This window comes from Leopardus geoffroyi, chromosome A1 (assembly GCF_018350155.1).
Source record: "Leopardus geoffroyi isolate Oge1 chromosome A1, O.geoffroyi_Oge1_pat1.0, whole genome shotgun sequence".
Lineage (NCBI taxonomy): Eukaryota > Metazoa > Chordata > Mammalia > Carnivora > Felidae > Leopardus > Leopardus geoffroyi.
This window is the reverse complement of record NC_059326.1, coordinates 148464965-148609143: the sequence shown is the minus strand read 5'-3', so window position 1 is coordinate 148609143 and position 144179 is coordinate 148464965.

Sequence of the window (144179 nt, the reverse complement as noted above, 5' to 3'; positions counted from 1 at the left end):
CATGACCTTTGCACAGCCTTGCTGATCATAGCACCATTTTCATGTTAGCATCTCTCTCTATGTAACCCACTGTGTCTTTTTTAAGTGTCCCTCCAGGGTTGGTTTCCTATTTTTGGCGATTCCTGATGATCCTCTTTCTCAAGGCACGTTCATAAGCAGCAGTTTACAAGCTGCTGCTCTACAGTTTGTTTGAAATGACACTGTAAAGGACTGGACTGAGGGAATTTTTTTTGTGGTTATTTAAATGATTCTGTCCATGTAGATAGGGAATCAGTGATCTAAAAATGTCAGAACCACCACTATAAGGACACAAATGGTCTGCCAATGGCAATTATATCTCTGGAGACAGAAGAGCTTCACAGGAGCTCCAACCGCATATCAGCAACTAGCTAATAAACCCTTGGAGACCCAAGGCACAGGAGGGTCAGGAAAGTGTAAACATTTATGAGACTGGAAACAAGACATGCGGCATCAACAGCTCACCTGGCTTGCCTGCATAGCAGTACTGAAGACCAGTGCAGCTTCTGTGGCATTGCTCTACCAATGCTTGGATCTCTTTGAATTTTTAAATGAAATTTTGAAATTTTATAATGAATAATAATTTTGAGGACATTTTAACATTCTTATTGTCTATTTGGAAATCTTTTTTTTTTTTTAATTGCCCATTAAATCATGAGAACTTTATTGGGTCATCTTTTTTTTATTTATTTGCAGGACTTTTGGTTATTGTTCTTATATTCTAGATGTCACTTCTTTGTCTGGTTATGTGCATTAAAATATCATCTTCAAGTCTGTGGCTTGCTTTTCAACTCTTTAAATGTTGTATTTTGATAAACTGAAGTTTTAACTTCTAATGAACCCCAAGTTGTTAATATTTTGTGTTACAGATATTTTTATGCCTTGTTTAAGAAAGCTTTATTAGTGATGGTAATCCATTGTTTTTAATTTTCCTTTTGAAGACCATTGTTTTATATTTCGCATTTAATTCTGTCCTATTTGGAACAGAGTTTTGTGAGATGTAAGGTAAAGCTCCAGACTAATTTTTTTTTCCCATGTGAATATCCAATTGATCCAGCCATAGTAACTGAAAAATTATTCTTTTCCAACAATGTTAGAGTTACCTTTCATAAGACATGGAGCCATACACATACAGTGTTTTAGCCAAAGAAACATAAAACCATCAGGTATAAATCTGTAGCCTGACAAATCGGGTTTATTGACCCATGGCATAAAAGCTGAGTGCACAGCAGAGAAGTGGTGGAATATCCCATCAAACAAAGGAAAAGACAGAGTCATAAGACTTAGGGAAATGATAAAATTTAGGGGATTTTAAATAAAGTAGGGTATGAAGCCTCAAAAAAAAAACACAGTGGTCTGGGTAAAGAAGTTAATATTGATTATGAAATACATAATAGACCTAGGAATATGTTTCATCATAAACTACAACATTAATACAGATGTAAATGTATCCAGAGACTTTTTATCTGAAACTCTGAATTGAGTTTTTAAGTTATGGATGCTTCTCTGTGCCAGAATGACTTAAATCCTCAAAGCAAAAGTGGGATGTTTTATTTTTATGAATATAACATTGAATATAACATTGAGTTTTCTGATACTCAATGATTTGAGAGAACATACTCCCTCTGTGACTAAGAATGTATTTATCATTCAAAAAAGGAGACTGTAATAATAGCTTACAATTGCAGCATGTCCTTGGGAAAAATATTATTCCCTGTAAACTTGCATCTTGATTTATCTGTGTCTGTTATTCCTACTTAGTGACTGACTTTTCAATCCAATCTAACCTTCATTTTCTCTGTTGTCCTGATAATGGTCTCTACTATTTTCCATTGGTTTACTTTTCTATCCTTGTACCATTAACACAGAATCTTAATATAGATTTTCATTTTTTTCATCCTTTTTACAAATCTTACAATAAATGTTAACATTTTCACTATTAAAATTCAATAATATTTCTGTTTCCTGCCCCTTTACCTTCTTTCATTTCTCTTTCCTCCTTACTCACAGCATAATAATAAAATAAATGTACAACTATAGGCAGACTATAGTCAATGTATTCAGGCATGTAGGGAAATAAATAATTTTACACACTTTTGTGAAGATTATAATTTATATTATCTTCATAAATAATTTGCTAACAAAATGTGTGTGATTCAGATATACTTGAAAGGCATATATTAACAGTATGTAAGAGCATCTTTATCTGATGCAGAAGGTAATACATAACAAATATTTTAGTTTATGTATTTATAACATTTAAAGTAAATAAAATATTTATCTTAATATATTATAATTATGTGAGAATAGAGTGAAAAATGAATCTTACATTATTTTGCTTATGGTTTTTAACAAATGCAATAATATATGTTACATATATGTATATATATACATACATTTTTATATAGAAGTTTATATATAGTGTATATTATATATTAAAATATTTACATGCCATATACCATAAGTTTTTCATATTTATACTGGTCAATGGAAGAAGAAATTTTAATGATTTTGATCAGAAACAAGTGATACTTTATTTTATTCTTCTTTTTATTTTCTTAATGATTTCAGGAATAGCTTTTAATGATTCATCATTGATATATAACACCCAGTGCTCATCCCAAGTGTATCCTTAATGTTCATTGTCCATTTAGCCCATCCACCCACCCAACACCCCACCAGCAACCTTCAGTTTGTTCTCAGTACTTTAGTCTCTTGGGTTTGTCTCTCTCTCTCTCTTTTTATCTTATATTTGCCTCCCTTCCCCTATATTCATCTGTTTTGTTTCTTAAATTCCACATATGAGTGAAATCATGATATTTGTCTTTCTCTAACTTATTTTGCTTAGCATAACACTATAGTGCCATCCACATTGTTACAAATGGCAAGATTTCATTCTTTTTGCTGAGTAATATTCCATTATTCCATTATATGTATGTATGTGTCTGTGTGTGTATATATATGTGTATATATATATATATATATATATATATATAGTGTGTGTGTGATATATATATATATATATATATATATATATATATATATCTCCCCATCTTTTTATCCATTCATCAGTTGATGGACATTTGGGCTTTTTCCATACTTTGGCTGTTGTCAATAGTGCTGCCATAAACATTGAGATAATGTGCCCCTTTGAATTAGCATTTCTGTACCCTTTGGATAAATGCCTAGTAGTGAAATTTTTGAGTTTTAGGGTAGTTTTATTTTTAGTTTTTTGAGGAACCTTGATACAGTTTTCCTAGAATAGCTGCACCAGTTTGCATTCCCACCAGCAGTGCAGAAGGGTTCCTCTTTCTCTGCATCTTTGCCAATATCTGTTGCTGCCTGAGTTGTTTGTTTTAGCCATTCTGACAGGTGTGAGCTTGTCTCTCATTTTGGTTTTGATTTATATTTCCCTGATGAAATGTTGAGCATCTTTTCATGTGTCTGTTAGCCATCTGGATGTTCTCCTTGGAAGAGTGTCTATTCATGTCTTTTAACCATTTCTTCCATGGATTATTTGTTTTTTGGGTGTTGAGTTTGATAAGTTCACTATAGATTTTAGACACTCACCCTTTATCTGATATGTCATTTGCAAATGTCTTCTCCCATTCTGTAAGTTGCCTTTTAGTTTTGCTGATTGTTTCCTTTGCTGTAAAGAAGGTTTTTATCTTGATGAGGTCCCAATAGTTCATTTTTGCTTTTATTTCCCTTGCCTCCAGGGACATGTCAAGTAAGAAGTTGCTGTGGCTGAGGTCAAAGAGGTCGTTATTGTTACCTGTTTTATACTGCAAGATTTTGATGGTTTCCTATCTTACATTTAAATCTTTCATCCATTTTAAGTTTATTTTTGTGTATGTTGAAAAAAGTGGTCCAGTTTCATTCTTCTGCGTGTTGCTGTCCAATTTTCCCAACATCATTTGCTGAAGACACTGTTTTGTTTTGTTTTGTTTTGTTTTGTTTATTGGATAGTCTTTCCTGCTTCGTCAAAAATTAGTTAGCCATGTATTTGTGGGTCTTTTTCTGGGTTCTCTATTCTGTTCCATTGATCTAGGTATCTTTTTTTGTACTACTACCATCCTCTCTTGATGATTACAGAAAATATAGTCTGTATATAGCTTGAAGTCCCGAATTGTGATGCCTCTAGCTTTGGTTTTCTTTTTCAATATTACTTTGACTATTCGGGGTCTTTTCTATTTCCATACAAATTTTAGTATTGTTTGTAATAGCTCTTGAAGAATGCTGGTGCTATTTTGATAAGAATTGCATTGAATATGTAGATTGCTTTGGGTAGTATCAATATTTTAACAATATTTGTTCTTCCAATCCATGAGCATGGAATGTTTTTCCATTTTTTCTTTTTTTTTTTTTTTTTTGGTGCCTTCTTCAATTTCTTTCATAAACTTTCTATAGTTTTCAGTGTATAGATTTTCACCTTTTCGGTTTGGTTTGTTCCTAGGTAATTTGTGTTTCCTGGTGTAATTGTAAATGAGATTGATCCCTTGATTTCTCTTTCTGCTGCTTTGTTATTGGTGTATAGAAATACAACTGATTTCTGTACACTGACAAAACATGTGATACTTTAAATCTGTCCTGGATTTGTTTTTATCATTAGCATGCAGCTTTTGTATTGTAACATACAATGAATTAGAGGGAAGACACAGCATGTTAAAAGCCTATATGACCTGGCATTTCTGCTCACCATATAGGATGCTATTTTGCTCAAGCTATGGGTTTTGAGAGTCACACCAGAATTATGCAAAAACAAAAGAAATAAATAAAAACTCCCTTAGAAAAGAAAATTTCTAATGTTAATTCCTATTGTGATGATGTGTGCTATCTGGAGATACCAGAGTTAGAATGTTATTTTGTATTGTGATAACTTTAGTTACCCCTGTGGAGATAAGTTTCATTCTGCTGCACAAATAAAGTTGATGAATAATGGCATTCATCTGGAAGATAATATTTTGATTAATTGTGTGACTTCAATAAAATGGTGCAATGCTTAAAATAAACTACTATAGATTCTTATAAGTTTTCAGGTAATTCTTGAGTCACACACACACACACACACACACACACACACACACATTCATGTTCTCATTTTTAGTGCAGAGAATAGATTGTTTTTTAATAGTTCACTACTATAACAAAGAAATCTATAGAAATGACAAAAAATAAATGCTGCTTAGATTGAACAAAATTATCACCATATTGTGACTGGTGATTGGACAGAAGAGATGATAGAATAACAGAAGATATGAGGCTTAATCTCTGCTTTTATGGAGAAAGAAATGTGATTCCTAGTCCCAAGAACAGGAAGTTTGGATAATTATGTTTTCTACACTAATTTATCTTATAATAGGAACTGATAGTTGGTATTCTAATAGGATGTTTAAACATTCCAGTGATTCATATAGTAGAAGCATTGATAAGAAATTATTCGAATTCATTTTATTCTGTATTTCATCTCCAAGCCTGACAAAAACTTGGACTGAGGTCTTGGATATTTTTTCAGTAAAGTACTGATCTACCGCTGAAGACTCAAAGGTAGAACAAGTAGTTTTTTGATCCTTTAGGATTTTCCACCAATTCCCTTTGACCATTCTTTGGGAATATTGTTTTAGGAGGAACAGTGGCTCAGGTTTGCTGATAGTAAATCTGTGAATCATCCTTTTATAAAGAAAACTAAAATCCCAAATATTATTTTCAAAATCTTTTATTGAAATATATTTTAGTAACTTCCTGCCTTTCTGCTATTTCTCCATACTATGTGATTCTTTCTAACACGTATAAAATATTTCATATAATAAATATGTTTGTAAAAATTTATGTGTAATTTATATTTGGATGACTTTGATAATGTTAAGAATGAATCATATGGTCTAAACATTTATAGGAACATTATTAATCCATATTAAATGTTATATGTAATGTATCAGATAGCATACAATATTGTATTTTATTTGTATTGTATTATAAAGCTATTGCTTTGTAAATGAAAAATCAAATGCCAAGAAAGATCAATATAATTTTGATGAAGAATAAGAAGTTAGTGGATTTCTAATATTAAGATATTTATGAAAGCAGAGTAACTAATGTAATTATGTTATTGGTGCAAGGATAAACAAAGAGACTAAAAGTAACTCCATGGAAACCATCAATCTTGGTAGAAGATTGTGTTGAAGTCGTGTGCCTATTTATATAAATTGACCTCAGTTCCTGACCATGCCCAAAGACCGACTGTTGGTACCTAAACTATGATTTTTAGTCATGTATGATGCCACAGGCTTGTCATGTCAGACATCTGCAATGTAGATTGTACACCAACCCTCAAAATGTACCAAGGTATGGATTGGTTGTATATGCTTAGCTGAAAGAATACTGCTGGATCCAAGATTTGTCATTATAGTTCAGTTTCTGATATTTCCAGGTGAGGAGATTGTGCTTCCTTAATAATTCTGCCTAAATACTCCAGCTTGGCTGAATGTTTGGGCTCTGCTCCAGAATAGGATGGGTGATAAGAGTAAGTCTATACCTGCTTCTGCTCCTCTCTCCATGCTTCAGCAGACCTGGTGTGTAGTTTGGCCATTTGTCTTTAGTTGACAGATATATATGACCCTAGTAAAATATATTATTTTTGGGGTACCCGAGAGGCTCAGTCACTTAAGCATGACTTTAGCTTGGGTTACAGTCTCACAGTTCATGAGTTCAAGTCCCGCATTGGGCTTTGTGCTGACAGTTCAGAGCCTGGAGCCTGCTTCAGATTCTGTCGCTCTGTCTCTCTCTCCCTCCTCCCTTCCCACTCTGTCTCTCTTTCTCAAAAAGAAACATCGTGTGTGTGTGTGTGTGTGTGTGTGTGTGTGTGTGTATATATATATATATATATATATATATATATATATATATATATATTGTCCCTGGGTGGCTCATGGCTCAGTTAGTTAAGCGTGTGACACTGGATTTCAGCTCAGGTCATGATCTCACAGTTCATGAGTTTGAGATCCTCATTGGTCTCCATGCCGACAGCAAGGAGCCTGCTTGGGATTCTCTCTTTCCCTTTCTCTGCCCCTCTCTGCTCATGTTCTCTCTTTCTCTCAAAATAAATAAGTAAAACTTAAAAAAATTTAATATATTATTTATAAACTTTGAGGTATACAATTCATAAGAATATGTAAAGAACTTGTACCCCCCCAAAAAAAATAACCCATAGAAAAAAGTCAAATATATGAACACACATTTAACAGAAGAGGAACCACATATGACCAACAAAGATAAAAAGTTATGTTCAACAGTATTGGTGATAAGTTAAATATAAATCAAGACCACAACACTAAGCCATCATCACACTTTCTGTGGCAATAAATACATAAATATCGCAAGTATCAAGACTTAAGAGGATTTGAATTCACAGGTCTCTTATGTATTGACAATGGGAATATAAATTGTTACCATTACCTTGGAAAAAAGTTCAGAATTATCTCATATCCCTGAACATTTGTGTATTCTACAAGTTCAGTCTTTCATATATATATATATCAACAAACGTCTCACACATTGTGTTATTTTCATTTTCCCCAGATATAGACATCAAAACAAGGATTCAAGTGCATTTGCTCAATGTGAGATGCAATCCTTAGAAACCCCAGTAGTGAAATGAATAATTAAGACAGGGAAGGGAAGGACACAAATAAATGATACATTATCAAGGAAGTTACCACTGTAATTAAATGAGAATATATTCCTGTAGGGAAGTCTAGGGCAGTATAAAACTCTTGAGCACAAATCCCAGAAATATCTCAACTGAGAAACAAAGAAAATGAATATCTATACAGTTTTCATCAGTTGTCATGTGAGCACTACCCTCTGTCTTGCTGTGTAACGGGACAGAACAGGCACCTGCTTCCAGAGAAAGGCTTTACCAAAGAAAAAAATAAGTAAAATATAATCCCTCCTGATAGTGATGTGGGAAAAATAAACCAAGGAAAAGGAACTAGGAATGCTGAGATTTTCAATTTTTAAAAAAGTGGTCAGTGAAGGATTCCTTTCAGTAGTGACATGTGAGCAGATACCTGAAGAAGGAGAAGGAATGAGCTCTGGAAATATATGAGAGAAAATGGCCCTAGGCAGAACTCTAATGTGTGGTTTCAGAGTTCTAAGAACGATATACAGATAAGTATGACTGGAATAAAGAGAGGAAGGTGGATGCAGAAAAAAGAAAGAAGGAAAGAAAGAACAAAAGAAAGAAAGAAAGAAAAGAAAAAGAAAGAAAGAAAGAAAGAAAGAAAGAGAAAGAAAAAGAAAGAAAGAAAAGAAAGAAAAGAAAGAAAGAGAAAGAAAGAAAGAAAGAAAGAAAGAAAGAAAGAAAGAAAGAAAGAAAGAAAGAAGGAAGGAAGGAAAGAAAGAAAGAAAGAAAGAAAGAAAGAAATCAAGGAGCTTTTGAAGGCTTCAGCACAGCACTGACAGAGGCAGGCTTACCTTTTAAAAGGGACACTCTGGGGGCGCCTGGGTGGCGCAGTCGGTTAAGCGTTCGACTTCAGCCAGGTCACGATCTCGCGGTCCGTGAGTTCGAGCCCCGCGTCGGGCTCTGGGCTGATGGCTCAGAGCCTGGAGCCTGTTTCCAATTCTGTGTCTCCCTCTCTCTCTGCCCCTCCCCCGTTCATGCTGTGTCTCTCTCTGTCCCAAAAATAAATAAACGTTGAAAAAAAAATTAAAAAAAAAAATAAATAAATAAAATAAAAAAAAATAAAAATAAATAAAAGGGACACTCTGGTTGTTCTGTAGTGGGGTCGAAAGGACATTCAAGAGGATTTTGCAATAGATTAGGGAGAAATTATATTGATTTGTACCAAAGTGGTAGCAATAAAACTGGTGGAAGTCATTTAATTATAGACAAGGAGGATAATGAAGGGGTTGTCTTTAGATGCATAGACAATTTATCTGTCATAATGAAAGGTAAAGGAGAGTGGAGGTACACAGATACTAGAAGTGAGCGGAGGAGGTCTGTGTGGGAGGAGAGGGAGAGGTGGATTAGAAGCTATGTGGATTTCCCCTTGTATTTTGCCAACAAAATATGAAACAAAGTTTTTAGCTGATGGTAAGAAATATGGAAGATGTTCTAAAGTATGGAGGAGAGAAGGGCAGGTATGAAATGGTCTCTAACAAAGTAGAAAATGGAATGGATTAGAGCAGTGTTTCTTACAGTATCTATGGTGAAGTGTAACATTTTGCTTGTTCATTTTGCTCTAAATTTCTAATTTCTCACTAGTATCTAAAACACCATAAAAATTATTTGGAGAATGAAATAAAAGGCATACAACATACAAATCCGTTTTTATTATTATCTTTCATGACATTATTTTGTCAAATTGGCACATTTTATAAAAGATAACTATTGATTTCTGTACTGACCTTTACATAGCACTTGATTAGGGAAGTGTGGAAGGACTAGTAGCTAGACTAAGGTCCCACTTGATGTTATGAATTTTAAACATAAGTGTGATTTGATATGTTTCAGATGTTTAATACTATTCACCACCATAATCTTTGGTGAGCAGTATGATAATGTATACTTTAAAATTTTTCCCAATATTTGATATTGTAGTTCTGTTTCTAGGACTTCTGTGACTGAAATGAAAATAAATATATGCAGATATGTGTATATTACAATGTGGATTTTAAATGTGTGATATTTTATATTAAGATTTTGGATAAATAAATCATACAATAGTCTCATTGTGAATTATACAACTACTTCACAAAGGAAAAAAAATGCAACAACTTTGCAAACCTTATGTTAACTTTGTTAACGAGTTTGAAGAAACTATATTTAAGATAACCTTGGGGCACCTGTGTGGCTCCAAGGGTTAAGCCTCTGACTTCGGCTCAGGTCATGATCTCACAGTCTGTGAGTTTGAGCCCCGTGTGGGGCTCTGTGCTGACAGCTCAGAGCCTGGAGCTTGCTTCGGATTCTGTGTCTACTTCTCTCTCTGCCCCTCCCCAACTTGTGCTCTGTCTCTCTGTATCTCTCAAAAAATAAATAAATGTAAAAAAAAATTTTTAAGAGAACCTCCTTTTCCATAAATCATATATGTATTCAGAAATTTTGAAAATACACATTATAAACAAAAGTATTATCAGTGATTTGGAATTTGAGGTCAAGTAATTTTCTTATTTCCTGAATATTACATAGTATTCCAATATTCACGTTTTCACATAATTCACATAAAGGGTGCCTGGGTGACTCACTCGCTGAAGCATCCAACTTTTAATTTTGGTTCAGGTCATGATCTCAAACTTCATGAAATGGAGCCCCGAGTCAGGCTCTGTGCTGACTTCATGGTGCCTGCTTGGGATTCTGTCTCTTCCTCTCTCTCTGCCCCTCTTTTGCTCTCTCTCTCTCTTCCTCTCTCTCTCAAAGTAAATAAATAAACATTAAAAAAGGAAAGAGAACGGTTACCCCATAGAATGGACTAATTATTTGCAAATCACATATCTGAAAAGGACTTGTATCTGGAATATAAAAAGAACACTTAAAACGCAATAATAAAAGGACAATCAAATTATTAAGTGGGCAAAGAATTTGAATAGACATTTCCCCAGAATATTTGGCAAATGACCAGTAAGAGCATAAAAAGGGCACTATGCTCAGTGAAATAACTTAGACAGAGAATGGCAAATCTGCAGACACAAAAAGTAGATTCTGTTTTATTAGGACTGGAAGTGTTGCAAGGTTTTGCTAAGGACACAGCATTTCTTTGGAGAAGGATGAAATGTAGAAATTGATGTGGTGATGGTTGTACAGCTCTATAAAATACTAAAAATCATTAGATTTTACATATTATAGGGGTGAACTGAATGGTATATGAATTATGTATCAATAAAGCTATTCCAAACTATGTTTACAAATATGTATTAAACATGATATGCACTGTGCAAGTTACTGGGATTCAAAAATAAGAAAAAAACATAGTTCTATAGTCTTAGAGGTGTCATATGATAGGAAGAAACTTTCTTAAACAGAAATAACACATGCATTTTTAATTGTTTAAACTTAGGTTTACAAGCTTTTAGTGTTGTGTACTTCATATGCATTTAGTTTTCAGCTGTGTGGGTGTTTTTAAAAATAATCTATTATAGGGTCGTACTTCTTTCTGTGTGTACTCAGGACTACTTCCTCCAGTCTAAGTGGCTTTATTTGAAGTGCATAAATCTAAGACAGGTGAAATTCTAATCTGGTTTCTTTTCTCCTGTGTTTTGTGAACTCTTTCTCTGCCCCTGTCCCTCTGCCCGTCACATTTCAGAACAAGCCACGCTAGTTCTATTAAAATGTAATTCTATGTATGGGTTACCTTTCTCTCAAGCTAGATTGCTAAAATTTCATTATAACATTGCTATAACAAGGATTCTCATGGCTTGTTACTAAATCGCTGGCTGGAAAGTTCCAAATTAAATTTTTGTTGTTTATATTGTTAAACCTCATACTTCTTAGTTAATTCCTTCCATACTTTACTGTGATCTTCTCTGACATTTTCTTACTGTGTTAGAATCTGAAAACAGTTTACCTTCTGAACAATTTACAGCCATGTGGTTAAGAGTTTCCTGATCTGACAGCTTTGTTGTATATTACACCTGTTTATTTGCAAAGAGGCATGAGTGGTTCATTATCCATGAAATCATAAATGAAATATATTTATAGGCTGTCACTCTGTGCCTCATACTGAAGTATTCACTACTTTTAAATCACTATATTCTATGTTTCTTCCCATTAAAAGCTTATGATCTAAAACAATTCCTTAAGCCACAAGGGAGAATTTAGTTCAATACTTTATATAAAGGATGTGCACTACATAAAATATAGTGACGGAAAAAATGCCAAACTGTCAACACTCTCTCAGTGTATAAGAAACTCAGGCTCATGTGTAGCTAGCGAATGACTGGGAGATCCAGAGTCACCATTTTATGGATTATGAAATAGTGTTGTGTTTAATGAAAATAAACTGTGATTTCAATGAAAGTAAATGGATGCTGAAATACTGAAAATACTTTCTTCCCAAGTCTCTATCCCTAGAATCTGTGAATGCTACCTAATATGGAAAAAAAAAAAAAAAAAAAAAAAGATTCTGCAGATGTGATTATGTTAAGGCTGAGGAGATTATCCTGGATTATCCAGATGGGCCCTAAATGAAATCACAAGTATCTTTCCAAGAGGTAGCCAGAGGGAGATTTGACATAGAAAAGGAAGCAAAGTGACCATGGAGACAGAGGTTGGACTTAATAAGAATGCCTGCATTCACCAGAAACTCAGGGAGTGAATTATCTTCTAGAGACTCTGGAGTGAGAACAGCCCTCCTAACACCTTGATTTTAGTCCCCTAAGATTCATTTTTCACTCTGACCTCCAAAATCATATAAATGTTTTAAATTAAGAGCAAGGGTTAGTTATCTCATTGACTTTTTTTCCCCTTTGGATTAAGGCTTCAGGTCACAAATAATTTCATAAGCTACATTTTTATGTTTATCTATTGCTAGGGTATTTTGTAAGTAAAAACAACCTACTTTGGCACTCTGCCTTAAATGATGCATGTGTATTAATAATGTTATAAAATATTAATTTTTAATTCATCACTTTTTTTTCCTAATGAGACTCATGAGAAGACTCTAATTTATGCAGATATCTCTTTTTAAGTTATTATTAAATTTTAAAACATGCTTTCAATGTGTTTGAATTAACATAAAAATGCAAATTTATTATTCATTAGTAAAAATATATATGTTTTAATGTTTTTAAAGAATGGATCAGATTTTTGTTTCTTTTTTAAGATCATGTACGGTGAAAACACTTTTTCATAATTAACATCACAGTATTTTAGACCTGGAAATGTCTCTAGAGGGCATTTTTAAGTCATTCATGGTACAGATGAAGAAACTGCAACCTAGAGAAAATGTGTAGTTTATTTTATTGATGTGCTATAGAAAAAATGATGCAAAAATTATAACATCATATTGTACCTTGAGAGACATTGTAGTTTTTTTTTTTGTTTTTTTTTTTAGGGGAGGGACGGGCAGAGAGAGGGAGAGAGAGAATCTTAAGCTGGCTCAATGCCCCAGGCAGAGCCTGACTTGGGATTTGATCTCACAACTGGGAAATCATGACCTGAGCTAAACTCAAGAGTCAGACACTGAACTGACTGAGCCACCCAAGAACCCCGAGAGACATTGTAATTTTTTTAATTTTTTTTAACTTTTATTTATTGTTGAGAGACAGAGAGACACAGAGCGTGAGCAAGGGACAGGTAGAGAGAGGGGGTGACATAGAATCTGAAGTAGGCTTCAGGCTCTGAGCTGTCAGCACAGAGCCGGACTCAGGGCTCTAACTCACAAACTGCGAGATCATGCCTGAGCCGAAGTCGATCGCCTAACCAACTGAGCCACCCAGGCGCCCCAAGAGAGACATTATAATTTTAAAGCAAATACAAATAAAGTCAGAATGAATACAGCAGTTCCCTAAGTTAGGCAGAGCTTGGGTTTTGTATACATGGTAGGATTTCACAGTTTCATCAGAAATCTTTCTAATACTGGGACACCTGGCCAGCTCAGTTAGTAGATCTCAGGGTCGTGAGTTTGAGCTCCACATTTAGGCATAAAACTCACTAAAAAAAATCCTTCTAATACTAATTATTTCACAAGTAGGATCTATTTATTTGAAGATAGTACCTAAATGATTTCTAAAAGTGAGTCCTGTGAAAGGAGGCTTATCAGTATATTAGATGACAATAGAGTAACATGAAGTAAAAATTAACCTGAGCTTCACTCTATGAATGCCTCAACTTTTCAGGAAGAGATAAACATTAATTGAAAAGGTATATATGCTTCTCTGTCCTACTAACTACTACTAGTGTCTGAATTATAGTGTTTAGGCCAATACGAACAAGAAAAAGGAGTAACTGTCATTTTCCTTTAGGAGCTGCACTGTGACAGGAGCAGAGTATGCTTTCTCACATCTTTTCTTCACTTCTATCTTTCTGCAACCAGGCTGAGACTTCAAATCACAATAACCACTAAGAAGAAAGTAAGAGTAGGGTGGGGAGTGGCTGAGGGGAGGGAGGAGAGAGACTGTGCAGAAGTATCATAATAATATTGGTAGAGGTTTATGCCACAAGCTAAGACACTCCTGTGAGGACAGAAAGGAAGAACTCGGAGAACATTTCATAGGGTTACTTTTTTTTTTTTTTGTATCAGTTCAGAGTTGCAGAATTCCAGGAGAGGGGGCAGAGGAGATATCTTTACTTATTACAGGGAAAAAAAATTAGGAGTTGTGTACATCAACTTGAACTTAAAATTTTAATATAAGACTAATCCATGAAAAGTAGAAATAATTTCCATCTAATTATTTGGTCTCTGGACTAATAGCAGATCTGAGTATATTTAGATTTGTGTTTGATCACTAAAGGGAAAATAACGCAGAAAACAAAAAAAAAAAAAACAAAAAACAAAAAAACAACAACAAAAAAAGAAAAGCCACTGAAAGCCTCAAGTAGGTTATAGATCCGAAAATGGACCTCCCTTTTTAGCATGACCTTTCAATAACTGCTGGATTCATATGCTATATTGACTGCCTATTTCACCTGCTGCCTACCAAGTTAGGAATTTTGCTGGTAAAATAGCAAAGAAAGAATATTTGTGTATTTTCTTTATAATCCAGCATTTTAGTTAAGTGAGGGACATATTCATTTCTGTACAATATTTTTATTTAAAAAATTATATACAATTTTGCATTATATAATGTCCTCTCTCCATTTATACACATGCAAGAAACTAAAAAAATGAGTTAATGAGAGTAATGAAGAAAAAAAAAAAAGAATGTATTTTAACAGGTAGTGTGAACCAAAAATTTAACAAAACCTAAGAAGGTAAACAAAATAAAATAAGTAACAACTTACCTTGTAAATTATATATCCATATATTTATGTGGCTAATATTAAAACAAATGATAGGGCAAATTCTACAGGATAAAGCTTTCTATTAATTTCATTTCATAAGTGTTCCCCACCCACCCAGTGCTAGACACACCATGTTCTTGAGGCGGAGGGGAAGTCTGTGGAGGAACATAAAGATGGTCCACATAACTCAAATTTACTTTATTCCAACCAGAAATTGGAATTGATAAGCACTGAAGGGAAAAAAGAAGATGACATGTGTTTTTCTGTGGAAATTGGATGATGAGGGAATCGGTAGAGGACAAGTAAATGTAAGTAAATTCTCCATGATTCATTAGACAGTTGTCCAATGTACAAAAACACTCTTCTCAGAATGCTAAGATTTGTTCACACCTTTGTGGAGTGAATAGATTACCAGCCTTGTGAACTGACTGTGGAAGGAAGAGAGAAGACCCATCATCTAGGCTCTACTGTGCCTGTTTTTGGTTCAGTCATACTTTGCACTTCCCACTTTTTTGCAACCCATTCCTAAGCACAGTCTATGAAATTAAAGGTATAAATGGAAGCAACTGAGTCTGAGATTAAATTGGAAAGGTCAAATGTTTAAATATATATTTTCAAACACACTCCACCCACTATACTCTTAGAAAGTGGTAAGGGCTTATTCATAGGAGGAAATATGTTTCCTATTGCAGCTGTAACAAATTACTACAAACTTAGTTACTTAATACAATGTAAAAATTTGCTGTCTTACAGTTCTTGAGGTCAGAAATCTGAAGTAGCTCTTTTTTAAAAAATGTTTTTAATGTTTATTTATTTTTGAGAGAGAAAGAGACAGAGTGCGGGGGGAATGGGGGCGGAGGAGAAGGGGCAGAGAGAGAGGGAGACACAGAATCTGAAGTAGGTCTCAGGCTCTGAGCTGTCAGCCCAAGCCCATTGTGGGGCTCAACCTCGTGAACTGCAAGATCTTGACCTGAGCTGAAGTCCAACGCTTAACCAACTCAGCCACCCAGGTGCCCCTGAAAGATTATGTTCCTTGGGGAATCTCTACAGGAAGATCTGTTCCTTGTCTTTTCCATGTTTGAGTTGCTGCCCTCATTACTTGGCTTCTAGCTGCATTTCTCTAATGGTTCCTCCATTATCACATTCCCTCCCCTCCCTCTGTCTGATGTCACATCAGCTTCTTTGCCTTCTCTGACCCTTCTGCATCATTCTTATAAAGATCCTTGTGATGACAATGGGTTTACTCGATAATCCAGGATAATCTTTCTATGTTAAGATCCCTAACTAAATCACATCACTTTTGCCATGCAAGGTAACATATCTGCAAGTTTGGGTGGGATAGAATGTGGACATTTTGGGGAAGGGAGGAATGGGTCATTAGTCAGTCTACCACAGTGGGCATCAGTAGGGAGAAGTGGATAATATGAAAGCAAACAACATAAAAGTGTAAAAATACTTCATCATAGATACAAGAAGGCAGCATAATGATTATAACATGACAAAGGCAAGTAAGATATCTTTATGAAAGGAAATATTTCTTTTAAAAAATAAGAATTTCTCCAGTTTTTGTGCAACAAAAAGACTTAAATAGAAAAATCTTTAAAAGTTTCAATATGAAATGAGAATATAATTTAAAAAAGAAATATATCACCTAAAGAAATATTGAGCAAAAAGCATCATTGAAAGCTTATTGTGATAAGCTAAAGATGCGTAGTGAAAAATTTTAAATGAAACAATTACACACAGACAACCAAGATTTACAGTTAATAAGTCAATAAAGAAGATAAAATGGAATATAAAATTATTAAATTAATTTCAGAATTTAGAAAAAAACACAAGTTAGACACAAAGAAAATAAGCAAGTTTATTTAAAGATAGTTTATTGAATTTCAACTATATTAAAAATTAAGTGTACATGGAATAAGGCCCCATTAGGAAGTAGAAATAGATTAGAAGAAAAAATAATTTACTATATGCTTCCAGAAGAAATCCACATAAATATAAAAATACAACTACGTTAAAAAATAAAATTAAAAAAAATTAAAAAATTAAAAATGCAACTAGGTTAAAATAAGGGGATGTAAAATGATATATCATTATAACATTTTTCTAAATAAAGAGTGGCTATATTAATATGAAAGATTTCAGAGAAAAGAATATTATTAGAGACAAAAAGGCCATTTTATAATAAAGAAAGGTATTACTATATCATTGCAATCATAAAATTATTTATTTATTTTTATTTTAAGTAATCTCTACATCTAACAATGGCCTCGAACACAATCCCAAGATCAAGAGTCACATGCTCTACTGACTGAGTTAGCCAGGCACTCCCGAATCATAACTCTTAACCATCATAACTCTTTATGCATGTCAGAGTTTCTGAGAATATGAAGAAAAAGAAGATAAAACTGCAAGGAGAAATAGAAAAGTCTATAATTATAGGCTAATATTTCAATATCCTATATTCTGCAATTAATAAAGCAAATAGACAAAAATCAGTGAGCGTGCATAATATTAAACAAAATTGTTAACACAACCCAGTTGATATTTAAATAGCAGTCACCCAATAATGGCAGAATACACATTGTTTTGCAGGTCCCCATAGAACATGCACCAAAATAGTCCGTAAACTGGATTTTAAAGCAATTCTCTAAACTACTTTGATTTCTGTATTTTCACAAGTCTGATTCTTCAGATTTTTTTCCATTCTTTGAATTAAGTGATACCCTTTTTTTCTTTTTTTTATACTTTTGTCATATTTAGTTTTTGTTGCTTACAGATAATCAGAACTGTTCAAGGTGTCAATTGTGTATACCGGTGGAAATATTAGATACAGGGGTACAAATTTAGTTCAGGACCCAGGAAAAAGTGCTCTGTGTGGAGAGAGAGATTTGGGTATCAAATCAAGGGAGTGAGTAGGATTTCTGACAGAGAAACATACATATATAACATAAAATATTGGAAAAATGCCCAAGATGTAAATGCTTGACAAATTATTAAGGTCAAGTAACTTCACACATAACATAAATGCATGATATTCTATATGTTAACAGCAGAAATAACCTTATGGTTTTTTGGGTTTTTAGAAATTTTTTTTAACATTTATTCATTTTTGAGAGACAGAGAGACAAAACATGAGCGAAGGAGGGGCAGAGTGAGAGGGAGAAACAATCGCAAGCAGGCTCCAGGCTCTGAGCTATCAGCACAGAGCATGACCCAGGGCTCGAACTCACGAACCACGAGATTCTGACCTGAGCCAAAGTTGGATGCTTAACCAACTGAGCCACCCAGGCACCCCATGTTTTATTTAAACTAAACAGTCTTCTGGAATCATGAATTTTCTAGATCTGATCTTGACCAAATATACATACATATAGACCAACTAAAAGCAGGGAACAGAAAACTTTGATTCTAAACACACCCTAAACTGATTTTCTGAACCTTAGAGATGTATATATCTTTACCTTACCCTTATTAAAAAACAAAAACAAAAACAAAAAAAGTGGTATCTGCATTATGTAGATATGCAATATGCTCTTTTGGTAGTCTATTTTTGAACAATTATTTTTCTTTTATGCCTTATTAAAACACAACAAACAAAAAAATTAAAAACTCATAACAAACATGATAACCATCCAACAAAAACTGAAGTTTCATACAAAGCAGTATGAGAAACGGATAACTTGTTAGTGTGTAAGTTAACTTTCAATTATAGTTTGAAGCATCAGTCTCTTTGCTAATGACTCTGTACTCTGTTTTTCTCCTTCAAAATTTTACCTTTCACTTACACAGCGTCAACAAAAACTAAATCAATATAGACAAGATATTAGTGCTTTCTCATCTTCAGAAATGCAATTTAAATTCCATTATTTTTGTGACAACTACTAAAATGTCATGATAAAAAAGAATGATAGTAATTACTTAGCATTGCCAGATTATGTTTTATCAGCATTCTGTAAAATCCAGTCTATATAAAATCTATTGTTTTTTTGTTGTCATTATCTTTTATAAGATTTTGAGGAGTCATTTTCATTTTTTAATACCCCAGGACATGACAAAATATTTCTTCCCATAATTGTTCCCACTATCTTTGAAATAGTTTTGCATATTGCTGCTATAATATGCCATTAATTACAGCTACCTTAATCATTTTCAATTACTTTTAATATGATAAAATTCTATGTTGTGGAATTCTTGAAGAGTTTAATAAGGCATCATTCAGCTAGGTTAAATATCCTAAGATAACATTAATTTTCTGATTTAAACCTGCAGAGAAAAGACACTTAGATGAGGTTCAGGTTAAAAATTGTTGTTCAAGTATTTACTCATGTATTTATTCAAGGAGGAGATGGGTATTGTAGAGTGAGAGAGACAAAGGATTGAGAAAAGAGAAAATATAAATGTATCAGCTCCAAGACATCTTGAATGATAAAGAGCAAAGGCCTTGCCTTGTTTTCCATTTTAATTATGAATTACTCTGGAATAACTTTGATTGTATAATTTAAAGGAAGACATTTAATGGGTATGACTATTTAGCATTTATATATTTATATAGCCTTTCTATCTTCCACACACTTAACTAATCTTTAAAACACCCTTGTGAGACAGATAAATATTATTATACCTATTTGACACATAAAGAAACAGATACACAAAGAGAGGTTAAGTGCTACATATTTTATTTTACAAGCAATGAAATGGCAATATGGGAATCAGAAATCCCAAATACAATGAGATCTTACACTTGACTTTAATTCTCCATATTAGGTCAACAACTACTTAGACTATACTGCTATAGAAAGAGTGGGTCTGGCCATGAGGCAGTGACCAATAGCTCTTGCTTGGAGGAGTGAAGAAATAATTAACAATAGCTTAATAATAATAGCAGGGTCATTTAAATATGAAGGAGAATCCCAACATCAGTAGGTATGTTTTCCCTCCTCCTCTCCTGTGCTGGGTGAAGGGAACACAGCACCATTTTTCTGGGACTAAAGTCTCTCACCTGTGGTTTGATTCCCTTTCCCTCCAGACATCCCTGGGAACGCACCCTGCTGTAAGCACTCATGTTTCTCTATTTTCTTGACTTCACTGTTTGTTCTCCAAATCCATGGTACTTGTTCCGTTGACAAACTTCTGAAATACCTTATGAATTTTACAGATCACTGCAACTTATTCATTGTCATTTTAATGTCATGTTTCAAATTTTAAACATTTTACTTAAAGAAAGTTTGGCTTTATATATAGGAAATTAAAAATGAAAAGAAGTCTTTAAAATAAGATACCAATTAGACATGACTATTCACTTTGGATTTTCTTGTTCTAAATTGCCAAAACTTCCTTGCAGGCAAGTGATAGATATGCCAAATATTTAAGAAATATTTAAGAAAAACAATTAAAATTAGTGTCATTAGCGATCATAGCCATGACTTGCTTAGTGATAAAATTTTTAATAGTAATCCTATTAGCAGTTAGGTATTGGAACATGCTCCCTCTCATAGTATACACCTGTTCTATTAGATGAAAATTTAGTAACCACTAATCTGAAAACACACACACACACACACACACACACACACAGATACAACTCTTCCAACCTGAAATTATTATTTTTTTTTACTGAAACCTTATAAATGGCTTTTCTATTTTTCTTTCCAATACTGCCCAATAACTTGAAAGATAAACCATTTTGTTGCTATTTCTTTAGCTTTTTCCAGTATTATGCAATCTAGTTTGACTTTGCTGAAAAATACTCTCAGAGTAGCAAATCACCTTTATCACAAATTTAAATGGCCTTTTTATTCACCATTTTACTCAAATTCTTTATAGTATTTTGTATTATGTGATATAAATACTCAAGTCTCCTCTTACTCCACAGTCCTCCTGGTAACCAAGTTGTATAGTTTCTATTATCATGTTGGGTAACTTTCTTCTGTTAGATTCTCTATACTTCTATCCTGCTTAAAATATCACTTTCTTTTGACTGAATTCTGAAATTGGCTTCCTAACTGACCTTGAGCCGCCAGTTCACTCTCACAACATCTTAAAACCACCCTCTTCCACCCCTGGAAATTGTATAACATGGTGGTCAAGAACTTAATCTCTGGACATCATTCCTGATATGAATCCTGGCTTTGTCATTTATTAGCTGCTTGTACTTGGGCCAATTACTTGAGGTCTCCTTCCTATGATTTCTTCAACTGAAAATGCTGATGAATGTGAGAAATTCTCATAAAATTGTAGTTGCCATTTTAAGAACTCGATGGATGTTTGCTAATGTTATTCTGACAGGAAAGAAGCCTGAATATGTGCAATTGATTTGAATTTTTCAAATAATATTGCTTCTGTTGTTTTGTGTTTTACTTTGATATTATAGATTCTTCCCTCTTAGTTTTTTCATGCCTACCACAACTGCAAACTAGGAATATTGTCACTTTCAATATAGTTTTTTTTTTTCTTTCCTACCCCATGATTTTTGTCTTGACTTTATTTCTGCTGGATTCCCCTTTTCTTCATCTCTACATCTCAAAAAAATCTTAATTATATTCTGGGTGAAGATATCATGTTACTTTAAAGTGAAATTGGCCCTAAACCAAGCTGGGACTCAACCATGAATTCAGCAAAGTCATGGGATATAAAATCAGGTCACAGAAATTGGTTGCATTTCTGTACCCCAATAATGAAGCAACAGAAAGATAAATCAAGGAATCGATCCCATTTACAATTACACTAAATCTACATATTATTATGTAATGTTTCCAACTTGAAAGTCTAGCTCTAAGTTTTGAATCAATTTTCTAGAAAAATACTAAATATTATTGATCTTTAGTTATTATAATAATTTATAACATATATCCCATCTAAAAAGATTTTTGTGTCTTACAATATTTAAAGATATTGGCTTATAGTTTGACTTAAATTCTTAGTAGTAGAGGAAAATATTTTCAGATAGCATTATAGAGTTTATAAGATTAAAAACATGAAGCATATAGAAAATATATGAGACTAATTGCATGTTTTTTGGGAAAGAGACAATATGTTGAGTAAGTCCCCAGAGATCACCAAAAAACAAAAAGGAAGATGAATAAAATTATTAACAAATTGAACTTTATTCTGCCTATCAGAGATTTAGTTCTAGCATTTAATTAATATTATGGGATGATATCAGTTTTGATATGTGAATATTTTTAAATTCCTTGAATTATTATTTCTTTATTTTAAAACTGTAGTTCTTCTAATGTTTAAAAATGTTTGCATTTTTCTTTTAGTGATTATCTTTGTAAATAATCCTTACATAATCATCCTTTTAACATCATACCTATCATATGTCTTTTCTAAACTCTTCTATTACTCTTCTTCCCCCAATTTTAGTCAAGATTAGATTTTTAGTGTTTGTCTTTGTCTTTTATGTATTTAGATTTTATTGCTTGATTTGTCAGCTTTAAATGCTGCCTTATTTTCCCATTGCAAATACTAGGCTGATTCTACTTCCTAACTTAGTGATTTTCAAACTTCAATGCACATCAAAATCATCTAAGGAGATTGTTTTTTGTTTTTTGTTTTTTTTTAATTTTTTTTTCAACGTTTATTTATTTTTGGGACAGAGAGAGAGCATGAACGGGGGAGGGGCAGAGAGAGAGGGAGACACAGAATCGGAAACAGGCTCCAGGTTCCGAGCCACCAGCCCAGAGCCTGACGCGGGGCTCGAACTCACGGACCGCGAGATCGTGACCTGGCTGAAGTCGGACGCTCAACCGACTGCGCCACCCAGGCGCCCCTAAGGAGATTGTTTAAAAAACATTGACCAGACCCTAATCCTACAGATGCTAATGAAGGACACTTCAGAAATCTTCAGAAATCTGCATCTTTAACAAGTATTGATGGTAATTCTGCTTTGATTGGCTGTAGGTGCAATTTTTAGTAACATTGACTTAAAATAATATGGCATTAGATTTTAAATTCAGATATTTATATTCAAATGAAAAAATGAGATTTTCTATACCACATAAAAATAGGTAATCATTTGAATAGGTGAGGATACTTTAGATAGATTAAGTAGGCAAACATTTAAATAAATTGACTAGGCAGAGGTTAAACAAGAAGTTTAGAGTCCATTACTCCATCAGTAAGATTTGTACCTATTTAAATAATACCTTTGAATAATTCACTGAGTATAAAGACTAATAACACAATAATAAAATAGACAAAAGAGCTAAATCAACAAATTGGACACCTCAATTTCCTTTTGAGAAGCGTCTGTTTTACTTTATAAGCATTTACTTGAGCATTCACTGGCCCTTATTTTATAATTTTGGTATTTTGGTTTACTCAAGCCAAAAGAAATAGAAGTTAGCCAGAGGAAAATGAAAGACATTATTACAGAAATTTCACTGTATCATGCATCTGTTTCTTTCAATTTTGGTATTTTCTAACTTTTAAAATACAAACATCCTTCTCAAAAGCAAACTTAGATTTACATGGTAGGTGGAAGGAAGCATGATTGGTGTGTGAGGCCTGTTTGATATTAAGATATTAATACCTAAGGAAAGAATAATTCATCTTAGAGTTGTGTTTTCAGTGTAGATGGTTGAACATCTCATCATTTCAAAATATTATCCTAAAATTATCTGAAATATGCTTCCAGTGGAGAATGTATTCATTGTTCTCTTTTTTTCACCAGCCACATTTCATCAGCTACCACTACACTACCAATGCTCACACTGAGATGAAACATTTCTAACTGCCTCTTTAGTTTAATTCTGTCTTTGAAGACAAAAGAGAGTGAATCAGCTTTTGCTTCCACATGAAAGTACTCCAAATGTTTAAAGATTTCAACCCTGTCTTTATTAAACTTTTACTCTCTTTTATTTTTATGTTATCTATCACTACCTTCTGCAAACATTCCTTATGCTACATAATTTCCAGGTACTTAAATTGGAGATGAGTTTTCTGTTAAACATTAATTGCTTAGAATTCTTCTTTATTTTATTTTTTAATTTTTTTTAATTCTTTATTTATTTTTGAGAGAGAGACAGCGAAACAGAGTGCAAGTGGGGGAGGAACAGAGAGAGAGGGAGACACAGAATCTGAAGCTGGATTCAGGGTCTGAGCTGTCAGTATAGGGCCCGAGTTTGAGGGGCTCAAACTCACGAATCACAAGATCATGACCTTAGCTGAAGTTAGACACTTACCCAACTGAGCCACCCAGGCGCCCCTAGAATTCTTCTTGAAATTGTGTATTTGGAAGTCATCATAATTTCTGACATATAATCTGATCAGCAGGATTACTTTTGATTGGCAGAATTTTATGCTTTATAAATGCATATTGAGTTTGCTTTAGTTATGCATTTATTCTAGTTATGTGTTAACTAGCTTATTCATTTACTTGCATCTATATAAATAAACCATTGGTGTTTAAACATGAAATCAATTAAAAACCTAATTTGCTTTTACCTCACTGCTGAGACCTTCCAAAACTGTGGTAATTTTTTGTTTTGTTTTGTTTTTTGTGTTTGTTTTTTTTTCCCCAGCCTAAAATTCAGTCATTATAGCAAATTCTAAAACATTTCACCTAATTGATTTGGTTTGTGGGACATTCAGCCAGATTATTTTTAATTTAAGCTTTTTGGACTTTTTGTTTATAAATCTTTTTGTTTATATATCTCTTTGTTTACATATCCTTTCCTAATTTGTTGTCTGTAACTGGTTCTTTCATGTATGTTTTAAGATCAGACATGGCTTTCTGACTGACAGAACCACACTTGTTTTAATTGAGTTATAGACATCATTTTTATACTTTTAAAAATCGGGCTGCTATAAAAATACATATTTGATGTAAATAAAACTCTAGAACAGGAAGACTAACCTATAATGACACCAAAATTATGTATATTCACATATATATCATTCTGTCATTGAAGATTGATTTTGCCTGTTTTTGAGTTTTATAAACGATATATATATATACATATATATGTATATACATATACGTAAATATGTATATACATATACATATTGTGTGTATGTGTGTGTTTATACATGTGGTGAGAGAGAAGAATTGATTATGTTAGTGGCTGTCTGGGGTGGCAGTGAGGCTCAGGATTGTGCATGGGAACTTTTTGAAGAGATACCCTTCAGCAGATGAATGGATACATAAACTATGATATTCAATAGAATATTACTCAGACCTAAAAATAAATGAGATCTCAAGCCATAGAAAGACATAGAAAAAACTTAAAATTCATATTAGTAAATGAAAAAACCATAATGGAAATGCTACATACTCTATGATACTAACTATATGACATTTTGGGAAAAAGACAAACTATGAAGACAGTTAAATAATCAGTGGTTACTGGGGCACCTGGGTGACTCAGTCAGTTAAGTGTCTGACTTCAGCTCAGGTCACGATCTCACAGTTGTGGGTTCGAGCGCTGCATTGGGCTCTATGCTGACAGCTCAGAGCCTGGAGTCTGCTTCAGATTCTGTGTCTCCTTCTCTCTGCCCCTCCCCTGCTCATGCGTGTCTCTCTCTCTCTCTCTCTCTCTCTCTCTCTCTCTCTCTCTCAAAAGTAAATAAACATTTAAATTTTTTTTTAATCCGTAGTTACCAGAGGTTAGGGGACATGGAGTGATGAATAGGCAGAACATGGAGGATTTTTATGGCAGTAAAAATACTGTGTGTGATACTATGATGGTGGATACATGTCATTTTACATTTTGTATTTGACAATGCCCATAAAATGTACAACACCAAGGGTGAACCCTAATGTAAATCATGGACTTGGGATGATTATGGTGTGTCAATATAGGTTCACCAGTTGTGACAAAGGTACCACTCTGGTGGGGAGTGTCGATAATGGGGGAAGATACGCATATGTGGGGGCAGGAAGTATATGGGAAATCCCTGTACCTACCTCTCAATTTTGCTGTAAGTCTATATATATACATATATATGTATATATATGTATATATATAAATTTGAACATAGAATGGGACATTTTTAGAAATATAAAACACATGGGGGATTTTGATACTATGCTATTAGTAAACCAAAAAAACATGGAAACTAATTATTATGTATTTAGAAATTTAGAAACTCATGTTTAGTTGGCTGTATTTACTTGTTGCAAAGAAGAAAACTTTATACAATGAGGAATCATGGGAGGTATCAGTGAGAGGATGTGGGAAGGGCTTGTTATAGGATTGCTAGATGCTTTTGTGGAGAGGTCAAGGATGCAGGGCATTGCTAGAAATTTGAGCTCTCAGAAAGTAAGTAAAATTCTCCAAGTGATTATGTTAATATTTTTATGTAGAAGAGACACTAAAGCTATGGCTGATAAGTAAAACTGCACACCTGGGTGGCTCACTAGGTTAAGTGTCTGGCTTTGGCTCAGGTCATGAGCACAAGGTTTCTGGGTTCAAGCCCCGCATTGGGCTCTGTGCTGAAAGCTCAGAGCCTGTTGCCTGCTTTGGATTCTGTGTTTTCCTCTCTCTCTGCCCTCCCCTACTCATGCTCTATCTCGCTCAGTCTCTCAAAAATAAATAAACATTAAAAAAACAAAAAACAGAGGTAAAACTCACACATTAACAAGAATAGAGAGATGCTTGTTTTTGTGTTTATTTTTGTTTTTTTATCATTTACTATATTATTTTACATTTTTAAATTTACATCCAAATTACTTTGCGTATAGTGCAACAATGATTTCAGAAGTAGATTCCTTCCACCCCTTACCCATTTAGCCCATCCACCGTCCCACAACTCCTCCACTAACCCTCTGTTTGTTCTCCATTTTTAGGAGTCTCTTTTGTTTTGCCTCATCCCTGTTTTTTTTATTATTATTATTTTTGCTTCTCTTCCCTTATGTTCATCTGTTTTGTCTCTTTAAAGTCCTCATATGAGTGAAGTCATATGTTTTTTGTTTTTCTGACTGACTAATTTCGCTTAGCATAATACCCTCTAGCTCCATCCATGTGTTGCAAACGGCAAGATTTCATTCTTTTGATTGCTGAGTAATACTCCATTGTGTGTGTGTATATGTATTCATATATTTACATATACATATACACACACCACATCTTCTGTATCCATTCATCCATTGATGAATCTTTCCATACTTTGGCTATTGTTGATAGTGCTGCTATAAACATAGAGGTGCATGTGTCCCTTCGAAACAGCACACTTGTATCCCTTGGATGAATGCCTAGTAGTGCAATTGCTGGGTCATAGGGTAGTTCTATTTTTAGTTTTTTGAAGAACCTCCATATAGTTTTTCAGAGTGGCTGCACCATTTTGCATTCCCACCAGCAATGCAAAACAGATCCTCTTTCTCCGCATCCCCACCAACATCTGTTGTTGCCTGAGTGGTTAATGTTAGCCATTCTGACAGGTGTGAAGTGGTATCTCATTGTGGTTTTGATTTGTATTTGCCTGATGAGTGATGTGGAGCATTTTTTCATGTGTTGGTTGGCCATCTGGATGTCTTCTTTGGAGAACTGTCTATTCATGTCTTTTCCCCATTTCTTCACAGGATTATTTGTTTTTTTGTGTGTTGAGTTTGATAAGTTCTTTATAGATTGTGGATACCAACCCTTTATCTGATATGTCGTTTGCAAACATCTTCTCCCGTTCTGTCAGTTGCCTTTTAGTTTTGCTGATTGTTTCCTTCGCTGTGCAGAAGATTTTTATTTTGATGAGGTCCCAGTAGTTCATTTTTGCTTTTGTTTTCCTTGTCTCTTGAGACGTGTTGAGTAAGCTGCGGCCAAGATCACAGAGGTTTTTGTTTGCTTTCTCCTCGAGGATTTTGATGGCTTCCTGTCTTACGTTGAGGTCTTACATTCATTTTGAGTTTATTTTTGTGTATGGTGTAGGAAAGTGGTTTTTGAGTTTTATAAAGTGGTCATTCTTCTGCTTGTCACTGTCCAGTTTTCCCAGCTCCACTTGCTGAAGACACTGTCTCCATTCCATTGGATACTCTTCCCCGCTTTGTCAAAGATTAGTTGGCTATACGTTTGTGGGTCCATTTCTGGGTTCTCTATTCTGTTCCATTGATCTCAGTGTTCTTGTGCCAGTACTGTAGTGTCCTGATGATTACAGCTTTGTAGTATAGCTTGAAGTCTGGGATTGTGATGACTCTTGCTTTGGTTTTCTTTCAAAATTGCTTTGTCTGTTCGAGGTCATTTCTGCTTCCATACGAGTTTTAGGATTATTTGAATGCTGGTGTTATTTTGATAGAGTTTGCATTGAATGTGTAGATTGCTTTGGGTATTATCGACATGTTAACAGTATTTGTTCTTCCTATCCAGGAGCATGGAATCTTTTTCCGTTTTTTGTGTCTTCTTCAATTTCTTTCATCAGCTTTCTATAGTTTTCAGTGTATAGATTTTGCACCTCTTTGGTCAGATTTATTCCTAGGTATTTTATTGTTTTTGATGCAATTGGAAATGAGAACGATAGCTTGATTTCTCTTTCTGTCACTTCATTGTTGGTGTATAGGAATGCAACCAATTTCTGTGCATGATTTTATATCCTGCAACTTTGTTGAATTCATGGATCAGTTCTGGGAGTTTTTTGGTGGAATCTTTTGGGTTTTCCATATAGAGTATCATGTCATCTGCGAAGAATGAAAGTTTGACCACCTCCTGGCCAATTTAGATGCCTTTTATTTCTTTGTGTTGTCTGATTGCAGAGGCTAAGACTTCCAATACTATGTTGGATAACAATGATGAGAGAGGACACCCTGTCTTGTTCCCGACCTTAGGGGGAAAGCTCTCAGTGTTTCCCCATTGAGGATGATATTACCCTTGGGCCATTCATAAATGGCTTTTTTGATCTCGAGGTATGCTCCTTCTATCCCTACTTTCTTGAGGGTTTTTATCAAGAAAGGATGCTGTATTTTGTCAAATGCTTTCCCTGCATCTATTGAGAGGATCATATGGTTCTTGTCCTTTCTTTTATGATGTGATGAATCACGTTAATTATTTTGCAGATATTGAACCAGCCCTGCATCCCAGGTATAAATCCCATTTGGTCATGGTGAATATTTTTTTTAATGCATTGTTGGATCCAGTTGGCTAATATCTTGTGAGGATTTTTGCATCCATATTCATCAGGGAAATTTTTCTGTAGTTCTCCTTTTTAGTGGAGTCTGTGTCTGGTTTTAGAATGTAGGTAATGCTGGCTTCATAGAAAGGGTTTGGAAGTTTTCCTTCCATTTCTGTTTTTTGGAACAGCTTCAAGAGAATAGGTGTTAACTCTTCCTTAAATGTTCAGTAGAATTCCCCTCGAAAGCCATCTGGCTCTGGACTCTGGCTTTTTGCCAGATTTTTCATTACTAATTCGATTTCCTTACTGGTTATGGGTCTGTTCAAGTTTCCTATTTCTTCCTGTTTCAGTTTTGGTAGTGTATATGTTTCTAGGAATTTGTCCATTTCTTCCAGGTTGCCCATTGTATTGGCATATAATTACTCATAATATTCTCTTAATATTGTTTTTATCTCTGCTGTGTTGGTTGTGATCTCTCTTCTTTATTCTTGATGTTATTTATTTGGGTCCTTTCCTTTTTGTTTTTGATCAAACGGGCTAGAGGTTTATCAATTTTGTCAATTCAATTAAAGAACCAGCTTCTGGTTTCATTGATATGTTCTACTGGGTTTTTTTGGTTTTGATAGCATTAAATTCTGCTCTAATATTTATTATTTCCTGTCTTCTGCTGGTTTTGGGTTTTATTTGCTGTTCCTTTTCCAGCTCCTTAAAGAATAAGTTTAGGTTGTGTATCTGAGATTTTTCTTCCTTCTTTAGGAAGGCCTGAATTGCTATATACTTTCCTCTTATGACCTCCTTTATTGTGTCTCAGAGGTTTTGGGTTGTGGTGTTATCATATTCATTGGCTTCCATGAACTTTTTAATTTCCTCTTTAACTTCTTCATTAGCCCATTCATTCTTTAGTAGGATGTTCTTTAGTCTTTAAGTATTTGTTATCTTTCCAAATTTTTTCTTGTGGTTAATTTTGAGTTTCATAGCATTGTGGTCTGAAAGAGTCACAGTATGATCTCAATCTTTTTGTGCTTACTTAGGGCTGATATGTGTCCCAGTATATGGTCTATTCTGGAGAATGTTCCATGTGCACTGGAGAACCATGTATATTCTGCTGCTTTAGGATGAAATGTTGTGAATATATCTGTTAAGTCCATCTGGTCCAGTGTGTAATTCAAAGCCATTGTTTCCTGGTTGATTTTTTTATTAGATGATCTTTCCATGGTTGTTAAGTGGGGTTTTGAAGTCCCCTAATATTATGGTATTATTATCAATGAATTTCTTTATGTTTGTGACTAATTGATTTATATATTTGGGTGTTGCCACATTTGGCACATAAATGTTTCCAATTGTTAGGTCTTCTTGGTGGATAGACCTCTTAATTATGATATAATGTCCTTCTCCATCTCTTGATACAGCCTTTATTTTAAAGTCTAGATAGTGTGATATAAGAATGGCTACTCCGGCTTTCTTTTGTTGACCATTAGCATTATAGATGATTCTCCATCCCCTGACTTTCAATCTGAAGGTTTCTTTAAGTCTACAGTGGGTCTCATAAACAGCATGTAGTTGGATCTTGTTTTCTTACCTATTCTGTTACCCTATGTCTTTTGATTGGGGCATTGAGTCCATTGACGTTTAGAGTGAGTACTGAAAGATATGAATTTATTGCCATTATGTTGCTTGTAGAGTTGGAGTTTCTGGTGGTGTTGTCTCTTTCTTTCTAGTCTTTGCTGCTCTTGGCATTTGTTTGTTTGTTTGTTTGTTTGTTTGTTTAATCTTTCTCACCTCAGAGAATCTCCCTTAAAATTTCTTGCAGCATAGTTTTGTGGTCACAAACTCCTTTAATTTTTGGTTGTCTGGGAAAATTTTAAACTCTCCTTCTATTTTGAATGACAGCCATACTGGATAAAGAATTCTTGGCTGCATATTTTTCTAATTCAGTACACTGAATATATCCTACCACTCCTTTCTGGCCTGCTATGTTTCTGTGGTAGGTCTGCTGCAAATCTGATCTGTCTTCCCTTGTAGGTTAAGGACTTTTTTTCCCTTGCTGGTTTTATGATTCTGTCCTTACCTGAGTATTTTGTCAATTTGACTATTATATGCCTTGTTGATGGTTGGTGTTTGTTGAATCTAATGGGAGTCCTCTGTGCTTCCTGGATTTTGATGTCTGTGTATTTCCCCCCAGGCTAGGAAAGTTTTCTGCTATGATTTGCTTCTATAACTCTTCTACCCCTGTTTCTCTCTCTTTCTCTTCTGGGACCCCTATTATTCTGATGTTGCTTTTTCATGAGTCACTGATTTCTCTAATTCCTAAATCGTGCTTTTTTATCTTAATCTCCGTCTTTCTTTCTGCTTCATTATTTTCCAGAAGTTCATCCTCTATATCGCTGATACTCTGTTCTGCCTCATCCATCCCTTCCACTGTGTCAGCCATTCGAGATTGCAGCTCAGTTATAGCATTTTTTATTTCATCCTGACTAGCTTTTACTTCTTTTATGTCCCTAGAAAATGATTCTAATCTATTTTTGACTCCAGGTAGTATTCTTATTATCATGATTCTAAATTCCAGTTCAGACATCTTGCTTGTGTCCATGTTGGTTGAGTCCCTGGCTGTCGTTTCTTTGTGCTCTTTGTTTTGGGGTGAATTCCTTCATTTTTTCATTTTGAAGGGAGAAAGGGAATTAATGAGGTAAATAAATTAAAATCAAAATAATTAAAATTTAAAAAATATTGAAATTAAAAAATTCAAAACAAACACACACACACACACACAAATGGAATAAATGATGCTATATCCTAGGTGTGTTTTGGTCTGGGTGTTGAAAGTGGCTTGATAGATTAGAGAAAAAATGGGAAAGAAGAAAAAAAAAAAGGAAATTGTTTGAAAATTTGGAAAACTGAATACACTGAAATAGAACAAAATGAAATGAAGGAAGTAAAATAGAATGTGACAAAATTTACACAAAAGTAAAAAAATATAGTAGAAAAAAATTAAAGAACAATATTTTTAATAAAATTGAAAATAAAAATGACTTTTTCCCTTTCTGTATTTAAAAAAAAGAAAAGAAACAAAAAAGGGAAAAAAAAAGAAAATTGAATAGATGGACCTGCAAACAGACTGAATACGACTGAAATTCCTTCGTTTTCCCCTAGAAGTCCAACTACAAAGTGCTTTATAGTCCATAAACTAAGCATGTGGAGAGACTTGTGTTCCTAAAGAGCGAGGTTGGCCAAGTTGGGAGGAGCTTAGTGTAATGGCTCCATTCTCCACTAGATGGTGCTGCTTAGCTTATTGGAGTGGATTATTGTGGCTCTTGTAGGTGTGTGTGTGCCCAGGCTCAGAGTGGTAAAATTGGTGTCACCCAGCTACCCAGTCTCTAGTATTGGAACTCTGTTTCTCCTGATCAGCAATCATGCACCGTCCCCACTATTCGTGCCCACGCCTCAGGCTGAACCTACCTCCTGAGTTTTATCTCAGATGAGGCTGTGTTTCCCGACCCCTTATTTCTGAGGGACTGTGGCTTGACCCATTCTGCCTGTCTGTGGGAGGGTCTCACTGAGCAATGTCTGGGTGCTGGCCATACCCAGAAAGGTTCGAGGGACCATGCTGTTGCTGATGCCCAGAGACTTTGGCTGGGTGCCAGCCCACCCCAGAAAAAGTTCACACGACCGTGCAGCAGCAGTGTTTCAGGGACTATGGCAAGTCACAACACCCATCTGGCACCAGGCTTCACCCCCAGCAACCTTGTTCCAGCACCAGTGAATGTAGTTGTTCTCCTGGGTCCACTGGCGCCTTTGCCTTTGGGCGATTCACGCAGCCTCTACCAGGTTTCCTCCCAGTAGGGAAACCGGCTCTCCCTGTGTGGCCCAAAGACCTCCAGACTTCACTCTGCTCCTAGAGATTCACCCTTCTCACTAAAGCACTGCCAGGTATCAAGCTGTGGAGTTTCAGACTCTGCACTTTCCCTGTTTACAGAGTCTTAATGGAATTTAAACCCTCTCTTTTCTCCTTTCTCCTTTCTCTTTCTCTTTTCTCCCTTTTTTTTCAGTCCCTGCAGCTGTTTCCACTTTTCCACTTTCTCTCCAGCTGCTTTTGGTTGAGTGCTTTTCCCATACCCTCCCCCGCCTCCATCTCTGTCCTCTCTCTGCATGCAAAAGCGGCTTCCTGCCCTTCGCGGCTTCTCTGTCCCCCGTTTACCTATCCACGCCATGTACCTGCTGAATTCTGTAGTTCAGGTTGTGCAGATTGTTGTGTTAATCCTCAGATCAGTTTTCTAGGTGTGCAGGATGGTTAAGTGTTGGTCTGGCTGTATTTCATGGATGCGAGAAACACAAAAAACTTCTATGCTGTTATGCCATCCTGGCTCCTCCCCACTGTGCTTATTTTTGTTTTAATTTTATGGTATAGTCAGTGACGTTTTGTCTGTGTTTAGACATGGTTATAGACTGATATTATTGTGTCCTAGACAGTCACTTTTATGGAATGGCCTTGTCTGATGGTGTTTTGTGAAACTGTTCATGTTTAATAGGAGATCCCCATGGTCTAACCATCAGAGAGTGTTTTTCTTTTTTTCAATACCTTAAATAGGAACGAAAAAAAGGCTGATATCAATAAGTAACATATCCATCTTATGCAATTAAAGTGGAAGAGATGTATCTCTCTAGTGTATAGAATGGAGATGTTACATTGCTTAAACAGTATACCTGCAGAGTAGAAGGTAAAAATAATAAAGTGTTGTAATGCAATGGTTAAGAGCTGTGAGTGAGAAGCCAGAGTTCCTTGTTTCAGATACAGGCTCCATGCTCTACTAGGTGAATGACCTTGGGCAAGTTTCTCAACCTCAGTATACTTTAGTTTCCTCCTTATCTCAAATGCAGATAACCTCATGGTGCTTCTATGAAGATGACATATAGAAATACATGGGAAGTGCTTAACAGGTGCATGGTTCAAAATCAGCAATATATAAACACTTTGTAGTGTGAGTTTTTAAAATTTTTTAAATGTTTATTTTTGAGAGAGAGAGTTCAAGTGAAGGAGGGGCAGAGAGAGAGGAAGACACAGAATCTGAAGCAGTCTCCAACTCTGAGCTGTCAGAACAGAGCCTGAGGCGGGCTCGAACTCACAAACTCTGAGATCATGCCTTAGCCAAAGCCAGACGCTTAACTGACTGAGCCACCCAGGTGCCCCTAGACACTTTCTATTGTTATTATAAGAACAGATATGGAATTTTTAAAAAAGTGAGGTTTAGGTTTGTAAAAGATTATAGATATATTGTATAATAACTGTAACATATGTACAGTATTTTCTCTGGGGCAAAATTTCTCAACAGTTATACTACAAATTGTATAGTCAGAAAGGGACCAGACAGGTCTGTGGTGGCTGGAGGTCCAAGGCCAGTCACCAACACCAGTTAGCATTCTCTATCCCAATCCTGTGTTAAAGAATACAATTTTCTATGTTCACATTGACAGGAAATGCTTTTTGGGAAGCATTGCCTAAAGTTAAACTTAACTTTTTTTTGTCATAAGAAAACTTATACAAGTCTATTCATGGCTAAACTGTTTGGAAACAATCTCAATATCCTTAGAAAGGAAAATAGATACTTATCAAATTAAGCCATTTGAAATGGATGATACACAACCTTTTTTGAGCTACAAAAAGAACAGTCTTATATGGGTCATCATTCTGCTATGTGTACACAGTAGAATACAATTTATCTATAAAATAGAATGAATTGGATTACAGGTATCATTATGGAAGACTTTTAAAAATACATCAAGGGGATACAAAAATAAGCTACAGAAGATTAACAATAGTTTCATTGTGTTATAAAGGTTTAAAGATTATTATTTTAAATATTTGAAGGTTTAAATATTATTATTTAAAATAATATTAGTTGTTGTTTTAGGATACTTATTTTTGTAATAAAAATTTTTAAATGTCCCTGAGAAGATTAAACACCAATATTACGATTGTGATTACATCTAAGTAGGGATAAGTAGGTGTAGATTTCTGGCTAAGAAGGTGGGCTTTGTGAGTGACAAAAAGTAGGTGAAACTGACTTATTTGGCTTGTCAATACTATTTCCATATCTCTTTTCACTTCCTTCATTCCTCTGCAGATATATACTTGTGTTTTCCCAAACTTGTGAAATTAAGAATTTCAAATATAAGTGAATGTGACACAATTCTAGTAAAGTGTAGTAAGTAAGATTCTGTTGTGGGTTTTCTAACTTATTTTCCTAATAAAATTGGTAGCATTGATACTTTGACCTTTTTTACCCTTCTTCCTGAATGATAATTGATAAACTGGACTGGGACATCTGTATTGACACTGAAAAAAGAGCCAGGATGACTGTATAGACTCCAACCCTAACATGATTGAACTATTAAACCAATTCCAACAACTATTTACTTCCAGACATATTTTTATTGAGACAACACATATCAATCTACTTCCTAAAGCTAAAAATACTCTTAACTTCTTCATTACTTAAATTTTTAAAAATCCAATTGTTTCATTAAGAAAATGATTTCAATGCAAGCACCTTCTCAAGGGTTTCTGAAGATTAAATAAAATAAAGCATTTAAATGTCTTGGCTCAGTGGGTGACATGTCATTAGATCTCAGTAAATATTGTTTAAAACCAAGTAACTAACTTTAAATAACAATGGACTGTGGAAAGGGAAGAGTATTTAATGACTAAATTTACGTATTTATAGTATTTAATAAATTTAAAATAACTGTCATCAGGGGAGTCTGAAAAAGAGAAGCCTGAAGGATAAATTGAGGATTCACAATTGATAATTTTGTTATTGATATCTACCAGGTTACAGTATAGGGTCTTTGATTCCAAAGTACATAGCTTATTCATCTTTTATCCACCACATACTTGGGACAACTAAAGAGTTAAGAAAAAGTGCAGAGACTTAAGAAGAGAGAACAAGAAGTTGTGTGACCTGATAGCACTAGCACAACATTAGATGAATGTACTTAAATATGCAAATTCTAATACATAGTTTTTAATTAAGTGAATGTAGGAAGACTACTTTACACTCAGCAAAATGCTATGACTATTAAAATTTATTTTCTTAATTATTTTACTTTTTAAATATATTAACTAAGCAGTCATCACTTCCACTGATAGATTAGCCATGATAGAAACATTTCATGACCCTTTGTTCATATTAAGGAATTATAGAGGGGCGCCTGGGTGGCGCAGTCGGTTAAGCGTCCGACTTCAGCCAGGTCACGATCTCGCGGTCCGTGAGTTCGAGCCCCGCGTCGGGCTCTGGGCTGATGGCTCAGAGCCTGGAGCCTGTTTCCGATTCTGTGTCTCCCTCTCTCTCTGCCCCTCCCCCGTTCATGCTCTGTCTCTCTCTGTCCCAAAAATAAATAAACGTTGAAAAGAAAAAATTTAAAAAAAAAAAAAAAAAAAAAAAAAAAAAAGGAATTATAGAAAAGAGTTACCCATCTAGAATTGTCTAAAGCCTTGGAGAAAACAGAGTTAATGTCACTATCCATTAATCTTTCTCCCCTTCTGAAAGGTCTTTGCTTAATAGAGAAATCACAACTTGAATTTTTCCTCCTTGTCAATACAATCTCAATCATCAGATATGTTCTCCCCATTGTGCAATAAAGAATGCTTGTCACTCCAGTACAATCAAAGAGAAATCAAATTAGGTCAGCATCTATTCATACTCCAACTCCCTCTTTCAGAAAATGGAAAGCAGACACTTTTGTGACAAATCACACTTAATAGTAAGACCTAGAAACTCAGAAAGTCTATATATCACTTAAAGGAAGTCAGAAAACTAAAAGAAAGATTTTGTGCTTTGTTTTATAAGACTACATCTTCTCAAATGAATGCAGAGAAAGCACCTACTATTTGAATCCATATAGACACAATTCATCAAATTTACTGACCTCAAAAACTGTAATCAAGTTGTTATGGTTAAAAGTACAGATTTTATTCCATGTTGTATCAAAGCTATAGAATTTGAATCTAGAATATAATATGTTTGTATGTTTTGAAAGTTTATTTGTAATCATGTACAGTTGGCCCAGAATGGCAGTAGTTGCACATAATTTAGACCTGCATAGATTATGTAGTTAGGTGTTGTGTAGATAGTACTACTGATCTACTTTTTGGAAAAGTTACTTAAGTCCATTGCCCCTGAGACCTCATTTCAAAACTGGATATAATTGGGTAATATCATTGAAAATAGTAGAGAGAGGAGCTTTGAAAATTTACCACACCATGACAGTGATAATTAGAATCAAAATGTTTAGAACTTGGAAATTAACTAAAGTCTTGCAGCAAAAAAAGGAGACATTCAGGAAAGGAAAGTGGACGAATCTTAGGAAGAACAGTAAATGTATGGAATTGTATTTACCCTAGCCCCAGTTCTAGTCCTCAAATTTCGATCAGCCTTGAAAATGACAGTCTATATTACTAGTACTAGAGGGAGCAAAATGGGGCAGGAGCACTTTCGAAACTTTATTCTCAAAGAAAATTCATCAGTTGACCTGCCTGTGGTTCCCCGAACACACCAGTATGAAGATCTATCTTTATTTGACCTAGTGATAAAAACTTCTGAAGTCGAGAGTTGCAGCACATTTATCAAATATTTTAACATCATAGCTGAAGGAATAAGCTGAAAAAATAAGCTGAGAAGTAAGATAGCCATAGGGACTTTGAAAACCTCCGATATATTTCTGGGAATCTGGAGGCCTCAAGGATAAATATAGCCATGCACATGTTCAGGGAACACCTAAGAAGGTCCTAATCTTCCAACTCTGACTGAATTTAAACTTCTGTAAAAGCAATAAGTTAAAGTAAAGCAGAATTATAAACTGCTTGGTTGAGGGTTGAAGGTATGCCCAACAAAGATACAGAAGTTACAGATTTAGACAGAAAAGTCACCAAAAAAATAACTACAATACCTATATTTAAAAAAAATAAAAATCTCAGATCAATGCCATAAGTTTTCACCTTAAGATAGGGCAAAAGAACAGCAAACTAAACTAACATAAGCACAAGAAAACAAATGAAGATTAGAGTGAAAATCAATAAACTTTAGAAAAACAGTAGTGAAAAAGTCATCAGAACTAAATTATTTCTTTAAAAAGATAATAAAATTGCAAACCTGTAGCTAGACTTACCAAGAGAAAAGAGAAGATTGAAATTAAAAAAATCAAGAATTAAAGAAAAGATATTCTTACTGATTTTACAAAAACAAAAATGGATTATATAGGAATAACATGAACCATGATTTGCTAACAAATCAGATAAACTAAATGAAGTGGACAAATTCTGAAGACAAAAAATCTCAAACTGACTAAAGAAGAAATAGAAATTTTAAATAGACCTATAACAAGTAAAAAGATTGATTTAGTAATCAAATATTTTCCCTCAAAGGAAAGCTCACGATAAAGTGGCTTCACTGGAATTTTACCATACCATGATGTAAAAATTAACAACAATCCTTCACAAACTCTTCTACAAAGGAGGAGGTGGAGAAGGAGAAGGAGAAGAATATTTCTTAATTCATTATATAAATCAGCATTACCCTGAAATCAAAACAAATGTTGTGCTAATGGGTATGAAGTTTATTTTGTGATGAGAAAAATGTTTTGGAATTACAGTATAGTGATGGGTACACACCATATGAATATACTAAAAGCCACTGAATTTTACACTTAAAAATAATGGATTTTATACTATGTGAATTGTATCTCAATTAAAAAAAGAGGAGAATCCAACATTTTACTTTTGTGATGTGATGAAATCTATAAGTCCTAGAATAATATTTTAATGGAACATACCTAAAACTGAAGATGAAGTTTGAATGATGAAGTAGAGACATCTGCAAAGACTTATTAAAACTTAACATTAATTGGGGGCGCCTGGGTGCTCAGTCTGTTGAACATCTGACTCTTGATTTCAGCTTGGGTCATGATCTCATGGTTCATTAGATCATGCCCCATGTCCTGCTCTGCAATGATAGCCAGAGCCTGTTTGGGATTCTTTCTCTCCGTCTCTCTCCCTCTGTCCCTCTGCAGCTCATGTAAGCTCACTCTCACTCTCTCTCTCTCTCTCAAAATAAATAAATAAACATTGTTTAAAAATTAACATTAATGAATGGAGAAGCAAAGCATGTATGTAAGTAGTATATTCAGATAAGTCAATTCTAGTGTATATCAGAGTGGGACTTATCATTCTGCATTGGTATTCCATATGACTTGTGGAATAACAGAGCAGAGACCTAGCAGAAGAAGCTTGGATAGCTCTGACATCACTAAGGACAGAATGTACACAATACAGTTGACCCTTGAACAATATGGGCTTGAGCTGCATGATTTTTTTTTATAAATACAGTACACTGTTGTAAGTGTATTTTGTCTTCCTTATGATTTTATTAATAACATTTTCTTTTCTATACTTTATTGTAAGAATACAATATATAATACATATAGGAAACATATGTGAATCAGTTGTTTATGTTCTTGGTAAAGCTTCTGATTAACAGTAGGCCATTATTAGTAGTTAAGTTTCTGGGGAGTCAAAAAGTTATACACAGATTTTTCACTGTACAGAGTCAGTGCTCCTAACTTCCACATTTTTCAAAGCTCAAATTTATACTGATTTAGAGAATCTTGGTCTACTCAACTGTTCTGAACATAGCTTACCACCTTCCCTTCTTCTCAGCAACATCTCTATCCATTATATGAAGCTTCATAATCTGATGTCTTCAAATTGACTTTTATTTTATCTCTATATTGAACTTTACAAAATAGTACCCACTCCTTTTAGTTGTTGTTTCAACTATATCTGAATGAGACTCCAGGAGAAATGAATGCCTTGGGATTGCTCTAGCTCCTTGTAATACTGCAGAATTTTGACCACTGCTCTCACCCTCAAATTTGTTGCCACTCTAAAAGGATCAGACTAAGTCCAATAAACAAGGACCTATCATTCCCATCAAGGACATATACTAAATCAATATTCAGTAGGAACTTATTCCTTCTCAGATAATTAATTATATCTTCACACATGGGCAAATAAATCTTTTTATGATAAATCAGACTTTTGCTCAGCTTGTGAACTGAAGGATCCAAGGGGAGAATAGTCTAACTAAGCTAGATTATTCAATATTCTACATAACAACATGTGACACATACGGTGTTTGGAGCAAACAGATTAGCAAATTTGGCCAAAAGCAAATCCAGAGCCAAAATTTTCAAGGGGATTGTTGAATTACATTAGTTTGAAAGTTTTCCAGTACTACTTTGATAAAGAGGAGTAGCTGGGGGGTGTTAGTTCAAGGACAGAGACTTCTATGTCAAAGGGCTTTACTGTCTCCCTCATGGAATGTGGACAACCCAGAAGCTTGTAAATAATTCAGAAGTCAAAGCAGAAGAACTTGAACTCCAAAAGTGAGGACACATGTAAATGAACTTAGTTTATAAAAACAATATCATAACTTTACACAACAATTATTGAGATTAACAAGTATCAATGCTTAAGACAGGTATCTAAATAAATGCATATGCAAAAATTAAATCTTGCTGTAACTTTAAAATAATCATTCAATGGATCCTGGAATTTCTAATTCTGACAAGATCAGGTGAAATTAGAACAATAATTCACTAAAGGAAACCCAGATCAATACAAAAATTTCCTCATCACCACACTGATTAATATTTCATACATTCTTTTGCAAGGAGAAATTCAAGAATAGCATCAGGATTCAGTGAACATTCTCCTTCATTAAATCCTGAGTAAAATAATAACAATAAATATGTGGATATTTCTGTGTGAGAATGAACTGAATTTCGTAATTTCATTCTTATGTAGGTACTGTCTCTGCCAGGAACACTAGCAGTCTGGGCTTATATTATGAAGAAAACAGTCTCATTGGAAGCATTCTGTTCCTTGAGTAGTTTCAGGCCTATCTCAGGCAAATCTGCATTTTTGTACTATAGGGAGAAGTTTTTTTTTTTGTTATGGAGAAGGTAAAGAGACAGAGAATTAAAACAGACACAGGGGAGGAAGTGTATTGATAATGAGAAAAACATGTTTTCCTAAATAGAAATCAAGATTGTGATGTGTAATGAAGGGAAAAGAGAAACTTAATAGAATTAAATTTGTCTTAAGAAACAAAGCCAATACTAGCAAAGGTAGTGCAGGAAAAGACATGTCCATATTAGATACATTCACTATTCATGTTAGACCTCTCTAAACTTGAGCTTTGGAAAATTTAACTTAACACCCTTTCCCTTACGAGATTTGATGAGATGAAAAAATATTGGTTAACATAACAGACAGATAAAATGCAAATGACGGAGGGTGAGAAGTTTAAAACAGAAAATATACTATTTACTAAGATTAAATGGTTTTAAAACATATGAAATTTGGCAAGTATTTAGAGAGATAAGAACTTTTGAGTGACTGAATATTACTATATATATATATGTATATATATGTATATATATATATATACACATACATATGTATATGTGAAATATATGAAAGGAGCAAAAAACATAATTATTATCAAAGTATACTAGATTCACTCGGACTAGAGAATGCTGCAGTCAGTATACTTACTGACAAAGAAGAGAAAATAATCCCCTCATCTGAGTTAATGGTTGTATTATCTGAAATAGAATACACTTAATATGTTTTACAAAAGAAAAGAAAAGAGGAGAAAAAGGAAGAGAAGAAAGGGAAAGAAAGAAAGAAAGAAAGAAAGAAAGAAAGAAAGAAAGAAAGAAAGAAAAGAAAGAAAAAAAAAAGGAAAATTTGTTTACCAAAACATTTTATCAATGTGAGGAGCAGTTTTTAACATTGGATATTAAGCAATGTGTGTCAATGTTCTTTTGCTACTGTATAACTGTATATTGAGAGTATATGATTCAAGTATATACTGGAAATGGATTTCTAATTTAATCCTATTTATGTATTTTCTAGATATATAATATTTATTAAATATTAAGCATATTTAATGAAAAATATGGTATAATTACAAAGGTATGTAGGAGTAGTGAAAAAATAAATGTGTTGTCACTTTTGTGTGACAAATAGTCATGATTTAATTGAATTGCAGCTACCAAAGTAGACTTGTCAATTTCCCTATTGTGTATACTTTATTGCTCAATGAGGGTAAAAGAGAAACAGTGGGAATGGTTCCAAATGCTTTTTAAAAATTATTTTTCTTCTAGGATAGCTGTCATGTAGCTATAATCAGGGCAAATTAGTTCTTATAGTATTAGTATTTGGTAATTTTTTCTACAATATCCAAAAGAATTCTAAATAGACACTTAGATATAAGTAATCATTGTTCATAAGCTATTGATTTTATCAAGGAAAACAAAAGCTAAAATGATCATGTTTTATGGACACTTATATAGTTTATAATGTTAATACTGGAACTAAACCTTGATCTGTTATATCACATGTCTTAATCAAGACAGATAAGGAGGTTCACATCTTCTTAAGGGTGCATTGTGATTTTTCTGATCTTGTCTTCTAACAAAGATATTTCCTTGGCAACACCAGACTGATGGAACCATCTAACTACAAAATAATAATAATGATAATAATAGCAACAATAATAATTATTATTATTGACTGTCACAAGTTCTTGTAAACAGTGGAGATAAAATGTTGTGTTTTTGGAAGTCTGTACCATTGGCTGGAGTAGATCCAGATGGGCACTGGTGCTCCAGGGGAGAAGAAGGGGAAGCTAGGGAAGAGACAGTGGATAGCTTCATGTGGGGATCCCCTGGGTCATGCTGGGAGAGAACATTCCCTTTCCTGGAGTACTTTTGGAACAGGGTGTATTGCCTCTCTCTTTTTTTTTTAATGTTTATTTATTTCTGAGAGAGACAGAGACAGAATGTGAGTGGGTTAGGGGCAGAGAGAGAGGGAGACACAGAGTCCGAAGCAGGCTCCAGGCTCCCAGCTGTCAGCACAGACCGCGATGCGGGGCTCCAACTCAGGAGCTGTGAGATGGTGACCTGGGCGGAAGTCAGACGCTCAATCGACTGAGCCACCCACGTGCCCCCTGGCTGGTGTCTTAGAGCAGCCTTTCAATAACAGGTTCAGAGATACATACAGAGGGTGGATAAAGAAGTTTGAGCTCTCCACTGTGATTCACTATAAGCTCCAGGCTCCTCCACAGCCATGGGATTGCTTTTCTGGGACAGAATGGTGCCAAGTGCACTGCTGAAAGCCTCTCTGGAGGAGGAGGCTAGCCGGTCCATGCCTTGCTGAGTCCTTTAAGATTTGGAATTTTGAATCCCAGTCTCCCACCAGAGATAAAACAGAGAAAAGAGAGCTTTGGTGCTGAGCATGTTGATGGTCTGGGCACAGAATGGTTGAGGGCAGGGATCTGATGGCCAGGGACACAACAAGGGAGATTGTTTGCTTTTCTGAGAGGACTGCTTGAACAGTGGTGGACGCTAGCTCCCCTACCTGGGGACAAGAGAGCAGGGTGATGCCATCTTCCCTGCCCACCAGCACAGTTAAAATTAAGAGAGCAACACAGTATTCCAGGTCAAGGCTGGAGCCACTTCTACCAAACCCTGCACCCTATGCCCTATGGGGTCATCTTTGCAAGGCCAGGTCTGATTGTGAGCCAGTGAAGAGGCCCCGTCTCCCAGAGGACCAACACAGCCCCCTGCAATCACCAAATCTACTGAACATGCAGTGCTCCAAAACATAAGCTTCCGTGCTTCAGTTCTGGTGGAAATAGGACAAGGTTTTCTTTCTTTCTTTCTTTCTTTCTTTCTTTCTTTCTTTCTTTCTTTCTTTCTTTCTTTCTTTCTTTCTTTTTCTTTCTTTCTTTATTGGACTTATAATTTTATTTGTGTGTTTGTTTTGAATTTTCCTCATTGTTTGAATCGGGCTTCTTCTTTTTTCTTTTTCTTTGTCTTCTTTTTTGCTTTCTTTTTTTTTTTGGAATCAGGCTTATAGTTTTGTCTGTTTGGGGTTTATTTATTTATTTATTTATTTTTGTTCCTTCTTTTCTCTCTTCCTCTCTCTCTATGTCTTTCTTTTTATGTTCTTGGATAAGGTTTTTTTTTTTTTTTTTAAATCAGGCTTATTTTAACAAATGAACCAAAGCACACCTAGTTAAAGGTCCAAACACTCCCCACTGCAAGCAAGGAGGAGCTCTGCAGAGGAATGACCTGGGGGAAAGAGCAGCCAAATCACAATAGCAGAGTAGACACAGCATACATCAGAAATACTTCCTGAAGTGCCAGGTCCTGGACAGTATAATCCCTTCTTAATACAGCATTACCCTCAGAAGCAGGAAACATAACAAGCTTTCATAACATTCAAAAGACAGGAACCTAGACAAAATGACAACACAGAGGAATTCTCTCCCAAAGAAACATCAATAAGAAACCACAGCCAAGGATTTGCTCAAAACAGATATAAGTAATATATCTGAATAAGAATTTAGAACAACAGTCAAAAGAATACCAGCTGGGCTTGAAATAAGCACAGAAGACTTCAGAGAAATGCTTGCTGAAGAGATAAGATACCTAAAAACTAGTTACATGAAATAGAAAATGCTATAACTGAGATGGAAAACTGACTGGTTGTAATTACAGCTATGAAAGAAGCAGAGGATCATATAGGTGATACAGAATATAAAATAATGGAAATTAATGAATCTGAAAATAAAACTATTAGATCAGAAAAGAAGACTATTAGATCACAAATATAGAACTAGGGACATCAGTGATTCTATAAAGTGTAATAATATCCATATTGTAGGAGCCCCAGAAGAAGAGTGGAAAAAGGGACAGATGGTTTATTTGAATAAATTATAGCTGAGAATTTTCCTAATCTGGGAAAGGAAACAGGCATTCAAGGCCAAGAGGCACAGAGAACTCCCCTCAAAATCATCAAAAACAGGTCAACACGAAGACATGTCATAGTGAAACTTGCAGACTATAAAGATAAAGAGAGAATTCTGAAAGCAGCTAACGACAAAAAGTCCTTAACCTTTTAGGGTAGACACATAAAGTTGGCACCAGACCTGTCCAGAGAAACTTGGCAGGCCAGAAGAGAATAGCATGATATATTTAATGGGAAAAATGGGAAAAATATGCAGCCAAGATTATTGTATCCAGCAAGGCTTTCATTCAGAATAGAAGGAGAGGTAAAGAATTTCCAAGACAAGCAAAAACTAATGGATTTGTGAACACTAAACCAGCTCTGCAAGAATTATTTTTTTAATGTTTATTTATTTATTTTGAGAGGGAGAGAAAGCATGAGCAGGGGAGGGACAGAGAGAGAGGGATAGAATCCCAAGCAGGCTCCACACCCAGCATGGAGCCTGACATGGGTCTCAATCCTATGAACCATGAGATCATGACCTGAGCTGAAACCAAGAGTCGTATGCTCAACCAACTGAGCCATCCAGGCATCCTTGCAAGAATTATTAAAAGGAACCCTTTGAGTAGGAAAGAGAGACCAAAAGCAACATAGAGTAGAAAGGAACAGAGAAAATTTACAGGAATAGCTATTTTTCCAGATGATACAATGGCACTGATTTCATATCTATCAATAATTACTCTAAATGTAAATGGAGTAAATGCTCCAATCCAAAGATATACAGAGTATCAGAACGGATTAAAAAAAAAAAAAAAAAAACAGGACTCATTGATGCAGTTTACAAGAGACTCATTTTAGACACAAAGTAATCTCCAGATTAAAACTGAGGGGATGGAGAACCATTTTTCATGCTAAAGGACATCAAAAGAAAGTGGGATACTTAAAGCATACTTAAATAAGATAGACTAGACTTTAAGCCAAAAACTGTAATAGGAGACAAACAAGGGCACTGTATCATCATAAAGGGGTCCATCCAAAAAGATCCAACAATTGTAAATATTTATATACCCAACTAAAGAGAAGCCAAGTATATAAATCAGTTAATAACAAACTTAAAGAAACTCATTGCTAATGATATAATACTAGTAAGGGACTTTAACACCTGACTTACAACAATGGCCAGATAATCGAAGCAGGGAATCAACAAGGATACAATGGCTTTGAATGACATACTGAACCAATGGACTTAACAGATATATTCAGAGCATGTTTCCCTAAAGCAGCAGAATACACATTCTTTTCGAGTGCACATGGAACGTTCTCCAAACTAGATCATGTACCGACTCACACATCAGGCCTTAATGAGTACAAAAAGATTGAGATCATTATCATGTATATTTTTAGACCACAACATTATGAAACTTGAAGTCCACCACAGGAAAAAATTTGGAAAGGCCATAAACACATGAAGGTTAAGGAATATCCTACTAAATAATGAATTGGCTAACCAGGAAATTAAAGAAGAAATTAAAAAAAAAATACATGGAAGCCAATAATGAAGCAACAGAAAGAGTAATAAAAAAATCAATTCCATTTACAAGTGCACCAAAATCCATAACATACCTAGGAATAAACCTAATCAAAGGGTTAAAAGATCTGTACTCTGCAAATTATAAAACATTATGAAAGAAATTGAAGAAGACACAAAAAATAGAAAAACATTCCATGGATTAGAAGAACAAATACTGTTAAAATGTCTATACTACCCAAAGCAAGCTACACATTTAACAAAATCCCTATCAAAATAACACCAACATTTTTCACAGAGCCAGAAGAAACAATTCTAAAATTTGTATGTAACCAGAAAAGACCCCGAATAGCCGAAGTAATATTGAAAAAGCAAAGCAAAGCGGGAGCCATCACAATACCAGACTCCAAGCTGTATTACAAAGCTGTGATCATCAAGACAGTATAGTACTGACACAAAAAAAAACCAGACACCTAGGCCAGTGGAACAGAATAGAGGACCCAGAAATGGACCACAACTTATATGGTCAACTAATTTTTGCCAAAGTGGGAAAAAATATCTAATAGAAAAAGCAAATGGTGTTGGGAAAACTGGACAGCAACGTGTAGAAAAATGAAACTGGACCACTTTCTTACAACATACCCCAAAATTAATTCAAAATGGATGAAAGACCTAAAAGTGAGAAAGAAAACTATTAGAATATTAAAGGAAACAATCAACAAAACTAATAGGCAACCCACAGAATGGGAAAAGATATTTGCAAATGACATATCTGATAAAGGGCTAGTATCCAAAATCCATTAAGAACTTATAAACTCAACACACAAAAAGTAAATAATCCAGTTAAGAAATGAGCAGAAAACATGAACAGATACTTCTCCAAAGAATACAAACAAATGGCTAACAGACATATGACAAAATGCTCAACATAACTCATCATCAAGAAAACACAAATCAAAACCAAAATGAGATTCTACCTCACTCCTGTCAGAAAGGCTAAACTTTACAACTCAGGAAACAGATGGTGGTGAGGATTTAGGGAAAGGGAACCCACTTACACTGCTGGTGGGAATGGAAACTAGTCAGCCACTCTGGAAAACAGTATGGAGCTTCCTCAGAAAGTTAAAGATAGAACTATCCTATAGTCCAGCAACGGCACTAATAGGTTTTTATCCAAAGGATACAAAAATATTGATTTGAAAGGTCACATGTATCCCAAAGTTTATAGCAGGACTGTCAACAGCCAAATTATGGACAGAGCCCAAATGTCCATCAACTGATGGACACACATACATACATACATACCATGGAGTATTATTCAGCCATGAGAATGAATGAAACTTTGCAATTTGCAATGACATGGAGCTAGAGAATATTATGCAAAATAAGGCAGTCAGAAAAAGACAAATACCATATGATTTCACTCATATGTGGGATTTAAAAACCCAAACAGATGAACATAGGGGAAGGGAAAGAAAAATAAAATAAGACAGGAACAGGGAGGTAAACCATAAGGAGCCTGACTCTTAACTATACAGAACCAACTGAGGGTTGCTGGAGGGGAGGTGGGTGTGTGGGCTAAATGAATGATGGGCATTAAGGAGGGCACTTGTGATGAGCACCGGGTGTTATATGAAAATGATGAGTCACTGAATTCTACTCCCAAAGCCAATACTACACTATATGTTAACTAACTTGAATTTAAATAAAATCTTGGAAGAAAAAAAATATTTTCTCCTTTGAAAATTTTCAAATAGGAAAACAAAAAACAAAAATTTTCAAATAGACATTTTATGAATGTCTTCAGCTTTAATCATAATAGTATTCAAGAATATCACCTGATATTTACCTTATTGACATTGTGTAATGAATTTTCAAAATAACTCTTTGGAGAATGAAGCATTATAGAAAAATATCAATTCTCCCTTGTTTATTTATGTATAGAACCATTTAATAATTGGCTTGAGGAATCAGAAAAATGGAGAACAAAACATGCTGTTTATACATAAAAGCTGTTGGAGAACATGGCTGTAATATATATGACCAAGTACATTTACTGATGCTCAGGCCTTCTTCACCCCACCACTGTCACCATCAGCATGCCAGTGTTGACTGTGGGAAGACCAAGTCAAGAGAAAGCTTAGTTCAGTGGAGGAGATTCATTCACATAAAATTGCTACCCTGCATCTGTCTGTGGCAAGAAATGAATATCTTTTATAGTATATTTTAATAGATTTATTCCACTTTATCAATAAACATAGAGTAATAGCTGCATCTCTAAAAAAAATCCAGTAACTGCTTTCCTTATGCCAACTATTTCATAACTTTCATTCACTGATTCAAAATAAACAAACTGAGTGCCAAGCACTTTGCTAAGCCTTGCATTTGATCAGTGTTGTAAAAACTTCCTGTCCTTATGGAATTTGCCATTTCTAAGGAAGACTAATAATATCAGGAAACAAAAAAAGGACTAATATTATCTAAAATTATAATATAATATTGAAACTTATTGATTCTATGATAGAAAGAGAAGGGGCCTTCTGTAGAAAAGATAGTTTGGAAGGTTGATTCTGAAGAGCTTACATTTTAGCTCAGAACTGAATGATGAATCTTAGCCATCGAAGGTAGGGAGAGGGTATGGAGGAGGGAGAAGGACATGGTCTGAGAGCAAAGGTAGCATGTATGAATGTAATGAAAAAATCAGTATGAATCTGATGATTCAGGAGAGAGGCAAACTATGCGGCGGGAGAAGCATGCATGAAGCAGATCATAGCAATTATTATGCACTGGTCAGACTCAATTTGCTTAAAATCTGCATGAGGACTCAAAACATTTGCAGTGGTAACATGTTGAAGTCTTTGAAGGTAGCCTTTGATTCAAGATAATGGTGACTAGTCCAGATGATATACTCTGAAATTCATAAGAGGGGAAAATAATTTGGAATCAATGGATAATGGTGAAATAAGTTTCTTCTTTAGTATTTAAGGTACTGCATCCTTATTTATCTCTCTGCTGAAAATTCTCAATCTAAACCAAGAGCCAAATGATACTGAAAAATTGACAGGAGAAGAGAGAGGGAAAGGAAACAAAACTCTGGATGCCCTGTTGGTTCCTGCTTAACTTCAGTTTTCTATTTTAAAAGGGTTAATGAACACTAGGTCCTTTTAATTTGATTTAAGATTTGTACACAATATTTCTTATAATAATGCAAGTGAAGTCACTTTTATATATGACTTTTTAAACATAAGTCTTAGAGGTGCCTGGGTGGCTCAGTCAGTTAAGTGTCTGACTCTAGCTCAGGTCATGACCTCACGGTTTGTGGGTTTGAACCCCACATCATGCTCTGTGCTGACAGCTCAGAGCTTGGAACCTCCTTCAGATTCTGTGTCTCCCTCTCTCTCTCTGCCCCTCCCCTGTCTCTGTCTCTCAAAAAATAAATAAACATTAAAAAAAATTAAAAGTAAGCGTCATGTCAAAAACCAAACTGACTGAAAGTTGTCCACAATAATATAAGAGATCATCTATTTGTGAGTTGAAAAAATGTCACAGTTCATCCATAACCCAGAAAGAATCTGCTAATAAAGCTCATAATTCAGATAGGAGACTTTCTAAAAATGTTGGAAAATTATCTAACGTAGGCTCTATATTTTCTTTAGTGGAAAGCAGGCAGAAATTGCATGTTCATTTTTGTAAAGCAAGTTGAAAAATAAATAATAAAAATCTAAAGGGCATTTATTTGCAAATGTGCATGGAACAAATAAAAGCTAATTTTAAAATGCATGAATATGTTTTATTTCTAATTTATATGTGAATTATACTAACATTGATTAGAACAATAGTGATATTTAAGGATGGGTATATCATAATATTAACCATACTTTTAATTTGTATAAATTGATGTTTAACATCCACCTAAGGGACTATTCACTATCCATAACCAAACTGTGACCTATCTGTAGATATCTGGAGTCCTTAGATAATTTTAAGTTACATTCTTTAGCATTCACAGTGAATATGAACATTATGGGGGAGGAAGCCACCTTCAAATATAACAAACCAATTCTGAGCCTGGTTGCCCTGCCTCACCCTTTCCTTCCCACAGAAACCACAATAAAGTTGCTTGCTCACTGTTCTTCTTTTATTCCTACCTCCTGACAGATTCGAGTGCTTCCCCTGAGTGGCCCTGCCTGGTGTACTGTGATCTCCCCAGGAAGCTGTGAGTATAGTAAAACCTTTAATTTGTGCTAAGTCTTTGTATATCATGATCTGTACCTGGTCTTACCATACATCACTCAAGGTAATATGATTAAAACAATCATCTGTTCTTACATTATCTGACTTTATGGGTGGTAGTGTAGATCATGATAGTGCAATGAAATTTCGGAGAGAAAATATCTTGATTTCTTTATTCTAATAATTCTGTGGGAAAAAATTAACTCTGTATTTGTAATAATTTCTGTACCTGAATTAAGGAGGAATCAAAGCAACCTGTGTTATGTCTGAGCCAATATAAATTAATTGGGAAAACATCATGTATACTTTCCAAAAATTTATATGGTTTAGGTAGATACCTCTGTTTTTCATGGAAGTATCTCTTATTCTTTAAAGAAGCTCTCAAAAATGAGATATTGTGGAACATTTATTTTTGTGTTTGTAACATGATAAATTAAGTCACTTTGCTTTCACTTCTAAGATCTGCAATTCGGTGCTGCTTGAGCTGAATGGAGTTGATTGGTCTAGGTGAATGTCACTGTAAACTTCAGACTTTTTTTTTCAACTTTTGGTTAATGTAGGTTTCTTGCTATTGAAATAAACATGTATCAACTATATCTAGGAGACAAATATACTGTGATTGGCCTAAATATATATTCCTCAATTTCCCACCTGTATTTTAAGGCTTTCTTATAACCAAAGTGAACAGACACTCTTTGATTGTTAGAGTAGCAGCCAACCTGTTAGTCACACAAAAGATTAGCTGAAAAGAATACTGCTCTGTTTATAATAGCCCAAACTATTTAGAGCCACATAAACATTTCTAAAACATAATCACCATCAAAACAACTACTGCAGATTTTACAGAATATATACAATTAAATTCAATATGAAACTATTGCTACTTTTATAACTTACCATAAATATGCAATCTAATAAAAGTTAACACAAGTTTACTACATAAATTGCTGTTAGTTGAAAATAAGAATTGTGCTTGGAATTACTTTGGTGGTAAAGGAAATGTGAAAATCTAGCACTGCTCTCACCTTAAAGTTCACAGTGAAATGCCTACATGGGGCTGAATCAGGAACATTAGGTAAGATCTTTCAAAATTCACTGTGTGCAATATACTTTATTTTTCTCTGAAGTCTCATTTTATAGACTATTATTGGAAACAAAATAGTCTACTTGATGGAGCAATGGACTGATTCAATATGTCAGATTCCGTGTTCCTATCCAGTAGACTGACAAAAAGTCACAGGAATTTAATTTAAAATAGGGCAAATCAAGCATTGCTTTATAAAGACCATTTGCATGCCAAGTAGGAGATCTTAAGCAAAAGTACTTTTGTGGTTATCTGAGCACATAAATACCTAGGCAACTTTTTAAGGCTGAACATCTTTTTTCCTTTATCGAAATTATACTTTGAAGAGTAATCTAATGAATTATTTTTCACTGTTAAAACAGATCTCAACTATTATGCAAAGAAAATAAAATAGCACTTCTACTTAATGGCAATAGATTTGCAATGTAAAGTGAATATAAATAGATAAATAGTTCTAAAAAAAGATTTAATTAATGGCTTTCATATTTTCACACCATTACAAGAGCTTATCCACTTTGTTGGTCTGGAATTAAACAGGAGTGTTATATGACTTTATCACCTTTGGAAGACTTTAACATATCAAAGTAATGTTAAATTTCTAGAATAAATTTGAAGATTTCTTAGATTTATTTATTTATTAACCCCATGCCTATAATGCATGCATGTGTTTATATACATACAAAATAGAGACATTTAGTATTAATTGGCAACTAAAATGCATTTTAGGAAACTAACGAGAAATATAACAGTCCTGAATTTAGACTATATTTTAGGGGAAAACAGATATATACACCTACAATTCTCTTTATGATGTAGTTATAAAAATGTGTTTATTATTGTTTTTTATTTGGTCAAATGCAAGTCAAGAATTATATATCTTCTATTTTGTATTGCTATTAAGTCAAAAAAAATTTTTTAACATCGACTCAATGAGAAACTTCCTCCTTATTAAATATACATTCTCTGTGAGAATTCTCATCCACGTGTGGGAAGTAAATATGTAAAATCACTAGCGTGGTCAGAAGTTGTTTTCCCAGGCAAATATGATTTCTAGGTAAAAAACATCTTCCCATAAATGAAGAAATGTGGTGTTGTTCTTGTCATTCTGCCTATGTGCAGTGTATAGTCTGCCCACTTGCTTCTTTTTCATGTGGTTATCGCATTGTTCCTGTGCTCTCCTATAGTCACATTGGTTGCATACGTGGGTACACTTCATTGCAACCTCCCCTTTAAACCACAGCACTTGAAATAAACAGTCAAACAAGAATTGGCAATGCAGAATAGGGAGCCTCATACATGCTAGTGTTTCCTTGTTTGAATATTACAAAATTTATTTTTGGATAGTGAAAAAGTAATATGATAAGAGGAAAAGAAGTAATTTGGAAGCTGCTGGGGGAAAAAAATCAGTCACCAACATAAAAGAATATTCTTAAAGCTTGTTGGACAAAGAGAAGTAGAAAAAGAATAAGAAATTAACCTCTATTGCATTACACCATTTACATTATTCTTCTCAGTGTAATTTTAATATGTTATGTTCAATTTAAGGGTATATATCATTCAAAGCTGTCAGATGCCCTCTTCTCATAGCATGTTCAGAGGGATTTCTCAGAAAATCTCTAAAACCATTGATGCAAGCTACAGGGAGAAGCAATAAAGGAATGATCTGGTTTAGAATGTTTTTACCTCAAATAGAGCTAAACTGTACAAAATACTCATATAATCTAATAAAAATAGATCATTTCTTATTACAAAATTCCTAATGAAGAGAACACAGTTATAGTTTTCTTTTATCAAAACATACATGTACAGTTGACATAAATCAATCATCTTCCCAACACATTTCCCTTTCTTTTCACTTTTTGAATATATGCATTTTTCCCTCTTATGTTCAAGCACTCTCATTCTTACTCTTGCTCTCATGCACACAACAGCAGAACCTAGGCATTTCTGATTCAGTGATAAATCAGAGAGGTGAATGTAAAGTTACTTTCCTAACTTTTATTTAACTTTACCAGAGTACACACAGAAAGAAATAAAGAGAGAGAGAGAGAGAGAGAGAGAGAGAGAAAAGAAAGAAAGAAAGAAAGAAAGAAAGAAAGAAAGAAAGAAAGAAAAGAAAGAAAGAAAAGAAAGAAAAGAAAGAAAAGAAAGGGAGAAGTATAGCAGATTAGACATTGGTCGTGGTGAACGATAGATCTTATTATCTGAAAGTTATTTTAAAAGGCTGTAAAACTAGTGAATAAAATTTTATTTTATTTTTAAGTTTTTAAATTTTAATTCCAGTATAGTTATCATACAGTGTTATATTAGTTTCAGGTGTATAATCTAGTAATTCAATAATTGTATACATTACTCAGTGCTCATAAGTGTGTCCTTAATCCCCATAACATTTTCACCCACCCCTCCTTACCTCCCCTCTGGTAACTATCTGTGTGTTCTCCATACTTAAGTGTGTGTTTCCTGGTTTATCTTTCTCTCTCTCTTTTTTTTTCCCTTTGCTTGTTTGTTTTCTTTCTTAAATTCCACATATGAGTGAAATCATATGGTATTTGTCTTTTTCTGACTGACTCATCTCTGTTAGCATTATACTCTCTAGATCCATCCATGTTGTTGCAAATAGCAAGACTTCATGATGAATAACATTTTAGAGTGAATAATATACTGAATGTAGAGAGCAAATTCTCACTTCCCCCCCAAAAAAAATCCAGACTAACTATTAATGTTGATTTTTAAAATTTTCTATTGAGATTTGATTATTTTAAATTGTAATGGAGGCCACAGGAATTGCAATGCTAATGAAAATGGAGAAAAATATTATAAATTATAAATGAATTAAGGATATGAGAAAATAGAGACTCTCAAATGCTTTTAGTATAAATTAACAAAATCATTTAGTGAAAACATTTATTACATTCTATGAAAATTTGAAAGGCATACATTTCAGGACCCCAAAATTCCAGCTATTGATAGTTGGTCTAGAAACAAATGCATTCAGGAAGAACAATGCCACTTTTTATCCCCAAACCTTTTGAAGGTGGCTTAAGAAAGAACCCCTGGGGAATTTTTTTTATTTATTTTTTAATTATTTTTAAAAAGATTTGGGAAAACTTTAGAAGTGTTTTCCTGCAATTTGGAGGACGGGCCTTATACTATACTACAGGAGTTTTACTGCTATACTCCCAGTCCCCACATTTGTAGGGATAAGGGAACCCCAAATTCTTTTAGAGCACCTTGGGGAATGAGAGAGAGGGCACAGATGTGGTACCATCTTGGATCCTATTTAAGAGGCTGCCTGAGGGGGGACCTCAGCAGACAGAGAGGTAAACAATTAAAAGTCCATGAGTGAAAGGAAGACCAAAACACATAACTCAGAGAAGATGCCTCACATCAGTCAAAAGAAATAAAAGAGAAGAGTCCAGCTGGGAACCTTTAAAGTGCTCAGGAAAGCACCCCCGAGGGCAAGTCACATTTAATTATCTGTCAGTCTTTAGACAGTTTAAATTGCAAAACCAGTAAGAATCTTTTCCCCTTTCCTTTACTTGACAAATGGCTATGGCTGAATTTGCAGCTGGCCAGTGCGGACAGAGATGAGCTTGGAGATTTTAAACTTATAGTAAGAAAATAGAAGGATCCTGCTTTCTTTTCCCTGTAGCTTCAGCCTGGGACAATCCTAAATGGTTAAAACAAGAAGATTCAAAGCTAAACACTTGCAAAATGTTGACCATCATACAGGACTAGATAACTTATTTTCAAAATTTAGGTTTTTTTTTTTTCTTTCATGATTAAAAGTGGACAAAGGAAGTTTTATTACCAGAGTATGACCAGCTCAGTCTCAAGTCAATTTAAATCTCCATGTATCTACAGGGGACATTTACCCCCAAAGAATAAAGTTCAAGGAAACAGAGAGACAAAAAAAAATTAAACTATGTTTTGATTGCAATTCACACCTAATGTTTGTTTTAAACATTATTTACAGATAGTAACAGGTGAAAAGAGCAAGTTCCACAAGGATACAAAGAAAAGGATCTTGTTTATATTTTTAAAATATATTGAAATATGATATTAATAGATATACCACATAAATACATACATTATACAAATGCAGAGCAAAGGTCCCTGTGAAGGTCTACTACAGTTAGGAGAGGCCACTGTTGTGCAGGAGGGAAAAGACTTGGATCAGGGGGATAGAGGGGCCTTGTAGTTGTGTAAAAGTTTTGCAGGTTTTTTGTTGTTTTTTGGTTTTGGAATTTGGGCAAAATTGATTCATTTTTGTGTATTTAATAACACATTAAAAAATTGCTCAGGGGCACCTGCGTAGCTCAGTCAGTTGAGAGCATCCTATTTAGGCTCAGGTCTTGATCTCATGGCTCCTGATTTCAGCCCCATGTCTGGCTGTGTGCTGACATCTCAGACCCTGGAGCCTGCTTGAGATTCTGTCTTCCTCCCTCTCTGCACGTCCCCCGCGCATGCTGTGTCTCTCCCTCAAAAATAAACATTTAGAAAACACTCAAATGCCCTTAGGGAATTCCTAAAATCTTAATATTTTTAATTTTAATTATTACCACAATGATAGGTGTAGGAGGTCTCTAAGAGTGACTTTTAAAGCACGACTCACTGCTTTTCTGAACTATCTGATGCTCTGGCTCAACTACTGACGATTCTGCAGGTCTTTTCAGAATAAATGTTTTCTTGGCATTTATCCTCTGCCTTTAAAATACTTTTTATTTTTATTATTTTTATTTTTAAAATTTATTTTGAGAGAGAGAGAGCACTCACACAAGCAGGAGAGTTATAGAGAGAAAGGAGAGAGAATCCCAAGCAGGGTCCACACTGTCAGCATAGAGGCTGATGTGGGGCTTCCTCCTATGAACTGTGAAGGTATGACCTGAGCCGAAATCTAGATTTGGCAGCTTAACCAACTGAGCCACTCAGGCGCCCCAAGAACACTTCTTATTTTTTAAAGTAACAACTAAAAAGTGACATTGTAGACTCACAGTCACTTTACTTTTAAGGAAAAATAATCTTTAAAACCTTTTTTTTTAATACATGAAATTTATTGTCAAATTGGTTTTCATACAACACCCAGTGCTCATTCCAACAGGTGCCCTCCTCAATGCCCATCACCCACTTTCCCCTCCCTCCCACCCCCCATCAGCCCTCAGTTTGTTCTCAGTTTTTAAGAGTCTCTTATTTTCCTTAAAACCTTTTTAAAAAAAAAGTTGTGTTCTAATTTTATTAATCCTATTAGTCCATTTTTTTTTTTAAATTGCTGAGACTAGCAGATAATTTAGCAAGAAATAAAAGAAGAATGTCAGACCAGTATACAATAATAGCAAATAAGGGTGCCTGGGTGGCTCAGTCGGTTAAGCATCCGACTTCAGCTCAGGTAAAGATCTCATGGCTAGTGAGTTCAAGCCCTGTATCAGGCTCTGTGCTGACAACTCAGACTGGAGCCTGCTTCAGATTCTGTTTCTCCCTCTCTCTTTGCCCCTCCCTTGCTTGCGTTCTCTCTCAAACATAAAGAAACATTAAAAAATACTATTATTACTAGGGCTTATAGAGTATTTGTAATATGAGGCATTACATTTAGTTGTTATGAGAACATGAGGCACTTTGTGGGCAAGTGGAAAATATTTAAGTATAGATGGAATAGATCCTTAGCAAAAATGTATTTTTAAAAAGAACAAATGTTACAGCTGCATCCATTTGGATTGATTGCTGGCTTATTTTCTTTCCCAAACTTCATTTAGTCCTGGCAAGCTCCTTGGCTTTTCTTTGGGACATGTCCTTTGAAGCTTCTTTTGCCTTTTGCCCATTCTTATCAGTGGGGATTCCAGCTGTGAAACAATTTTGAAAGATGCCTTCAAGAAAACGCTGAAAATACCCATTTGGCCTAAGAAGGAAGAGGAAGATAGCCTCCAGCAAACAGAAAAACATAGATGTTTTAAAAAATAAAGGTTTCCTTTTTTTTTTCCTTAAAAAAAAAATTAAGCTCTAAGGCTCGTCTTCAGTTGCAGAGCATTTTTTCAGGAACCTAGAGCCCTAAAACAGGCAATAGATAGGCATATAACTCCATTGTGAAGAATAGATCACTAACTACCTGGCTTAAATTAGTATTTTAACCTTACCTAATAATTGACACCTTTTTGTCTGTATTATCATGAATATAGCAAAAATGCAGATTATTTCAATATTCTACATTTATCAAAAGAGTCAAGATCATTGAGGATTTTCAGCAAGAATTACTATGAACATGGGGAAAAGAAACATGCATGTGTGAAAGGTTAGTAAGCTAGCTACTCAAACATGAGAAATATTCAATTAATTTACAGGGATTTGGAAGGAAGAAGAAGAAAAACTAAAAACAATCAAATAAATAAAAAACCCACTAAGGATTGGTTCAATAATAGAATCACTGATAACAAAAACTGAAAGAAATTATAGATAATCCCTAGAGCAATCCTGGCCTGATTTTAAAGTTGAAAAAATTAAAACCCATGGACATTTAGTGGCTTAAAAAGTAAGTCATCTTTTATGAACTATGGATTTATTGAAATATTATTTCTATTGCTTCTCAAAATTATGTGTGTGCAAGCTATACTTTTAACGCTTAACATTCCATAAATATCTTACCTGCTATTTTTTACTTGTCTAATTTTACTCTCACGGGTATATATTCATTTACCAGAAATCTTTACTATATTTATCTGTAACACTTTGAAGAATAAAATATAAAAATTTTATTTTATAAATATATACTGAATATATATTTCAGTAGCTCACAACCTTCATCCACATTATGGGATCATAAACTCCATTTTGTGGTGAATAAAAAAACAAGTCAGTGATTCTAGAAATGAAATGACTATTGATTATCAGAATTATCCTTACGTAGATAATCCTAAAGCTTATGCTGAATTATTGCTAAAATATCTGCCCCATATACATGTAAACAAACAGTATCCATAATATTGTGTCTGTTATTGGGAAATAGTATTTGTCAGAAGTAGTTAGGAAGTCTTTTAAAATACTGTTTCTGTCCACAAAATATTGTTTCAGTCTAAGATAAGGGCATAGTCTAAAATGAGACTATTTTATTATGACCATTTCAGGTAATTAAATATATTTAATATATATATTAATTATATATATATATAATATATATAAATATATATATTTATTTTATTTAAATAAATATATATATTTATTTTATATATTAAATAAATAATAAATAAATAAATATATTTATTTTATATATTTTATATAAAATATAAAATATAAAAAATATATCTAGATTAATTCATGTCACTTGTTTTGTTATTGAACGGAAAACATAGTCTAAGATTCTCTTTAGCTGTACTACAGTGACACTGGGACAAAAAAAAGTTCCTACAAACATGGGCTTTGGCACCTTTTTAACTGATACATAAATCCAATGTTTCCAAATACTATTCTTGTGAACTTGTAGAAGTAACCCAACATCTTCTAATTGGGGGAGTTTATATCTCAGACTATTTAATGTAAGAAGATTGCATGAAACTACATAGGAAATTGCATAAAATTTTAATACTTTATTATATTAATTATTATCACTATCATGATAGCTATAGTTATCACTGGTATTTTTTTAATGAACTTAATTAGCCATGTTATTCAATACTTGTACGTTTTATTTAGTTGGTATTATTGAAAAGCAAGAAAGATGTGTAACAGAATGACTGCACATGTAACTGGCTTATTCTCAAATTCTTCTTACATTGAAAAATAAATACCTATTTTTTTCTGCATAATAGCAATTTTTATTTACCATTTTTATTTATTTACTATTCACTTATTTTCTGTTTGCCATCAGCATCCTATTTACCATTATTATTTTAAAATCTGGAACTGATGACAATGTCATTTCAAAGTTTCCAGAAAAAAGTTCTTATTAATAATAATCCCATAACTTTTAGCAATGCCAAACATTATACTTTTAACTGTATACAAACATTATTCATAGGTATACCTATGAATTTTTAATGTTTTTTGAAAAAAACAACAGTAGTAAATGGTCATTATATTTGTTGTATTTTTTACCTTAATATATTTATTTATTTTCAGTATGATTTTCCATTATTACTTTCAAAATAGCACATATTATGTTATGTGTATAAAATTATGTAGTTCCCATTCTAGTGAAAACTTGGCATTTACTTCTATTGTGTATAAATTAAGTCATCATCTCACATTAATTGAATTTTAACACCATTCTGGAGCCAGAAGTGATACAATTATTCACCACATTGTCATAACAGAAACCAATAACAATTATTGAAGATTAGAATTTTTGAAGAAATAAGAACTGATAAAGTCTGCAAATATCAGATTAAAAAGAACAATTTACTGAGAAAAAAAGACTGTGGGACTATGAGGTGAAGGATGATCAGAATATGAATACCACTTTAATCACTAAATAAAGGAAACATTTGAAAGGATGAAACAGAAAAGTCCAGTTTTTATGCCATCAGGTCTCAATATATTTAATGATAATTAAAGCTTCCAGTCTCCACCCTTTCATGTTTTATATATATCAGATTCTGCCTTATGTCCTTGCTTTCACTGCTATTGTCACAACTTCAGTGATATAAAATTGTCATTTTATTTGTTTTTGTGACCTCCATTGTTATAAAAGAGTATGATGCACACTAGGGGCCAAATAATTATTGCACTTAATTGGAAGATTTGACTTCTGTGTATTCTAAAGATGTGGAGAGATAATGAAAAGTTAGAAGATCAACATTTACAGTGCTTTACATCAGGCGTCAGCAAAACTAGAGCCTTGTAGCCAAAAACAGTGGCTGTTTTTATTTTCATTAGTTTGCAAGTGAAGGATGTTTTTATAATTTTGCATGATTGTGGGAAAGCTTAAAAAGGAAGAAGTATATTTTGTAAAAATTATATGGAATTTAAATTTCATTGTCCACAAATAAGTTGTACTGAACATAGGACATTTAACCCTTTACTTACTGCCTATAGCTGGGGGCTGTCACAGCAGAACTGAACCATTGGGAAAGAGACTCTAAAACTTGCAAAGCCAAAAATACTTACTATCTGACCCTTTATAGAAAAAGTTTGCCGCCTCTGCTTTACATTTTCATAGACCTTTATAATTTACACTACACCTTCACCATCTGTATCTCATTTGAGATTCATAGCATTCCTGTGAATTATGGCATATTCATCTCCAGTGTGCTACAAATAATAAGAACTACAATCTGTATTTTACAAATGAGAAAACTAAAGCTTGTAGATTTTAAGTGGTACTGTCAGGATTTTTAATATAGTTACTTAGACTTAAAGCTCGATAATTTAACACCACAATAGTCTCCTCTTCCGTTAAACAATATTAAAGAATTCCAACTTTTATTTTATAACAGTTCTATAAAACTATACAATTGTGTAGAGAACTTCAATTACAGAAAACTATGACTCAATATACAACTTAACTAATACAAGTTAAAAATCTCCCAATGGTTTTATGATAGCCTATTTAAAAGTTCATTAAAAATCAAACATTTATGGGGCAGCTGGGTGGTTCAGACGGTTAAGCCTCTGACTTATTTTGGCTCAGGTCATGATCTCACAGCTCATGAGTTCGAGCTCCACATCAGGCTCCAAGTTGACAGTATGGAGCCTGCTTGGGATTCACTCTCCCTCTCTTTCTGCCCCTCCCTTGCTCATGCACACACATACTCTCCTTCTCTCTCCCTGTCTCTCTCTCTCAAAATAAATAAAATAAAAAAATCAGACACTTACATTTTCTGATTTTAAAATGAATTAATTTACAAGTTACAACACTGCAAATTTCTGTCAATTTTCACTTTGTGCCCATCTAATTTCTTGTGTCCTATCACTTCACAGTTGATTTGTAGTCTATAAAAGATAGTTAAAAAAATGAGCCATTGCAGTAAACATTGACTTAGGTCAACTTTACATCTGTAAAATAGGGAAAAACACTGGATACAGAAGGCAAAATATTAAACTCATTAAATCGCTTCAAGAATCTAATTTCTGGAGTATAGGACAGTTTTTACTAAGTAAGATAGCATCTGCAAAGGAACTCTTCATTTTTTTTTTTTTTTTACCAATTAACCTAAAAAAATAATAGTGATAGGAGTTTTTAAAGATAAGAACCAATGCCACTGTTGCCTGGAGGAGGGGATATAAGTTCAGCTATTCTGGCAACTGATAAAGGAAAAAGAAATATGGTCAATAAGAAGTATAAATTATGGTGGAAAAAAAAAACATGACTGAGGATCAGAGTCAAGTAAGAAATGTTTTCTGCTATAAAACAAGGAAAGAAACCAAAGTAAAACAACATCATCAACAACAAACAAATCTCAGGGCTAATTGATAAATAAATGCACAGCTTAGAAGAGAAAATTAAATAGAAGGAAGAAAGAGTAAGAGCACATAATCCAAGGAGTTTAAAAAGTGTGGTTAAAATTATGGAAAGAGCCTAAATGTCCATCAACTGATGAATGGATAAAGAAATTGTGGTTTATATACACAATGGAATACTACGTGGCAATGAGAAAAAATGAAATATGGCCTTTTGTAGCAACGTGGATGGAACTGGAGAGTGTGATGCTAAGTGAAATAAGCCATACAGAGAAAGACAGATACCATATGGTTTCACTCTTATGTGGATCCTGAGAAACCTAACAGGAACCCATGGGGGAAGGGGAGGAAAAAAAGAAAAAAAAAAAAAAAAAGAGGTTAGAGTGGGAGAGAGCCAAAGCATAAGAGACTGTTAAAAACTGAGAACAAACTGAGGGTTGATGGGGGGTGGGAGGTAGGAGAGGGTGGGTGATGGGTATTGAGGAGGGCACTTTTTGGGATGAGCACTGGGTGTTTTATGGAAACCAATTTGACAACAAATTTCATATATTATAAAAAAAAAGTGTGGTTATTATATTCTCTTGCATTAATAACCACTTAGATGAAGAAAGAAAAAACTAAACAAAATATGATCAATTACAAAAAAAAAAGATACTTGTTATATTCTATGCCATTTTTAAAGTAAAAAAAAAGACTAAGCTAACTAGATGTCAGTCTTGGAAACATATATAGTATTATATAGCTCAGCATTTATTAATTGATATAGGGATGAGTTCAGAGAAAAGTTATCTAATTACCTTGGACTCAAATGCAAAATTTTGCCAGAATTTTCACAATGGCTTCTTTGTATGTGTAAAATTGTTACCTTTCATATGTCTTTTTAATAGAATAATGGGATAAAAATATCAATCTTTTTTTTGTCTTTACTCTGAACGTCACTACAGCTGGTGGTCCTCCCATACCAATATTTGTTTAAGCAACCAAATTCACTGTTCATTAGTTTAAATGCTATTTATCGGTTTGCCAAGTAAGGATACCATAGACAGAACTGCTTCAAAATATATTATTTTGAGGGGTGCCTGGGTGGCTCAGTGGGTTAAGTGGCCAACTCTTGGTTTTGGTTCAGGTTATGATCTCATGGGGGTTCAAGTCTTGCTCTCAGGTTTGTGATGTCAAGCCCCACATTGGGCTCTGTGCTCACAGCTCAGAGCCTGCTTGTGATCCTCTGTGTCTCTTGCTCTGCATCTACCCGCTTGAGCTCATGTGCTCTCTCTCTCTCTCTCTCCCAAAAATGAATGTTAAAAAAATATACTATTTTTTATTAAGTAAAACAACTGCTGATTTTCTGTGGGGAGGTATTTGATTTTTGAAATGACACAGCATCATGATGTTTTATTTTCTTGTTTTTCCACTTTTTTGTGTTGTTTCTACTTTTTGTGTTTCACTTCTTGACCTTGGACTGGGTGTTTTGGAGTCAATCTCACAGTCAGTAACTATGTATCTAATCAGATTTTTAGTTGTAAGCCATAGACCTTATTTTAGATAGTTTAAGGAGTACAGGAATCCACTAAATGTTATTAGATCTAATAATCAGAAATATCCTGGGCCATTAGAGTTAGGCTTGGAGGCTATCCAGCCAGAAACAAGGTGAGGCTACTCCAGTGAAGACTATTCTGCACCTGCCCACTATGTTCAGATATGAGGCTCATGCTGGTGATACTGGATAATGGATACCAGTCTGCCTATTACCGCTGCTCTCTTCTCATAACAGTGGGAATAACTGACCGTATCACATGTTTACAACTTAGATGAAAAATCATTAGAAAAAGGAGATTCAGTCACCCCCATAGGAAATTAATTGAACATAGAAGTATTCAAATGTAGATAGGCAGCCAAAAACCATGCGAAAGGCCACTACTTAACATTAAAAGGACAGTAGTTAATTAGAAAAAACAATCCGTATGTATGCCTACTGTACATTTCCTCTGACAAAATACATTCTAGTTAATTTGTTTGTTGATCAAATATTTATTGTATGTGATATTTTCTGCATTACTCTTGGTAGGTTGGAACATAGTTCTTGCTCTGAAGGATTTAACAATTCAGTAGAAGTGATAAATAAATTAAAGACATTAAAATATATTCAATAGAGGCATGTGTATTGCAATAGATTATAGTAGATGAAGATATTGTTTCTGGTGCATGGAGGGGAAACATTTCCTATAGCATGTAGCATTGGTAAGGAATGGAAGAAGGAATGGATTCTTAGAAGGATCTGCAAAAAAAAGGCCTTCCAAGGGGAAATAACTAGATCATCACTGAGGCAAGTATAATCAGGGTATGTTCATAAAAGAGCAAGCATTGGGATAGTAAAATAGACATAAAACATAATGAACATGAAATCACATGATTTTTTCATTTCACATAATTATTAACTTTCATAAATTTTTCCCATATGATTTATTTTATAAATGATTAATGAGTACATCATTCCGCTAAACAAAATTTTGCATTGTGCATTATTTCCTTTGTTAGCTGCTTCATGATTTGTTCCTGGTATGCATTACTAATTTTTAACTATTACTTTAATCGCATCTAATTTATTATAATACCTAAGCCAAGTTTCTGAAGTTTATTTCCGATGAAATAAGGGCTATATTCTCAAAACTTTAAATGAGAAAATATTCACTTTTTTGTCCTGAAAAATGTAAGAGATTCCTATAGATTTTCAAGGTCTGAAAATTTTTAAAACTGTCTTTCAGCAAGTGAATAATAAAGACCATGATATATGATATTTAAAGGTGAGAGAGAGACCAAGTTCTGATCTTCATTTCATGAAGACCAGAACTGCTTCTGCTCTGGAAGTTCATGGAACAAATGTGGGCCTTTCAAGTAGTTACATTTCAAACACAGGAATCAGAGGCTTTGCAATTTTCATATGCTATATTGGAAATACTATACAAGAAAATAGTCTATGGACAATTAGAAATTTCTTGACTGAATAACCCAAAAATGGACTCACAAATTTATGGCCAACTAATCTTCAACAAGACAATAAAGAATAACTGTTGGAAAAAAGACAGTCTCTTTAGCAAATGGTGCTGGGAAAACTGGACAGAAGAATGAAACTGGACCACTATCTTACACCACATACAAAAATAAATTCAGAATGGATGAATGACCTAAAAGCAAGATGAAAACCATCAAAATCCTACAGGAGAAAACATGCAGCAACCTCTGATATCAGCTACAGCAACTTCTTACTAGACATGTCTCTGGAGGCAAGGCAAATGAACGCAAATATGAACTACTGGGACCTCATCAAGATAAAAAGCTTCTTCACAGTGGAGGAAACAATCAACAAAACTAAAAGGCAACCGATGGAATGGGAGAAGATATTTACAAATGACAACAGATAAAGGCTTAGTATCAAAAATCTATAAAGAACTTATCAAACTCAACACCCAAAAAACATATAATCCAGTGAAGAAATGGGCAGAAGACATGAATAGACACTTTACCAAAGAAGACACCCAGATGTCTAATAGACATGTGAAAAGATGCTCAACATCACTCATTCTTAGGGAAATACAAGTCAAAACCACAATGAGATACCACCTCACACTTGTCAGAATGGCTAAAATTTACAGCTCAGTAACAACAGATGTTGATGAGGATGTGGGGAAAGGGGAACTCTTTTACACCCTTGGTGGGAACGCAAACTGGTGGAGCCACTCTAGAAAACAATATGGAGTTCCTCAAACAGATTATTGCACTACTAGGTATTTATCCAAAGGTTACAGGAGTGCTTATTCAATGACGCACATGCACCCCAGTGTTTATACCAACACTATCAACAATAGCCAAATTGCAGAAAGAGCCTAAATGTCCATCAATTGATGTGGTATATATATACATTGGAATATTACTTGGTGATGGAAAAGAAAGAAATCTTTCCATTTGCAATGATGTGGATGGATCTAGAGTGTGTTATGCTAAGCAAAATGAGTCAGGCAGAGGGAGACAAATATCCTATGATTTCACTCATGTATGGAACTTAAGAAACAAAACAGATGAACATAAGGGAGGGAAGGAAAAATAAGATAAAAACAGAGAAAGAGGCAAACCATAAAAGACTCTTAAATATAGAGAAAAGAACTGAGGGTTACCGGAGGGTAAGTAAGTGGAAGAATGGGCTAAATGGGTGATGGGCATTAAGGAGGACCTTTGTTGGGATTAGTACTGCATGTTATATGTAAGTAATAAATTATTGAGTTCTCCTACTGAAACAAAGACTACACTGTATGTTAACTAACTTGAATTTAAATAAATAAACTAAAAAAATAAAAAGTAAAAAGGTGAATCTTATGGTATATGAAGTATATATCAATAAAGCTACTTTAAAAAAAAAAAAGTTAATGACCACTTTTTATGTTCAAGGCACTAATCTAGGCAATAATATCAAAAATTAATAGGTCCTATTTCCTGCACTTGATAAAACTATTTCTAAATACACATGATTCAGGATATTTGAATATATCATCTTTATTTATTACATTGAATAAAAACAAATTTAATCTCCAGTCAATAGCAATATCTCAATGGTCACAGATTAAAGCCCAATTTATACAACTATCATAAAAACTTATTAGTGTTTGTCTCATTATTTGGGCAATAAAAATGACATCAATTTTCAAAAAAAACACAGAAATGTCTTGACTGAAGAAAGGTATTTTGTTCATAGGATTTTGAGATTTTCTTTTTTTTTTTTTTAATTTTTTTTTAACGTTTATTTATTTTTGAGACAGAGAGAGACAGAGCATGAACGGGGGAGGGTCAGAGAGAGGGAGACACAGAATCTGAAACAGGCTTCAGGCTCTGAGCTGTCAGCACAGAGCCCGACGTGGGCCTCGAACTCACGGACCGTGAGATCATGACCTGAGCCGAAGTCGGCCACATAACCGACTGAGCCACCCAGGCACCCCGAGATTTTCTTTTGAAGAAATCAAGAAAATAACTTTTGGCAATCAAGCACAAGACAGAATATATTATGTATATTATATATATTAATATGTAATTATTATATATTAATAAGGATATTATTATTTAATTATTATTTAATATATAAAGATTATAATCATATAATATGTAATAATATAATATAATGATATAATATATTAAAATTATATAATACATTCTATGTTAATTATAATATTATAATTTATAAATATAATTTATACTATATAAATATATTCATCTTAAATTATATATTAATAGTTATATAATATTAAAATTACATAAATATTATAAAAATGCATATGTATATATGCTCTAATAGACATATATTCATACATACACATATATATGACTGTAAAATCTGAATAATATCTGTTTCTTTTTTTAATGTTTATTTTTGAGAGAGAGAGACAGAACATGAGTGGGAAAGGAGCAGAAAGAGGGAGACAGAATCCAAAGCAGGCTCCATGCTCTGAGCTGTCAGCACAGAGCCCAGTGTGGGTCTCGAACTCAGAAAACGGGAGATCATGACCTGAGCTGAAATGATCACTATCACCAACTGAGCTACCCAGGAGCTCCTGATATAATCATTTTCTAAAATTTACAAATTACATCCAAGTTATAGCATCAGTACTTTTTTTTCTTAGCCTTATATATTTGGTAGTTATAGCCACCTGTTAGGTGAAGAAAAACTGAGGAAGTTTTAAAGACCAAAAAAAAAAAAAAAAAAAAAAAAACGAAAAGAAATTTACTCTACTTGCAGATAAAAAACATTTTATTGATTTTATTATTTAATGATAATAATTTATAATTATTTAATATTTTTAATGTTTATTTTTGAGAGAGAGAAAGAGAGACAGACAGACAGAGTCAGGGACAGAGCACAAGCAGGGGGCTGGGTTGGGGGTACACAGAGAGAGAAAGAGACACAGAAACTGAAGTAGGCTCCAGGCTCCAAGCTGTCAGCACAGAGCCCTATGCAGGGCTTGAATTCAGGAACCATGAGATCATGACCTGAACCAAAGTCAGACGCTTAGCTGACTGAGCCACCCAGGCACCCCATAATTTATAATTATTTAGAAAAAATAAGAAAATAACATAATACAGAGAAGTGATAGAGAAAAAGAGAGATCACTAGTAATCCTACCAGTTCATGGTAAGCTTGCCAGTCTTTGTTAATTCTAACATGCAGTTAAAAACATGCTTAACAATATGAAGTTATGGGAAATATACTTTCTAAATCAGTTCTTATTATATTAGATATATATGTATGTGTTTACAGATACACATGAATTTTAATATATATATATATCTATATACACACAAACATATACACACACACATAAGTGTTTCCTAATGAAACACTTCTCAGGTAATGTGGTAAGAAACTGAAAATCCACTTCTCCAAAGTATCAATAAGAAAACTGAAAAAAAAAATTGTCAAATTAAACTTCTTCAGAACTCTTGGAATTAACCAAAGGCTTGCAACAATTCAAAGAAAACGACTTAATCTTGGTAAGAACAGCAAATTTAGTACTGTTCTAACTTGCACTCTTCCTGTCCTCCCCTGAGCCCAATAATATCCTTGAGAAACAACAATCTTGAAACCACAGTGAGCTGTGAAAACAGAGATCTAATAGATTTGGCACTTTCCAAAAGCCTCATCCTCAAAAAAAATTTTTTTAGGGAGCTACCAGAGCACTGAAAGGATACCACAATGCAAGAACACTGGTTGAAGTCATTATTGGTTCAAGGGTGGAAGACCTGTTGGTTCAAGGTATTTAAGAAAATCTCTGTCTTATCATAAGCTGACCAGTAAGCTAATTGAAGACTTTGGTGGCTGCACATACCAAAGATTATGCTTCAATTAATTCCAGAGATAACTAAAAGGTGACAACAACAAAAGAGAAAAAAAAAAAAAAAAAAACAAACCCTAGAAAGAAGGCAGAATCTGATTTCCAATGTTGCAAATTGTATTATTTAAAATTTCAATGATAACAAAAAAAAGACCTGCAAAAATAGGAATGTATGGCTCATATACAGGAAAAAATAGAGAGGAACAAAACAGTTGGTAGAGACTATCTCTGGGATGGTCCTGATGTTGGTCTTATTAAACGAAGACTTTAAATCAACTATTACCTTTGTTCTGAACTGAAGGAAACCATGTGTAAAGAATTCAAGGAAAGTATTAAAACCATGTATCTCAAATAAAATATTTCAAAAGATGGAAATTTTACAATAAACAATAAATCGGCACGTCCAAAGTCAATTGATAAAATAACTGAAAGGAGAAAAAAATCACAAAAGGGCCTCAAGCATGTTTGAACTGGCAGATAAAAGATCAGCAAACTTAAAGATAGATTGTGACTTCAGTCTGAATGACAGATAGAAAAAAGTGATGAAGAATAAAAAAGCAATACCTTAGAAACCTGTGGGACAACATCAAGCACACTAGCATGTACATAATGAGAATCCAACAGGAAACAGAGAAAGAAGCAAAAAGAACATGTTAAGAAATAATACCTCAGTAATTTAATAAATATTGAAAAAATACAAAGTATGTTCTCGGACCACAATGGAATGAAATTAGAAATCAATAACAATAGGAAAAGTGGGATATTCACAAATTAAATTAGACTGTATTAAATAGACAATAAGTCAAAGAAATCACATGTGAATTTAGAAGTGGCTGAAACAGTGTTTGAAGAAGATAATGTTATGAGAAACTATGTGAACAAATATATAACCTAGATGGAGTGGACATATTCCTAAAAAGACACAAACTATTAAAAACACTTTTCTATAGAGTTTATACCTAGAAATTGAATCCCTGTTCATAGAAAATACTTTAACTTCAACCTAAGTGTTATGTATCCCCATCCAGTCTGTAATGTTTGAGAGGTCCCAATTGCCCTATATCCTCAATAAAACTTAATATTAGTAAACATTTCATCTCACTCAATTATTTTCAGTTTTCATAAAGTATTTGGATTGAGTCACTTTCTGTGTAAATGTGCTCTAAATATCATCTTCCTCTTTATTATCTAGTAAATAAATATATTTAATGTTTTAACGGGGCCATTTCATGAACAAATATTTTATATTAATAAGGTCAAACATGAGTCTTTTTTTCCCTGTTAATTTCCTATTTTATAAATATATCCCTCCACTGAGTACATGGTGATACTCTTAGGTTTTGTTTTGAAATCTTCATTGTTTTATCTTTCCTTATAATTTACTTGTAATTGAGTTTTATGTAAGAGAAAAAAATAAGTGTTCAATTAAAGTATTTGTTTTGTTTTGTTTTCCCATAGGCATAGCCAGTTTCCTAACACAGTTGAAAAGATTGTCCTTTCTTCTTAAGCATGCCAACTTTGTTATAAATCAAGCGTCTATATAAACATGTCTGTTTGTGGGCTCTCTCATCTGAGAATTTGTATATTTATTTGTCCTTGTGCTAATAATACACTCTTCTAATTACTAAAGTTTTGTAATGAGTATTGTTAATATGTAGAACAGGTTTCCCGAACAATATTCATGCATACAGTTAGAATTTTATTTAGAATACTTTTAATCTATAGCAAAAATTGAAGAGAATTGACAAATTGATAATATTGAGTCTTACAATTCGTGAAAAGGTATGTATCCTCGTTTATTTAGCTCTACTTTATGTGCCTCAATAAGGTTTTATTGCTTTTTATTTATTCCACAGTGCTGTATATTTTGAAATAATACTGGTTTTTTGTAAAATAATATTCCCTGGGGTTCCTGGGTGGCTCAGTCACTTGAGCACCTGACTCTTGGTTTTGGCTCAGGTTATGATCTCATGGTTTGTGGGTTTAAGCCCTGCACTGAGCTCTGCACTGGCTGTGTGGAGTCTGCTTTGGGATTCTCTCTCTGTCTCTGTCACTCCTACATGTATGCTTTCTCTCCCAAAATACATAAACTTAAAAAAAAAATTCCTGATGGTTGTCTTGATAGGAAATACAATTGATTTTATATATCGATTTTTGTATGCATCCGTATTAATTCTCTAAATTTATACCTAGATTCCCTTGGAATTTCTATATATACTCTATTTCTGCCTAAACTAATGACGTTTTTCTTCTCTTTTTCTAAACCACATAATGACAATTGCTTTCCTCCTTTTCAAACCATATAGATGTTATCTCATTTTTTCCTTGCTGCCCTATCTAGCAACTCATTACAAAGTTTTATAGAAGAGTGGTTCATGATCATTTCTGTACTTTCCCCATTAAAAAGAAAAGCTGTTCACATTTAACCTTTAAATATAATATTTGATGTAACTTCTAAATGCAAAACCACATTTTTTTCTAAAAGAGTTTATCATAAGTACTAATGATTGTCAAATGCTTTTCCTATCAATATGATTATGTGAATTATCCCCTTTAATCTGTTAATATGGATAATTATATTAATTTTGTAGAATTAGATCAATATTTTATTTCCTGATAAATTTAAGCCATGATATAATATCTTCATGCTTATTTATAGATATAAGTATACACGTGTATATAAATCATGTGTACTATATCTATAGATCTATATCTATATCTGTTTATATATACATATTCATAGGATTATATATAATCCTAAACTCAAATTTCCTATTTGTGTTTAGGATTTTTGCACCTGTGTTTACTAATAGGTTTCATTGGTTCTCTTCTTTCTCATATTGACCTTGGTATCAAAGTATCAATCTTTTTTTTTTAATTTATTTTTTTTAACGTTTATTTATTTTTGAGACAGAGAGAGACAGAGCATGAATGGGGGAGGGGCAGAGAGAGGGAGACACAGAATCAGAAGCAGGCTCCAGACTCCCAGCCATCAGCCCAGGGCCGGACGTGGGACTCGAACTCACGGACTGCGAGATCGTGCCCTGAGCTGAAGTCGGATGCTTAACCAACTGAGCCACCCAGTGCGCCCCTCAAAGTATCAATCTTGGTATCAAGATTATCTTAGTAGAGAACTGAATGAGATTGGAGTTTGCTTTTTCCTGTTAAAACATTTTCTTTCGGGGGCGCCTAAGTGACTCAGTAGGTTAAATATCCAACTTCCACTCAGGACATGACCTTCTGGTTTGTGTGTTTGAGTCAACTTCAGGCTCCACACTGACAGTGTAGAACCTGTGTGGGCTTCTCTTTTTCCCTACCTCTCTCTCTTCCTCTCTCTCTGCTCCTCATGGGATTCTCTCTCTCTCTCTACCTGTCTCTCTCCCTCTGTCTGCCCCTCGTTCACTTGCACGGTCTCTCATAAATGAATGAATGAATGAATGAATGAATGAATGAATGAATGAATAAATAATTTTCTTTTTTTCTCCAAATATTTTTCTGCCACCTTTATCTCTATCATTTTTTCTAGTGCTCTTCTTACATGTATATTAGACAGTTTGTTATTATTCTACAGCTCCCAAATATTTAATTCTGCTTTTGTTTTGTTTCTACTTATTTCCCCTTGATATTTCAGTTAGGGTCTTTTCTTCAGCCTACTGAGGAACTTATTCACCTGTGACAACATGACTTTTATTTCTATTACTTCCATATGACTTTTTTAACAGATTTCATTGATGGCAAGGAACAGTACAAGATTGACCTTTTACATTTTGATGTGTAAGAAAATAAAGAGGTATTCACAGAACATAATAAATATCAAAATGAAACGGATGCCTGATTTAACCCTGGGAAATTAAACTTCCAAATTAAATAGTAATTACAATAGATTATGCTTCATTGAATAAAATAGAAATCCATAAGTCCATACTTACATCAATAATAAACAGGAAAAAAAAGATTTAATGAAGAATTGGGAATTTACATAGTTTCAAGATACCTTCTCATAAGTATTTATTAAGTACAGAGGAAAAATAAAAGCATAACTTTACATGGTACAGGTGGTAGATACAACGTTTACTAAGATCAAAGTAAACATCACTAGCAAAGAGACACTGACATTCTATACTATGTGATAGGATGCAATGAGTACATAGCAGCACTATTGTTATTTTATTTTATTTTATTTATTATTATATTATTGCCTGCCTTAGTCAATGTGGGCGTCTGTAAAAGAATACCGCAGAGTAGGTGGATGAAACAACAAATATTTATTTCTATAGCTCTCAAGGCTGTAAGTTCGAGATCAGGGTGAACATGGTCAGGTTCTTGCTGAGTCATTTTCCTGGTTTATCTTCCCATGGCTTCCCTGGTGCTTACAGAGGGGCAGAGAGAGAGGAGGGAAAGGAGGGAAGAGAGAGAAATTGAGAGATTTAGATCGTATGTCTCTTTCTCTTTTCATAAGGGCATTAATGCTGTCATGAGGACCCCACCATTATGACCTAATCTAGCTCTAATTATCTTTCAAGGCCTGATCTTTAGGTGCCATGACATTGGGGTTAAGGGTTTCAACATAGGAATTTGAGGAGGACATTGACATTCAGTCCATAGCACTGCCAAAGATATGTGATCAGATTTAATGATAAGAAAATCTGAGAAAAACTCCAACACTGGACCCAAACTGTTTTCCAAATTAAGAAGCATTCCCCAAAAGGCAAACCAAAACAAAACATATGAAGCAGAGTAATAAATTATTTTGTCCTAAGTCTTTAGATTTTGGTGGAAGGTGATTGATTATGTAGCAATAGCTAATTGATATGGTTCCATTTATTTTAAAAGCTCTTGCAATGCGGGGATCAAAAATAAGACAAAACAAAAGAGAAACTATTACCCAAGTCATGAGAATCAAATTCTCAGGATCTTTTTTAGGTTGAAGGAAATCAGGCACATAACTAAAGACAACATGTGGTTCATTCTGAACTTTTTGCTATAAAGAGGCAATTGAAACAGTTTGTTAAGCGTAAATGAGGCCTGAGTATCATGTGGTAATAATGTGTCAATGTCAATATCTTGATTCTAATATTTACATTGATAATGTTAGAAAATATCTTTGTAAGGAATATACAGCCACAAACTATTCAAAGGTGAGGGAGCATTATGTCAGCAACATGCTCTCAACTTAATTCAAGGGGGTGGCAGGATTGAACTTCATTAGCAACCCTTCTCTAAATTTGTGATTATTTCCAAACATTTAAATATGTGTTGAAATGTGCACATACATGCTAATCATTCAAAATGGTGACTACTTATTATTCTCTTTCACCTTTAAACTCACTCTCCCATATTCTACTTGTGATTCATATGATGGGACTTTGTAAACCTCTATGCTTTGCCATTTGACTCCAGTAATGGGTAAAAGAAGGAATCTGTGGGCCAAGAAGAGGAGGAAGGGACTATTCTTTCATATGTACTTCCCGTGACCTTCCAGTCTGCAACCTTTCTGCTTTCAGTCCTTTGAGTGTCACTGGAGCCGATCGTTTCACTATGGCAGAAGCAGATTCTAATCCCAGCCAAATCGCTCATATCCAACAAATATACATCCAGAGACTACAGCACTACCTTGGTGTTTTCTCCTCAGATGTCTGAATTTCAGCTCTACAGGGACATTCATCCTGCCTTCTATGTTTTAATAATTCCAACTTCCTCCCTTTGTTTTCCATAGCCCTTGGGGTGGAAGTTGCTTTGGCAGTTGGTACACAGTATATACTTTAGATTTTTCTCTCTCTCTTTCTCTCTCTCTCTCGCTTACCATTTCAGTAACCTGAAAAGACTTTATACCATTTCATTCACCTAGTTATGACATTATAGCTGTTTAACATATCTTTTAATCTCTCTGTTAAAATGATAATTGTGAAATCTTGTTTAAATTTTCAACTGTTAGTTACTATAATAGGATTATTTTTAACAATACCAGGAAAGATTCATAATTATAAATTGTGAGTCCATGTGACACATCTTAAACATCAAATATATCTTTTCCTTTATCATTGCTGCCATGTCAACAAAGTGCCTGGAAGAACAACCAATATTTCATGGTTAAGAGAATTTTGAGAAATTCTTTTTGAGAAATGCTTAACTTTAATCTTTAACATTTCAGGTGACAGTAAATGTCACAGAGGATAAGTATAAAAACAAAGAGATAAAACACCCTTCTAACAAAGTTAAATTAGGCAAAATATTGTGTATGTTTATCTTTCGAAGATTCCATTAATGCACAATACCCAAAACACAGGGCAAGACTCATTATTTGACAAAGTGTCCTTACCTATCCTCCTGAAGGCATAACACACACACACACACACACACACACACACACACAGGCAGTCAGTCATATTACTTTTATTCTGACCAAGAGCAAATCTTTTATTTTTAATCTTGGTGAAAGCAAAGGAGAGAGTTTGAAAACATGAATGGTGAAACAATAATTAGAAGCACTTAATAAATAAAAAGCTACGCCTGGTAAAAATTATTAGAACTAATTTTAGAGTAGAATTGATTTTTAGAATCTATTATTTCTATCAAAGAAGAATATAAATTAAGTATCAACCTATCGAACATGCATCCTACCCAAAGCAAAGTGTCATAGTAAGACCACTCAGGAAAAAAAAAAAAAAAGCACGTTTGAGGATGAAACATAACAGCAAGTCATGTAAAATGAACTGCTCTAAAAGAGAAATAACACAAATGAGATATGAGGATCTAAGGTGGGCTTTTCTGCCAATTAAATTTAATTAGTAAAATAATTTTTCTGAACCAAGAGTGAAAAGATTAGTGGTTATTTTTTAGTCTTTGAGTGTATGCAGTCAGTTTTGGTATGCTTCTTGTAAGACATATACAAGCTATTGCAAAATAAATATGGTTAGTAAACTAAAATAATAATTTTTGAGATATAAATGACACATAATATTGTGTAAGTTTAAGGTGTACAGTGTTTTGATTTAATACATTTACATAATGCAATATGATTATCACAGTAATATTAACTGACACCTCTATCAGGTCATATAATTGTCATTTTCTTTGTGTGTTGAGAACAATTAAGATCTTGTCTCTTAAAGACTTTGAAATTTATAATACAGCACTGTTGACTATAATCATTATACCGTGCATTAGATCTCTAGGACTTATTTGACTATGAAGTATGAATATGAACCCTTAAATAGCATCTCCCCAATTTCTCCATTCCTCATCCCACGGTAACCACCATTCTCCTCTTTGTATTTTTAAAAAAAAATTTAAATGTTTTATTTATTCTTGAGAGAGAGAGAGAGAGAGAGTGGGAGAAGGGCAGAGAGAGAGGGAGACAATGAATCTGAAGCAGGCTCCAGGCTCTGAGCTGTTAGCACAGAGCCCAACATGGGGCTTGAACTCACAAGCTGTGAGATCATGAACTGAGCAGAAGTCAGACGCTTTACCAATGGAGCCACCCAGGCGCCCCTCTCCTCTTTGTATTTTTAAGTCTGGCTTTTTTAGACATCACATATAAATGATATCCACAGTATTTGTCTTTCTCTGTCTGACTTACCCCATTTAGTATATTTTCATCAAAGTCCTTTCCCTAATGTTGCAAATGGCAAGATTTCTTTCCTTCCTTCTTCTTCTTCTTTTTTTTTTTTTAAGTTTACTAATTTATTTTGAGAGAGACCTAGAGGGTGTGAGCAGCAGAGGAGCAGTGAGAGAGGGAGAGAGGGAGAATCCCAAGCAGGCTCGCACAGTCAATACGCAGAATCCGTCATGGGGCTTGAACCCAAGAAACCATGAGATCATGACCTAAACTGAAATCAAGAGTAGGACACTCAACTGACACCCATGCACCCCTAGATATCCTTCTTTCTCGTGGCAGAATATTATTCAATTGTTTATGTATTACGCATCCACTTTATCCATTTGTCCACTGATGGACACTTAGATTATTTTCATATCTTGGCTATTGTTAATAATACTGCAATGAACATGGGAGTGCAGATATCACCTTCATATTCTTTTTTTTTTTAACCTAGAAGAATTGCTGGATTATATGGTAGTTCTGTTTTTAATTTTTTTGAGGAGGCTTCATACTATTTTTCATAATGACTAAATCAATTTACATTACTACCATTGGTTCAGAAAGGCCATATATGACATACACATAGCTAATCTCTTATATAATAGTGAAAGGGTGAAGGTTTTTCCTCTAAGATCAGGAATAAGACAAGAGTGCACTCTCTCATCATTCTTATTCAACATAGTAGTGTTCTCTTAGCCAGAGAAATTAGCAAAGTCAAAAACTAAAATGCATCCAAATTGAAATGGAAGAAGTAAAATTGTCATTATTTGCATATGATGTCATTTTGTATATTGAAAATCCTATAGAATCAACCAAAAAAACTCTTAGAACTAATCAACAAATTCATGAAAATTGCAGGATATGAAGTCAACATACAGAAATCATTGACGTTTCTATACATTAACAATAAAACATCTAAAAATAAAGAAAATGATAATGTTTGCATAGAACTTCATACAGTTTTTCCTTTTTTTCTTTAAAAATTTGCGTGAGTTCTATATAAATAATGTTTTGAAAATCATTTTCATATATTTTGAAACAGTGTATGAATTTCTGTATAAACATTCACACTTTTAATGAAAACAGTCATGCTTAATCTTACTAGTAAATCTTACCATACTTCATCAGCATTCTTTCTAAATAATTCTTGACATATATAATTTAAGAAAGAAATATAGTTAAATACATGACAAAGGTTAATTACATATTAAGTAATAACTTGAGTAGCCTTGTTTTTGGATCATTAAGTGTATCCTGATTCAGTATGTATTAAAAAGCAATTAAGTGTATACTTGATTAATATAAAGTATGCCAAATATATATATATTAGTGGATGTAATCACACAGTTTTCTACACTCATTTAATATTCACTGGTTATAGGCTACTGGTTATATTTTTAAATGTTTATTTATTTTGAGAGAGAGAGAGAGAGAGAGAGAGAGAGAGAGAGAGACGATGAGCAGGGGAGGGGCAGAAAGAGAGGAAGAGAGAGAGGGAGAGAATCCCAATCAGGTGTTGGCGCTCTCAGTGCAGGGCCTAATGCAGGGCTTGATCTCATGAATCTTGAGATCATGACTTGAGCTGAAATCAAGACTTGGCTGCTTAACTGATTGAGCCACCCAGACACCCCAGGCTACTGAGTATTTCTAAATTTCCCTGGGTGTTTTACTTTAAAAAATTTTGTTAATTGTGTTTTATTGCATAGTCAGATCATGGTAAAACTGTGATTGTTTATGAAGATTTCCTCTTATTTGTACAATATGCTTATTTAATAACTGCTTATATCCTTGTAATTCAGCTGAAGTTAAAGTAAACAAAGTGATACATCCATAAGAAAAAAATCCACTAAATCATTTGATCCAGAAAGATGATGTTATTTTGTATGGGCAGAATTCCATGGTAAATGCTTGTTCTTTTTAGGATAAATGAGTAGTGACTCTTTTGTTCTGTTTTGTTTCCTTTTATGGGTATTTCGTGGATAATATACTGCCTATTGCTGTTTTCTTCACTGTCTCCTAAGTTTCAAACTTATTGTTGGCAGATTCTAGTTTCTTTGTTATTTCTTTCCTAGAAATGCTGCTTTATAAATCCAGAGTTCTAAAAACTGCTGTTGTAATTATTTCCTCACAAAACTGAAATATGGGGAATATAGCTTCATTTTGTAAGAATATAACTAAGGAGTTTTGATTTTACTGTTGTAATTTGCTGTTATGGTAGAGGAATCAAAAAACAACTAAGGGCTTGGTTTGAGTGAAATTTTAAAATTTCATTGAGTACACATTGTATCCCTAACCATTACTGATTGTATATTAAGGAAGAGTTCAACAAGAGCAGTATATACAACCTTTATCCTTGTGAATATGATAATGCAGTGGCATTGGCACAGCATATATGCTTATCTTAACTAAAGATCGTATGCTCAGGGACATAAATCAAAGATAATCATATACATGAATTAGGTAACTATTGAGGTCATTAGTAGAAACAATAAGAATAAGGATCAATAACAATAAGGATTGGTTTCCTGGAAGTTTTCATGGAAGACTTGAACTCCAAATCCTGTATAAAAAATTTAAAGGGCAGAATATCTTGAGGCAGTGGTTGGCAAATATTTTCTGTAAAAGAACTAATGATATTTTAGTTCTTGTGGCCAAATGATCTCTATCATATCTATTGAACTAGGATGTTGGGGCACAAAAACAGTCATAAGCAGTATGTAAATTGTGGGTTCGTTACTTCTATAAAACTTTATTAATAAAAATATGGGGACCTGATTTGGCCATGAGCCACCTTTTCTGACCTATGGTTTAGGGAATAGAACTTTTTGAATGTAATAATATAACATAAAAGCCTAAATTTGAAAACAACAAAGTAATATATAGCAAATCTTGTCCATTGGGTATTTAAATTCATGACGGAAAATATAATGTGTACTTTTATATGAGTATGCTTGTGTGTATATGTGTTGCTTTCAGTATTGTAGTTTAGAGAAGACAAAAGGAAACTAAAGAAACTGAATACTTTGTTGAATGATCCATTTTCTATATAGTTGATAAAAGGTAATTTTGCTATGTAAATTATTGACCTTTAGAGATTATACATTATTTATTTGAATAGTAAGGTACTTAAACAAAATTAAGGCTTGTCATCTCTATAAAATTATCTGGTGTTAAAATTATAATGAATCAGTTTCTCCTGATGTTTAAAAGAAAAAAGAGAGAGAGAGAGAGAGAGAGAGAGAGAGAGAGAGAGATGACTCTCACTCTTATAGCAAATTCCTTTAAGAAGAGCCTAGTTTAATCTCAAAGCTGATAAACTAAGAACTGCTCTGGTCCACTATAAAGAGATAATTCTCTTCCTAGCAGATTTATTGTGAGGATTAAAGAGATAAGATATTTAAAGAATCTAATGCAATGTCTGCCTACAGTTGGTAATCCCTCAGGAAATTTTAGCTCTCTTCTTCCTTTTCAATAACATGAGGGAAAGATAGTCTACCAGCCAAGCACAAGGAAAAGTTGTTTGTTGTCACATAATAAAGCAGTAGTATGAACATTTTATTGCTATATTGACTAAAAATGTTAATACTACATCTTGGCAAAAAGTAGGTATGCTCATATCCCCATTATATGTCCATCCCCTGTATTATTTTATTATTTTATTTTATTTTATTTTATTTTATTTTATTTTATTTTATTTTATTTCACTCTATTTCTAGCAAAGATATTAGCAAATAGTGTCACATAGTTTATGGAAAAAAATAAACTGTCCTTCAATTTATCCTTGACAATGTTGATAGCATTTACTTTGGTCTTATAAACATAGCTACGTTCTAAGTATTTTCAGTATGGATGATACTAAGGCTAAAGACAAATTAACAATATTTGCCTCATTTTAAGGGTGAGGACAATTTTCACAGCACAACAAAGCCATCTGTCAAGAGATTTCTTTTTTTCAGATATAAAGATTCTATTACTTCTAAGCCGTTATTCTCTAAAATTTCACCAGTTGATCAAGTCATGCTATAAATGTTTGCTTCACAAATGAAGTATAAGGTCCCAATAGGATTTCTTGCTCTATGCCCACTCAGAGCTTTGAAAAGCTTTTTACTGCTTCTTTTTTGTTAAAAGGATACTCATACCTTCATCATTGGTACTATTTTTATCATATTCATTTATTTATTCCACTTTTATTATTTTCATTGCATTAGGATATGCATATTAAAACTACAATGTAATATAACTATACATTAGTAGAAATCTATAATTAAAAAAAACAGACAAAATCAAAATTTTGATGAAAAAGTAGAGAAATTGGAACCCTCAGATATTACTGGTTGGAAAGGTAAAATAAAAAGGTAAACAGTTTGGTAGTTTGTTAAAAAAAAAATCCAAACTTCACAAATAATCCAATAATTTCTCTCCTAGGTATTTCCCAACGGAAGTGAATATTTATGTTTGCAGATAAACCTCCTTAAAACATGTTTTAGTGGCTTTATCCTTTATAATCCTTTATAATCCTTATAATGCTTATAATCCTTTATAAAGCATTATTATTTTCTAATGTAGTTTTATTTTAAATGTTTTGGGAGAGAGTGAGAGAGAGCAAGAGAGAGCATGAGCAGGGGAGGGACAGAGAGATAGGGAAACAGAGGATCCAAAGTGGGCTCCATGTTGACAGCAGAGAACCTGATGAAGGACTCAAACTCATGAACCACAAGATCATGACCTGAGCCAAAGTCAGACATTTAATTGACTGAGCCAACCAGACACCCCAATGTAGTGTTGTAAAATATATTATATTATATTATATTATATTATATTATATTATATTATATTATAATGTCAAAATTATGATAAATTATATATTAATGTAACAATTAGATAAGTTAAATTGATAAATTGAAAAATGGATAAAATCACTAGCAGAGTTGAACAATTTGGGACACTACGCATATGCTCACTGTGATTCACACCATTTAGTGTAATATTAGACCATACTTTAGAATACATAATGAACTGGTAGACAAATGTTGGTAACACGAAGGCAGTGGTATAAACCATTCATTAAGTTTATACCAATTCACCACACTGTGTGGGAGCAGAGTGCATAAGTAGTATCTAAATCCAATGTGCTTTCATGTTGACTTATACAATCACAGATGTCAAATGTAATCCCCCAGGAAAAGGTGTATTATCTATAAGAAATCATAAAACTCTTATACTTAACACACTTCAGAACTTCTGAATTTGCATTTTTAACCTGGATAGACTTCTAGGTACCCTCCTTATAACAATTCCACGAAAACTGGCAGGAAAAATTCAGCAGTTGGATTTTTTTTTTAATTGCCTGAAATTTCCTTTGTTTTTCCAGCAAGACTTCAAGAGCAAAGTCTACTAGATTAAAAAAAAAAAAAAGAAAGAAAAAAGAAAGAAAGAAAAAAGCAGAAGGATAATTCAAGAAAAAACAACACCAATAAATAAACAAGGAAGGCATGAAATAAAAGTTAAATACTTTTAAAAAGTCTTACTTTTGGTGGAAAGACATAAGAAAAGTAGGACAAAACTTTATAACTTCCAGAAGCTATCCTGTGCATCTGCACTGAGTTTCTATGCAAGTTAATATTATATTTAATTTAATGAACTAACTCTAGAGAAGATATTTAATATTTTTTCAAAAGAAATTTTATTTATGTCTAAACATTTGATCCCTGTATCTAGAACAATTTCAAATACAGGACTAAATATTTTATCAAAACCTTTAGCAGGACAATTTGCATAATTATTAACATGAGGCCTATTTTAGTAGCATCTTGCTAAATGACATTTTTGCTAACATTTTAATAATATCTTTCCAGATATTATTAACAAATCCAGAACAAATCCAGAACAAATCCAAGAAAATTATTTTCTCCATATTCTATTATAGATGCCATTTGAGAAATGTCTTTAGGGAATGAGATTTTCCAGAAAAAGAAAACAGAAACAAAATAAACCCCCCACACAGTTTCCACATAATTGAATGTTATCTCTGAGTGCCAGTTGTTGCTAACTAAAAATGTGTGTGTGTGTGTTGTGTGTGTGCATTCTTTCTTATTAAAGTTACACATTGAATACAAGTACTTTCCTCTTGAGAAGTCAAATATTAAAACAGTAAAGGATGTTATAATTTTTAAACAGGCATTTTAAAATCCCCAATTGCTAAGAGGGAGAAATGTCACAATGATTTTCAGAAGTGGAAAGCACGATGGAACTTAGCAGAATGGCAAATTGAAATCTAAATACCAGTGAGGATACCAGTGAGAAACAAGAAAATTCAAGGATACTGGGAAATCATAGGTAGGAAACATCCAGTGGAATAGTTAAAAAAAAAAAAAAAAGTTGGACTTCCAGTATTATTTTGGTCATGTAACATTCTTGGACTGTGTCAGGGCTTTGTGTAGAAGCTGAATAAACTGAAAATTAAGGACACTCATGGATTCATGGTACAGCTGACTTTGCAGGAAAAACCATGACCTTGAAATCTGGAGATAAGGCTTACCCAGACAATTATAACCAAGATAAGCTTAGCTGGAACAGAATGCATTAGAGCTATAAAGGTAGGGATGCTTAAATAGTAATGCTCATGGAAGATGAATGTGGAGTAATGTGAGGAAAAGAAAATCCTGGGAGCTTCAGTGTTAGAGAGCCCTCCATATTTTCATGAGATTTACCTCCAAGAACACCACCAGATTATCAAGGAGATCTGTATAATGTTCTCACCAGCACCAGGAAAGAATAACCTTTGTGAAATTCATCCAGAGACTTGCCCACAACAAAGATTAATTCTCTGGAGAAAAATACATTACATGAGCATTATCTCAACATGAGGGAAGAACATTCCTCTGACTGAAGTCCCAACCTGACTTCCTGTCCAACCTATGAGTGGAGGATAATGTTAGAAACACTTCTGCATGTTACAGTCCAGGGGCACAGGCACAGTAAAAGATGAAAATTTAATCAGAGAATGTAGCCTACTTCCCCAACCCACACCTTCTCATCACACAAAAGGGCTCCATTATAATTACAATGGATTATAACTGAAAGACTTTGAAGCTAGGACTCTCTAAGCAGGAGTACAAAGGGAAGACTAAAGATAAGAGAGAAAAACAAATAAACAAAAAGGGTATTAGAAGTAGAGAATTTAATGCCCTTGTCATCTAGAGAATTTAAAACCTTTGTCATCTACAACTATGGCAAACATTAACTCAGTCCAACTCCCAGCTATATTAACATAAATCCTCACACTGTAAGCCCATTTACCTCAGTTCCTATTATCCTACACATCATGTCTGACTTTTGAAGAAAAAATGTTATATGCATGCAAAAAAGCAAAGAAAAAAGTTCTAATAGATGGAGCAAGCGTCAGAACCAGATTCAGACATGGCATAGAATTTGGAATCGTCAAATGGGAAATTTAAATGAGTATAATTAATATATTAAGTACTCCAATAGAAAAAAAAAAGTAGTCACCATGCAAAGAAGATGTGGATAATGTAATCAGGGAGAAGAAATTATAAGAAAAAACTCCAAAGAAATTGTTAAATATTAAAACAGATTGTAATAAGAATGCATAATACTTTTAATGGGTTCACTGGTGGACTGGAGCCAGCTGAGGACAGAATTGGTGAGCTTGAAGATACATCCAAAGAAACTTCACAAATTGAAAAGTAAAGGTGAAAATGAATATAAAAAGGTGTAATATAAACTTAGAGTGCCAAAAGAAAAAAGAAAGAGGAAATCTAGCAGAAAAACTTAAGTAACAATGGCCAAGAATTTTCCATATTAATAATACACCAAGCTATGGATTCAGGAATCTCAGAGAAACAACGAAGGATAAAAACAAACAAAATGTACTTACAGACATTTCATACTCAAACTGCCGAAAAGGACAAAGAGAAGATCATGAAAGAATCTTGAGAATATAAAACACTTTATGTATGAAAGAAAACTATAAGGATGTGGACTATTCATCAGAAACCATACAAGCAGGAAGGAAGCATAGAGAAATATTTAGTGTATTGAAAGGAAAAAAAACCCTAAAATTGTATATTTAGCAAAATCATCATTCAAAAGTAAGGAAAAATATTTTCTCAGAAAAACAGAAATTAAGAGAATTCATTAACAGCAGACTGGCACTGCAAGATAAGTTTTTAAGGGAAAAAATAAAATGATGTAGATCAGATACCAGCATCTACAAAAAGAAAGGAAGTTCGTTAGAGAAGGAATAAAAGAAGGTAAAATAAAATTTGTACTTTTCTCATTCTTCATTTATTTTTTTAAAATTTTTTTTTTCAACGTTTATTTATTTTTGGGACAGAGAGACAGAGCATGAACAGGGGAGGGGCAGAGAGAGAGGGAGACACAGAATCGGAAACAGGCTCCAGGCTCTGAGCCATCAGCCCAGAGCCCGACGCGGGGATCGAACTCACGGACTGCGAGATCGTGACCTGGCTGAAGTCGGACGCTTAACCGACTGCGCCACCCAGGCGCCCCTCTCATTCTTCATTTAAAAAATAGTTTTGTTTAAGGTAAGAATAATAAAAATCTCTGAGTTATTATAGATGTGAATGAATGATATAAATGGCAGCAAAGGAAAAACAGATTGAAGAGAGGCATCACACTCTGGTGTAAATTACCTGTATTACAACAGAAATAATATAATGTTATTTGAAGGTAGATGTGGGTGTGTATTTCAGTCTCTTAAGGCAACAACTAAACCAACTAAAAACAGAAGTTAATTTGTATGGTACAAGAAGTAATAAAATGGAATCATGTAAAATGTTCAATTAAAACCAGAGAACACAGAAAAAGAGGTAAAAGAAACAGACAAGTGCAGTAAATAGAAAGCAGTCACAAAGGTAATAGATAACCCCAGTAAATCTATAATCACCTTATGTGCAAATGGTCAAATACATCAGTTAAAAGATGAGGATCTTCAGAGTTAATAAAAAATGAGACATAGCCATAATTTGTCTATCTGAAACCCACTTTAAATATAAAGATTCAGGTAAAAAGTAAAGCAATAGTGAATTATATCTCAATAAATGTTTTAAAAGAGGAAAATGGTGGAAAAAGATATACCATGATAATGCTAATGAGAAAACTGGAATAGTTGTATTAAATTCAAAGCATACTTTAGAAAATTATCAAGGATAAGGGGCAGTATTACACAATCATAAAGATATCAAATTTTAGTAAATAGCTACAATTTAAGAATAAAACATAAAAATACATTTTAACACTGCAAGAATTGCAAAAATAGACAAATCACTATCATAGTTCTAGACTTCAACACTTTTTTTCAGTGATTTATTGATTAAGGAAGAAAATCCATATGGCAAAGTTGGCCTGAGAGTAATATCAACAAACTTTATCTAATTGTCTATTATACAGTGTTTTACCCCAGAACAGTATAATGCACATTTTCCTAAAGCTGACAAAGAACACCCACCCAATGGATCAAATTTTGGACTATAAAACACCTTAACAAATTTTTTAAAATAGAAGTCATACAAAGTATATTCTCAAAACACAACAGGATTAGGGATTAGCTATCAATCAATGGAAAGATAGAAGAAGATTTACCAAACATTTAGAGATTAAACCACACACTTCTAAGTAATACATGGTTGAAAAAGAAGCTTCAAGGGGCGCCTGGGTGGCTCAGTCCATTAAACCTCAGACTTCAACTCAGGTCATGATCTCGCAGTTCGTGAGTTTGAGCCCCTCAAACTCAGCCCTCGACTGACAGCTCAGAGCCTGGAGACCGCTTGGGATTCTGTGTCTCCCTCTTTCTCTGTCCCTCCCCTGTTCATGCTCTGTCTCTCCCTCTCTCAACGTAAAGATTTAAAACAAAAAAAGGAAGAGGAAGAAAAAAAAAGGAAAGAAAAAGAAGCCTTAAGAGAACATTAAAAACAACAACAACAACCAAAAAAAAAATATATATATATATATATATGTTGAATTTTCAATATATGTATTGAAACAAAGGAAAGTGAAAATACACCTTTGTAATATTTTGGGGATACAATGCTTTGGAGTTGCTTAGAGGGAAATTTATAGCATTAAATGCATATATTTAGGAAAGAAGAAAAATGGAATATTAATGAAGTCCTTCCACCAGAAGACTAGAGAAAGAAAAGCAATTTAAGCACAGGTGAATGGATAAGCAAACTGTGTTGTATCCATATAATTAAATACTATTCAGTGATTTAAAAAATTGACTGTTAAGCCAGGAAAAGATGTGGAAGAACTTAAATGCATATGACTAAGTTAAAGACACTATTTTGAGGAGACTACATACTATATGATTTCAACTGTATGACATTCGGGAAAAATCAAAACCATAAAGATTGTGAAAGATCAGTGGTTGCTAGGAGTTATGGGGAAAAGAATGATAAATAGGTGGAGTTCAGGGGATATTTATGGCAGTGAACTTATTTTATATGATACTGGAATGGTGAATACATGACGCTATATGTTTGTCCAAGTCCGTAGAATGTACAATACAAAGGGTCAAACCTAATGTAATGGCCTTTGATTAATAAAAAGTAATATTAGCCAACCAAGTATAATAAATGTTATCAATGATTCCATCATTGTATAATCAACAATTGTTACATTTATTACATCAGTTGTAATAAATATATCGCACAAATGTAAGATGTTAATAAAATAAGAAAGTATTTGGATATATGGAAACCATTTTCTACTCAATCTCTCTGTAAACTTAAAACTGCTGTAAAAATAAAGTACATATATTTTTCTTTTTTTTTTCAACGTTTATTTATTTCTGAGACAGAGAGAGACAGAGCATGAATGGGGGAGGGTCAGAGAGAGAGACACACACAGAATTCGAAGCAGGCTCCCTGCTCCAGGCTCTGAGCTGTCAGCACAGAGCCTGCCTGACACGGGGCTCGAACTCACGGACTGTGAGATCATGACCTGAGCCCAAGATGGATGCTTAACCGACTGAGACACCCAGGCGCCCCCATATTTTTTCCTTAAAACAAATGTAAAGGTATAGAGAATTTCTGTATCAAACAAGATAAAAGGATGTGGAAAAACTATTGCCTTATGCTTGAGAGCATATGTCTTTTGCATAAACACTTCAGATGGCTGGAAAAGTGAACCAGCTCCTAAAAGAAGGTCCAGAATTGAACTCCTCAGGTTAAGAATAAAGAAGAATTTGGCATGTCATTAAAAGATTATTGGATCAGGGTGCCTGGGTGGCTCAGTTTGTTGAGTGCCTGATTCTTGATTTGGAGTTATGATCTCAAGGTTCATGAGTTGGAGCCTTCTGCTGGGCTTTCCGCTGTCAGCAGCAGACACAGAGCCTGCTTGGGATTCTCTGTCTCCCCTCACTGCCCCTCCCCTGCTCTCTCTCGCTCTCCTTCTCTCTCAAAAATAAATAAACAAAAAAAAATTTAAAAGATTATTGGATCAACTGAAAAACTAGTACTTATTATGGCTATAAAATTTTGAAATTAAGAAGGATGAAATTTCACGTTCACATTGACATAGAGTGTCCTTCCTTCTCAATATCTACTTTGTATGTGATCGCCTGAGATAACTGTATAAGAGTTGACATAAACATGAAAAATTTGTGTTAGGGGGCACCTGGGTGGCTCAGTTGGTTGAGCATACGACTTCCACTTGGGTCATGATCTCCCTGTTTGTGGGTTTGAGCCTTGCATCAGGCTCTGTGCTGAGGGCTTGGAACCTGGAGCCTGCTTCGGATTCTTTGTCTCCCTGTTTCTCTATCCACCCCTCCCCCACTCACACTCTGTCTCTCAAAGATAAATAAATGTTAAAAAAATTTTTTAAAAAATTGTGTTGGATCTTACACATATTTATAATATGCATGAATTTTAACTTCCTACTAATGTCTTATATCATTTATATTCTATCAACAATATCATTAATATTAATATCATTATGCTATAACTTTTTTCCTTAAAAAACTTATTGATATTTTCATATAGGATTGCATTGTATTTGTATACTAGGGACAACTGATATTAAATAATGTTGAGTCATCCTATGCAAAAGCAGGGAAATGCCTTTCTATTTGAGTCTAATTTTGTGCTTTTTTAAAATTTTGTTTCAAGTTTTTATTTAAATTCTAGTTATTTAACATATAGTTGTAATATTGGTTTCAGGAGTAGAATATAGTGACTCATCACTTACATATAATGCCCAGGGATCCTCACAAGTGCCCTCCTTAATACTCATCACCTGTTTAGCCCACCCCTCCCCCCCCCACCAGCTCCCTTCCATCAACTCTCAGTTTTTTCTCTATAGGTTAAGAGTCTTTTATGGTTTTCCTCCCTCTCTGTTTTTCTCCGTTCTCCTATGCTCATCTGTTTTGTTTCTTAAATTCCAGATATGAATGAAATCGTATAGTATTTGCCTTTCTCTGATTGACTTGTTTTGCTTAGCATAAAACATTCTAGCTTTATGCGTGTCATTGCAAAGAGCAAGATTTTATTATTTTTTGATGGCTGAGTAATATTCCACAGTGTGTGTGTGTGTGTGTGTGTGTGTGTGTGTGTGTGTACATTCTTCGTCTTTATCCACTCATCAGTCGACGAACATTTGAACTCTTTCCATAATTTGGCTATTGTTGATAATGTTCTCCAGGATACATGTGTTTCTTTGAACCAGTATTTTTGTATCCTTTGGGTAAATACCTAGTAGTGCAATTGCTGGGTCATAGGGTAGCTATATGGTCAAATAATCTTCAACAAAGCATGAAAGAATATCCAATGGAAAAAAAGACAGTCTCTTCAACAAATGATGTTGGGAAACCTGGACAGCAACATGCAAAACAATGAAACGGGACCTTTCCTTACACCATACAGAAAAATTAATTCAAAATGGATGAAAGACCTAAATATGAGACAGGAGTAAAAATCCTAGAGTAGACACAGGGGCAAATTCTTACTACAGGTCACCAAAGCAAGGGAAACAAAAGCAAACATGAACTATTGGGACCTCAGCAAGATAAAAAGCTTCTGCATAACAAAGAAAAATCAACAAAACTAAAAGGCAACCTGCAGAATAGAAGAAGATATTTACAAATGACATATCTGATAAAGGGTTAGTATCCAAAATCTACAAAGAATTTATCAAACTCAACACCCAAAACACAGATAATCCAGTTAAAAAATGGACAGATATGAAGGGACATTTTTCCAAAGAAGACATCCAGATAGCTAAAAGACACAGGAAAAGATGTTCAACATCACTCAACATCAGGGAAATACAATCCAAAACTATAATGAGATATCACCTCACACCTGTCAGAATTTCTGAATTAACAACAGAAGAAATAACAGGTGTTGGTGAGGATGTGGAGAAAGTGGAGCTGTATTACACTGTTGGTGAGAATTCAGAGTGGTGCAGTCACTCTGGAGAATAGTATGGAGATACCTTAAAAGACTCTCTAACTTTTATTTTTTAAAAAATTTTTCCATTGTAGAAAACCGTTCACAGCAGGAAAGCGAAAATACAATGTCCTGAGCTGGATTTTACCAAAGAAATACCCTGAATTCTAGTGTCCTGAAGTTATGAAAGTGGTTACAGATTTCATGGATGAGATTTCTCAGAATCCATAGGGCCCAACATTGATATACCACCAGGCAATAAAACATTGACATGATTGCCTTCGTTGAATGTTGCAGACCATTACAGAGTAAACTCTCCAGGGCTCTTGGTGGTTGGAAACACAGAGATCAGTATATGTACGATACGTTCAAATGGAGCAAAAGTAGTACAGCTTGATAAATAAAGCAAATCATATTTCAACTCTTTGTATAGAACCACAGAACAGAATGATAACTTCATCCAAATTTGCACTTAGTATGAATCGGAATAAATTCTCATTTTTTGAACCAAAAAATAGTGGTTTTATTAATTTGCATATTATATAGACTTTAATAAAGATTTTAGCTATAAACTCAAGACTGAATTTTCAAACATGAATTTGCTCTCAAAGCAAATACATAAAAGCAAGAAATAGCTTGTTGAACCAAAGTGATTGGTGCAATAACAAACCAAAGGAATGTGATGTAATCAAAGCCTGACTTTATTTTTATTATTTTTTTGTCGCTTTAAAATGTGTTCAATAGGGGTAATTTCCTTACTTACATAAAAACTGGAAAATAACCCATCACTTATCTGTTTAAACTTAGATATTAGGCAGAGCAGTGAAAACATTAATTTTAGAACCATAGCTTCCGTTGAATCTCTAAACACAGAAACTCCAATGTGTGTGTGTGTGTGTGTGTGTGTGTGTGTGTAAGAGAGACAGAGAGAGAGAGAGAGAGAACAAGAGAGAGAATATCTGAATATCTTCTTTCTTCTTTCCCAGCTTGGGGCATACTGAAGTCTGGCTGCCTTCTGTGGATAAGGTAGCATAGTCCTTTATACATCTCTTCCCCACCTAGTATTTTTTCCTTTCCTTACTTGTTAATTAAAGTTGCTTAATCTTAAAATAGTCCATGGGAAAGTGATGTTCAGAATAACACATAGACCTACCTACTGGGTGTGTACTTGTCACCCAGGTGTGCAGATGTACTTTCTCATGTGGTTGCCTTCTACTGGGACCCCCCAGTTGAAACTTGTATGATCTTGGTGATGCCACTCCATTGTCAGCTCTGCACTCTGACACCTCCTTTCCACAGTGACAGTCTCAAGTACGTGAATGTTTCCAGTAAGTCATTTTAGGTAAGACCTGAAACAGCATCAAAATAGTTTCATGTATGGTCCATAATTTTCCTTGGGAAACACTAGTTCTCTTTTCTTACTTGCCTTTTAGTTGGGCCTATTGCTACTTTCTAGGTATAGCAAAAACTCAGCTTTGTCTTCTAAACTGCTTGCCAGATCATTTCTGTTGCTCTACAAATTCCCTGAAATGGAAGTCAGATACCAGATCACTGTATTCCTCAGAAACAGGGAACACGCAACAAATGATCTCAGTCGTACCACTGAGGCTTGAGGAAAGGAGTTAAAAACTTGCTATTTGGCCTTTCTGGGATTAAGGGGATAGGACCCACTGCTACTTTGTCATAAGAAATACACTAACAATATTTTTCTTTTGTCTACCTGGATATCTGATATCCTGGATATGAATTAAAGGGTGAAAATGTGTGAAGCCACTTTTTGTCAACATATTTCCATCTTCTAACTATGTGAATTTCAGTCTATTTTATTATGATGTTTCAGGTGAAACCTTCAATTTACTACTTTGTCTACATATTTGGTTTGCTGTTCCAGGCATATCTTCTATTACATATGTCATTTAAGTGTCACAACAATTCCATAGGAAATGTTTTCTAATTATTTCTATTTTAAAACTGAAGAAATTAAAAATTATAAAGGCAGTAAGTAGTGGAAAGGGGTGGATAAATAATGTTGGCATCTTTCAAAAGCCTGTGCTCTCTTATCCGTTGTCCTATGCCAGAGACTTATAAAGTCAAAGGATATGTGTACCTGTGTGTTTGAAATTATGAGTAGTCACAACACATCTTTTTGTTTATTTGTTTTAATGGAAGAAACAAATGTGTGGATGATATAAGTTCTGAACCAGGGAAAGAAAGATATCTTATTTTCTTCTGTCCTCTGTCCCAAGAGACAGAAGTCCACCATATACAATTAGTTAAATGTATTGCATAACTGATTGCTTATCCTTCCAGAAACATATATATGTATATTAATTTAGATGTAGGTTTTCATAGAATTAAATATTTTATCCATTTAAAATTGTACTGTGCAGTTTTCCTAAAGTCTTCAGATGACTAAAGGTCCTTTACAATTTTGGGTGTGAATTTTGAGTGTTTGCTGTGAAATATTTAAGTGGAACAGGGAGGAATTCTTCACTGAAGTGCAGGTATAGGCTTACAAATAGAGTGATAATTACCACATACTTAGATTCCTGTAGAAAGCAATAGTCACATTCCTAATAATGTCAAAGAATATGAGCTTAAATTCACTGTGGACTGAGTTTATTTGCAAGAAACAGTAGTTAACAACCATACATAAAAATAGTAGTTTATCCACCTAGAAATATAAACAAAATTTATGCCATGATTACAGTGTATCATTAGAGGACCATGTATGGGAAATTATATGTTTATAAATGTTTAATCCACATTTTATAAGGTATATTTTAGTGGAATGCTATTAGCATATGTTGAATAACATGGTAAAAAGAAATAGTCCAATGCATTATTTATTAATAGACTTAATCATAATCTTATTCATGATATCATCTTTATAAGGATATAGATGTTTTTTGTCCTTGGAATTAGATGTAGTGGTCTTTTATCATAAGTATTTGGTATCTTATGCATATGTATATTTAAGCTGTTGATTAGAAACATTTTTTGGGCAGGTGATCAAACCTTGATGTTTTAGGGGTTTTTTTGGTACTTCATAAGCAGATTAAGTTAATGTTATGGACTTGAGGATGTGTCTTATAGTCTGCTCCCTGTTTTACTTTGTCTCATCTTTTCTTTTTGTTTTTTTTTTAACCACACATTAATTATGTAAACTATCTTGATATATAATTTTAAATAATTCCTTAGATTATGACTGGCTTGGTCAAATAAGCCAAACAAATAGAGTTATAATATATGGCCCTGAGGGCAAGTTTTATGGGTTGTAATTATTCCAAAAGACAGCACACCCAAGGGTGGTATAGAAACAGGGAAAAACCAGAAGAAACATTTGTTTTATAGCTGATCACTTGAGTAGTATACCTTTAATAAAACAGTAGAGGAAGTTAAGCAGAAAGTTATTCAGGGAATATTCTAAATATACTAAAATATTTAGCAATGAATTGTCTAAATACTTTAATAACCTTTGATTCTTTAGTTATATTTTTATACCTCACATGAACATATTTGTATTATGTATTTAGAAAAAAGGTATTTAATTATATTTTGAACAAAATATTTCAGGAAACTGCATGCAATGTAAGATATGTATAATCCAAAGGCAAATGCCGTTTTGCATTTCAGAGTGGAATCTTCCCCATGGTTATTTGAACTTAAAAAAAGTGAATACAAAAAAACAAAAATTCAAAAAAAAGAAGTGAATACACATAAGGACGTGTACTCTGTTACTACAGGATTTTTCTTGAATTCATTTTTTTCTCTTTGTTTCCTTTCTTATTTTACTGGAATCATTAAAATGTGCTAATAATTGCATAAATGAAAGGTTGCTTTCAGAGTCTAAACTGTTGTTATTATGGAGAACAAAGCGGATTGTATAGATGAGCTCTATTAGAGTAATATATGAAGAAGGTGGATGGAGATATTCATCCATAGTACTCTTCAAGGGGACACAGTAAAATAATAAATGACAAGTAATGATCATTTCCATTCCCATGATTATGTAAATGCTCCCCAGGAGAACATATATTGTGAATACTGTCATTGAAATCACCCTTCCTTCTGTTGACTAGAGCTCAATGCCTTTGAAGACCTGATTACTAAGCACTTCATAAGATGTAGCATGTGATACTATCAGTCAGCACTGCCAAAGAATTGTCACTATGAAATTCCTTTGTTGTGAGCAATATTTTAAAGCGAATATTCCAACACCTCTATAAGGTATACTAAGCTCTTTCAGCGTCATAAGAAGCAATGACTCTTAAAACAAATCCAAACATTATTGTTCTTTGAATCATGTTAATGGTTATTTCGAGCATTCCTCAGTGTGAGGTTATTTTAGTCAATGATACAGACGGGTTTGCAGAATCATTTGTGTCATACACACAAAGGGAACATCAAGAAATATGTAACTATTTGAACATCACCTATAATCTTAGGTGAACTGATTTTGAATTATGTAATCATGTTCTTCTTTCTTGGGAGTGGTTATCTTTATTTCCAAAAATGTATCCTAATGTAAGAATGTATATTAGATCTTATGAATACATACAACTTTATGAATGCCAATTCTATGGTGATTATTTTCCTGTTTTTCATACTTTTGTATATCAAATAATTGAGTGAAAACCATTATAAAACATTATGCTCAGTTAACCATTTAAAATAGTTGTTCAAAACCAATAGCTGCCCTAGTGTCTGAGCCACTTTAACCGTATTTAGTCATCCAGTCTAATTATGTGTTTACTCTGTGTCTAACGCCTTAGAGGAACTGTGAAAGAAACAAATCCAGAATAGAGAATATGGGCATTATTTTCACTGGGCTTATAACTACTGTGACAGAAAGTAGTTTGTAAAGATTTAGAAAGCAGGTCTAAAAAGTAAGTAAACAAGAATGAGAGTGTGGCATGGAGTTATATCCAGAGGTAGAAATGGAATTAAAGAAAAATAGTTGTATGTGTTTTGAATCAAAGTGTGTTATTCGCCTGGTTAGTGTACTGTTGGAGAAGAATAGAGACAGTGAATTCTGTATGAAGAATATGAAATTAACAAATGATTTAGAGCTTGTAGGGTGATTTTACCCGTGTGAAACTAGTGAGTAAGGTGATCTGGTGAAAATGGAGAGACTGAGATGAGAAGATAAGACAAAGGTTGAATTGGTAGACACACACCTTAATGGAAGGAGACATGACACAATGCATAGTGGAAGATTGATACTGAGAATAATTTCCCCATTTATTCTGCTCAAAAGTATGATAGTCATCAGTGCAAACATGTGCATGACCTTTATTATAAGCCTGACACTTTTTTATTATGTTTGCAAGTATCAACTTGTTTAATCTTCACACACACACACACAAAAAAAAAAAAAAAAACAAAACTATGAGATAGACATTATTATTATTTTCATCTTAAAGATGAGATACCTTGCCTAAAAGCTACTGAGAAGAGGGATTTTAATTTAAAACCAGGTAATCTGACTCCCAGACTCTGTGCTTTTAAGCATTATTGCTATGCTACTTCTTTTCACTGGGACCATTTTTCACATAACTGCTGACATATTTGATCAAGTCATCACTGTGCACCATGCATCATCACTTATGTAATAAAAAATTATCAGCCCACTGACGTGTGAAAATTGTCTTCAGTCATTCGTTTTGAGGCAGCCTGAGATTACATGTTCTGCTGAATGCTGGTCATAGCATGAAGTAATATCTGTCGTTACCTCTAATTACTGTTAAATATATTTTGTCCAAAGTTATATTATCTTCATTCTTTCTGTTCTGGAATTCCTTTTTTTTACTTTATTTATTAATTAATACAATGGATATTTAATGAGCATCTCTGTTCCAAAGTACTATATATAGCACCAAGAAACATTAAATACATTTGTTTGTTGCCACAGAAGATCACAACCTCGGTTTATAATATCCTGTCTCCAATCCATCTGGTACCTAGTGAACTCTTTGTGTCTTCCCACTGGAATTTTTATTTTTTTATTTTTTTATTTTTTTAATGTTTATTTATTTTTGAGAGAAAAAGAGAGAGCGTGAATGGGAGAAGGGCAGAAAGAAAGGGAAACACAGAATCTGAAACAGGCTCCAGGCTCTGAACTGTCAGCACAGAGCCCAATGCAGGGCTTGAACCCATGAACTGTGAGACCATGACCTGAACCAAAGTCAGATGCTTAACGGACTGAGCCACCCAGGTGCCCCCACACTGGGCTTTTAAATCAGCTTTCTGGAAAGAAATTGAAACTGAATAGCACTGAGGTATTGATATTTTAGGTGATGACCTCTCATGGACTTATCTGCTTTCTAATGGGGCTGAATTTTTTAAGATATACGGTAAAGATTTAGGAATCATCCAGAATATGAAAACATATTTATTATAAAAAGTTTTCCAAAGAATTCAAAAATTCACCACAAAGAGTGGTGCCTGATATATAAGTAAAGAAATTCCATATAGTTGTAGCAGTTGTTATATCACAGGTGAACAGGTTTGGATTGATTTTCACCCTAATTTGTAACAGACATACACCAGTTGTCTATACATGTTTTTTGTTTGGTTTTGTTTTTCCATTCATTTTATTCTTGGTCACTAAGACTATATCCTCACATTCTCTAACCAAGTGTTGTATAATAAACTTACTCTCCTTGTTCATTTGGGGTGCTATAACAAAGCACCAGAAATTGGGTGGCTTATACACAACAAACATTTAGTTCTTACATTCTTCTGCATCAATTGATATATTCATTTGGTTTTTATATCCCCTAGCTTGTATATAAAGTAGACTACATTAACTTTCAGATGTTGAATCATTCTTGCGTTTCTGGGATGAATTCAACTTGGTAATGGTGTATATTTATTTTTATACATTTTGGGATTTGGTTTACATTTTTTAGGACTTTTGTATCTAAGTTAATGACAGATACTGATCTGAAATTTTCTTTCTTTTTGCTTTCGTTTTTGAGTTCCATGTGTTCCTTCAAGTTACAGGTTTCTCTCTGAGGTATATTGGGCTATGGAGTGTTGTGACCCTCAGATCGAGTGTGCTATTTGGAAATTTTATGTCCTCAAGTGTTTGTGCAAAATGGCACTCTTAGAGGGAAGGGCCCCACATTTCTGACACATGGCATCATTGCCTGAAGCACACTGTTAGGAAAATCGTTAAATAACTGCTTCTGCTCTGGTGTCTGTGTCCTCATACCTTGCACAGGCATACCTGCCCTAGAAGAAAAAAAAAAGTGTTACACAATTTGTATTTAACTACGGTGAAGAAAACTAAAACTACCATTCAAGCGCTTCAGGACAAACAAAACTCACCGAACTCATGAGCAAAGTTGGAGATGAAAAACCAAACAGCTTTTGGTTATGTGCAGAGGAACAGAATGGCATTTGTGTTATTGCCAATACCTTGTGTGTGCCAATGCTCCTGTTTGAATAGTATCCACTGAGAGGGACTAGTCATTCTTCTGTGTCTGGCTTTCTTACTGACCTGGTAAAGTACTGTCTCAAAGTGAGACAAGTGAGAAAAAACTGCATGAGTATGGATTGTTCAGGAACCCCACTGGACTTGACTGCATCTCGAAATTTAAGGTGGGCAGTGGTCCTACCAGATTTTGTGTGCTTTATGTATCTGCTGCTTCAATGGACAATTGATGGATGAGAGGTAGAATGTTGGTAAAGACAGTATCATGTACATAGTCTTTTGACTCCTACTGGACTGTATAAAAATGGTCCAAGGACTTGGAACAGATCCTTACCAAGAGATAACACACATGTCCTGTGCCAGGCTTATCAAATATCTTTCTGTTTCAGGCACAGTGAATACTGTTTTATCTCTGCTTAAGGCTTGTGTGTCATATGGAACATGGTCAACCCCTATGTTAATGTCTATTTTCTGTTGGAGGGAGACAGGGTTTCTTCTACTGTGGCATAAAGGACTTCAGGTCAGAGAAACTGTGGCCAAGAGTGATTGACACACATTTACTGAAGCCGATCTGGCTATGTCTCTTCTCTGTGTAATAAGTAAATCATTATTCCATCCACTTTTTGACTGTGTTATGTTTTCCTTGGTCAGTAAGGTACCAACATGCAGTGAAGAAGTATGTTTAAAGTCCTACCCTGGTTTTGATAATCAATACCCAGTATTCTTGGAATTGATAAGTAGTGCACAGAACTCAGCTCAGCAATAACTTATATAGTTGCTGTCTCCCCATCTAGAATGTAAGTTTCATGAGAGCAAGGGCCAGATCATTTTTAATTGATAGTAACTATATTTTTAACTTACTTGATAACTATACAATGCCTGGTATAGAGTAAGCACTCAAATACTTTTCATTAAATAAATGAAATAAAATATTTATTTTCTCTAAAAATCTAGATTAAAAAAATCTGATATTGGTTGATCTTTTGTTTTTTTGTGGGTTTTATTTTTTTGTTATTTTGGCTTTCAAAAAATAATATTTGAGCCTAACTGCGAAATCAATGGAAAATAGCTTCTCATGCCTCATTGAGTAGAATTATTTAACATACTTAAGTTAGAGTTACAATTAAATTCTCCATTTTACTTAGTACAATTTGATTTCTGCTATTATCATTATTATTTTAAATTGTGTTAGTTTTCAATCATTATGCATATTTACATTCCTATAATAAGCTTTAATTTAGTAACTATTTTTTAACTTGAATTTTTGTTGTTTTTATCATTTTCCCTTGTTCTCATTCTGGCTGTATATTTTTATAACAAGTCCTATTAAGAAACTATATATGAAGTTATCCTAAAATGTCTCCTGCACATCAAGAGATTATACACTGTGGGGTTCTTTAAAGTACTGTTTGTTTTTTTCATAGAACACATTATTGTTGTGACTTCATTTCATTTTCTAGAAAGAGATTTCTGTTGTTGTAGTTAAGAATAGGCTTAAACACAAACCGAGATTGATTTTGTTTTTTCTCATATATCAACTTATACCCACCCTCAATTTTTAGAAAAAATATCCAAAAGAGAAGGGAAAAAATAATTTAAAAGTCAAGTAATCTATTGGGTGTTATTTAGGAATCTAATATGTTCTTGGATATGTAGATGAGTAATTGCCTATGAGCTGACATCAGTAGAAATCTGAGGCAAAGGAAACCAACAATTACTGGTTCTCTTCAAGATATTGTCATTCATATCAGAAAAAAATACTTTAAGGCCTTTCCACACAATATGTAACATCTCATTGCAGAAACCCTAATAATTCTGAGTTTTTAACATCATAATTAGTCCTTCAAACAGTGTTTTTTACCAGAACTACAGATTTTTAAGTGTTTTACACACTTACAAATCTAATCTGTATTAATTATTATATACGGAAGATATTTGTCTTCTGAAACCATTACATATTTACTTTCAAAATAGTTTGTAATCTTCAAGACTACATTTTTCTTAAAATTTTGCTTTGGGTAGGCTTACTTGTTTTGTGCATGTGTGTATGTGTGTGTGTGTGTGTGTGTGTGTACGTGTGGTCACACACACATGAGCTGGAACATCTAAAACAAGAATTTTTAATTCACTATATACAGTGTACAAAAAAAAGTTAGTTATTCTTACTTATGATATATTTTAAGTTTTAATAAAGTATCATTATCACATTATTAATAAAAATTGTTCACATCAACTTTGTTTCTAAACCTAAGAATAATTGTACTTCAGAAATTATTGCAAAATCTGACATCTATCCTTATCTTCTAAATATACAGAAAACCTCCAATTTACCTAATTTTCTTCTCTTCATTTTTTTCATCCTTTTATTCAATTCTGTCTGTATATCATCATGAATTTAAAGCTTTCATTTCAAACCCATAAATAAAGTGTAGGGCACCCAATATTTACGGGAAAATCATATTGAAATGCAGTGATAAAACTCCTGACCTTTCTTTTCCATTTATTTGCCATAGCTATTAACTGTAGAAACAGGCAAATGTCACACATTTTTTTCATATCTTAAATCAAATAAGCTATTTCTCAAATAATAAGATACACAATATATAATAATTTAGTCTTTGACTATGTAAAGGATATATTAAATATAAGGGAAACCTGTGATTTTATACACATTTCCCACACAACAAACTTTCCCTGTCAATATAGAACAAATTTCTCTATTTTAATTGAAATATATTTCGACATGAATTGCACAACATAGACGATCATATATTTGATAATTTTATTTTATTGTTGTAGATACTAAATTTGTCTATTACGGCCTTTTGAAATTTAAACTGGGGTCATTTTACCTAATTACAGTTTGCCACTAATTTCAATGGTAATTTCCCATGAAAATCCTCCATACCAAATACTAAAAAAATCATTTTTTCTTATTAATATGCAACTGTTTTTTTAATGCTGTAAGACTATATATAGACTGCATATAACCGTATGTAGACTGTTAGGAAACAAAATAGATTATCAGCCAAATTACAGATTGAACCTTATTTAAATTATCCCTGGTCTCCCTGTCCCTTGCTATATGTCTGGATATGATGTATTTTCTATTATTATAATCTGTAAAGTCTATAAAAACTATAACATATAATTAAATATTATATTATATACCTGATTAGTAAGTGTAGGTATTTAAAATTGGGTTCAAGAACAACTGCTTCTGAATGGTCCAGGAGCAGTTACTTTACATCCCACTTGAAATTCTGTGAAATGGCAGTAATGGTATTCATTAAATTTCCCAAGTCATAATATTACTGTATAGAACTTATTTCCTAAATAATCCCAATAGCCCCCTCTGTCCCATATGCATATGCAAAATTAAATGGGTTTTATGCTGAATATGACTCAAGAAGGTGAAGCAATAACTAATACTATTTGCTTTTAATTTCCTTTTTATTTTGATCACATTTCCTTCTGTATTTATTAGATGTTAAAACTGTGTCCAAGTTAATTTGATTAGAAATTAGAGAAGTTTCATACAAGTATTTAATGAACATTTATTTATGGAGCACCATTTCTGATTCCAAAAAATCATCATGTAAGCAAAGTTTGCCACTTAGCAATTTACAGGCTTCGCTTTTTTTTTTTTCTTTTTTTGCAGAAAGGGCATTTGAACAATGATTATTAAAATGTTAATTGAATGATTACAAACTTCTAATCTGTATTAATTATCAAGTTCCAGCTTTGTGGCTCAAAAATACGTACAATAGCCATAATGGTCCCAATATTTCCTATGATTTGTCTAAAGGTTTTTCAACTTGACTGGTTTTCCTGGAAGGACCATTAGGTACTAGAATCACTTAAAATAATGGACTACATCCTTTTGAATTGTTAATATTACCATTCATTTAGGACCTTGTGTGAATAAGAACACATGCCTACTTTTCCAAGGCTGTGTTTTCATGTGTTTGTGGATATTTTAATTTTTTTAAGTTAAATTTCTTTAAAAGTCACTCTGAGGTTAAAAGTCTCCTCCTAACAAACACCAGTATTAAAATTAGAATAAGTTGGTCTCCTGGGTGTCTCAGTTGGTTAAGCCTCCTGAGTTTGGCTCAAGTCATGATTTCACAGCTCATGAGTTTGAGCCTGGCACTGAGCTCTGTGCTGACAGTGAGGAGCCTGCTTGGGATTCTCCCTCTCCTCTCTCTCTTTCTGCCTCTCCCCAGCTCATGCTTTCTCTCTCTCTCTCTCTCTCTCAAAATAAGTAAACTTAAAAACAATTTTTTTAAGCATAGTCTGGATACTCAGTCAGCTAAGCCTCTGTCTTTGGCTCAGGTCATGATCTCAAGGTTCCTGAGTTCAAGCCCTGCATTGGGCTTTGTGCTGACAGCTCAGAGCCTGGAACCTGGAACCTGCTTCTGATTTTGTGTCTCCCTCTCTTTCTCCACCCCTCCCCTGTTTGTACTCTGTCTCTGTCTCTCTTTCAAAAGTAAATAAATATTAATTTTTTAATAAAAATATTAGAATAGGCAGGTTACAGATAAGAAGCAAGTTTATGGCAGAAGTGGGTTTGTTTGTCTGAATAATATCTATTTTAAGATGTTCAGCAGACAGGTGGGGCAACTTAAAAATATGCAATGACTATGAATGTAGTGGACCTCAATTATTTAATTTAAATTTAAAAATTTAAATTTAAAAAATTTAAATTTAAAAAATTTTGTGGAACAAATTTTAAAAATATATATTATAAAAATATTTTACAAAAGTACTGTGAATCTGTAAGTCGTTTGGGACAAACATGTAAATTCTGAAGTAAATAATTTTAATTCAAAAAAACGAAGAGAAAAATTAACTTTTTCTCATGCTAAATCATACCCAATGATGTTAACAAATTGTGATTCAGACAGGTTTTAAGGATATATGGACAATAAATAAAGGGGAAAGAGCAAAATCCCAGGAGAAGAGAAAAGTAGAGAAAGCATATCACATAACATATGTATATTTAACTAAGGGCTAGTAGTTACTATCTCTAATTCAGACACTGGTACCAATCTCAAAATTTTTAAATTATTCTGATGCATAATTTAAAGAGCTACAAACAATGTAAAATTAACATCAGCTACTGTTACATACGTTTATTGGGGTTTTATATTTGTGGTGAAACAATCATTTAGCCAAATGAAATACATTAAAATTAGCATTACAGATGAGGCAACAAGGTATTTCTAATCTATGTCCATGCTTTAGCTAATTTCCTCAATCGCTCCCCATAGTTATTATGCTGTTTTCTATATGTAATAGTGCTCCTTGCATTCTGGATATTACTCTTAATTTCCTCAGATATCAGTAGTAGAATATAAAAGAAAAGAAAAGCACTTTGAATTGTACGGTTTTGTAGAGACACTATAGTTCTTAAAATATAATCAGGAATGGAGAAAACAGCATTAGAAATAGTGACAATTTTCAATCTCATCTTCTACAGAAAAGTAACATCTGCACTTTATCGTTAAGACAAACATACATCTTTGAAGGCATTGTAGGGGTACTTATGTTTAATTGGAAATAGACTTCGTTTCTTTGGGACAACCATTTCGCATATTATATCACTTCATTTTAATACATTATCATACTGTTTATAAGCAATTTCAAAGAAGAATGCAATATTTGCAATAGAGAGAGTTTAATTTTAATTTTATATAAGACTAACTAATGCCGTGGTTATGTTTTCCCATTTTTCACTAATGTGAAGACAATTCTACCATCCTCGTGAAAGTATCTACCACATAATTTTTATCCGCCAGGAATATCCAAGTTTGGAAAATGTAAAAAGTTGTTAGTTATTTTAAAATTATATTTCTAATTTAAGAAGTCAAGTAGCTTATGTTTATTCACAATTTCAATTATTTTAACATCATTTTTTGAGAAGCTTATGACATTCCTTTTTTTTTTTTAATTTTTTTTTCAACGTTTATTTATTTTTGGGACAGAGAGAGACAGAGCATAAACGGGGGAGGGGCAGAGAGAGAGGGAGACACAGAATCGGAAACAGGCTCCAGGCTCTGAGCCATCAGCCCAGAGCCTGACGCGGGGCTCGAACTCCCGGACCGCGAGATTGTGACCTGGCTGAAGTCGGACGTTTAACCGAGTGCGCCACCCAGGCGCCCCGACATTCCTTTTCTTAAATGGACAAGTTTGTGTATAGAATTCATGTGACTTCTGCTGTGTTGGAGATTTTAAATACCAGTGCATCTGGCCTCATTATATAAATATAATTATATTCTTCTAGTAAAACTAGGTTTTAGTAAAACTAGGTTTTACTCAAAAATATTTTCTATGCTTTCTGGATAACTATTTTAGAAATTGTTAATTGTAATTTTATATATTTTTACTTTCCTGAAATTCACCAAGAAAAAGAAATCTCTGTGAATGAATTGGAATCTACATTATTGTTCTGAGTGTCTACTAGTTGGTAAAGCATTAATGGGGGAAAAAATATAGCCTGACAACTGCTGGCCTGAGATATAATCACAAAGCTATGAAGAATAGCCACCAGTTTGATAGCAGGGTTAAATAAGGACCACTGCTGTTAGAAAACAATGGACTCCTGTTTCTCGTCTTGGTCTCTAATATTGGAGTTCCTCTGGGTGAAGAATACTGACAAGCACTGGCACATTGGACACCCTTTGGTGAAAAGTAACTTACTCTGTATTTTACCAACAAATTGGGTTTTTACAAAGTCTATGTAAAGAAAAAACACAAAAACCCCCTTTCTTCACTTTGTCTTACAGTGACTATGAATATATACAAAATAATAAGTAAATTATAGGATCTAAGCATAGAACCTATTAAATTTAATAGTCAATGTTAATAGTGAAAAAATAAATTTACTTGATTTATGGCATTCAGAAGATAAGAAATCAGAACAATGGCTCAGAAATTCTACCCCTGGAGGTAACCCTCACACACACAAAACATATTTCCTTTTGGCATATGGATACTGTCCTCAATCACAACAGATCTAACATGTTTCAAAGTATTGATTCTTAGAACATCCTTTATTATAGAGTGCTGAGAAAATATTAAAGAGTGGTTCAATAAAAGCAATATCGAGGCACCTGGGTGGCTCAGTCGGTTAAGCAGGCAGCTTCAGCTCAGGTCATAATGTTGCCATCTGTGAGTTCCAGTCCCACTTCAGGCTGTGTGCTGACAGCCCAGAGCCTGGAGCCTGCTTCAGATTCTGTCTCTCCCTGTCTCTCTGTTTCTCCCCCACTCATGTTCTGTCTCTCTCAAAAATACATAAAAATGAAATTAAAAAAAAAAAACAAAGCTGGGCCCAAAGCAATGTACACAAGGAGAGTACACATGATGATCTGTATTAAGACAAGTGCCTGGGAGGCTCAGTCATTTAAGAGTCTGACTTCGGCTCAGGTCATGATCTTTGTGAGTTTGAGCCCCACATAGGGCTCTCTGCAGACAGCTCAGAGCCTGGAGCCTGCTTTGGATTCTGTGTCTCCCTCTCTCTCTGCCTCTCCCCTGCTCTCACTCTGTATCCCTCTCTTTCAAAAATAAATAAACATTAAAAGAAAAATAAAGATAAGGACAAGTATAGAGAATCTAGAAGACTAAGTGGACCACATGTTAATAGGTAATCTGGAATATTATCATTTTTTTTTATCTCCTTCTGTTAGGAATATAGGAAGAGTCTGTTCAAAGTGATATTATCTAGCAGTATTGGGGATGCAGATACTCTCTCAAGCTATTTAGGTGAGACCCAGTGAGGGTGGATAGCTTAGAATAATGACAAAGTCCACTAAAAAAAAATTCTTGAGTAGATTATCATAATTGCTTACCAACTGAGGTGGCCAGAAAGGCAGCACTGATTATCAGGAAGAACTTTTTCCTCAAGTAAGGAAAAGAAGAAAGGAAGAAGAAAGAAAAGAAGGAATTGAGTTTGTTGTAGAAATATTGAGCTGTCATTGAGGCCCCAAAGTTCTACTCTTTAGAACATGGCTGCAACAATTCCAGCCTGGAAAATCTTATGTTTTGTATTGTGTATAACCAGATGTTCATTTTAATCATCATAATACCTAAGGAAAGTACCTAATATTTAACTCAAGTTATGTTCTTCCCTACTTTTACTTTATAAAAAAACACTGATTCAGTTAATTTGCTATATAAATCTTTTAATCATAAGCCAACACAAATTTGCTTAATTATCTACCAAAACATCTAAGGAATGTTTTAGAATATTCAATTTAAGGTCATAATCTTATACAACACAACTAGTTAACTGCTACTTTTAACAATAAAAACTCCATACTCATGTGAACAAACATTTTCCTGTTTTCTGAAGGCCCAAAGACATAGAAGGGCAATGTGCTCCTCACGCAAAGGAGCTCGAGCAAGAAAGCAGGGCTCCCAGGGTAAGTGTCTGTGTTGCTCACTGAAGAACACTATGACTCAACTGCCTCTTTCTAAAATATAAAATATAATATATAAGTTTTTAATATTGGACCAATATTACTTATCATTATTCTTACTGACTCATATATGCAAAACTACAAATTATATATAATTACCAATGACCTCACTGGTATTCTATATAAATTCTATTTCTATGTCATTTAGAGTATTGCCTTCAGATTTTAAGTAGTGAGATTTTAAGAATAAGAGTGACATACATTTTATTTAGATTGGTGAAATCATTCACTATTTAGAAGGCTATAAAATCTTCAATAGAATACTATCTGGGGTCATTTAGATAGGACCATACTTAGGGATTTCATGAAATTTAAGGTATTTTTCAGGAAACCAGTACATCCTTCAACAGCTCTATAGCTTGGAATTCATTCTGACTTATTACATTTAGTGTACTTTTTAATTAGCTGAAATATTTGAGAGGAGGGTAAAAGCAGTTTGGGATATGCGGCATACTTGATTCCTACATGTAAAGATAAGTCAGATCTTCTGGTTGACAACTGCAATATAAGTTTCAGTGAGTTAACTTACCAATTCATGCCTTAGGTAAAAATGCTATTTCTTCTCTCTTTAATTATAGGTAAGACAGAAAAATCCAAAAGCCAATATGTCTGTGTATGTGTATATGTATATGTGTGTGTCTGTGTGTGTGTGTGTACATTTAAGCATGCATACAAGGAGAAACTAAAAATAATAATAATAAAAATGATTTATTTATTTTTGAGACAGAGAGAGAGAGAGAGAGCACCAGTGGAGGAGGGGAAGAGAGGGAGACGCAGAATCCACGAAGCAGGCACCAGGCTCTGAGCTGTCAGCACAGAGCCCAACATGGGCTTGAACCCATGAACCACAAGACATGACCTGAGGCAGTCAGACACGTAATCAACTGCATGACCCAGGCACCCCGAGAGGGAGAAATTAAAAATATATATATTTTAGAAATATAAAGATATGTATATTTATAGAGAGACAGATGTTATACACAAAAATAAGGTACTCAATTACATTTAACTTTCAGATAAACAAAGTCTTTTTTTAAAATATAAGTATGTTCCACATGCTGTGTTTTTTATATTAACAACATTAATTCTTGCTTATCAGATCTTTATATTTAACTGGACTTTGGCATTTTTATTTGCTAAATTTGCAGCCCTTATTCCAAGAATAGTAACATATATTCTTAAATGATTCAATAAATTGTAAATAACAATTATTTTCACATTTAACTACAAAGAACCCAGAATTAAGGCTAAATGAGGTCAGCAAAGTGGTGGAATAAGAGTTTTCTACCATTGTTACCACCTAAATGTGATTTTGACAATCACCCATGGAAAAGAGTACCTTTGTGAAAGTTCAGGAGTTCAGCAGAGAAATCCTAGCACACTGTTGAAGAGGAAGAAAAAAAAAGTCAAGATTGGATGCATTGAAGACAGTAAGACTGAAGAGAGTAAAGATAAGTTTATAGGGTACCTGGGAGGCTCACCTACACACATCACCCTTCCCCTAAGTCATGATGGTTCAGTGCCAAGAGATACACATTGACCTGTGATTTCACTCACAGAGGAAAATTAGAGCATGCAAGTGAGCACCCAGTTTTCCTAGCTGTTTGTGATGCTGTAAAAGAAATTCATTTCTTTTTCATCCCATCCAGAATACTGAGGTGAGCTGCATGACTGAGGGGTGGGGAGGAACTAGGAGAATAGCAGCCAGGGTTTGGAACATATCAAAGGGATGCAGATCCTCTTCTTCACAGGCTCTATCAGGAGGCCTCTCCACAAACCATTGAGGACACATCACATGTCGATTTCCCCCATATGGTACATGGTCATCTAACATTGCACATGCCTCACCCAAATGCTCCCAATTCTGTACCTGGCTCCCTTTGTCCCTAAGATTAGTGAATGTGAGCCTTTGAAGATAGCTAGTGGGCATTCACAGAAAGCTAGTCCAATTCTGCAGGGTTGAATGAAAGCACAAAAGTTGAGCATTCAGAATTCCCCTGGGCAGGGTAAATGGGAGACTGCCAAACCCAGCCTTGTTGTATACAATCAAGAAAAGTCATATAGTCAAACAAAAGAAAACAAAACAAAAAAATTACCCACCAAGTTAGAACAAGTGTGGAACAGTCATATCCATAAAACAAAACAAAATGAAACAAATAAAAAACCTCTGAGACAAAATACCTAGCAGCACCAACCAAAAGGTTTTCTTGCATGAAACCAGTCAGTCAAGACTGAAGAAGGTGACTGCCTTTTCCAATGTGAAGATAACAACACAAGTCATGAAGGAGTCTGAAAAAATAAAGGGAAAGGGACACCACCACAGGTACACAATAGTTTTTTTCAGTAAATAACCCCAGAGAAATGGACATCTACATATCATTTGGGATATAAATCAAAGTAATTCTTTTCAGAAAATTTAGCTAGCTACAAGAGAATACAGACAATTCAACAAATAGGGAAAACAATACATGAACAAAGTGAGTTTAACAGAGAAATAGAGAAAAAAAAGGACCAAACAAATTCTGGAGCTGAAAAATAAATGGAACAGAGGTGGGAAGTGGGGAATCAGTAAAGAGCATGAATATCATACTTGATCAAGCAGAAGAAGGAATGTGTGAACTTGAAGACATATCATTTGAAATTATCCAGTCAGAGAACAAGGAAAAAAGAATAAAAATAGTAAAGATAGCCTACCTGAATTATGGGGCACTATCAAGTGGAACAATTATTGGGATACCAAGAGAAAAGAAGGTGAAAGAGGGAAGAAAGCCTATTTAAAGAACTAATGGCTCAGAAGTTTCCAAATCTGCAGATAGAGTTGAACATACAGGTTCATGAAGCTCATATGTTCCCAAAAAGATTCATCTCAAAAAAATGTTCTGGAAGACACATTATAATTAAACCTGTCTAAAATCAAAGAGAAAAGGATAATTTTTAAATTACCAAGAGGAAAAAAAAGGAACTCTTAAAGGCTAATAGAAGATTTCTCAGCAGAAGCTTTGGGAACCAGGAGAGAATGGGGAGATATATTCAAGCACTGAAAGAAATATAGTAGCAACAACAATGAACACACAAACAAACAAAAACAAAAATCCTGCCAACCAAAAATCCCTTACCTGGCAAAGCTGTCCTGCAAAAATCATCTGTGCCCTGAAATGTATGAAACATTGATGAAAGAAATTGAAGAATACACAAATAGATGGAAAGATATCCTGTATTCATGTATTAGAATAATTCATATTTTTAAAAATGTTCATACTAAAGTAATTTACAGAATCAATGCAATCTCTATCAAAATTCCAATGCTTTTTCACAGAAATAGGAAAAGAAATTAATGCTGTGGAACCACAAAAGACCCTAAATAGCTAAAGCAAGCTTGAGCAAGAAAAGCAAAGGTGGAGGAAGCATCACACTTCCTGATTTAAAGTATATTGCAAAGCTATATTAGTCAAAACAGGATAATATAGGCATCAAAACAGAGATAGAGATAAATAGAACAGAACAGAGAGCCCAGAGATACATCCATGGTTTATGGTCAACTGATTTTCCACAAATACACAAAGAATACATGTTAGGGAAAGGATAGCTTCTTCAATAAATGGTTATGGGAAAGCTGGACAGCCTCATTAAAAAAATGAAATTGAACCTCCTATTTTAGACTATACCGAAAGTCAGCTCAAAATGGATTAAAAAATCATTGTTTCACTGTATGCTAACTAATTTGGATGTAAATTTTAAAAAATAACAAATAAAATTTAAAAAATGGATTAAAAAATAAGTGCACAATTTGAAATCATAAAAAATACCAGAGAAGAACATAGGGAGAAAAATTCTTGACATTTGTTTTGTCAATTTTTTTGGATTTGACACCAAAAGGAAAGGCAGTAAATGCAAAAATAAACAAGTGGGACTACATCAAGCTAAAAGCTCTGCACCACAAAAGAACCTATCAACAAAATGAAAAAGTAACCTATGGAATGAGAGAAAATATTTGCAAGCTATGTATCTAATAAGGGATTGATATCCAAATATATAAGGGGCTTGTGCAACTCAATAGCAAAAAACAAGTAACTCAAATTAAAAATGGGAGAAGAGCCCAAATAAACATTTTTTCCAAAGAATACATACAAATGGTCAATAAGTATGTGAAAAGATTGCTCACAATCACTAACCATTGGGGGAATGAAAATCAAAAGCACAATGAGATATTGCCTCATACCTGTTAGGATATCTGTGTCAAAAAGGCAAAAAATAAATGTTGGCAAGGATGTAGACAAAAAGGAAGCCTTGTGCACTGTTGATGGGAATATAAATTGGCACAGTCATTATGGAAATAATATAGAGTTTCCTCACAAAATTAGTAATAGAACTAACATATGACCCAGCAATACCACTTCTGGGTATGTATCCAAAGGGAACAGAATAACTATCTTGAAGAAGTATCTGTATTCCCATGTTTATTGCAGTATTATTTACAATATCTCAAGTGTGGGAACAATCTAAGGTTATGGATACATAAAATGTGTTATAGATATACATATATATCACTTATATGTGGAATCATAAAAAAATTTTAAAATATACGGATGTATGTCACTTACTTATTTGTGGAGTCATAAAAAATGAAGTAAAATTCAGGCTCATAAAAATAGAAAAATTGTAGTTGTGAGGGACCAGGGGTGGTGAAATGGGGAGAAATTGGTGAGAGTACAAATTTTTAGTTATAAGATGAATAGAATTTGAAGATTTAATGTTCCATGGTGAATAGAATTAACAATACTGTATCATATAGTAGAAATTTGCTGAGAGAGTAGATCTTAAACTTTCTACACACACACACACACACACACACACACACACGTACACACACACACACACACGCACGCACACACAAGAGTAATTGTGAGGTGATGGATGTGTTAACTAACTTGATTGTGAGAATCCTTTTCACTAAGTATATGATATGAAATCATTGGGCTGTAAACTTTAAATATACTACAATTTTGTCAATTAACCTTCAATAAAATTGGAAAAATAAATGATAAAGTAATTAAGGAAGTGAAAGTATGATTACCTTTCAATTTATATATGGAATTCTTAGGTGGAATCTGAATTAGTACATGAGTGGGCTTTAAGTAGGCATTTATCTCTGGGTACAATGTAGTTGGATTTCTGATTAAGGTTAGCAAACTGTTAGAAGTCACTTTAATGTAAACTTCTGGAAAGATTTATTTTTAATTTATTGAGACTATGCAACCTATCTGTCTGCAGAAAGGGGAAAAAAGTAAGACTAATAGTGGCAAATTATTTCAGGCACATTTTGTAGTGTTCTGTTATTTTAAATTTTCTCAAAGACAACTTGGCATTTAAATCTATATACTAAGCTTTTGAAATATCCGAAGACTAGAAAATGTAAACGAGAAGTACTTTACCATTTTCATTTCTACAGTTTTCTTTGAAGGAACTTTATAATTATAAAAACAATGTACTCCTTTTCTTCATCCAGGAGGCAATTGTATGGCATCATCCAGCTTCTGTATGACCTATTGCTCTTCGACCTGTGCGTTCAAATGTAATTTTTCTTGTGTACTAGTAGTGTTACATTATGCAAATCAGTTAACCTCTCCATACCTCTGTTTCCTCCTCTAGAAAATGGAGAAGTAATAACAGTTCCACTTCATAAGATTGTTACTGAAAAACTAACAAATGTTAATATTTGTAAAGCACTTAGAACAGTATGCAACACTTAGAAGGCACTATACGTGTTTGTTAAATAAAATTAATTAATACAACTTTTATTTAATTAACAGTGAACATGTTACTGATTTCTCCATATCAGGACACAGATCAAATTGATGTTTTTAATGGCTGCTTAGTATTGTTTTTTTTTCTTTTATGTCTTCCTAGTATTCTAGAGCATTTGTTTCATATAACTTGTTTAACCATAGTGCTTCTGATGGTTATTCAGGTAATTTATGATTCTTTTATGTATAATAATTACAAGAGCTGCTACTATAATAACCTTTGTACAAATATCTTGGCAGAGAGTGAGACTATTTCTGAAATTATGTTACCATGGAATGTATGTGTGTTTGTTTATTTATTTTTAAATGTTTATTTGTTATTTTTGAGAGATATGGGGAAAGCACATGAGTAGGGAAGGGACAGAGAGAGAGGGAAACAGAGGATACAAATAGGGCTCTGCACCAACAGCAGAGAGCTTGATGTGGGGCTTGAACTCACGAACCATAACATCATGACCTAAGTTGAAGTCAGACACTTAATGGACTGAGCCACTCAGGCACCCCAGAATGTTTATTTTTTATCTTGATAGATACTGCCAAACTATCCTCTTGATAAGCTGAAGAATTACACCATCAAAAAAAGTCAGTGAGATATCCTATTTCCCCAACTGTTTTCCAACACTGAAAAAGCATAAATTTTCTATACTCCAAATTGAACTCTGGTGCCTTGCTCTCAGTTTAAATACCTTCAGTGCACACACAAAAAAATACACTATTTCACAGAGAGGTTTAGGGAAGTCTGTTTTAACTGTGATACCATAAATCCATAGTGAGGTATGCATGTTTTCTATCTAATATATATTTCTGTTAAAGGTGAGGTGTTGCACTGAAAACACAACACTGGAATGTTTTGAGTTCAGATACAGTATAGAGTCGGTGAACTTGGGAGAGAGCAATTTTCTTTCAGGAACTCTATAATTTCATTACTTAATAATTTTTGAAGACTGTATAACTTCTCAAGATGCATCCCCTAAGAATATTTTGCCATAAGCAAGAATAGTTTTTGTTAATAATTGTTGAATATGATGTTGTCATGTTTTGTCTGGGCAACAAATATCTGGAAAGTTTCCGTGCTGTATCTGTTTTTCTCCTATGGAGGCTTTTCCTGTATTCATTTTACCTGAGGAATCAGGAATAAAAATACATTTGCAGCATCTTAGAAAACATAGAATATTAGTCATTTATTAGCATGATTCAGTGAAACTCTAACAGACCAATTCATTTGCTTAATAGCAGTGTGATAATTCACTAAATTGAGAGAAAGCAGTATAATTAGTTTCTAGGTGAATTTCTAAGAGATAAATTAGTCATATCTACTTCAGAATCTGTTACAATTTATTATAAAGCACCTAGGGTTTCCATAGAAAATATAGGAACTTTAACTGACTTCCTAAAGCACACTGGTGATTTTGAGAAATTTATTAACCTTAAGATATACATTTAAAGGGAACATTGAAAAATGTAAGTATCCATAGTCTATTTTTTTTAAATCAAGAGTCCATGAAAGAGTATAGTATATTCCCCTTCCATAGTGGGAAGAAGGAGGGCTGCAGATAAGATTTAAGTCACCAGTTTTAGGTCAAATCAGAAAATTAAATTCAAAACTGCTTACATTGAGTAAAGGGTTGAGTCTCTCTCACACTGAGTATTTTATACAACATGAAATTGTCAAAAATACTATATGGTTTCTTAGTGAAAGTTGTTATTAGTTGTAATGTAACCCTTATTTAAGAATTCAAATTAAAATGTGGACTTGCCATTGACCGAATTTAATTTTCTCTTTGATGAATTTGAAGAAATCTTAGTCTCTAATTTCATCTTATTCCACCAAAGAAAAAGATAAGGAGTACAAGAATATTGGCCATCAACTTTGGATACAGTAGAAAGAACAAGATTTTAATGTGAAATAAGTTTGAATCTCCAGCTTCTCTTATATGTTAATTGCATGTCAAGGTGTACCTAAAATATGGTTACACTACAAATATACTACATTTTCCAAGTATTTTTAACAGTTAACTTTTATTTATATTTTTAAAATTTGGATTTAATAATGATTTTAAAGAAGGTTTGTTTAATAAAAACATTTGAGAATGCCTTAAAAGAATAATGATATAAGGACCTAATGGGAATAACTAAATAATTCAAGGACATAAAAAAAAAAAAAAAAGAAAAAATCGGACAACAAAACAAACACAAAAACAAAAAAATTAAGAATGTTTTTGGCCAAACAAAAGAGGCATCTTCTCTCCTGAAAACTAAGCCTAATACCTTCCTGTATCTAGAGGGAACACAAACACCCTCCAGAGTAGCTGAAATGGGGCTACTACCAGATGGTCTGGGAACCATGGATGTGGACAAAGCCACTTATTTCTTTGGCCTCAGAAAGTAGAGTTCAGTGTAAGGGATGCTTCCTTCTAATATGAAACAGAAAGAACATATGAAGAGAAGAAAGGGTTGAGGAGGGGAGAAGAGGGAAGGTCCCTGGAGGGAAGAGATTTCAAAGAGTAATCTCAATTTATCTATGTGAAGGATGTTACAATTAGCTCACATCTAAGAAAAAAATATTTCCAGGCAAAAACTTCCTTCCATAAGGATCATACTTGACTTGGAAAAAAAAATGCTCATTTTATGAATTCACCATTTTCAGTGAAATTATATTAACTACATTATAACTCTTGAAAATTATTTAAATTGTGTATTTATTTAAACTATTTGAATATTTTACTCTGTTCAGTTATAAGAAAAGACAGTGAACCAATAATTTTTTATATGTGTCCAAGTCATAATGTATAAAATATTTCAGGGTGGTTTCCTATGGAAAATGATATTTTTATTTACAAAATGTAAAAAGTGAAGAACTTATGAAAATTGGTTAAAAATGTCATGCTGAAGGGCACCTGGGTAGCTCAGGCAAGTATCTGACTCGATCTCAGCTCAGGTCTTGAACTCACGGTTGTGAGTTCAAGCCTCACATTGAGTTCCACACTGGGTGTGGAGCCTACTTAAGGAAAAAAAAAAGTCATGCTGTAATTATATGAATAAAGTTTGATCAAAGTTATAATATGAACAATAAGTGTTATTACTTTAAAATGTGCAAACATTTCCACATTTGAAAATGCTATATAATTTAATTAAAAACTATTGCTTGTTTTTATGATCAATAATCTCATAATTTTCTCTAATCATTTTAGTACCATGGTTTTTACATGTAGTCAAGGTCTATATTTTTCTAGTGTTGATGATTTCCTCCATCTAGATGAGCCTTTCTAGAATGATATAATCCACAGTAGAAATGCAGCACATAATTTGGTCATGACAGAATGCACACTGACTCACGATAGAATCTAAAAATCCTATTTCTAGATTGGTTCTGTATTATATTACAATTTGGTCTGACTGCTTGAAACTAAAGCATTTTGAGGGCCCCTTGATGTCATTAGGTGTTGGGGATGAAATGAAGATCAGCTAAAAATCCTTAACACTTGGGAAGAAGTTTCCATGAGTATCATGAACATTAAGCTCACCTGGGCAGCTAATTCCTTTCACTGCGAATAGATTTAGTAACTCTATGTTTTGGGTCTTGAGCTTCTTTTCTTTTTTAATATTTAAAAAGTCAGAAGTTCTATTTTAATTTAGCACACACTGATTCTCAGTTTCCACAACCCACCATAACAGATAACAGATAACATGCTGATAACAGACGAGACTTGTTGCTTCGGAAATGCCAGAGTTAGTCACAGTCGTTTCTGTCTTGGGAGTACCTGTTATACAGCCCTAAACTGTTAATTTATGACAAAATATGTTACTTCAAAATGTATGCTTGTCTGGAAGACTCAGGTAAACAGAAGCTGAAGGCAGATTTCTTAATGTGATTAGCATTCTGTAAACAATCCTCCAATGCAATGGACTACAAAGTGCATGTGTTTAGGGTCAGCTGAGCTATCTGCATCAATTGTAATCCTTCAAAAGATAAAAGAAATGTCTTCATTATCAAGTTTAATCAGGAGAGAAAAAGTTAATAAGACTTATCTGATTAATCTTATTAATTAGAGAAAAAGAGACAGATCCCCCACACAGAGAAAAACCATTATCTTAGTGGTATTTCTTGCATGAGAGACATTTATTTTACATATTATATGTATTTATTTACATGTTTCCTTCTTTATGTTTTTGGAGATATTTATAGAGAATTATATGCATATGTAATCAATAGTTATTTTTTTCTTCCAATAAAATATGTTTTTAAGTTGAAAAGTTTAGCTTGAAGAAATATATATATAAATAAAATATAAAATATAAAATATAAAATATAAAATATAAAACAAAACATAAAACATAAAATATTATATATTATATATTATATATTATATATTATATATATATTTAAAAGGTTTGTGAAAACATAGAAAATGCAAAAGAGACATTTTATCTTCTAATATGCTTGGAAAGATGCTAAGGATAGGAATGTGCAAATGATACTACAGTTATTTGTACCAATGAAGAAACATTTATAATTGGAGTAATTTCTCCAATTAGCCAAACAAAATGCCTAACGTTGAGGAAAAGTGTGTTTTTAAACACTGTACCTAATCTTTCTGTCAGTTTTTATTCATTGGTAGAATGTATTGCCTTCTCAGTAGCCACAGGGATGTGATTGGTGGTTGACTTTTTGTCTGTTTGTTTAATATGCTACAAAAACCTGTGTTTCTAAAACACTGGAAATCAGAGATGTTTTATTAGTCTAAAAAAAGTAGTAAACATTGGAACAGCTAGCCAAGTAATTAAGAAATTGGACTTCTATTTTTCTTAGTAGCTATAAGCACACAGATAGGTCATTTAATTTCTCTGAACTTCGTTGTGTACATTTTTAAAGAATACTATTATATTTCTATTTGAACTTTCTCTAGTAATGAGGTACATATTTCACCACGTTCTTCTTTTGTTTTTATGGAAGTATATATATTAAAATATTTCTTCTTTTCAACTCTTAGTTTTTAACATCCATTAAATGGACCACAGTATATGGTAGTCTTCCCTAGGAAATCAATTACTGTGTCTGGCTGCAAAAGCCTGCATTTGTGAGAAAGGGCTACTCTCTGACTTGAGGTATACTTATCTCTAGATACACTGTTTTTTTTTAAATTTTTTTAGTGTTTCTTTATTTTTGAGAGAGAGAGAGAGAGAGAGACGGAGTGGGAGCAGGGGAGGGGCAGAGAGAGAGGGAGACACAGAATCCGAAGCAGCTCCAGGCTCTGAGCTGTCAGCACAGAGCTCGATGTAGGGCTTGAACCCACAGACCGTGAGATCATGACCTGAGCCGAAGTTGGATGCTCAACCGACTGAGCCACCCAGGCGCCCCAAGAACGTAATAGTTTTAAATTGAGAAAGTGAATTAAAACTGATTTAAGATTTTGCTCTTGTTAAACTTACTAATCAGTTGTCAGTCAAGTGCCAATTAACAATTTACTTTGGATTTTTACAGCATATTATACATTTTGTTCATAAAAATGGAAGAAATTTTGTACCCTTTCCCCTGAATAAAAGCTTAAAGAATTCTTTTTAGCTTTTTTATTAAATTTTTTTAATGTTTATTTATTTTTGACAGAGAGAGACACAGAGCATGAGTGAGGGAGAAGCACAGAGACTGGGAGACGCAGAATCCAAAGCAGGCTCCAGACTCTGAGCTGTCAGCACAGAGCCCAATTCGGGGCTCGAAGTCACAGACGGCGAGATCATGACCTGAGCCAAAGTCTGAAGGTTAAGGACTGAGCCACCCAGATACAATGTTGCTTTTAAGTCACTGACAGCTTGACTGACTTTAACCTATTGCTGCATCATGATGTGTGGCTTTTAGCTCATTTTGACTTTGACTTAATACTCTAAAAACCCCTAACTTCTGAGGACTGCCTGGATTTGTATTGCCTCCTCAAATTGTTGCACTGTTTCATTAATTCCCAGCCTTGGTTTATTTCATTATCTTGCTATATGCTATGTCATGAAGCCGAAGTAAATCTACTATATTGTTTATGTGACTCTTAGACCTATACAAGGTAAGGGTATAGGCCTTGTAGTAATCAATATACAATATACAGGACAAGTTCGATATTTGGCTTACACTTAGGTGAGGTATACAGAAATTTTGTAACATAATTTAGAAAAAAAAAAAAGCCTTATTGATTAACTTTGTTTTTCTAAGGAACAATTCCTTAAATGATCACATTAAACACTCTTCTCACTGCAGTCAAATCGATCTCATTATCAATCTATTTTATTTTTGAACTGAAGTGCTGAAGTCTAAATGTTCTCAACTGAGGTGATTTTGCAAACTATAGGACACTTTTTTGTTGTCATAACTGGCATCTTGTGGGTAGAGGCCGGGGTGCTGCTAAATATCCTGCAATGCACACAACAGCCTCCACAATACAGAATCATCCAGACCAAGATGTCAATAGTGATGACGTTTAAAAAGAAAATGACGCTAGAGTGATTAAGAGATAGCATTTCAGCTCCAAAAGTAGAACTGAAACATTTTTTCCCTTCCCTTTAGAAAAGTGGGACATTACATAGAGAACACAATCTCACTGAGACATATTAAAGCAAAATCCAGATTTAATATTGAGCCCTACACCTCTCGGGGAAGAAAAAGAGTAAGAAGGGGAAAATATTTAAATGTTCATTATCAGGGCGCCTGGGTGGCGCAGTCGGTTAAGCGTCCGACTTCAGCCAGGTCACGATCTCGCGGTCCGGGAGTTCGAGCCCCGCGTCAGGCTCTGGGCTGATGGCTCAGAGCCTGGAGCCTGCTTCCGATTATGTGTCTCCCTCTCTCTCTGCCCCTCCCCCGTTCATGCTCTGTCTCTCTCTGTCCCCAAAAAAATAAATAAATAAACGTTGAAAAAAAATTAAAAAAAAAATGTTCATTATCTCTCTCAGTTTGGATAACCTGAGGACTAGATTTTTCTAGAAGCCTCTCTTTCTCCAGGAAATAAGTTCTTCCTTTTCTTGTCTATGAAGAGTACTACCTCCATCTCAGGCAGTAACCTAGACAGGTCTACGGGGAAAAAATTAATTTTCCATAGATGCAAGTTGCCTTGGGAAGAGAGCCATTGGAATTTTTTTCGATTTGTGAGGCACCTGCGTGCTGCTTTCCTGGGGTAATATTTTGGTGTAGCTTTAGTGCAGAGCCACTCTGGGTTGAAAGTCTGCTTAGTCACTACCTAAGTATATAAACGTATGCAAACTCCATAAGAAACTCTATGCCTCAGTTTCCACATCTGTAAAATTAGACTAATGATGTTACCTTTTTCATATTTTTTATGAAAGTAAATGTATTGAAACATACAAAGTGCACAGAATAGTTCCGAGAACATAGCAAGCATTGAGTAAAATTTGCTATTACTGTTTCTTATCAACAGCACCATCATGAGCATCAACAGTAGAAATGAATTTCGGGAAGAAGCCAGTACATGGTAAATCCTTTCAACAGTATAGAGCTAAAGACATTCTTTGACATTCTTAAACTTTGAAAGTGGCAGGCACTCCTAAATTCAAACTACTCTTTTGCATCAGTCAACGTCCTGTTTAAAGCATAGAGGCTTCAATTAACTTCTGGGAGAATCAGGTGACTAAGCAAAGAACTCTTGATAGGAATCGTATTTGTTCGGGATCCCAAACCTGACCTGAGGCTTGCCCAATACAGCTACTGTATTATATCAGGTCTATTAAGATTTCTCAATTAAAAACCAGGTTTTCATTCTTTATACATTTTTGTTCACCTCTACAGAAAACATTATTATCTCATTATACAGTTCCTGAAGCGACTGAAGGCTGTAATGGTATTCAAAATCAAACACCTAACAGTATCTGTTCTCTGATTCCAAGGGTTCTTCCTACCACACAATGGAAGCATTTTGTCACAACTCTACCAGTGTGTATATTAATAGAATTTTTGTCACCATTGAACCGCAGATTTAGAGCATTATGTGTGGTGAATTGAAACTTTGCATAAGATAAATGTAGGTAGTTTTGGCCAAAAACTAATCCTTCAAAACCTGTTAAAAGAAAATTCGTGATTTTCAAATATGTTAAAAATTTATATCTATGTTAAGTATACAAAAAAAAATTTGTCTATAACAGAGTTTAGTTGTCTAAAATTCTTCATCTTTGATAACAGAACTTTGATTTTTACTCATGGTGTATACATATTATACATAAATATAAATATAAAAATCGTGAATTTTCTTTCTTTGTAACTGAGCTTTTGGGGGATTAGTTTTTGGTCAAAACTGCCAAGACTATGATAACATTCCCCAGAGCACCATACTGGTCCACTATATTGATGACATTACGTTAATCAAACCTGATGAACACAGATATATGCTTACCAGAGAATGGGAGGGAAATATGTAGATATTCAGAAATAACCACATTGGTGAAGTTATAAAGGTTCCAATGATCTGGAATATCCTGGAATCCAGGGTATTCATTCTAAAGTAAAAGATACATTATTGTACTTTTTAACCTTTACCACTAAGAAAAAAAGGCATATATTTATGGGAGATTTTGAATTCTGGAAGGAGAATATACAACAATTGAAAGTATTGCTATATTAATTTATTTATATTTATGTATTTATATATATTTATTATATATATATTATATATTTATTTATATATATATATTTATATATATTTATTTATATTTATTTATGTATGTATTTATTTACTTGTCAATGTAAAACAAACAAACTAACAAAACAAGAAATTTTAGGTAAAATTTTAGATTACCAACTTATCTTCCAAGACCAGGCATACTGGTTATTATTGCCATAAAGGAATACTGGTCCTGTTTTCCCTCATGGTTGCAATGAGATGGGCCTGAGTAGTGATTAACCATCCAACACAAGACACACATTGTAGTTTACTATAATCCATGTTCATCCTATCTTATTTATCTCATCTAATACCAACTGTCTAAGGCTGCATTCTCCCTTAATTAGATCGTGAAACCAGTATTGATGCAAGTAGTATATTGGGAAGCTTGGTTAACATTAGTAGGGAAGAGGGGGAAGTGAAACATAGAGGAAAAGGAGGACAATAAGGTTCATACTTTAAAACAGCTAGCACAGTGGATGACTAGAGAATAATTCTCCTGGGAAACTTTGTGAAGGGGTGCATAACACACTTCAGAAATATCCTATGTGAGGTATGAGAGAGCTGGGGTAATTATATACCAAGTGCAGAGGTTCACTGGTTGAGGAATTTTCCTGGGTGGATATTTATTCTCTGGCATGTTGCATGTGTCACAAGTACTCTTAAGAGCTCAGCGTGACCGTCTCTAGTAAAGGGGGGACATCTCATGCACAGATGTGGGTGCTGGCAGATGAAATTCATCTGGAGTACTAGGAAAGATGTGACAAATATGGGTGCTACGCTGATTGGATCACATTTTCCTGTTGACTATCAGTTGAAGCCCATTTCAGATCCACCTTGGGAACTGCTTTACTTAGATGCATATGTTTAATAAGTAGGGGGATTCAAATGAAAGTATGAAATAATACTTCTTTTCCCTCTGGTACTATGGAAAGTGTAATGATTTTTTATTTTCAACTGTTAGAGAATGACCTACATGTGTATACACACAGGTTGTGTGTAGGAAAATAAAATTCCATGTACAACATCTTGAAGTTATATATCCAAGATCTGTTTATATAAACCATATGATTAGTTATTTGGCTTACATTAATTAGACATATCTTTGACCTAAATATAGTTAAATCAGATAATTTATTTTCACATGGAAATTTTGTGAAACTGGAGGAACAAGGAAAAGCTAGTCTGGCATAATATAACCATGTAAAAAATAGTTGGTAAAGTCATCTTTTGAGAAATGTATAATTCGATGAAGTCATAAGGTTTTTCTTTAGATCAGACAGGCAGGCAGTAACAGATGATATGTCTGTTTTGCACTCTACCCATATCGGGCTCCAAAGCACAATTCCACATAATTACTGTCTGAGTTACATCTCTGGACACTCACAACCAGACATTATAGTACTCTCATCCCACATCCTTCTCAGGGCATGTTATGGAAAGATATTTGAGTCAAATGATCCTTAGAATTCATAGTTCATTTATTTTTACTGGCCAGTGTAGATTTTATTCTGACTTCAATAAAATGGTAACTTGGCTAATTAATACTGTTTAACCATATTAAGAATATCTTATAGCACGATATATTAATTTACAATTGCAAGTTACTCTCTTTTCTCTAAATGTAAAGTTAGGGAAATAGACTAGGATGGAGGGAATAAAACAAACAAAACAAAGGAACAAGGAAAACTCCATGATAGACACACTATAGGTGGTCTAAAAACAAGTAGTGGGATTGAAAATTTCTGTTTCAATATATGAAAAAAAGTATTGTTAAGGATTTCCCCCTCATTCTTACCATTTTAAGAGCCATGACCAATAGTCGTGACACACTTGATGTCACCAGAGTAACATGATGCTAAAGAAAGATAGTTTTTACTTAGAAAATAATGTAGGTTTTATTGGTTTGGGCACATATAACAACTCCATGAAAACAAGAAATACTGTACTTTAAACCTAATTCTGAGGACTAATTTTCCATGAAATATGCTGCCTATAACTTCCACTGTGGATAGCAACAGTATTCCCTATTTTCTCCCAGTTCTGCTAATGTTTGGTATAATAACAATATACATCTCATTACACAGCAGTAGTAGGTGCTATAGAGGGAGGAATTAAGGGTGAACTTATGATATTTATCATCAGAGATCTCATCTAAAGATATTTTCCCCTTTTGGTGTTTGGTTGGCTTGATAAATAATACCTGTCAAATAGGTATTGAACCCCCTCCAGCTAGATTAGGAAAATCCTAGCATTTCAGACTAGAAATTCAACTCACATTTCATATTTAGCCTCTTACTTGCGGCAATACTTGTTAAAATTAAGATGAATGAAATAATTAATGAGATATAGTATATAACAAACAATGGTAAAGATGTCTGATTGTTATAGTAGATAAATTATCATGCAATTAAACATTTGAACCATTTAGAAATATTTGACTTACCTATTGAGCTAGTATTCAAAATGAGATACTCAGAACAATCCGGTTTGACTACACATTTTTTTAATGTTTATTTATTTATTGAGAGAGAGAGAGAGAAAGAGAGCACATGCACACGTGCAAGCATAGGAAGGGCAGAAAGAGAGGGAGAGACAGAATCCCACGCAGGCTCCATGCTCTCAGCATAGAACCCGCCATGGGGCTCGATCTAACGAACTTCAGGATCATGACTTGAGCCAAAGTCAAGAGTCAGACACTTAACAGACTGAGCCACCCAGGTGCCCCAACCCTGGATATTTTTGCACTAGTTATTTAAAGTCAACAGGATTTCCATAAAACAAATGGCATCCTAAACTATCTGGCCTACTTGGAATTAAAAAGAAAATAAAAATTAAGCTTTTAATAAAGAAAGGAAAATTAGCAAACCATGAGAATGAGAAGGAAATTTTGAATTGTCTCTAAACTACTGAAATAAAAATCCCCTAAAAATCAATGTCTTAGGAGACAGTCTGATGTTCTACATTAGCAAAAATAATATGCAAAATACTGTATGCAGATATCGCTTCTAATATCACTGGGAAGATTAAAGTAAGAGTATGAAAAGATCACATATCTGTCTTTGGCTCAGGGCATAGACTATGACCACTCTAGGATATGTTAAATTATTTCTATCTTTATAACCCAATCACTTGAATTCAATTCCAAATGGACAGTTTGAGTCTGAATTTTGCCAAACTATAAGGCTTAATCAGTAGGTTTCTTATGTGAAAGTCTAGTCATTCTCCTGGAATGAGAGACAACTGGAGAATTTAAATGGAAATGTATGAAGGCAGTCATAGGACTTTGTCTATATCAAATCCATAGATCTTATAAAACAAACCACAACAAAACTCTGTTGCTTTGCCAGAAAAGTGCCCTCTCTTCAATTGCTTGTTGAAATGCTTTTTATTGGGGCGCCTGGGTGGCTTGGTCGGTTAGGCCTCCGACTTCGGCTCAGGTCATGATCTCACGGTCCGTGAGTTCCAGCCCCGCGTCGGGCTCTGTGCTGACAGCTCAGAGCCTGGAGCCTGTTTCGGATTCTGTGTCTCCCTCTCTTTGCTCCTCCCCTGTTCATGCTCTGTCTCTCTCTGTCTCAAAAAAAATAAATAAACGTTAAAAAATTAAAAAAAAAAAGAAATGCTTTTTATTTATTTGTTCATTTTTCCTTTGCTTGTATAGAGTTGTTGCCTCATCAGTGCACTTAGAAGGGGAAATCAATTATTTTCTTGCTCTACCCCCATAATGTCACACTGTCTCCAGACCTATAGAGTCAGAGCCTATTGTGTTCCAAATGAATAATTGTAGTCAAATTTGGAAGGAAAAAAACAAGTAAAGCAACAATATTGACAAATCTTCAGACAGACTAAAGTGGGGAGGGAGGGGGACAACACAATCATGAAATTTTGAATAAAAAAGGAGACATTATTACTGACCCTCTGATTTCTAAAGAATTATAAAAGAGCACTATGAACAAATTTATGCTAACAAATTATCCAACTTAGATAAAATGGACAAGTTTCTACAAAGTCACTAATTAAGAAAACTGAGTCAGGAATAAATAAAAAGTTTCAGTAGATATATAACAATTTATTTAAAAGTTAAAGTGGTAATTAAAAATCTTCCTATAAAAAGTCCAAATCCAAATGGCTTACTGTTAAATTGTATTAATATTTAAAGATTAAATAACATTGGTAGTCCACAAACTATTCCAGAAAAAGCAAAGAAGGATGAAATACTTTCCAACACAGTCTACACAACTGGTATCCCTTTGACACCATAGCCAGACAAACTCATCTCAAGAAAGGAGAGTTACAGAATAAGATCCCATATGATTACATGCATTCAAAAATCCTTAAAAATATTAGCAAATAAAATGTAATAACATATAAAAAATTAGATATCATGCCCAGGTAGAATTTATCTATTAAATGCAAGGTAGGGTAGTTACCTAAAAGTAATTTTAAAAAATAATTAATGTAATATGTGCTATTAATAGAAAAAGAAAGTAAAAATATGATCACTTCAATTTGACAAAATTCCACCATCAGTCATGGTAAAAACTCTTAGCAAACTTGGAATAGAATGGAACTTCCTCAACCTTATTAAAGGTATCTATAAAAAGTGTATGACAAATATAATATTTAATGGTGAAAGAATGAATGCTTTTCACTTAAAATTGGAATCAAGGCAAAATGTCTACTCTCATATCTTATATTCAACTAAGTTCTAACCAGTTCAACCAGGCATGAGAAGTAAAAGTCATTCATATTAGAAAGAAGAACAAAATTTTTATTTACAGACAACACGATCCTGAATGTAGAAAAACTAAGAGATCCATAGAAAAACTATTAGAATTAATAAATAAGTACATCAGTGTTGCAGGATACGAGATACACATGCAAAAACAAATTATATTTCTATATGAGAAATGAATAAGCAAAAATGAAATTGGATGCATTCCATTCACAAAACACCAAATAGTATAAAATTCATAGTAATAAATTTAACAAAACGAGTGCAAAACTTACACATTGAAAATTATAAAACTTTACTGAACAACATTTTGAAAGGATAAATGGCAGACATTTCATGCTTAGTGAAATGGAAGATAATATATTGTTTAGATGGTGGTTTTCTCATAATTTATCTATATATTTAATGCAATCCTTGTCAAAATTCCATCAGACTTTTCTGCAGTTATTAACACAAAGACCATGAAATTTATTTATAATGCAAGATACCTAGAACATTTCAAACAATTTTGTTTTGTAAACGAATAAAATAAAGAACTTACATTTTCTGATTTCAAAACCTACCCAAAGCAACAGATATCAAGGCACTGGGATGCTGACATATGGCTAGACAGACAGGTCAATGGAACAGAATTGAGATTCTAGAAATAAAATATATTAAATAAATAATATATATTAAATATATTCTAGAGATTCTAGAGACATTCTAGAGATTCTAGAAATAATATATATTAAATAAATAATATATTAAAAAAAATATATATATATATATATATATATGTATGTGTGGAGAGAGAGATATAGAGGGTCAGTTCTGTAAGGTCAATTGATTCTTGACAGAGTTGCCATGGCAGTTCACTGTGGGACAGGATAGTCTGTTCAACAAATAGTTTTGGAATAATTGGCCATCCTGCTGAACAAAGAGGAATTTGGGCCCTTAACTCACAACACACAAAATGAAATAGATTGTATGTACACGCAAGAGCTGAAAAAAAAATAGAAGAAATTATAGGAACCAATCTTTGAACCTTTGGATTAGGCGAATATTTCTCAGCATGGTCCATAAACATAAAATAAGTAAAAAAGTAAATTCATTTTCATTACATTTTAAAAGTTTTGCACTTCAGAGTCACCATTAAGAATTTTTTTTAAGGAGGTACCTGTGTGATTCAGTCAGTTATGTGTCTGATTCCTGGTTTTGGCTAAGGTCATGATCTCAAGGTTTGTGAATTCGAGTCCTACATCGGGCTCCGCACTGGCAATGCACAGCCTGTTTGGGATTCTCTCTCTCTCCCTTTCTCTCTGCCCCTCCTCTGTTTTCACTCTCATTTTCTCTCAAAATAAGTAAATAAACTTAAAACAATTGTGTTTTTTTTTTTAATCAGAGGAAATATTTATCAGATAAAAGACTATGTCCAGAATTTACAAACAACAATTCAGGGCACCTGGGTGGCTCAGTCAGTTAGGCGTCGGACTTTGGCTCAGGTCATGATCTCACAGTCCGTGAGTTCGAGCCCCCCGTCGGGCTCTGTGCTGACAACTCACAGCCTGGAGCCTGTTTCAGATTCTGTGTCTCCCTCTCCCTGACCCTCCCCCATTCATGCTCTGTCTCTCTCTGTCTCAAAAATAAATAAACATTAAAAAATAAATTAAAAAAACAGCAACAACAATACGACAAAACTCTTAGTTCCTAAAAATAAAGAATAAAGAATCCAAAAGAAAAAACAAATAGGCAAAAGAAATGAAGAGACCTTTTACCAAGGAAGATACACAAATGGCTAATAAGCACATGAAAAGATGTTCAAAATTATTAGTCATTAAAGAAATACAAATTAAAAACAGAGATGCCATTTCATTACCATTAGAATTGCTTTATTAAATAAGAACAAACAATAACAAATGTTGGCAAGGATGTAGAGAAGGAGAACTCTAATACATTGCTGGTAAGTTATTTTGGGAGATCATCTGGCACCTCACTCCATGCAATGGAATACTATATAGCAATAAAAATGAGCTCATTACTGATACATGGTTATGTCATGAATGAACCTCAAAAACACTGTATTAGTTTTCTACACTAAAAATCACCACAAATTTAACACAAAATAACAGAACTATATCTTGCAATTTTGTAGTTTAGAAGTTTGACATGAGTCTCCCTGAGCTAAAATCAACATACTGGCAGGAATGGTTCCTTCTTGAGGTTTCGTGGAAAATCTTTTGCTTTGCCTTTTCCAGCTTCTAAAGGCTGCCTGAATTTCTTGTCTCATCACCCCTTTATCTATCTCAACCATCTCAAGGCCAGCCTCCTTGCATCTCTCTTGACTATTTTTCAATAGTCACACCTCCCTCTCTGATCAGAGTGGGGAAAGTTTCTCCATTTTTGAAGACCCAGGTGTCTGACTGAGTCTACCTGAATAATACAGAGTGATTTCCTCTCAAGATTCACACCTTTAAATCCACCAGTGAAGCCTTTTTCCATGTAAGGAAACATTCACGGATTCCTAGAACGAAAGTGCAGACCTCTGTGGGGCCATTATTTTGCTTACCATAAACATTATGCTAAGTAAAAGAAGCCAGACCCATGATGCAACATATGTAATGATTCAATTTACATGAAATATCCAGAAAAGACAAATGCATAAAGATGGAAAGATCAGTGGTCGCTTGGTGCTGGGGGTGATAATGAGGATTCATGATAAATGACTGAGGTATCTTATTGGTGGAGTGAAAAGGTTATAAAACTGATTAATTGTGATGATATCACCACTTAGTAAAGTCACTAAAAATAATTGAATTGTGCATTTGAAATAGATAAATGGTATGTAAAATAAATCTCAATAAAATATTTTTTTGGAAAAGAACAGGAATTTCACAAGTAAACTCATGTTTTCACAGTCTGTCAACTGACTACTTCTTCCATTAAAGAGATGTAAGCTTCACCTTTCTGATTAAAATGTGCCAATTGATTTCTACAGTCAAAACATTTCTAGCCTTTTTGTTTGCTTGCTTGTTTTTCTTTTTTCTTTTAAATTTATTTATTTTGAGAGAGAGAGAGAGAGAGAGAGTATGAGTGGGGAGGGACAGAGGGAGAGAGGGAGAGAGAGAGAATCCCAGCAGTCTCTACACTGTGAGCACAGAGCCTGCCCTGGGGCTCGAACCATGAACCTTGAGATCATGACCTGAGCCAAAATCAAGAGTTGGAAGCTTAAGCGATTGAGCCACCCAGACACTCCTCTTATCTCAGAATTTTAGACAAAATCAAAGATTTACAGCTAATTTAATTTGATTTTTGGTTAGAGTAACATTATAAATCAATCTAGATAATGTAGACCCTGCTTGGTTGTTTTTCTAGTAAAGTGCCATTAAATTCGACAAATCGAGGTTTTGACTGTTTCATAGTAAAGTGTGACATGTGCAAGAAATTGAAAACCATCGGGGTGCCTGGGTGGCTCAGTCGGTTAAGTGTCCGTCTTCGGCTCAGGTCATGATCTCACGATTCATGAGTTCTAACCCCTCGTCGGGCTCTGGGTTGACAGCTCAGAGCCTGGAGCCTGCTTCAGATTCTGTGTCTCCCTCTCTCTCTGTCCCTCCCCTGTTCATGCTCTGTCTCTCTCTGTCTCAAAAATAAATAAGCGTTAAAAAAAATTAAAAAAAAATGTTGTCATGACCTATCACATTATATTTTCTAGAAGGTTTATTGACAGATGTTAGATTGCTGAATTGTTTGTTTTTTAATACTTCATCTTCCTAGGTATTCTTACATCCAGATAGAAGTTTTAGCAACAGCAGTGTGGTGGTCTTGTATAAATTTAAGTAGATAATTTCATAAAACTTTGTCCAGTAAAACTGATACAACATCCAAACTTCTTGACACGTGTATTTATAATCTAAAACATAATGTGATAAAGCAGTCATTTAGGAACAAGTTTTGTCAGTATAAAGAAAACACTCCAGAAATAATACTGTTTTAGGAGTAGAATTAATTATAATCAGAACCAGATATAACTTTTTTTAATGTACTAGCCAGAACAAGGAATCATTTCTGTTAAGAGCAAACACTTATATGTACATACATCTACATATGATTTCAAGTTATAGAGATACTTGGCAACAATAGTTTATTTTAAAATTCTGACTCTTGGTGTTAAGATATGAAGAAATGTTGAAAAAACTATAACATTTTTCATTAATAGAAAATTTTGATTTCTTTTTATTTGGGATAATATTGTGGATGAAATAGCAATGTCATTTTATACAATATGATTATTGCCATGTGCGTGGATTACTTTGAAATAAAAATAAACAAAACCCAGCAATAGGATTTACATCGTTGGAATAAAAGAAAGCTAAGAAAAGAGCATTGAGAAATGTTAATTCATTATATGTAGGAATAAATGGAAAAAGATTAGTGACCAGAAGAGATGCAAAGAGGAGATCTCAGAGGTGTGAATAGATTTAAGGAAGAGATATACCCACCATAGTAGGGAAATAATATATAAATCAATAGAGTTAGAAGGAATAAATCATATCATATAGCTCAGCATGCTAATCTCGCAAAAAATATGACCTGGATAAATTTAGACAGACTCTAGTTCAAATCATGGCGTTACCATTTACCTACAAAGTGACCTTGGGTACTTAATGAATCTGTGTCTCATAAGTAACATTGGGTGTCTCTGTTTCATAAAGCTACTGTAAAAAATTCATGGCAGTTGTAAAGCATCCTGTACATCATAAATGCTCCATGAATAATAATTTCTTTGGGTGACTTACTTAGGTCACATAGCTGGTTGGTAGTAAACAGGGAAACTGGCTCTCCTGATGTCCAGTCTAGTTGCTGTTTCCTTTTATTTAATTTCCTGCAAGCATTTAAGAAAAGTATAGATCACAGATGTACACTTCATTTTTCAATTGTCCTTCAAAATAAAATTAATTCTGTACAAGAAAAATCATGCTATTATACTTTCCTAGATTCTAACACTTGTTCTCTACTTATTTGATCTATTTCCAAATAAATGTGAAGTGGATATTATAACTAAAACCTGTTTTATTAGACATTATTCTTATTCTATTATGAGATTCCTATCATTGCATATCTCTTACAAACACTTATTACTGTATTATCATACCTTTCTCCTTCAAAATGCAAGATCCCAAACTTTATACTTATATAATTTTGAATTAAGAGACTAAATGTTCATATGCATGTTTTTATACTAAGACTGTTGGGAAAGTATAATATATAACCTTTTACTGTGGTCTATTTCAATTTCTTATTTAAACAGCGTACCTGTAGCTTGTTTAAGGAAGCAAACCTATTTGTAAATCATTTTTGTAAAACCCAGTCACAACAACCTCAAAGCACACATAGATCTTCTATGTATACCCAAACATATGACAATAATTGGGATTGACACTGTTTTTATTCTATCTATTTTGTCCTTTTTTTAATTCTCATTTAAAAGGGAAAGCACAAAGCTGTCGGCCTTTTTTTCATATTGATGCAATAGAAGATTGACTGAATTTTTTTGTCTCTTATTTCTTTCCTAGTGAATTTCTCATTATCCTAGTTTCTTCTTAAAAATGAAATTTATGCTATGTGGTTTCTAGGGAGTTCACATTGTCATTCTGTGTAGAAACAGAATATGATTTTGGTATATTCAGGTTATAGTCAGCTTATATATCATGGGGACAGCTTACCATAGTGCTTTTTAAAGTTGCTATTTGCATTTAAGAGTTCTACAGACCTGTTGTTTCTAACTTTCAGTAACATTAAAAAAAGACCACAACTTCACAATAGCAATTTGAAAAAAAAAATATGGATCTTATTTTTGTGATGTTATTTTTCATTTTTCTCTGGAATAATCAGGGCCAGTTGTGTGACAACAGTAAGAAAACGGTTTCATGCTGTGCTTTCATTGAATGTCAAGAGAATTTCTTCTATTTGTCTTTAAAGAACACCAGATATACATTGTCCCTCACAACTGACCAGACTAATGAGGTTAAGGATTGAGAACTGGCCTAGACTAAACCAATGGTTTTACTTTTTTTTTTTTTTTTTTTAGAATTTGTTGTTTCTTCCAGATTTTTGTTCGCTTATTTGCTATTGGTTTGGTCTAGAGATAAGGCCAACTCAAATGGTAAAAGAAACAACCTACGTGCTAGTCCTTTGAATGACTCACGAACTTGTATTCTGAAAGTTTCAAGTACCCAAGAGTAATTACTTCTTTCAAAACAATCATGTACAACTGCACAGGTTGTGGACAAGGGGGGCATCATATGCATAGATCAGAAATCTATACAATTTTTTGTAAGGGGCCAGATGATAAACATTTTAGATTTTGTAGGCCATGGTCTCCGCTGCATATTCTTTTTTTTTTTTTTTTTTTTTTTTTTTTACTTCTTTAAAAAACCATTTAAAAATGAAAAATAAAACCCAAAAACAACAACAACAAAAATTCTCAACTTACGGGCCATCGACAAATAGTCCATGGGGCATCAGTCCAGTGGGCTGCTGTTTAATGATCCTTGATATAGATTATATGTTTAAAAATTGCACAGAGCTTATAGTTTTTAGATCTGAATCATTTTGCAGTGGAGGTAAATTACTTTATTTAACAAAAAATTATATACTGACTAGTATGTGACATTATCTATGCTAGACATATTTTTCCAGGTTTGATAGTGAACAAAATGGTCATAGTTCTTTCTCTTTATGGAATTTATGGTGAAGTACAATGAAAAGAGAGATTAGGATGTTATGAATTTATAGTGCAAGGTGGTGGGTAACACTCCTCTGAGAAAATTATATTTACATTGAAACTTTTTTTATTGAAGTATACCTGACACACGTTACATTAGTTTCAACATTGAAAATGAATAAGTTAGACTTTGTTATATGAATGATGAATTGCAAAAGGAAGCAATCTATGTCTGATATCAAATAGAAATGTCCAGAAGATAGACAAACAAATTTATGTGAGTATGGAGCACGAGTATTCTTGAATTGGAAATACAGATTTAGTTGTTAACTAAATATGTATGTATGTATGTTGTGGGATTTAGTGAGGTGACCTAGAAAGAGTGTTTACAAAAGAGTAGAAGGAAACAGACCTGGAATTATTTATTTAATGAGTTGAGGGGCTTACTTGCCCAGGACACAGAAAAAGTATCCAAAAAGGCAGAGGAGAATACATAATTTTAGAATCAAAGAATATGAGGAAAATATTGTTTCACAAAGAGTCATCAGAAGAGTTTATTGTAGCAAAAGGAGAAATTTGACTGTGGTAGATGCAGAGTCAGGATATTTTGTGGTTATATAGATAGAGTAAGGCTGACGGATAGGATATCTTCAAGACACAGAAACAGTAGTAGGATACAGAATCAACTCATTTTGAGAAATATTTCCTAGGTAATAGTTGCAGTGATATCTCCGATGAAGAGAGGGGGTGAGATATTATAGCTGTTCTACAGATGGGACCTATCGACTGATTTGGCATTTATTTTTTTCCTTCTTTTGACTCGTAATTACTCTTATTCCAATATTTAATTGACCTTATGTATAACTATAAATTATGATGAATCATTTATGAAACTTTTTTGACCAAGTATTATTTATATTAATTCATAAATAATGCTTCTTCATGATACACCAATATTAGCTCCTCATTAGACTTTAACTTTTCTTTGAATGACCAATTTCCATAATGTTGGCCTTTTATAATCCATTTAACTTGTGCTCAATATATATAAGTGAGTTCATTTTTGGTTTTCCAGTGGCCATTCCCAATCTAAGGTCCTCAGTATTTCCCAATTCTCATGTTGAAATGATTATAGTACATTCTCACAGATAGATCATTATTATTAACTCTTAGCATAACTGTGCAGGTGTGATCTCCATTTTTCATTCCTATATTTAACCAAATGAAAATTCCATCAGTTAAAAGTTACATATCATTATGTGTTCCATTATTTAAGAAGATTGCCCTAGTTAGGGAGTCTATTAGAGACCCACACATAAGCCTGGACATAATCAGAGTAAAGATAATACGAAATAAATGTACCACCAAGAAAGGATCAGAAAACATTTCTGTATGTCTTGAATTTGGAGTTGGTTGTTACAGATAAAGTAAAAAAAAAAATCTTTCCAAGATTCATATTAACAGTATATTTGAAAAATTATTAAGCAACGATTTTAATTTAAAATGGTTTCAGGTTAGCAGTTCCCCCAGGTAACAGAGAAACAAAAGAAATTCTATCTGGAAGAAAATCCATTTTAGACCAAGACAACATTTATAGTAGGCCTCCATCAATTACATTCTGTATCCTATTTTCTGCGATAGTAACAAGTGGAAAGCATACCTATAAAAAATCAGTGAAACAAGATATATAACCTATGGATAACACAATCTTATGGACTTGGTGTTATAAGAAACTTTTCCCAGAATCTGGATTTTATATACAAATAAAGTGACTCTCAAGTAACTTTTTGCAACCATATAAAATGATTATGTTTCAGTAGCTCGATGGCATGGCCAGGAGAATGATAGCAAAGTTTGGAAAACTCACTGTGAGTTTCCCTGCAACCTGGGAGAATCCCACCATCTTCTAATCACACACCCTAGGAAGGAGCCCTGGTGGGGCAAGATATGAATTATACCCATGAAACAGTGCCTTTTTGATGATATCTAAGATGTTAAAACTTGTCTTCTTTAAGCTCCATGCATTACGTATGATTTACATACTTCCTATGTCCTATGTATCATTTTACAGATCCTAAAAGCCACTGTTGGACTAATTCCCTTTGGTTGTGCAAAATATGATAAAATAATATTTATTTGGAGGTAGTTATTTAATACAGTTCAAGGAATTCTAACAGAGTTATAAAACAAAATTACATTGACCCTGATAATAATAATTATAATAATAATAATAATAATACATAATAATATAATTATTATTGATGATATTTGAAAATTGAAAAATTTTAGACTAGGTAGGAAAGCTAGGCTTCCTATTAATGCTGCAGATGAAATACAGTTATGCATTATGCCGTACTAAACTTTTCCCAACTCTTCTATCTACAAATCCCTAAAAATTTGAGCGGGAGGAATTTCAGTGCTATCCTAATGTCTAGTGTCCATCAATGTCTGGATCTGGCCTTCATGCATATCTGGGATTTGTATTTTCTATGAGGAAAGCAGCCTTCCACCAAATTTTTCAATGAAAGACTGTTGCCCCTAATTCCTATTAGAATGGGTCACAGAAATGTGTCATATTACACTAGAAATTTCTGTCTAATGTAGCTTATAAATCAACTAAAGCTCAAGCAGCTGAAACATTTTCAGTGTGTTTCCAATATTCTACGCAATTTGACTTTTTATCTGGATCCATCATGTCAGTAATAATAATCCACTCTTTTCTGAAAGTAGTCCAAACATATTTGCATACATTTTATATGCTATTCTAAGGAAAGAATTAGTGCTTCTGGGCCTCAGAAAAGCAATCATTTAAAATTCAGAAGATTTTTTTTTTCCAAAGTCAAAGTACATTTGATATAACTTGTTGATATTTTAATTACATTTTAACACAACAGAAAAAATAAATAAATGTATTACATTATTAATAATTTGCACAATATCTAAATAGAATAACAAGAAAAAGAAAACATATATTGTAATTTGAAATAAATAAGAAAATCTTAATCTGTTTTTTTTTTTAATTTATCCATTCATTGTTGAGAAGGGATGGGGAAGGGCAGTGAGAGAGAATATCAAATAGGCTTCAGTGCAGAACCCAAAGTGAGGTTTGTACTCATGAAAACTCACAAACTATGACATAGTTCATGACCTGAGCCAAAACCAAGAGTCAGATACATATATATATATATATATATATATATATATATATATATATATATATTATTTTGCGATACAAAACGTGTACCGAACACACTTCCTGAATATTGGTTGACTGGGTGTATATGTGTTGATCTAAACCTGTATGTCCCTTTTGGGGCACCTGGGTGGCTTAGTCCATTAAGCCTCCGACTTCAGCTCAGGTCATTATCTCACAGTTTATGGGTTTGAGCCCAGGGTCAGGCTCTGTGCTGACAGCTCAGAGCCTGGAGCCTGTTTCAGATTCTGTGTCTCCACCTCTCTCTGCCCTTACCCCACTTGTGCTCGCGCGCTCTTTGTCTTTCTCTCTCAAAAATAAATAAACATTAAAAAAATATTTTTTAAATAGCAAAAAATCCCTGTATCTCCCTTTTAATTCTTTGTTTAGTACCAACCTTATTGTCCTTTATTATATTTTGTTGTATTTTTATGCATTTTTTAAAGTAGTCTCTGCATCCAACGTGGGGCTCAAACTCATGACCCCAAGATTAAGAGTCTCATGCTCTTCCAACTGAGCCAGTCAGGCATGCCGGTATTTTTATCATCTTTACATAATTTCTAGTTGTTTTACTTTTTCTATGCAGACTTTTAATTAGTGACTCACCTACAGAAAGAATACATCTTTGTTGATTTTGATCTTGTCTGATTATCTCAGTTTTCTAAAGTAATTTTAATTAATTCATATTAATTTTATAGTAGACATATTTGAACTTTCATATTTTCTCTTCTGTTTTTTGTTCTTATTGGTGGTGGTGGTGGTGATAGCAGTGGTTAATTTTTCTTACCTTTTTCTTTCATGAAGTATAGCATAGCGTTTAATGAGTCAGTTTGTATCATATTGTTGCTTCATCATTTATCAGATGTATGACCCTGGCCAAGTCAGTTAATATCTTTCACATTTATTTCTTGACATATAAAGAAGAGATAATAAAAGAATTTATGTTGAAGCTCAATTTATCTTTAATTATAGATTTTGGAAACATTTGCTTTGAAATCACAAAAAGATAACAAAAACAAACAAAATGTATCTTTATTTCAAAGAACAATTTTAGTTTGCCGACAATTTTGAACATGTATGATATGTAATGTTGAGATAATATAGATCAGGGGTTGTTTTACATAGGGAAATTTTTCATTACTTTATGCATGTCATTTTTTAATGGTCCCCTAGTCTTAAGTCTGATTTACATCAACTCTACTTTAGATGTTTTGTCAATATTTGCATTTTTATTTCACCGTAAAACATTATTTAATTCATCTTTCTTTTCTTCTTTGGGAATTCTATTTTTTTTTCTCAGTCTATTTTCCCTATTCAATATTATTTTTCTGTTTCATAGATAACAAGATTATTGAATTTATTCAATGATACCAAGTAATTTCTTTCTTTTTTTAATTTTTATTTTTTGAGAAAGAGAGCATGAAAGGGGGAGAGGGAGAAAGAATATTAAGCAGGCTCCATGCACAGCATATATAGACTGATATGGGGCTCGATCTCACGACCATGAGATCACAACCGGAGCCGAAATCAAGAGTCAGGTGCTTGACCAAACAATCCACCTAGGCACCCCAAAAAGTAGTTTTTTTTAAGTTTATTCTAAATGCTGCAAAGAAATTTTCTCTGATATGCCTTTTTTGAGTCTTTAACATGGTATTTTTGTAACTCGTACTATAGTATTTAACTTAATTGCCATACTTTTTAATCTTTAGTTTATTTTTAAAGAGATTGAGGTCTATAAAATTGGAGTTTATGGGACACTTGGGTGGCTCAGTCAGTTAAAAGCATAAGACCCTTTATTTCAGCTCAGGTCATGATATTACAGTCTGCACTGAGCTTTGTGCCTGCTTGGAATTCTCTCTCTCTCTCTCTCTCTCTCTCTCTCTCTCTCTCTCTCAAAATAGATTAAAATAAAATAAGATAAAATAAAATAAAATAAAATAAGGATTTTGAACAGATGCATTTGATAACTAGTCCTTGGCTCTCTCACTGTCTACCAAGGACAGTGTGATTCACCTTCTAGGGGACTGCGTCTTTAGTAAATTGGTAAATTGGTTTCTGTAAATTCCATCACAAACTCATTTAGTGATAATTACCTAGTTATCTTTGTTGTCTAAAGGTGAGAAATATTCCTATTTTCACTTCCCACTTCTTAATACTCTTAGATGAGAGAGGAAGTAGCTGGAAAATATTAATACTATGTGCCTTTATCTGTCTTCATTCTTCTGCAGTGTTTTATAGCTCTCATATCTATAGATGGTCAGATTTGGATGGATATGGCTTTTGTTTTCTTAAATAAATATCTTTGTATAGCACAATTGTAAATTCCCAATTTTCTGATTGATAAAGAATTTAGTTACTTAGAAAGTGAAAAAAAATACTTTAGAGGATATAACAAATATTTTCTTGATTTTTTTAAAAATTTTTTTTTTTCAACGTTTATTTATTTTTGGGACAGAGAGAGACAGAGCATGAACGGGGGAGGGGCAGAGAGAGGGAGACACAGAATCCGAAACAGGCTCCAGGCTCTGAGCCATCAGCCCAGAGCCCGACGCGGGGCTCGAACTCACGGACCGCGAGATCGTGACCTGGCTGAAGTCGGACGCTTAACCGACTGTGCCACCCAGGCGCCCCATTGATTTTTTTTAAAGAATAGTGAACACACATACACAAAATCCTCATTATAATTTATTTCTTTATTTTAAAGTTTATTTATTTTTTGAGAGAGAGAGAAAGAGAGAGAGGGAGAGAAGGAGACAGAGAAAGAGAAAGAGAGCATAAGTGAGGGAAGGGCAGAAAGAGAGCATACAGAGGATCCCAGCCAGGCTCTGCGCTGACAGTGGCGAGCCTGATGTGGGGCTTGAACTCACTAACCATGAGATCATGACCTAAGCCAAAGTCAGACGCTTAACTGACTGAGCCACCCAGGTGCCCTAAACTTCATTATAATTTAACTAACATATTTTTAACCCAGTTCCACTGTCCATAATATTATAATTAAATAAATTATATATATAAATTATATTTAATGTAATTATATATATAATTTATATTTATATATTTTACCACATTATGTATTGGATATCTTTATTTTTAATTCTGTGGCATTTTCAGTATTTATCCTTTCTTCATCATTACAGATATCTTTAGTATGAAATTAAGAAAGACTGTATTGGAGCTTAAAACAAGACGCTTAGAAATAGGGGTTTCTGGAGCGCCAGGGTGGTGCAGTCACTTGAGTGTCTGACTTCAGCCTACATCATGATCTTGTGGTTCACAAGTTCAAGCTCCACATCAGGCTCTGTGCTGACAGCTTAGAGCCTGGAGCCTGCTTTGGATTCTGTGTCTCCCTCTCCCTGTGCCCCTCCCCTGGTCACACTATGTCTCTCTCTCTCTCTCACAAAATTAAATAAAAACATTAAATTTTTTTTAATTAAAAAAAAGAGGTGATAATTTCTGTTTTAAATCACATTTGTTTTCACTTGTTTTTAAACACTAGAGATGTTTTAAGCATTTTCCTCAAAAGTCATTTCCAGTTAAGTTTTATGTGAGCAAAATTTTAAAACAGAATCAACAAAAAATATAGATTAATTATTATTTTATATGTTATGTACTGTTCTGAAATCTGATGCCATATATGCCTGTGTATAGTTGTGCTTTAACCAGATCTAAGGCAAAAGGCCTAGTCTTCTCCATCCAGAGGCCAATCTGGTTATCAGTTTTATGTTCAGACAACTGATAAGACCTTCTAGAAATTAAAATAATCCATATCTCTTTAAGATTATTAACTAGAGTTTTAGTGTGGGAACAGAAATAAAAATATTGGAGAATAAATTGTGATTTATTCTTAATTTTGTGTAATTAGTTTCATATAAAATTTGTTTCACACCAAAATCAAACGGCAGTAATTTGAATAACAGATATATATTATACATATTAAGTGTCTTTCCAGAGAAAAAAACAAAAGAAAACAAAAATATCCCAAAATCTCCTTGAATTATGAACATGTTTTTCAACAACATATTTTCAATGGACACACATTATCAAGGAAAATGTTTTTTGAAGCCTGGAATTTTTCTGGTATATTATACTTAATGATTTCCTATTAGCTTTTTTTGTTAAGTTTACTTCTTTTGAGAGAGAGAGAGAGAGAAAGCTTGAGTGGGGGAGGTACAGAGAGAGAGGAAGAGAGAGAATCCCAAGCAGGCTCCTCACTGTCAGAGCAGAGCCTGACATGGGGCTCAGTATCAAGAACTGGGAGATCATGACCTCAGCCAAAATCAAGAGTTGGATGCTTAACTATCCAAGCCACCAAGGCACCTCTTCTGATTACTTTTTTTTCCTTCAACTTTATTGTCTATATGATCTATCCTTTCTATCATTCCTGTAAGCAATTTTTTTGGTTGTTTTCTACAAGTTTTATTACAGAACAATGGCAAATTCCAATATTCAAATAAGTCTTCATAAAAATAACCCTGAAATATAACCTGTGGACTTAAACCTAAAAATCACTTTTTAATATAAGGAATATTTAATATAGGAAATCCAGAATACAATACAAAGGTATTTTGGAGTTGCCAGTGAGTAGAATTCTGAGCTGTTGTCAAGTTTGCCTATGTGTTTGTTATAAAATTTTTTGACTGCCAATCATTGAAAATTAGGTTAATTCAAATTGGGCATTCATTTACCAAAGTTAACTAAACCTGTGTCTCATTGTGACTCTCTTTATTGTCCTTTTCCAGTATTTTCCCCACCATCACCATTGATCTTCTGCTGAACTGGTGATTCTCATTTTTTTAAAAATGCTTTGCAATAGCTTATGGACTTTCTGTAAATATCTTTTTTTTTTTTTTTTTCTGGGATTTCAGGCCATTTTATTCCTTTAACAAATAGACCACATTACCAAAGCAGCCTTGGTCTTAGTGTGTTTGATAAGTCTCGTCTTGAAAGCTCAGTTTTCATATTTTTAATTTCACTTGACTATAGCAGTTGGGTCTCAACCCAACCCAAGTCAATGTCGTAGTCCTTCCTCCACTGTGGACCATGGGATTTGACTTTCAGCCATCACAAATGCCAAAAATCAAAGTTTGGATTTCTTGTTACTTTTTTTTTCTTCAATATATGAAATTTATTGTCAAATTGGTTTCCATACAACACCCAGTGCTCATCCCAAAAGGTGCCCTCCTCAATACCCATCACCCACCATCCCCTCCCTCTCACCCCCCCATAAATATCTTAATATCAAAGTGTTATCAGCAGGGTTTGGCTCGCTCTAGGGTTTTCTTATTATGTACTAACTCTGTTTGATCATTTTCTCTTTTTTTTTTCCTCAGCTTGTGTGCTGCCTCTGAATCATTTTATTCCTATCTCCTTAATCTTTCTTTACTCTCTTCCTCTTCATCTCTTATTTTAACTTTTATTCTTCTCTTTCCACTCCATTGTACAGTACATGATGCATGACACTCTTTTTTTTTGCTTTTTTAAAAATTATTATTTTACTGTAGTTATTTAGGGAAAATTCATTTATTACCAAGACACCTTAACATTTTTATGAGTGGTAGCCATGTTTTTGATAGAATCATTGGAAGAATATCACTCTCTGGAAATAAATTCCTATAGTACTTTCAACAAAGATCATGACTTAGTAAAAAGGCAGCAACTATCAAAGAATTTTTTTTATTTATTTTAATAAAAAATCATTGATAACATCCTACAGAAAGAACACATGCTACTGAATGATTTCTAATATTAAATTCTTTACCATATGTAAATTTTACAGAGACATTTAAATGAAGATATTTCAGTATTAATTCTATGTTGAAACCTGAATCCTTCATTGGAACTTGCACAAGGATTAATTTCAGCAAAATATTTATCCCTCTAAGCATATCTCAAGATTTTTTTGTCTTTATGGTATCCCATTAAGTGTCAGAAGAAAATGAGTGTAATATCTCTCTTGCTCAACTCTAGTCACTTCTTCTTGCTAAATAATTATTTTGTTTTATTTTATTACTTTATTAATCTGCTTGCTTAAAATGGTTAGTATAAAGGAGTTATTATCAAATATTAACCTCTAACAAGAAGTCCGTTTTTTGTTCCTCCATCCACCACTGAAACAAGTGTAGTGTCATTTTTTCTTGTACAGCAGGCATTGCCCACTACTCACCAAACCGGTCTTGGTAGCAGCAACATATCTTTGCTGTAGAAGATACTCATTACCAATTGCATGAAAATGTGTTCAGTCAAGGTATCCTGTTCTCTGACCAATTATCAATATTTAATCTAAGCTGAGAAGCCTAAATTCTTTCTGGCAGAAATGGAATCCTATGGGATCTGACTAATACACACACACACACACACACACACACACATACATACACACACACACTCATTTTTTCTCTGAAAAATGTGTTCATTACCATCTACTATCCATTTTTGCTTTTAATTCCATTGCTTTGGAGATGTGTTGAGTAAGAAATTGCTGCAGCTGAGGTCAGAGAGGTTTTTTCCCTGCTTTCTCCTCTAGGGTTTTGATGGTTTCCTGTCTGACATTCAGGTCCTTCATCCATTTTGAGTTTATTTTTGTGACTGGTGTAAGAAAGTGGTCTAGTTTCATTCTTCTTCATGTTCCTGTCCAGTTCTCCCAGCACCATTTGTTAAAGAGACTATCTTTTTTCCATTGGGTATTCTTTCCTGCTTTGTCAAAGATTAGTTGGCCATACTTTTGTGCGTCCAATTCTGGAGTCTCTATTCTATTCCATTGGTCTATGTGTCTGTTTTTGTGCATAGGGACACTTTTACCCCAATGTTTATATCAGTACTTTCAGCAATAGCCAAATTATGGAAAGAACCTAAATGTCCATCAACTGACAAATGGATAAAGAAGATGTAGTTTATATATACAGTGGAATACTACTTGGCAATGAGAAAGAATTAAATATGACCATTTGTGGGTTTGAGCCCCACATCCAGCTCTGTGCTGACAGCTCACAACCTGGAACGTGCTTCAGATTCTGTGCCTCCCTCTCTCTGCCCATCCTGCACTCACTGTCTGTTTATCAAAAGTGAATAAATGTTAAAAAAAAAAAAAAAAGCTAAAAGAGGCTGTGGACTGGCATTCCTTCATAAAAAAAAATTAAAATGTGTATTTATTTTGAAAGAAAGAAGGCAAGTTCAAGGGGGAAGGGGCAGAAGGAGAGGGAAAGAAAGAATCCCAAGCAGGCTCTGTGCTGTAAGCATAATGCCAGGGTTGGTGGGGGAGAGGGGGCCTCAATCTCAGGACTGTGAGATCATGACCTGAGTTGAAATCAGGAGTTGGTGGCTTAACCAACTGAGCTACCCAGGCACCCTTGACACTAACTTTTAAAATAATCTATTTTCCATCTGAGGATCTGAAGTGATATGTTTGTTAAAATCTGCAGAGACATATCTGAGCAAATATTTAATTTCTCTGGGCCTCTGTTTATGAATGTGCAAAATAGTGTAAATAGTAGTACCTATCTTATAGAGTTTTTGTGAGGATTATAGATGCTAATATATGAAAAGTATTTATAACTATTCCTGGCCCATGAAGTTGAGATGATCGTGACACTTGTCTGCAATGAACACTCCTATGTACACATGATCTAGTACAATAATTATTAAATTTTGGCTATCTTGTTTCAACTCTATACCCATGCGGATCAATCCCTTCACTAGAATGTTTCAAAGTAAAACCCAAATGTCAGCTTTTTATACATAAATGATTCAGTATGTGTAGATCAAATCTCTCTTCCTTCCTCCTTCTCTCTCCTGCAATAGCATTATCAAAATTAGCATTAACAATGAAACCTCATTATCAAGTCAGCATTCTATCTGCAATTTTTCAAAGCACATTTTTCTTCATCCATAACAAGATACAAACATTCTCCACATTTGGTTGACATGATTCTTAAGCCTATTAAGAACAACAAATTACAGGGCACACTGGGGGCTCCGTCAGTTAAGCATCTGACTTCGGGTCAGGTCATGATCTCTGACTTCTGGGCTCTTTGATAATTTTTCAATTTTGTGAAATAAAATAGAATGTTTAAATACTCAAAGACTCAATAAAACACCCAGAGTTTTTACAGATATGTGAGCATAATTTAAAAACTGGAATTAAAAATAATTAGAAAATAATCTTCTTAAGTTGTACTCAGGGGTGCCAGGGTTGTTCCATAGGTTAAGCATCCAAATCTTGGTTTAGACTCAAGTTATGATCTCAGTTTGTGAGATTGAGCCTCATGTTGGGCCCTGCACTGACAGCACAGATCCTGCTTAGAATTCTCTCTACCTCTCTCTCTGCCCCTCCCCTGCTCATAAATAAACATTAAAAAAAAAGATGCATTCAGAGTTAACATGAAAATGCAAGTTTATACTCCATAGTAATATATTTCTTAATGATCTGACAATATACTGAAAGTAAAGTGGAAAATTGGTCCAGCTTTCTAGATATTCATTCAATTTAAGCAAAAAAAAAAAAAAAAAAAAAAAAAAAAAAAAAAAAAAAGGCACGAATTATCAGATAATTGCTTCAATTGTTCATTTTATTTTGTGTGTGGTAAGCTGAACCAAAGATGATTATATCGAACAAAGATGAAATAACCCTATTTTTATCGCACTGGATCTTTTCCAGATGGAGGAACATTTAAGTAGAGTAGTTAAAATTCATGTTTTATTCTTGCATTTATTGATATCTGAATCTGATGCATAAGTTATTGCAAGGGCAGATGTTCTTGTTGTTAGATTTATTTGTGCCAATAAGCTGAAAAGCATATATATATATATATTCACCCTGTTTAGTGATATCATCTACACACTCAAAGATTTGTTTTATACTGACCATTTGAACACCCAATATTTATATATGGAAATGTGTTAATTATCTGATTTTAATTATGTAATATTTTTCATGGAGAGAATATAATATGTTAATGGCCATATTTTTTTCTTATAAAACTTGAACATCCTACCACTACACTGTTTCAAAAAATATAAATCCCAAAGAGCAGGGAAAAGATCCTCTTGCTTCTGTTCATGTGATCCAATTATTGTTGCCTTTTATGTTGCCTCAACCCACACCTCACAGATAAGCAATGAGAATGGTGTCTGCCCAGGCTGACCTCTGCAGCCAGTCCCATGCCAACTGCTCCTTCTCTCTACTGAATCCCTGAAAGAG